We start from the raw sequence: 144,179 nt of genomic DNA on the forward strand, positions 1-144,179 counted from the left end.
TTTCGTGATGTTGGATATCTTGAGTAAGCAAAAGGTGTTTACGGGCACAAAGATTAGTCCAATTAAGAAGCTTGGATCCAGATGGTGCCTCAGGGTCACCTACTTTAGTAATGTGTTGTGGCCAGAAACTTATTTGATATCCATTGTCCATGTCATATTGCATAGAATATTTGAATTTGGGAATAACACTAGGGATGACACTTAGACTAGCGGGAGTAGAAACAACTTGCTCTTCTTTAGGATGGAGTGCAAGTTTAGCAAAGGATGCTGACATAGAAGATAGCATATGAACATTACCAAGTTGATTGAAAAGGTATGAACATTTTTTGCACTGCATTGTTCCTAGACCGTCAACCTCCTTAAACTCAATATGTGTACAATTTGGACTGTCTACATGAGGAGTTTGAATGATAACAACATGTTTTGGGGCAAGAGCGGACACATATCTATTGTAGATTGAGCATTTATGTGTACCTGTGATATCTAAACATAATTTATATGATTGCAAGAAGATTCACCTATCTCTTGGATGGTAATCTTGGGTGATGAGTAAGATGATTTTCTAGAGGATTGTGTCCTAGAGAGAGAGTCTTTCTAAAAACTTGGACGTGGTTTCTCAAACTTTATGATGACTTTATCAGCAAGTTTGAATATACTGATAGCTGGTAGCTGTGGACACTTTTGGATATAATCTTCATCATATAATTCAAGAGCCCATTGTTTGAGAATTTGGATATCCTTCCATTTGAGAACCTTGGGTGCCCTAAGCTCAGAAGTTCCACTTGTAGAAGTCTATACTAAACTGAACTTATCATGTTGGGGTACATTCTGAGGATCATTCATAAGAGGCATTGTGGTATTGAAAAGTCTAAATTGAACAACAAAATGTAAAGTATGATCAATTGAGCCTTCTTTCATTTCTAGTTTTAAACTAATAGGTCAAAACTTCATTTAGATTATCATCTTGTAATGAAACTAAGAAATTTGGGACAAAATTAAAGATGATAGGTTTGTTACTCATTGTATAGCAGACAACTCCTAAAAAATTATTAGAGGTTTTAATATGGCGACCATCTTCAAGGGTCATCAAGATGATGATGGGTAAACCTCTTTTGTAATGACCTTCAACTCCTATCTGGACGTAAGATAAATGAATATACTGGTAGGCTTGTGGACTACTATGAGCCATCTGTCTATATTTCCGAATTTCAGAGTCAAAGAACAATTGAAGATTCCCTTCACAACCATTTCAAACTTTATGTTGGATTTCACATGCTTTACACCATTTCTTAGATTGATAATGAACTAAACCTTTGACACCACAAACATCATGATATATTTTTGATGTAGACTTAATAGGAACTTTAAAATGACCAAAAGGAAGATTACTTTGTTCTACACGCTCATGAGCTTCATTAGTTGCTTTTTTAGAAACTATATCCTCTAGCCACAAATACCACTTTTTCTCTGTATTCCTCTTGCCCATGTATGTTTATTTTTCTTTTTATTGGGTTCCTTCAAAGGCCTCCTACTATAAGTTGAAAAAATTGCTTAGAAATTTTATTTGGTCTAGTTTTGAATAAGATAGAGGTTTCTAGTTGGGAATTTTGTTACTTTCTTGAGGATTCTAATGGTTTGGGCCTAATTGATGTCTCACATCAAAAAAATTACCTTCTCACCAAGTGGATTATTAGGCTCATTGAAGGGAATGAAGGTTTGGTTATTTTGTCAAATAAAATATTTTTTTAGGCCTCCTATGTGGTCACACAACCTAGAGAATTTGGGGGTTCACCCTTTCTTGATTTCTAGAGTCCAAATCAAAATTGTGGGAACTTTCATTGCTAAAACATATTATAGAATAGTAATGGCTTTCAACATGGGGTCTTTGTGAATCAAAACTCTCTTTAGTATGTGTTTGTAACAATCACCTCTCATTATGTTTCATTGGCTGAGGCTCTTTGAATTCATTCCCTCTAGTTTTCTAGATGTGGCATTTAAACTATTCAAGACCTGTTTTCCAAGCCCACCTCCCCTTGGATTTTTTTTAGCTTAAGGTTAGAGAAAAGTTTCATAAAAAAAAGGAAGGATCCTTTTAGTAAATTTTAGAGGTTGTACCTTCACATAAGTAACACATAATTGCTATTTTGTCTAAGTCAAAATTGGTGGAAGAATTGGAAATGATATGTGGTTATCCACTTTTGCAATCACTAAGTAAATATTGTGAATGAATCTCCCTATTTACATATGATATAGATGTTGAAGAAGAGATGAGCACTTTATTCCTTTTTTTAGACTTGAAGTAGGAGATTTCCAACTATTTGGAATGCCATTTTGCAGTGCAAGCTCACCCACTTTGCTTGATATATTCTGTATCCAGGTTTGGTTAATGGTAAACACGTAGTTCATTTGATGATTTCATACCCTAAGAACCCTTTCTATGGCCAATTTGAGACCATTAAACATTCATTTTAATTCTAAACTAGATCTCAATTTGTTTGGTCATAAATTCATTTGAATTTTTAAAACCTTTTTGACTTGAATCTTTTACTCAACATAATGTGCTTGTGGGAGATGGGCCTCAACTTCCCATAAAATTTACTTAGAATTAATGTACTTTTTTAGGGAAAATACTTATTTCTAAATTTGGAAAGATATAATATTTGCTTTATATATAAATAATTTAGTTAATAAGTGATTTTGTAGCCATATGAGAGCTATGCTTATTTGTAATGTTTTTTTAATAATAATTTCAGTTACATAGGGGAAGAGCATTAGTAGTGGATTGTATTTCAATAGTCGATCACTCTTCGTGGACCCAACCCCCCAATTACTAATTTTAAAGGAGCCAAAAAAATGATAATGAAAAGCTCATTGATAAGTTTCACATGTACCAATAGCCGATCACTTTTTAGCTTTTTTGATCCATAATTGGCCCATTTGTGCACCACTATTGGGACATTTGTGCACAACTACTAGGACACTTGTCCACAAGTATTGGAAATTTTGAGTGGAAGGTTATTGGAACATCTTTAAGTAGGTATCATGCAACACTTTGAAATGTGTATTTTGAGACCCTTGTGCACATAATTGATTCCACAATGTGCATCATCACTACCTAGAAGCTAAAACATTAGCTATGACCAGTTAAGTCGCATACAAAGACAACCAAAATTTTTGGTTGAAATCTGATGTACCGTTTACAATCTGTGGGTGCACAAAGTTAGCTATAACCATTACTGGTATGCTTCCTACCATATCCAAACTCGTTTTGAAAATTGGGGTAAGACATTTTACATAGTTTCATGTTCATCCCGTTTTGGCACCTCATGTTCATTTGTTGTAGGGGCCAAATGTGAGGCCATAACTATAAATCCCATTGGTATTCTCAAAGTTGTGTTATCTAGTCTCCTTCTTTGTAGGTTGGTTCTCATCCCTCTTTTGTGTCTTTTTGGTAATGTAGGTGGGCACCGCCTAGTGGACATGACAAGTATCCTTATTTGACCTTCGCTATTTCACTAGGCTAAGAGAATTGTGATGATCAATAACTTGAGCAAGAGTGGAATGAAGAATACTATGCTACTATTGATTGGTAACCTATTTTAGATGGCTAAGATTTGCCAAATGAGAGCTAAGAATCCAAACTTAACAACTAGGATTCACATCCAAATTTTGATTTTATTACTCTTACTACATAATTTTTGTAACTTAATGCTTTAACAATGTATTTATTTAAATGATTGTTTTTATTTTGATATTGTCTTCTAAATTGATTTTCTTAATAAGCCTAAATTACATGGTGTTGAAGTGTGATCCCATACCATAGATTAAAAAGAAGTCTTTAATAATATTAAAATCATTTCATTAAAAAATATTTGAAAACAACTTTACCTCTCAAGAATAACAGAAAAAATATTTATTTTTTAAAATTATTATTTGATATATTTTTAAAGCTTTGAGTTTTCTTGGAGAATATCGAACTAGAAAAATGGGCTTTCTTCTTAATTAAAATCCACTTCAACAATAAAGACTTAATTAATGGAGTTTATTGCATTTAGGTGTGTTCAATGTTTGTTCAAAATATTGAGTTTCTCGTACGCTCTTCCACTGGAAAATGCCGAGCGAGTGAACTGGCACCATGGAGAAGTTGAAGGCCATGATTCCTGACCACCTTAAACACATTCTTGTTTCCAGCGCTGCGGATGATCTCCCTTTCACTTGCTCTGCACTTTTTGATCATCTTCAGCTCTCCCACCAGTTTCATCAGGTGTATCTTTTTTGAAGGCTTGCAGGTCGGATTTTCAGTTGCATAGTAACAGAAGAATTTAATTTACTTTAAATTAACTTACTTGGGTTGTGCAATGCAGATTGTGAAGCAGTTAAGTGACCCGGATGTCACAACATGTGGAAAAGATCAACTTGCTGCTACCCAGTGGAGAACTAACGGCAATGCTGCATTTGCTCAAGGAGATTACCAACAAGCTTTAAATTGTTACACACAGGTTTTTTTCAGGATTTCTGTTGTTATGGTTTTTGCTGGTAAATCTTGAGTAAGGTTATGCTTTGCCTTTGAATTTGGCGCGGACAAAAGATTTGACATAATCCCAGGACTTTAAACGTAGATCAGAATTCATAATCAAAAGTCACGGATAAAAAATTTGACATAATCCTAGGACTTTAAACATAGATCAGAATTCATAATCATTACATTACAACCTCGCACATGTCCATTTAGATTTCATTCACAAGATTTGTAAGCATAAAACATGTTTGAATGTACCTGAATATTTACAACATGTCAAGGTATGTGTAGTCCATATAAAAAATAAATCTTAACCTCACCACACTGTGGTTATGGGTCGCCTTAATACTTTGAAAGTATTTGAAATGGGGTTGCACTCTTGCAATTGTCTCCTATAACTACAGCACCGCTATCCCTTGGACGAGGTTTCTTTTGTTTAAGCTAGAATAATGAGGGTTTTATTGGTACCATTGCCAAATCAAAACTTTCATATGGGCCTGTGGGCTTGGACATGTAGTTTAGTTGCTACACAGATTATTTAACAGTTAAATATCAAGATGGAGAGGAGCGGAGCGGAGAGGGGAGGGGGAATGGTCGGGCCCAAAATTCAATTTTTTTGGGCGGGAGAGCTGGTTCAGCAGCAGGACAGCATGTAGCAGGCGATTCAGGGAGCCCTTTGGAGGGGGAGAGTTCAGATGGTAAGGAACCCTATGCCCATTTGGATTCGGGGGACCCAGGTGGGGGTCCCAGATCACGCGTGGAGCAGATTGTAGCAGACAAGGTGAATGGATAGGTTCAAAATTCAAACTTGGTGGGCGGCAAACCTGAAGCAGTATCAGGACAGCAGGCGGCAAGCGGTTCAGGGGGCCCTGTGGAGGGAATATAATCTAATGGGAAGGATCTCGAGACCCCTTTGAATTCGGGGGACCTAGATGGGGGCCCCAGATCGAATGGACCCATTGGTAAATGGTCCTCTTTGTTTGGTATCAAACCCAAAGGTAAGTCGTCCTTGCCTCCGGTTAAAAATACATCGAATGTTTCTCAAAGAAAGTTCGCCATTTCCATTCCGGATCAAATTATAGATCAAAATATTGCTCGGATGGAAACTACCCCGATAGGCAAATTCTTTGGGGCTAGACCTAACATTGAGGTTGTTCGTGGATTTGTCAAGAGAAAATGGAATTTAAAAGGACAGGTTGATGTGGTCGCTATGAATAAAGGATGTCTTTCCTTTTCTTTTTCATGTGAGGAGGACCACAGACAAATCCTTTGCAATGGTACCTGGTCGATAGGTAAATATTTAATGTATATCCAAAAATGGTACCCTAATGCGGGCATGGATGATAAGTTTGTGGTCCAAGTTCCGGTCTGGATAAAGCTACTTGGGCTTCCTATGGAATATTGGGAGGAAGATGTGTTTGCTGGGATAGCCAATGCTTTTGGGGAGCTTCTCGCCATTGACTCGGTCATGGCATCCAGAAGAAGACTTATTTATGCTAGAATTTGTGTAGGGGTTGGGCTTGAGACGGATATGCCAGAGGAAATAGAGATAGAATCAAAACTAGGCAAATGGATGCAGAATGTTGTTTATGAATCAATCCCTTTTGCTTGTTTTCACTGTAAGAGAGTAGGGCACTGGGCTTAAAAATGCCCAAGCAATGTGGCCAAAACTCAAACCCAAACTAAAGTTTGGAAAAAGGTGGATAATTCTTTGAAAGTCTCTCCTTCTGATGGTTCAGATCAGGAGAAACAGTCCCAGGTAGGAAGGACCGAGGAGGTATTAGTTAGGCAATCGGGAAATGAAACGAAGAAAGGAGAGCAAGATAAGATCTCCCAGCAGGAAAAGGAGCAGGAGATCAGTGGAAAGGATTCTAACGATGGAGAAAGAAAGTCACAAGTCAGCAGTCAAAACAATCAAAAGGATATGACAGAACAAAATTTAGCTCAGAGTGAGAAATGGGATAGTAGTCAGATGGATAAGGGACATAGTCAATCCAAAGATAATAAGGAAGAGGGAGACAATTTTAACTCAGTAGGAAAATTTTCTGAGTCGGATGGAGCAAGCTAGATCCAAGATGCTCAACCTAACAATATCTTTGAGCAAGGGCTCTCGAAGATATCATTAGCCTTCCTGGCCCAGGTCAAATTGACTTGCTCGGAGGAAAATGAACCAAGATGGGGAGATGAAGAAGATATAAAAAAGGCTCTGGGAAAGAATGGGACAAAGCAGGAGGAAGAAGAAGTAATGGAGGATAAAAGAAAGAACAAGAACAAAAAAAATAAATAATAGCAATAACAATAATACAACCACTAGAAATACCAGAAGCAGACTAGGGGATGTGGGAGCTCAACATACATCACCTAGAAGATATTCAAATGCAAAGAAGAGGAGCATGGAAACAAGCAAGAATCTAGCAGACGGGACTCAAAGAACCATCTTTGAGGCAGGTATTTCTAAAAAGTCATGAAGATTATCTCCTGGAACATTCGAGGATTGAATAATCCTCACAAACATGATTTAATAAAAAGTATGATTAGAGACAAAAACCTGGATTTTTTTTTGATTCAGGAAACCAAAAATGCCTAAGGATAAGGTTGAATGTTTGAAAATGTTTAGTAATGGAGGAGTTAGTGGTGGTAGTTCAGAAGGGGCATCAAGAGGTATTGCTACTTTCTAGAATACAAATAATGTAAAAGGAGAAGTGTTGATTCAAGACAACAATTTGGCCTGTATTAGATTTAAGCATTTGAAAGAGGGTACTTCATGGGTCTTGACTAATGTGTATGCCCCAAACACCAAGACTGGTAGAAGTGATTTCTAGAAAAGCTTATCCTTGTTTAGAAGTAAGTTTGCTGAAGATAGCTGGATTATTATGGGGGATTTCAATGGACAGGGGTTGAGGAAAAGAAGAGAATGAATCTGATTGCGTGGGATAAGGTTTGTAAACCTATAAGAAAGGGAGGTCTCAGCCTTAGAAGAATCAGAGACATGAATGAGTTTCTCATGGCTAAGTAGATGTGGAGAGGTTATAACACTCAGGGAGAATGGAAATTGATATGGGCCAATAAGTATAAAAGACAATTACCTACCCTTCAAAGTTTCCATAATGCTGAAGATATCCCGATTGGCTCTAACATCTGGAAAAATGCTACAAGAACTAGAGATCTAATTGCTAAAGGTGTGAAATGGAAGGTGGGGAAAGGTAATTCCATTAAATTCTGGGAAGACTCTTGGTTGCTTGACTCCTTGTTGAGTGATAGCTCTGATTGGGGCAAATTTCAGGATCAGTGTAAGGAAAAATATGGCACTATGGTGGGTGACTACTGGAATGATGGACAGTGAAAGGAATTATCCTCAGTTGATCCCTCCCTTGGTAATCTGAACAAAATAATGAATTCCATGGTGGTGGTGGATGATGATGACCAGCTAATCTGGAAACTTACCGCAAATGGTAAATTTTCTGTTGCCTCTCTCTATAATCAGCAGTTTTCTAATTTGGAGAGTCCTTGCTGGGCTAAGGCTTGGGTGAAAGGCCTAATTCCCAAAATTAATTTTTCTGGGCTGTCCTTCAAAATAAAATTTTGACTATTGATAACCTCAAAATTAGAGGATTCTGTATGACTAGTGTTTGTCTTCTTTGTATGCAGAATGAGGAAACCATTAACCACTTGTTCTTCCACTGTCCCTTCTCTGCTGACATCTGGGCTAGATGTCTGGATTACTTCAATATCAGTTGGGTCTTTCCGGAATCTATCCAAGAGGTTTTTAATTCATGGCTTCACCCCTCAAGGAATAAGTCTATAATTCTGTTATGGAGATTGGCTTTACCTCATATTTGCTGGGGAATCTGGAAAGAGAGAAATGAAATGTGTTAAGAGATAAGGCATCTAAGGCTCAAATAATTTTTGAGAAAATCAAATGAAATATAGTGGAGAATATCAACATCATGGGTGGAATAGCCAACCCCAAAGATCAGGATGATCATATTATTTTCAAGAATTGGAGATTAAAGGGAAGTGACATCTTTCAGGCTAATCCTAGAGAAGGTGTGAAATGGGAAAGCCTTCCTCATGGCTGGATGAAAATCAACTTCGATGGCGCTTCAAAGGGTAACCCTGGCAATGCGGGGTGTGGTGTGGTTTTAAGGGATAAATGGGGAAAATGCAAAACCATTAAATGTATCCCTATTGGCAGTCAAACTAATCTTGTTGCTGAGGCCATGGCTGCTTATCATGGGATGGTTCTAGCAAAGGAAGCCAATTGTACCAGAGTATGGTGTGAAGGTGACTCTTTGAATATTATAAACTGTTTGAATAAGGTGTTCCCGCCCTCTTGGTCTATAAATAATGCTATTAAAGCTGCGAAGGAAATAAGTGAAACCTTCGATATGTGTGTTTTCACACATGTTTACAGGGAAGCTAACTCTTGTGCTGACTGGGCAGCCAACTTGGCCTGCCGATCTGAGAAAATCATTACCATTAATGGTGAGAGTAAACTTGCGTGTGAGGCGAAATACTTGTTCGAACTGGATTGTATCCAGATGAGGCAACGTGGCATCATTAATCATAATTCCTAATGCTTTTCCCCCTTTTTTCGATGCAGGTTTACAACGGCGGTGATGAGTATTTATTTAATAGTCTTATCATATTAATAGGGCATAGATTCTGGGTTGTTTTTCAGAGCAATAATAGAAACCAGAGAGGAAATATCAGAGCCGAGATTAGGAATTCCAGTGAATTTGAAGGATTAATGGGAGGGAATAAAAAGAGGTTTGAACCTACTTCATGTTCGGATTGGAAGAAGAACAAAGAGGTTTGGGAGATTCTACAAGAGGGGGGCTTAAGTGTTTTCATGGAGAGGCTCTGTGGTAAAGACCCAACAGTTACCAAGCATTTCATAAAGAATTGGAAGAATGACAAAGTTCTGGTGGGCACCCAGATGATGATGGTGGATGAAGATATCATTGCAGAAGCTACGTGGATGGTGAAAGATGGTATTAAGTTCTATAAAGATCGAAGTGTTTTTGATAAGGCAGCGGATAGATTTCCTATCACGGATGGCGAAAAGAAGAAAATGGTGAAGGTGGATAACTCCTACCACTCCCCCAAGCGTATCTGTAGGCCATGGAGGTTCGTGTTGTTTGCTACCATAACCTACATTACTCTAGATGGAAGATTCACGAGGGCTTACGAGCACCATTTCCTGCTGCTCAACCACTTCTGCCATGGTGAAAAGGTAAGCCTGCCCTATTATTTAGCTTGTTCCATGGATCACACCATTAAAGAAATGCAGAAAGACCCTCAGGGGGACCATGCTCTTCATTAGGGTCTTGTGGTTTTAGTTTACAAATTGTTGAAAGGGAAATCCATAGAGAAACCAATTAGAGGTAAAAATACCAGGGATGATGACACGAAAAGTGAGTATAGTGGTTTCAACTTTGACTTTGAAATTGAAGGTGAGTCGGAGGATCTCAGCAAAAAGGGGAGGAATAAGGGGAAAAGAAAGAGGATTGTTGTTGATTATGATCTCTCGGACTCCGAGGACGAGTCCTTTGAGGAGAAATTCATCAAAAGCATGAAAGGAAAGGGAATGGGAAAACAAGCCCAGAGGAACAAGAACACCACTAGGGGAGCTAACAAGGTAAAAAAACAGATTTTGATAGCCTTTGATGAGGATGCAGAGGAGGAAAAAAATGACAATATGAAGGGTAAGGAGGAGGATGAGATTCCGGATGTGGGTTGTGGTGAGGACATGAGTACTCAAAGATTGCAGAATGAGGGCCAAGAGAATAAAAGGGAAATCCTAGTGACTATCATGGGGATAATGATAGTATTAAGGTATTTTGTGATACTATCAGCAAAATTGTGAAAGATATCAGCAACCTGAAGAATGATATTAATGTTATAAAAAATGCTACGATAGGCGAGAAGCCTCTTTCTGAAAATGTTAAAGAATTAGTGGTTGCTATCAACAATGCTGAAGCTATTGAGGCCATGGTTTGTAAAATTCTTAAAACATTAAAGAAGGTTAAGGAAATGGAAGGGAATAGAGAGGAGAACGGGCTGGAAACTACCATGAACAACTTGGTCAATAGAGTCGACAAGATGGAATTAACTGTGAAGAGGATTGTTGAACAAAATTTCCAGATTCTTAAGGCCTCTGTGGATAATATGAATATTTTGATTAACAGATTTGATAACATTAAAAACAAGGAGGGTGACAAGGACCAGATGGAGAAAAAAGGTCATGAGAAGAGAACTAGGGCCAACACCAGGAATCAGGGTGATATCAAGGGACGAGAGCTGGATAAATTGAAGAACTCTGCGGACAACATGAAGCAGATGGCGGTTAATGCAGAAGATATTATGAAAAATATTTAGCTGTCTCGGTCTCTGTATTTGTCTTTGTGCTGTCCTTTTGCTATCCTTTTGCTGTCTTTGAGCGGCTCTATGTGTTTTGAGTTCCCTTTTTATTTTGGATGGGAACTGTTTTTTGTTTGGGTGATCAGGAACGGTTTTTTTCTGCTTTAATGCTTTTTCTATTTCCTGATATGTAAAAAGGTTCGGGTTCCTTTCAAAAACCTCTTTTTACTTAATCAAAATAGTTAAATATCAATCACAAATTTACTTTCAACTTTATCAATGCTGGCATCTGTTACAAAGAAAAAACTGTTCAAACTAACAAAAAGGATTGAAAATATACATCAATTATGCCTGAATACAAACTGTCGACTGTTTATATTCTACATAACTGTTATCACAAAAGCTTGCACCCTTCATTGAGCTATTAACTCAGCAACCTTGTGACACAAACACTCCTGGGCCTGTGGGTTGCCTGAAGGTCAGAGTGAATCTGTAGAGAAGGTTGGTTCCTTTGGGATTCACCCAATCTATTGCTTGCTGGGAAAAGGGAAAGAAGATTGCTTTGAAAATGACCTATAACTACTAAGGTGATGCACCAGACTGATTTTGAAACCTATACTGCTGTTTTGAAACACACAACTAACCTATGATAACGTTTTCCTATGCATAACTCAAAAATTTCATATGCTCATGCATTAGTACTTCATAGGAAGGTCATGATACTCACTATCTTAGAAGGAAAATAAACATTTCTTCAAAATAATGACGGTTCATATCATCCACACAAGCTATAACTTGCACAAAACACATATTTTCTTCGTAAAGGTGTTAATGATGAGATAATTTCAAGGATCTCCATACAAATCACAAGAAGAAACATCAATCATACAATGAAACACAATGAAATAGCTTCTTTGAAGGCAAAATAACATATTTTTTATTGATAAAGGAGGTGTTTACAAAGCTTGTACAAGTCTGAAAATAACTTTTGAGTTGCAATGCCATAACAAGGCTAGAAAGAATTGGCATTTGGATTACAATGCAAGCCTAAAAATAACAAGAACTAACTTAGAAAAGAGTCTAAGCAGTCAAAAGAATATTGAATATTTAGAGGGCACTTTGGACTTTGGTTTGTAACTTTGTGGTATTCGAGAGGTGAAGATTTCACTCTTGTAGCATATACAGATTCATATTGGGGAGGTAGTGTTGATGATAGGAAGAGTACCAATGGGGGAGCATTCTTTCTTGGCAATAGTCTAGTGTCTTGGTTAAGCAAGAAATAGCCTTCTATTTCTTTATCCACAAAAAAAATAGAATACATAGTAGCAGTTTCATGTTGCACACACGTTTTTTGGATGAAGTAGACATTGAAAGACATTAGGGTAGGATATGATCATCCAATTTCAATACTTTGTGATAACACTAGTGCAATAATTATTTCAAAGAATCTTGTTATGCACTCTAGAACGAAGCATATTTCCATCAGGTATCATTTCTTAAGAGAACAGGTAGAAAAACATTTCAATTTGAAGTACGTTGCCACAAAAGAACAAATAGCAAATATTTTCACGGAGCCCCTTCTAAAAGAGACTTTTGAGTGTCTCAGGCAGAAATTGGGAGTGATATCTTTCTCATCTAGTCACTAAATTCTTGAGGAGAAACATGAATTCAGGGGGAGCTAATCATTACATTATCTTTCAGACCCGTGAATTCTTTGCCATTGATATCAAAGGGGGAGATTTGCAGAAAGAGGGAGCATTATGTTTTTGTTGTATTCATAGATTATCTCTTTGCAAAGTTGCCATCAAGAAAAGGGGGAGATTGTTATAAATATTGTCATTGATGTCAAAGGAGAACTAACGTCACAATATTTTTTTTAAGTTGAAAGAGAGTCAAATGGTTGGCCAACCCATGAAATAATATTTTGATTTAATATAATTATTATTATTTAATTTATGTTGGCTGACCCATGTGTTTGGTGCCCATGTCTTGGGACAAGTTGTCCCGTTTAAGTATTTATTGGGATCTTTTAAATGAGGCCGACTCTGCTTGAAAAGTTGCCTTTCTTGGATAGATCGCCCCTCTTCATGAAGAGGCATGATGTGGTATAAAAATAAGATGAGATGGGGGTAAAGAATGTAAATAATAAAATGTGATATCATTCTAATACACGCAGATTTTTAAAGAAGTGTATGTTTGAAAAACGTTGCATCATTTATAAGTAGATTTCATTAAGGAGTTCCAAAAGATGATCAGCCATTGAAGAAGCAATATTCAAGAAAGTGATAAACTTGTTTGTTTGGAGGTTGATGCCTCCCAATAGAAGAGGTTGGTATCTCTTGCTAAGTTGGCAAAATAGTAATGTTTATGGCATAACAAGGGAGTTTGCATGCAACTTGATAAAATTCATCCCACCACTAGTCAACACCATTGATAAAATTTTCAAATATTGAATGGACAATTAATAATTATTAAACAGTTCTCAAGTTCTCAAACCATTGATCTAAACCTAAGTTATTGGTTTTGGTATGGATCTTGGTTCAGGTTCATGGATTTGGCAAACTATTTTCTAGGTTTGGGTTCATTCGTACAAAAATTATGTATAATTCATAAAGCTTAAAAGCATGAATTTAGATTAGAATATCACATATCATCATATAAAAAACAAAACCACCATAAATTTGAATGTCATTTAAAACATAAATGATAAATACTATAAAATATTCATCATTCAAACTTCAAGTTCAATATTAAAATAATAATATCAAGTTCAAGAATTAGCTAACTTTTAATCATCAAATGGATTTTCTAAATCATCAAAATCATCATCATCATTGACACTATATGATCTAGGAACATCAGATGAACCACAAGTAGTGCTAGTGCTATTGCCACTTGCACTAAATGTGTGCTAGCTTTTAGATTCCTCAAGTGCAATATGCTAGGGAAGTGGAAGCATCCAAGTTAGTATGCTTTGGTTCTATATCCCACAACTTTGTGTCCCCTTCCTTGTAATTATGTTGTTTGTGCAAAAGGAAATGAAAATTGGAATGCACATATATTAAGTTCTCTGATTTTTTTGAGTGCAATCTATTTTGTTTTATTGAGTGGATGAAAAAATATGTGCTCTGGTTCCTCTCAAATGAAGATGAACCAGCAACCTATGAAGACAAAGTAAAGAGTTAAAGTTATACATTGTAAAAATAAAAAAGTTTAAAAACTATAAATGAAAGTTGAAAGTTGAAACTTTAAAGACTTAAAATAAAAATTTACTAAATGTGATAAAATTTTGATTGCGAGGGGTTGTAGGTATTGGAATTGTTGGCCATGTAAGTACCACTAACTATGAGCATCATTCTCAAACTTATCACGAAGAGTCTCAATACTTCGACCATTTGAGTGCACAAAATCAATGAATTCACTCTTGACTATATGTTGCAATTTAGTCTCAGGGAAGTGTCTACAAAATGCTGCATTGTACCCTTTAGCAACTTCAAAGCTGTTGGTTGAAAATTTTGTACACTTGGGGGAAATATTCAAAATTGTGGTTTCAACCACAGCACACGAGTAAAAACTCTCCTAATTAAGGGAAGGCTCCCCCTATCTAACTAAAACTGAAATAAAAACAGGATGGGACAGCAGTCTTCCTTCTTTCTTCAAGAAAGACAATATCCTTTTCTCTTCACAGAAAAGGATAGCGATTGAATATGAACAGCAGTAACTACTTTCAAGTGAAATGAGAGAAAGAAAATGGAGTTTCCTGAAAGCGCAAAGACTTCCGTCACTTCCTTCGGGACGAGACAGCAATATCAAGCTCAAAGACTTGACTATTGGAAGTCCTATCTACCCTTTGCTATACTAAATTTTACAACGAATAAAAGACAACAGCTCAAAGACTGGAATAATTTATTCTTTTAACACAAAGACCAGAACTAATGCAAGCTCAAAGACTTGCTGCTATTTCTTATCAAACAGTAATTTTTCCTCAAGAATAGACGCAAGCTCAAAGACTTGCTGCTCCTTCTAGAGATTTTCCTATTTTAATTAATCTTCTCTACTTGCAGCTCAAAGACTTCAAATCAGATTGGACTAAGCTCCGTTAGAAACACTTTGCATGGAAGAAATAAAAAGATTCAAACTCAAACATGTAGCTCAAAGACTCAAAACTTGAGTAATCCTTCTTTATTATTCTTCAAAACCTTCAATTCACATACATAAGCTCAAAGACTTCTTGCTGTAAATTTGGCAGAGTTTTTGCTTGCTTTCCCAAAAGATAAATATTACAATAGACCCCTCAAGTATTTATAGAGGAGAAGCTTTGAGAAAAAGGTGGGAGGATTCTAACTAACTTGAGAGATTCTCTCAACCACCAAGACTCATTCAATAACTAACTGAGACTTCATTAACTAACTAAGAGTTACTCCAACTAACTAAGACTTATTCCAACTACAGTCATAATCGGACACAACTTGTAGTTGACTTACATGTAATTACAAAAGTGCAAGTAATGTGTAACTTGCATTTTACAAAAAAATACTTTTACATGTAACTTGTCAAAACTAAATTACAACTAAAGATTACAAAAAAGGAATATTTAACTAAGTGTTGAAAAACACTTAAGTTGCATTTTGTGAAGACACAAATCCTTGAAATTTCCGGATGCTCGCTTGTAGTTCCTCGAGATTCAGTTCATGGGTGTTCTTGGCAACAACCATAGTCTTCACAATGGTGTCGTGACAGCGGAGGAGCGCAAAATTGTTTTTATCCATGATAGACTGGATTTCATGCAGAAAGACTTGGTGTTTCATCAATGCTTGAATCGAAGCTGCCGAGAATTGTTCGCTCCTCCATTCATTATGAATCTTCATCTGTAAATCAGCAAGAACTTCTTCTTCTGGAATCGGCTCTCCATCCTGACTTACTATGTTGCAAGAGGCCCTTTCACAATGTGATACAATATCTCGGTAAACTTCACCCCGGAATCTCCTTGCATCACCGATCTCCTCAATGAGGGATTTAAGAACAAGGGTCTTGTTTTCCAGGAGTTCTTCAAATTCCAAGTACATGACCCTGGAAGAGATGATGGCATGCTCCTGCAAAATACTTAAATGTTGTTGGGGCTTGGTACGCCAGATTGTCAAACTTTCTTCAACACTTTCCAAGTTCTTTTTGAAAGTATTAGAAGTCTGATCCAGTTTCTCCTCAATAGTCTCCAACTTAGACATTATCTAAAAAATGTCTTTCATTACTTGTACACATTGATCATGAAGTTGATCAACCTAGGAATCCAGTGCTTGTACTTTCTGAGCAGCCCTTTCCACTCCACGAATCGATTCTTGGGAACCAGAAGAACCTATGGAGTTATTCCCTTCAGCAGCAGGTTTTGTGATTTTATGAATGGCTGCCATAAGCTGTCAGTTTTCCTCTTCTAGCTTGTCTTTCTTCGCAAGAAGATCATCACACCTTTGCACCAATGAAGCAGCAGAAAACTGAGCATTATGTTTAATGGCCTCATGCGTTTGCTTGCCCAACTCTATCCTCATAACCTTATAATCAGCAGCTGACATTTCATCAAGTAGCTTATCTGCAATAGGTTCCACAATTTCAGCTACTTTCATCTTGTTACTGTCAACCGTTACTTTGGAGATAATCTTGGCCTTCTTAGCAACTTTAGATCTGGACTGTTTCAGTTGCTGATAGTCAAAGGCATCAGGTGAGATCTCTTGCTTCTTCCTTTTCGGGGTGAAAGAACTAAGCCATGGAGGCAAAGTCATCAACTTTCTTTCAGTAGCAGCCGTAGGCTAAGTAGAAGCAGTTTCTGTTTGAGTTACCGTGGTCATCCTAGGAGGAATATCTGTTTGGACAACGACCACGGTTTGCTTAGTTACCAATGGGCATGAGGATTGCCTCATGAATTCTTCAAAACCAGAAGTGGAAGTATCAATTTCTGATAACTGAATGCAAGTAGGAATATCTTCAGGAACTTTCAACACACTTTCTTGTTGATGATCAGGAGATGGCTCGTATGCTGAAATGGGAATTGCATTATGAGGAGACTCATCCACAAGCAAATCAGGAGGAGAAAGAGGCATCTCAATGGAAACTGGAGGAATGACCTCATGAGGCGAGTCTGAAATTGGAGACTTAGGAGCATCATCAGATTGCTACCCTTCTTCTGGATTATCCAGATCGATCACCTGAACATGGAATCGTGATTTTTCCTTCCCACGAATAGTCGTCTCCTCAGGAGGAAGCACTACTGCATGACTGACTCGTAACTTGATCCTTGTGGCCGAAGATGAAGCACCCTCCTTGTTGTCAATCTGAATCTTAGATTTCCGTCCAAGAGGCCCCGTAGAATCATCTTCTTTACCAACCTTGATTTTGATAAGTCTAACAACATTACTTTTCAGCCATGCGTTAGTGTTGGCCAAGATAGGCTGAAATCTGTCAAGGATGGAGATGCACTCTTTGTGCGACCATTGGATCAAAGGAAGTGGAGCTTCCTCAACCCTCCGTGAAGTGTATTCAGGATCAAGTATATGCCTGTCATCAATCATCCCTTGTGGGATATCCGCCAAGTTCAAGTCAACAATTTGCTCAACAGTGAGCCTGCAGTAATCCATCTTGAGGACTTCGGCTTCTGTGCGGAGATCTACCCAGATGTCTTCAATGCGATGAACATGCACAAAGGATTTCTTGATCTTCTCCTTCATACCTCTATAATCAAAATCAGCTCTAGGTTTAAACCTTTTGAGCTTGATTTTCTGCATTTCAGCCTCCATGGCCTTAGCCTTCACAGGTGTGACAAGGAAGTATCGGCCAATTTTCAATGGGTTTGTGGTAGAGATCCCCATTCCAACCTTGTGCTTAGCAGACTGAAAAGTGTGAACAGCCATAATCTGTCTTCCCAACTCCATAAGAATTATCTTATCGGTTGGGTATCTCGGAAGCATGTATGGTTGACCATCATAGCATCCTATCCTCATATAGGTGAAGGTGGGAAAATGTAGAAACAAACACCCATACTCAGACACCTTGACCCATGCCTCATCTGATACTCTTTTGTTCCTGAGATTTCTGTCAAACTGACACATGAAATATCCGAAGAATGCATCTTGGATCCTTCTGAAATGCAGTCTGTTGGGTCTCAACGGCAACTGGTCATAATATTCCCAAACTGGTATAAGCGAGCGATCACCCTTGGTAGAAAGACCTGGAAAATGTTTAAGTGATGCTGCTAAATATACCAAATAAGAATTCATGAAGAAGGTCATGGTGGTAGGAACTGCTGCAAGTTGTTCGCACAAGGCATCGCTGATGACTTCCCCCCATGAAATGTGATGTGACTGCCGTATGAACATAATGAACTGATACATCCATGGCTCAAAGGCATTGGAATGCTCAAGGCCCATCATCCTGCTGAGAAGAGTGATGGTCTCCTATCTCCCATTTGAAATCACACTTTGCCCACCTTGAGAAGGAAGGACGTGGCTCTTGGATCCACCTATTGATGTGCCACTTGCAATCTTTTTCCCTCTTCACGTAATATTTTGCTGCACTTTCTTTGGTGATTTCCATATAAACAGGTGCAGGAGGTATTCTGAAGACCTTCTCGATTGTATCCGCATCGAGACGAATTATAGCTTCACCATCATCATTTTTGATGACTCTTGATTCCTTGTCAAAATGATGGGCGCATGCAAGAACGAACTCAGGTTCTAGGGCAGCCACCAAGAAGGAAGATGCATGGTGAATATGGCTGTCCAGCAACCGCTGCAAGTTATTATCCTGCGGATCTTCTACCCTGTATTCTGATATTTGTCATATTTATATTTCATCTTCTTTGTAATTGGAGATGCCGGCAAATCTGACATTGATTGTGAAACTGGAATGCTGTGATGAAGACTTAAGAGAGTTAAGGCAACATCATAGTCAGCTGCAAATATCATTCTTCCTTCTCCAAATGGGTAAAACTTTGATTCTTGAATTTCACGATTTTGTGAGAGGAAGTGGGGAAATATATAGAAATGGGAAAATCTTGACTTTGACCAATTTCGGATCTTGGGAGAATTTTCGCAAGTATACAAGTTGGAAAGGACATTCATGCAATCGGGGTTTTAAAACCCGAATACAAGTACACTTGTAAATTCGAAAATGGAGAAATGGACGAAAAATGAGATTTTGACTTGCGCAAAATGACGGAAATGGAAAGTACGGATATGGGGAACATGAATGGATAGAAATGGGAAAATCTGGGAAAGTCATTTTCATGAAAATGGGAAGAACTCTTCAACATGTAATCCAGTTTTTAAAACCTGAATTTGCAAGGGAGGTGGTGTTTCACACTTTTCAACTTGGAATTTTAACAAAAAATGGTTAAATTCCTTAACCGTAGGCGAAGAATGAGAATTTCCAGCGAACTTTGTAATTGGGATTAAAAATCCCGAATACAAGTAAAGAGGAAAATTTTGGGAAGAACAATGCAATTCAAAAATTGCATACCAAGGGAAGAATCCTCTCACAAAAGCCAATTTTTGGGGGAAGAACAACACATGCCAAAAAAAAATGCAACTAAGAACGAAAATTAAGAAAACAAGAAAATAATAAAATGAAGGAAAGAAAGGAAAGAGAACATACCTTTCTTGAAAATGCAAATGCTTCTCCAAAAATGCAACCAATTTTTGGAAAAAAGAAGGAAGACCAAAAATAGAAGCAATCCGCAATGCCAAAAACCCTTAACACGTTTTTGCAAAAAATCCCCAAACTGATAAATGTAGCAGCAATCCCAAATTTGGAAGATCAAAGTGCCAATGAGAGAGCACACCCAAGAGGATTAGAGCAAAACGCCTAAGGAGGAAGTAGAAGAAATGATGATAAGTGTTTGCAAAGCGTAGCCAAAGGAGTCACGTGGAAAAAACGTGGCCATCATTTGCACACCAAATGGCATCATTTAATAGCTCAACAATCCTCCTAAACTCCACGCCTAGATGAGAAAGGGCAAAACGATTTAGGAGAGTGGAGTTTGTTGAAGATTTAATCCCTCAAAAAGTGGCATTTATGAAAAACGTGGTTGCTGATTTAGGGCGAAAAACCAGTCAATGCAACCTCCATTTGGCGTGAAAGATGTCCATGAATGCATGAAAATAGGATAGAAGCAAAAACGCCTTTCCTCCCTAGAAAATCTCCACAAAAAATTGCTTTGAATTCTTCAAAAACCATTTTTTTTGCATTTTGGGTTTCTTGGAATGAAAGACAAGTTCGATTTTGCATAAGGGAATGCAAATCGGGTTTTTGGGAGAGAATGACAAGTTTTATTTTTCACTTTTTCACTTTTTCACTTACTAGCCAAAATCGGGTTTTTTGGAGCAAATTGCAAGTTTTATTTTACACTTTTTCACTTTCTAGCCAAAATCGGGTTTTTTGGAGCAAATGACAAGTCAAAAATTACCAAAAAAGCACTTGCAAGGCAAAATCGGGTTTTTTTGGAGAGGAATACAAGTTTTAATTACTTGTATAAGGGAAATAAAATCCCTACAACAAGTTAGAAATACTTGCACATATGTAATGGGGATTTAAAATCCCTATTACATGCAAAAACCATTAAAGTAGGGGTTTTTTGACCAAACTGCAAGTTTACTTGTAATTGGGCGAAAAAATCCCTATTTTAACTAGACAAGACCAAAAAACAATAAAAAAGACAAAAACAAGAAAGGGAAATTTAAAACAAATTGCAAGTAACATCTTTTAATAAAGATGCACATGTAATAAGCTAAAAATTCCCCTACAACAACCAAAACAATGAATATCATTAAAACTTGTAGTTTGAAGAAAATTTTCCACCTGCAGTCAGGGTTTTAAAACCCGAAATTAAAGGAAAGACATAGCAAACGAACCCAGAATTTGACGAAATTCGAAACGTAGTTCGAGGATAGACCAAGGATTAAGCCAGTCCAAGGATCCGTCAAAATCTTGCCTCGGGAAGCGTGCCATAGAGTAATTTTTTTCATTTTTTCACAAAAATTTCATGTAGTGGTCCTTCATTTTTGGAAACAAAAATGAGGACAACAAAAGTCTTTATAAAGGGGAACTCGTGTTGGCACATAAAGAATTTCAACACTATAATATTTTGTACTCAATGCAAAGGCAAGAAGATTTAATGAAGTGGTCATTTTATTCCATCTTTCTTCAACAATTATTTGCACTTGTTTGAAGAAAGTTTCTTCAAGGTCTTACTCTTTTGCATTTATTTTTCTCTTCGTTTTCCCAATCATTGAGCCAATGCCATTATATATCTTTCTTAATCAAGGTTGTCCATGTCAGTATAGTTAATCATGCTCAAAATTGGCTTGGTGAAACTAAGGAGAAACCCCACATGATCCCACCAAGAGTCATCCAAGATCATCAACTTAATATTATTGCCCCATTAGAGTTTCTTTGCCTTGAGATAGACCAATTTTGGAGAATCACCATGCTAGAAAGTGCCTCTCTAACTTTCACAAGTCATCTCAAGACGATTCTGTTAGAGGTGAAATGGGTTTTAGTAACCTATTCAAAAATAAAATATAAAATAATTAAAAATTAAAAAACAAACTTTAAAGAAGAATTAGAATACACAATCAAATTATGAAATGTAAAATTTTATAGTATTTCACGTGCTTTCAATAGCTCGAATTTTGAAAATGATCTAATAATGCCTCGTGACATATGGTGGTTGGTGATGAACATTTGGATGTCCAAAGTCATACAACTCTTTGATCCTATCAATTTTATTCCTATTGTTTTGTACCATAAGACTGAGAGAGTGGATTGCACAACGTGTTCAAATGATATGTGAATAGTGTTCTACGACCTGTTGGTGTCTGTTTTATCATCTACCAAACATTAGGATAGGATACCCGAAGGCATTCTATCCTCTCCTTAAAAATCACTACTGATTCCAAGGTCTATATGTGTGAACAAGCGACTTTAGTGAAATAGCTTCTTGGGTAGTGTATGCTGAAAATCTCAAGGGGGACTTACGTTTAACAATTGTTTTGAACTGCTGGATTTAGATGGATTTAGCAATTTTAGGCTCTCTTTTTTTTAGATTTTCTGGGATTTGGACTTTCAAAAGAAAGGAGAAAAGAGATAGGGTTCAAGAAGGCTAATCTAATCCTACGAACTCCAGAGACGGTATCAATTGGGTGCTCTCGAGAAACCAAACCTTTCTTCGCAACACTAAGGACAACTACACAAAGCCGGTGCAATCTTCAATGGATTGTGCTTATGATTAAGATGTTGGGATGCACAGAGGATGAGCTCAGGCTAACTTTGCACGGTGAAATGGAAATCATCCATTCACCAAAAGTATGAGCGGAGATGCACCATTGATTGACACTTATCAAATCCTTCGTTCAAATTAACAACAATGAAAGCAAATCTAGATTAATTTTAACTAGGTGTTGAGGAAATTGAAACCATGCAAATCATTCAAACAACAGGGATTACAAAGCAAGCGCACATGCAATATATTATTTGGAAATGACCTTATGCAACAATACATCAAAAACCTCACACTCTCCAAATGAGAGGAGGTAGCCTTATATAGTTTCTCAAAAATAAATAAACGACCGAGATCAAACAGTGATCAAGGGCCAAGATTGAAAGCTATAAACCCTAATTAGGGTTTCCCAAAACACTATCAACTCAAATGAATAAGAAAGTGACATGTGGCACAACTGCTAATCTCACTGGGGTGAGCGCCTACTTTCCTCTTTCGCAGATTCAATGTACCTGGACACAATAAACCTGACCTCCTCCATAGTGACACTTGTCAAACTGCTAATTTGGAAGTCGATGATGTCCACATCATCGGTACATGTGGCGAGGATACCTTCCCACTCAACCGCCTAGGCAAGAAAGTTTTCATCGATGAAGAGAAAGTTTGCAATCTTTGAAAGATTGCCCTTGTCAATCATCCCTGAATCCTTGAAGAAGCTTGACCGAATCTTGGCTCTTAGGTTCTCTGCCTGCAAGTGCTTCTCCCTTATACTCTCTTTCTTCTAGATCTCAGATGCTACATGAAACACCTTGCTCAAAATCTCCCTGACACTCTCCTCGGTCTCAAAGCACTTGGTCTCGGATTTCTTCAAAACTTCAATCCGGATAACCAAGGCATAATACCAGGTGTTGAAGTCATACCTATCTCCAGCCTGTATGAAACCTGCATCTACTAGACTTCTCTTCGACAACCCTCAGATAGCCTTCAGATGATGAAGCATTTCATCTTGAAGTTCCTCCACGTCCTCCCAATTGGTAGCTAGATCCTAGATACGGCTGACCAGTGAAGAGGTTGACTCATGTGCTGACACTAAATTTTCTACCAGTATATCTGCACGTGCTGAAGCATCTGAAATCCACTCCTTGGCCTGTGTGAATGTACCCTTCATATCTTCATAATCCTTCATCGATTCCTGCTGAAGAGGCTGTGGAGGGGTAACCAGGATCTTATGGTTAAGTGGCTTGGTAAGATGGAGAACATACTTTCTCCATTGCTGGTTTTCTTCTTCAACCTTCTTTCTCTTCTCTTTCTCCTGAGCTAAACTTGCCTTTGGAGCTTTACAAGAGTCATCGAAATACTGGACCTCTTGGTCTTGGGTGGGCTTGCCCAACTCTATGGTGGTGATCTTGTAGTCATCTGTAGCGACGTTGTCCCTAGTTTTTCCTTCTTTTGGCATTGCTATCTGGACTGTCTTGTATTCTGCATTGTCTCTCTGGATTAAAGAAAACTTTCTGGCGGGCTTAGGTGGTTTAGCTATAACTGGCTCATTTACCTTCTCCAGAAATGTTGCTATGATTTCTTCATAACAGGTCTCCTTGGGGAGCTTGGCCTTAATTCTTTCCCTTAGCCAATACGGGATAGTTGATTTCTCTACGGTGTTCTGGTCAAATTCATCATCTGTCCCTCCCGGGTTTGTAGCTATGCCATCTAGGAAGACTGTAGGCACTTCAGTTTGCTCTTTGTCCGGACTTTGGACAACTTCCTTCATTACTTCCTCAATCGAGGGAGAAGGCACTCTCACTTCATCATTAATCATGCATATGTTCATCTCCTGCTCCCCAACTGCGTTCTGATCAAGTACGATAGAAGCGACACTTAGGATGGACCGACCTTCGCTGGACTCCCTTCTTTCTCCTACAATCTTCTTTCCTGTGACCTTTACGGAGCTTCCAACTAACTCCTTCCTCTTCTGAGACCCAACACTTTCTGGATTCCGTGCATTACCTGTAGAGGTACAAGGGTTGGAGAACAAAGAGTCATCCACTCCCATCAATTCATAGGTCAAGGCCACACCTTTGGCTTTTAATTGCCTTGTCCTTTCAGACGTCCACCACCTAGAATACTCAACCACCGTCCTCATGAGGTCCGCTAAGTCTGATTTCTCTCCTTCTGCCCAATCTATCAAAACTAGTGGTTCATTCTTCATCTTTTCAAAACTCGGCTGCTGAAGCTCAAGGCTATCCTCTACTTGGTCAGCAACTCTGAATACCTCTGTTGCTCTTACCATGTTCAAATGAATTCTCGACCAAAACCTCTTCCTGATCTCGAAACTATTGGTTGCGTTAGCCCAATAATCTTCTAGATCGGCCCTGTGTTCAAATGTCATTCCTTCGACTTTATTTATTCTGTGGGATGGATCGAAATTCCTTCTTGCCTTGTACTGATAAAAGGGATACCAGGCTAGCTACTTCTCAGCAGTTGTAGCAGCTTGTGACGATGGACATGTTTCCATCCCATTACCAATTGTAAGAGAGGAAGTTCCTACCTTCTTCTGTTTATCCCTTTGAATTGCCATATACCCTTCCAATTGCCTCACAACCTTGAGCAACACAACTCGGTTAGTAGGGTAAGCTGGAAGTTTGTAGGGAGACCCAGAGAATCCCTGAATTCGGAGGTAAGTGAACTTTGGATATTGGATATACCAATACCCGAATCGACTGATGAAGTCCATAGACTCTTGAGAGAGTCTCTGGTGCAGTCCACCTTGCAATGTCCGTGTGATGTGCATGAGGAAGGTATCATTCACTCTTTTAAAATGGAACTTTTCTTCCATATGGAGCTGGGGATAGCAATCATAGACTGGAAACTGGTTCTCTTTGTTCCCTACTTGTCCTCTGCAAGTGAGGCCTCTGTATCTGTAGGTTTTGGCCAAGGAATAAAACAGGTACGAACTCATGAAGAAAGTCCTATTTGCCTCTAGGTTCCTCAGCTGGCTGTTGAGGTTGTCGCTAATCATCCTGGCCCAGTCTATCATTTTTACTTCGTTCATTATTTCATTAATGAAATAATACATCCAGGGCTCGAATGGGGCTCCTTGAGGATTTCCCATTATTTTGTTGAGCAGAACGATCATGTCTCCAATGTCTTCCTTGAAGTATGCTCTCACCAGGCTCTTCCTTTGAAGTTTGGAGGTGCCCTTCCTTGGCTTGTCCAGCCAAGAATGGTTGACTATGGCATCATATTCCTCCAAGTGGTCTTGATACATGCTGTCATCTTCGTCCTTTGTTACATACACCGTGTTGTGGTACTCTGGGATCTTGAAGGCCTCTCTAATGGCCTCATCACTGATGTTCGCCAGCACTCTTCCATCAGGTGCAACAATGTCCTTACTGGTGGGGTTGTAATGTTTAGCACATTCAACTACTAATTCAGTGCATTGCATGGTGGGGAGAAAACCAACAGCATGCACAATGCCACTCCTCATCATCTTTCATGCGGTTGTGGTAGGCACAAGGTTGTCCAGACCAAACATCCACTTCTTAAATTCCCTCAGATTGATGTGTCCGAGGTTGGTGTCGCCAACATTTTTCCATTTCGAAGTCATCCTTGACTCCGGAGGAGCATCTTTATACACTTGAAATTTCATATTGCCTAGGATTTGCAAACAGACAATGAAATTTTAAGTTAGGAATTAATTCGTAATTTGAAGAAAATAACGGGGCTGCGAAATGGCTAAGTGTTTGAAAATTTCATCTTATTCTCATACTTAGCCATAAAAACTGAAATTTCATTTGAAAACCCTTCAATCTCAAGGATGGTTGTGATCGTAAATCAACACCAAGTGTTATAACTTCGAAAACTTTCTTATACTTATCCAAAAAAAGATTTTCCTCCACTAGAAATTCGAATAAATTCACTAAAAATCATTTCTCAAACTCTGAAAAATACTCAGAAAATACATAAATCTGCATCATGAATTCAATTTCACCTTTGAATGGATGGAAGTAAGGCTGGAAATTTCTCAAGAATACTTAAAAAATTCAATAATTCTTCCTTATACCAGCTGGCTTCACTAAAAAAATCTGTGAATCCTTCGTCACGAAGTTTGTCCAACTACCAGCAATATCAAAACTTTCTCCAGATGAACTTCAAACTGAAAATACATTACTATGCTCTCCTTAGTAACTTCGAACTTCTTGGTGTGTAAAACTGAAGTTACAACAAAGTATTTGTAAACAAAGTTGAATCTTCAATTATAAATACTTAAAATCGTCCAACTCTTGTTTCCAATTTTAACTTCACTCTTTAGGAAAGTGTTGTCATCTTTCCAAGTTCGAAGAAAATATCTTCCAAAAGTTTCCAATTTGGCTACAAGTTCGAAATCTTTGGCAATCTTCCAATATTCCCTTTCAAAAAACTTTCTATCTTGGTTTTTAAGTTCGAAATCTTTATCAATCTTCCAATATTCCCTTCCAAAAAAAAACTTTCTATCTTGGTTTTTAAGTTCGAAATCTTTATCAATCTTCCAATATTCCCTTCCAAAGAAAAACTTTCTATTTTGTTTTTTTAAGTTTGAAATCTTTATGGATTTTGATGACATCACTCAAACTTGTTGACTTTGTTTGAGCCTCATGTTTGGGCGGACTTTTGAAGACTTCCCAAGGCATGGTGGAGTTTGAAGGACATCAAGGGCGGACTTTTTGAACATCTCTCTTACAACCTTTTTAAGGCCTAGGGCGGAGTATAGAGGGTCTTCAACATCATGGCGGATTTTTTTTTGGAGGCTTCCTTAAGCATGGTGGAGTTTTGAGGTCACCCTCAAAGCATAGGGCGGACTTTGATGGTACCTCCATCTTCTCACTTTGGCTAGGCGGAATTGGATGCCTCTCCTAGGTATGGCGGAGTTTGATGGTATCTCTACCATCTTCTTTACCAATTTGGGCGGACTTCTATGGCCTCTCTTCATGGCCTCTCCAACATGCATGGCAGACTTTTTATGATTCTCTTTATGGGCGACCTTTCTACGAAGGCATAGGGCGGACTTTCTTGACCTCTCTATGGCGGACTTTCAAGCTATCATGGAGGGCGGAGTTTGAAGGCACCTACTTCAACATGGAGGGCGAACTTTTGATGTGACCCCAAGTCATGGCGGAGTTTAGAGGGTCTTCAACATGGGCGGACTTTTGGCTTAACCTTTTGCATGGTGGACTTTTAAGTCTCCAACTTCAAGGCGGACCTTTGAAGACTCTCCCTTGGGTGGACTTTGGTGATGACTCAACCAAGGCGGAGTTTTGAACACATCCCCAAGGGCGGGGTTTGATGACTTCTCAACTTCACATGCCATCCTTCTAAGGCGAACTTTAGATGGATCACCATGCATGGCGGACTTTTGCTTTCCTTTCATCATGGCGGACCTTTGCTTGGGCGAACTTTTTGCACACATGTCATGACACTCAACCTTACCCATTAGCCATACTTAGACAAAAGTTTGGAAAATTTCAAAATTTCACATTTTAACCAAAATTAACCAGATTAACTTGAGATTTGAAATCCATATTTAGGCAAACCATCTGAAGCAATAGGACCCCTAAAATGTAGGGAATTGGCTTTTTAGGTCAAAACTTGGAAATTTTGGGTCCCGATCGAAGCAGGTCAGTGGTGTTAGTGCAAACCCTAGATTCCCATCCCGAAAAAGCAAAAAGCAGGTATCCCTAAAAAAAAGGAAAAACTTTCTAAAAATAGCCATATCGGGGATCGGGCTAAAAACGCCAAAAAAAAACTTCCTAAAAAATAGGAAAAAGCAAAAAAGCAAACTTTCTAGAAATAGAAAGTTGTCCAAATTCGTCCAAATCAATTGTGATCTTTGTCCTCTGGCCTTTCTAAGCACTTTGGTGGTGTTCGTATTCGGGAATCACATGGTTTGCAAAAACTGACTTTCAATCCTTAGGACTTGAACTGTTCAAAACTGGGCAAGGCTTGGTAAAACTGAAGCGGAAGGCCATAGGACACTAACAAAAACCCTAGAAAGAAGGAAAAGAGAGGGTCCCCATTTGCAATGGGGCGATGTGTGAAAAAGGTCACAACATCTTAAAATGGCGCTAGAAGGAGGGCATTCCTCGAAGCAATCATTTTGAATTTTGGCAGCACTTCGTTGTAAATCATCATGGATCCCCAAAACAAGAGCCCGACACTCTTATTTATAACTTTTTGAAGCTCCAAATTCAAATTCAACTCCCTCCAAATTGTCATGAAATGAAATGTAATCCCTTGCCATCTTGGATGCCCAAGCGAAAATAATATTTGACTCTAACTAAAGTCATGTCATTTCTTCAAAGGGGACGCTCACTTAAGTAAAAAATAATACTTAATTCATCAAATCAACCCCCCTCAAGGTAGCAAATATACTTTATGAAATATTCATAAAGTGAGCTATGGCGTCCAAGGAAATAAAGTGAATTATTTCATAAAATTAACATATTTCTTTCTAAGGCGTCCATCATGCCTTATAAAAAATTTACTTGTAAAATATTTTTCCTCAACCATAAATCGCCCGAAATAAGCTCAGACTTGCCAAAATAGCTCCAAAAAATGTTGGAATACAAATTGCTCAATACTAACCTATCAGAAATAGCCATTTGAATTGACCTGTTGAACCCCTGCTAAAATTAGTACTGCTAAAATAACACTTTGCTAAAAATAGTAAGTGTTTCCAAAGTAATTTTAACCACATTTTGAGCAGTCCTCGCAACTTACTAAAAATAGTAAGTCCGGAAAAGTCTTCAGATTCATTTGCATGCTACACCATCGCGAAGCTCTCTAAAACCCCCCAAAACCCAAAGAAATAAGTTGTCCTCGCGCCACTTACTAAAAATAGTAAGTTTGCCAAATTCCACTGCTTGCTATGCATGTACTATCATTGCGAAGCTTTCTAAAAACCCAGAATGAATCCATAACCAAAATTGACAAACTCCAACATGCAAGCCACCAAAAACATCAAAACATCCCCCTAGAGGTAGGAAACCCTAATTTCTGCTCCCGACTAGCCTACGGGTCTCCGGGATAGGCTTACAACCAATTGAACTGGTTACTGTTGAGAAGGGGACATTACAGTGAAAGTGAATTTCCCAAAGAAATTAGGCTAGATCCTTAGGGAGGGGAGTTGCAAGGTAGGTCACAAGACAATTCACATGCAGATCCGACCCGAGACTTGCATTTCCAGACCTGAAATTTTATTTTCTAAGTGGAAAAGGTCATTTCCAGACCTGGAGTGAAAGTGTTTGAGGGTGATTTTCAAGGTTTTCCAAGTCATTTCCAGATTTTCCAATTTGAAGAGGCCATTTCTAGACTGTGGAGGGGTTTATGAAACAATTTTTATGAATTGTCAATGATGCTGATGATGTTGTTTCATAGTTTTCTATTGAAGATCAGTTGCTAATGAATTTTCTTTTAACTTCTTCAATATGAATTACAAATGTAAGAACCTTGAGCTTTCAGTTTTAGCATAATAATCTTGCATTTCACTAACTTAGGGTCTCATTTAAAATTACAATCTAAGGTATTTTATCTTCTTTTGTCAATAATGTTTGATGCAAGGAATGAGGTGCATGGAATATGAACAAAGGACTCCCCAACATGAGAAGTTTTAAGTCATACAAGGAAACAAATCAGGGTTGAAAGGACTCACCAATGCAAGACAAAAAATTTACATTTGAAGAAGTCATAAAAGAAGGATTCCACATTGACCTTGGATTTCCAAGATCAAGATGATGGACAACAATGTGGAGAGGTCAAAGTCCAGGCAAGTGGATTACTCTTCATGGAAGATTTGATTGTAACGTGAAGGGTTTAGCTACACCAAGGAAATCAAGGTCAAGAAAGTTCAAGAAGGAAGAATTTCATGATTCCAAGGATGAGAATGGAAAGGCAAAGTAGGGACATCACAAGGTGGATTCCCGAACATGAAGATGTGAAAGTGAAATGTGATCAAGGAAAGTGGATAGTTTTAGACTTGTTAATCAAAGTTAGAAACTTGATCAAGATGATGCAATTTGGGAATATGAACCATCACAATTAGTCAAAGGCTAGAAATGTTGAGTATCAAGAGATATCTATGCTGAGGTGATGTTTATTCACCTCAACCAATTAGGTTATGCCACGCCGACATGTCCAAGTTCAATGAACTTGACTCATCAACAAGTGGACATCTAGAAGGCACTAAATTAAATGATACAACTCAATCTTCTCATTGGTCCTTTTCCTCAAAAGGATGTGTATTCAAAGTTTTTAATTTTCTCATTGGTCGACTTAAATGTAAGGTGGTGGTTGTTGTAACTACCCCAATTAGGGTTTGTTTTGAATTATCTTGGCCGTTGATTTCAAATCAATCCTAGCCTTTCATTTGTAATTGATAGCTCTATATAAGGCTTGCTCTTCTCATATGTAAAGGTTAATAGTAATAGTTGAATAGACTAGGAGCCAACAATAGTAGTAGTAGTATGAGGAAGAGACTAGAGATTGTTGCCAAGAATATGTTGAAATAAATACTTGATTTCATTGAAGATAGGGTGGATCTTTGTATGGCTTTCAGCATGTTGCATGATTTCTACTTCTCAAGTTTTAGTTTTGTTTACATGGAGTTGATTAGTTGAATGGAAAATCCTATTGTTAATTAATGGTGAAGCCTATATGTTTATACCATTTAGAATTTGTTGATTGCAAATTGCAGTGCATGGTTAGTCCGAACTCATATTGAAAGTTTAACTTCAATTGCTTTATGCTCATTGTTCATGGTGTTGATGTGCATAATTGATTTGAAAATCATTTGCATACCCTTAGGAGATTGCACCATCTTTGTGTAGTTGTTTCCTCGTGGCAAAGCAAAGCTTGGTTTGGTTTCACTAAGTCAGCAATCATTTCTTGCACTGTTAGGTTTTAGATTAGATTCTCTAAACCCTAGTCACTTTTGTCTTTTATTTTCCAAGTTAGTTAAGTATTGCAAGTTCCAGCAAAGCGTAAGTCCCTTTGTCTTATCAACAAATCACATTATTTCATTTAGTCTATCCATTATAAAGTCACACAGTTGTAAACCTTGGGTTTGCCTTCTTTGATCACATTGTTTAGCATATATGAGGTTTCCTTGTTCAAGAGAGGATAGAATACTTGGTATTTTATTCTGTGTTGGCGAGTGTCACAAAACACGCATCAACAATACCTAACCTAGTAAATTTGGAGTTGAGATTACTTCTAACATACACATATTAGTCCTAAGATACTATTTTGTATGCTATTCACATGATAGGCACCTTTCCAGGAACTTGATTAAGCTTTAGGAGTCTAAAACTAACTATTAATATCACTGCCCCCCTACATTTTGATTCTTACTATGTTTTAATCAATGTGGTTCCCATAACACTTTCAAGAGTAGGGTCTTGCAACATTACTAATTCATTCTATTAAATCATAAGACGTTATTCACACAATTATTAATGGTTGCTTGAGTTGATAATTGATTTATTAATGTGCATTTTCTTTTTAATTTTTTAGGATCATATTTCTTTTCTTTCATGTTGTCACCTATCCATTTGAGCACCATATTTGTCAACTTCATCCTAACCTAATATTCATTACAAGTATTTGGGATTGAAGGTTCCCTTGATGAGAGATGAGTTGGTATTGTTGACAATCATATCTTGTGCCAAAACAGTGTTTCTTAAAATCTCATATAGAATGAAGTTACTACCATTTGAAATTTAATAATATTTATGTATGGGTTTTTCTTATAAGAATAAATACAGATTTATGAACTCGTTTATCTTCAATCTGATGCAGGCTTTGCGATGTACACCTTTAAGCATGGACAAGATTGACAAGAGCATCGTTGCAACATTGCATTTCAATAGAGCTTTTGCCTTGCGTGTGAGTTTAGTAACCAATTTAATTTGCAACTAAGGATCCGTTCAGGATCTTTTTCTTCTTGTTTTCTATTTGCATTCATTTTGGCATTAGTTTGAAATATCTATTTTTTTATTCTACATACTCTAGTAGAAATTCTTGCACTAAATGTATCCAATATTTATGAAGGTAACTGAAATTTGAAAACAAAATAATTTGGTTTTGATAAATATGATATAAACAATATCTTATTAGCTTTAGGGGAGAGGATCCTGTAAATATCTAAATCCTTTTGATTCTGATTTTCTGCAATTGTCTAAATAGGTGTCCTCTTTGGAATCAATGATATCGTTTAATTGTTGTTCGAAACAAGATTCTTTGAAATCATATCTAGATTTTATGGTAGGTTTTTGTGCTGAGTAATGTTGTCAATACAAACTAGCACCAAAAAGGTAGCAAATTTGTTATATGCATCATTCTCTTAGCTTAAACAATTTGGACAGACAATGAAAGTGCATCCTAGGAGAGCCTTAGTGATAAAAGAATATAAGTTAAAAGATTTCATCATCATTTAGTGGCAATGGTATGACATAGATCAAGTAGAGCCCTAACATTTTCCTTGAATTGACATTATTTGAACTAGTTTAATGCTCGACTTGGCCTCATCAACTCCTTTGTTAGGTTTGGTAGTGTCATCAATAGCCTTTCTAGAGCTAATGTTGAATATTGGTTTGATTAGTGCCATATCATTTGTATTTGAAATTGTTACAGATCAAGAACCTTATATAATATTGTTGTACCCATAGGAAATTTTCATATTGTGTCAAATTTGAAGTTAATGTCTACATATTCCATATGCAAGGCATGATTAGGTCTTGTCTAGTTTTTTGTCTTGTCGTCTTTGGGGCTTTTTTCTGAATGTTCATAGGATCACAGAAAACACATGAATTATGAAATATATTTTCAATTCTAATTAACTTATTTTCAGTATCAAGTATCAAATTATATGTTTTAAATTATGTTATTTTTCTATACATATAGACATTTGTATTGGTACTCAAGACTGTTTTTTGCCATACTGGGGTACCTAAATCTCAAACCTAAGCCTATTCTTGTACCTATATCAGCAACTTAGTTCTATTTGTACTGCTTTGTCTTTGGTTTAGTTGAATAGTATAATTGTGTAGTCGTAGAATTTATTTTATAAACATAAACATCTTTTGCCATGCATTGAAGTGCGTGTCAACTATTTGATGTGTGTGAACCATTCTCGATAAACACTATAAAGATTGTAAATAGCAAGTGCAAATTGTTCATATTAGATTAGTTTTTGTTTTACAAGGAGATTCTCCTAATTTGAAGAGCAGTTGTATTGCAATTTTTTTTCCCAAATTGATGGTCGTTTGTCCTAGTATGACGATTTTTTGTACACATGATGATTGTACTTCACTGCTTGGATGGTCATTTTAATCCATTATCATCATTATGGTCAAGCTCCTTAGAGTTTTTCTTATTCTAAGATTTCTCTTTCCCATATGTAATATCCCCACAATTTTTTTTTTGAAATTTTGCAGTTTACAACACAACAAAGACCCGTTAGGCTAAGCAATGAAAATATAATAATTTTGAAACTGCAACCCTTCCACTTTCTGATCACCAAGCGCCCAATCTGGGAAGGTGAGAGCATACAGTGTTGAGGAGATCGTTAGTTGCAAAATACTGAAAAGTATTACAATGCTTGGGCGGCTAGCCAACCTCTTCCACTTATACAACGGGATACTGAAAACACTGAAAATCACTTGGCTGTAAACCAGCCAAGGACAAGCCAAGAAACGGAAAATAGCAATCACTCAACCGCTTATCCAACGAGAGGAGAGGAATGAAATTAACAATCACTCTACCGTTTGTGCATCGGGAGGAGAGGAATGAAATTAACAATCACTCTACCACTTGTGCAACGGGAAGACAGTATCACAAAATCCAAATGTAGGCGGCAAGTCAGCCTCTTCCACTTTTCAGCGGGATTTGCTTTACAATCCAGAAATGGTTGATAGTACGACTATCCAGCCTTACAATGATGAGATATGAATCTTAGAATAGAGAGATGTTACTATCCACTACATATGAATAGTTCCAAGCTTAAGACACTTAACAAACTCAATTATACCCATAGGAAAATACCACACCACTGACTCCTATTCTGAAAAAGTAATTTCCATTACGCATAACACGCAGAAAACAGCCAACACATAAATAACTGAAATGCTCATAACTCGCCCAAAAAACCACCGAATGACACAAGAACAGAAGCAAATGAAAGATATGACAGAGGTGACAAGACTAGAAGCTCAAACCTGCAACATAGACACCAAAAACTTTCAGCACGCATCTCGAGGCAACCATGAAATGGTACGACCTAGAAAGAAAGTTCGATTTGCATTATTAAATTCAAGGGAGCACATTAAGATCTGCAAATTTGTAGACTCCATCGCCTAGGGGGTAGAAATAATTAGAGCCAATACCCAGAATGATTTGGCGAACACACTGAGACCCACGAACAGATTTCTACTTTAGCACAGACACAAACCAACGACATGAACACTCAGAAAACACTCATGACATCTGAAATTGATACATAAATCTGCAACATTTTTCTTCAATCCACTGCTTTGAATGAAGAGAGGTCACAAGCTCGACTAGTTGCTGTATTGTAAGCAAGAAATCAAGTGGTAGCTAGGAGGTATGCATTCCTTGAAAGGCCAGTCGGAGTGATAGTACCAGTTGGAGTGATAGTGGCGGTGGCAGAAAGGCTAGTCGTAGCAGTGGTGCTAGTTTCCATTCCTTTTGGAGCAACTGTGGCAAGGTCAAGCTCGCCAACACGAGTGTCCACATCATTAGCAATGGCAGGGTCCAGTGTGCCAACACCATCATCTACATCATTGGTAGTGGTGGTAGAAGTGTCAGGATTGCCAACACCAGTGTCGTACAAGCAGTGGTAGTACCATCCTTGGTTTCGCCATTACTTGTAACTTTCGTGCTAGGGGAAGGCACTGGCTAGTTTGAGGTAGGGATCAATTCGTGTTTGCACCTGTTAGGGATTTTACTGGAGGTTCCGCTTGTGGGGTTAGTCTCGCAGACTGTTCAAGGAGCAAAGACAACTGTAGTAGGTGGTGGCAGTGCTGGTGGTGAGAGTGTGGTGAGCTAGCCACTAGTTCTAGTGGTGCCTACCCATCTAGAACAAGTCACAACTTCAGCTGTTCCAACAAGGGCTTAGGGGTCATCATCTGGTGAAGGGGAAGGGATTGTGTTGTGGTTGAGTCAACCAAATCCCCAGGATCTAGTGGGCATAGTTCAACATTGCTTTTGCCATTTGGAATGTGTGGCCACTTTTCTTGGCCAAGTGGGAGAGATTGCAAGGGACTTGGATATTGGCCATGACCCTTTGGTGGCACAGGCGGCCGAGCACCTCCTGGCTTTTATGTAGGGTGAGTGTGAGGAGGAGTTTTTTAGATGCTTCACTGCTAGAGGATGGTCGAAAATGGAAACACAGATTATGAGAGATTCCTGGATCTCCCAACGACCCACTATTGAAGGCCGCCATGGTCGGGTACTTTCGAGCGCTCAATGGAATAGAACTTGCCTTCAGGGAGTTGTTCCTCAAACATCGTTAGTTGAGAACCACACACTCTTAGGTTGTTGCACGACAAGCGTAGGCCCTCCACTAGGGGGAACATGCACGACAAGCTCTCATTGAACAGGGGTACAAAGCTTGAGACCAGTTGGCCCAGCAACACTCTTAGGTTACTTTTCTGGAGAAGACAGTGGATGAGCATGAGTAGTAGTTGCTTGAGAGAGATCGACAAATGGAAGAATTGAACACATGGTGGGAAGGGATGAGCAGATCACTTAGCTGAACACACAGTTGGGAGAGAAGGGTAGCGAGCTCGAGATGATGCATAAGAAACTGATGGAAGGAACATACACGGTCAAGGCATCTCACAAGAGGGAGTTGATGGCGACTCAGCACCTCCAACTTTTGCAGTAGATGTTTTCGCAGCCATCTAGCCCCATTTTGTTTCTGTCGTCTAGAAGACTTATTTTTTTGGGGGCTGATGTAGTTGGCAAAACTGCCGCAAATAATAAATAATATTTGGTTAGTATTATAATTGGCAGTGTAATTTCTTTTGTTCTCGAGAGGTTGCTGGTAGTTGCCAACGATTGGCAGTCTTAACCAATTGCCAGGCACTATATATACTTTGATTGTTGTATTGAGAAACATTCATGATTGTATACACATTACATTTTGGTAATAAAAGAACATATCTTTTTGCCATGTTCTAGTGTTGATTACTTTTCTCTAGTATTATTGTGTGATATGTTTCTGTATCTTGTTTACTCTGCGTAATCAAGTAAGTTGGAGTAAATAGTTGAGTCCATTGAAGGATAAGGGAGAAGTAGGAAGCAGTCCAAAGGTATGTTTAGTTTTTGGAAAATAGTTTAAAGGAAATGAAGAAAGAGAAGGCTTGTTATGCTTTCATTCTTAAGCCTATGGAGGTTAGGATAGTGGATAAAATAGAAGTTCCATAAGACGTCGAGCTATTGGAGGAGAATTTTGAATTTCTTTTAGAAGGAATTGTTGGATGGGTTGCCACTAGGAGCATCAACCATCATATAGATTTAATTCTTGGAGAAAGTTTATTGAATAAGGCAACATATAGAATGATGCATACAGAGAGTGAGGAAGTGAAGAGACAAGTTCAAGAGTGTCTAACATGGGTTTGATAAGGGAGAGTTTGAGCCCATGTGTTGTACCACTTATATTAGCAACCAAGGAGGGAGAATGGCATATGTGCATGGATTAATGAGCCATTAAGAAGATAATAATAAAGTATATATTTTCATTACCTTGAACGTATGATTTAATGGATTGCCTAAGTGGGGCCAAATGCTTCACAATGGCTGATATGAAGAGTGGATATTACCAAATTTGGATTAGAGAAGGGGGCTAGTGGAAAACGGCATTCAAAACAAAGGATAAGTTGTAGGAATGGTTTATTATGTCATTTGTATTGATCAATGCACCAAGCACATTCATGAGACTGATGAACAAATTTTTCAAGACATTTCTTAGTATGTTTGTAATTGTTTATTTGGATGAAATTTTTCTTTTTAGTAGAACAAAGGAAGTACATTTGATGTGTTTAAGGTTAATTTTACAAAGATTGAATGAAGAGAAATTTCTAGTTAACTTGAAAAAGTGTAGTTTTATGAAGAGGAAGTTAGTGTATTTGGGCTTTCTAATTTTCTAAGAAGGTTTGTAGATGGATCTTGAAAAGGTAAGAGCTATTGTGGAGTGGCCATCACCAAGGAGCACATATGAAATTTTTACCATGGATTTGTAAATTTGTATAGAAATTTTATTAAAATTTTTAGTGGTGTTTGTGCACCTATCACAGAAACAATGAAGGGTGGTTGGAATGAGTTTCTTTAGATAGTTGTAGTAGATAAATGTTTTCATATTTTGAAGGGGAACATGATGGAACAACTAGTTCTAGTATTGCTAGATTTCAACAAAGTGTTTCAAGTGGATATTAATGCAAGTGGAACAACAATAGGAGTTATGATCCAAGAAGCTAAGCAATTGCATATTTCAGTGAGAAGCTAAATGAAGCCAAGAGGGAGTATTTGGCCTATGAAAAAGAGATTTATGCAATTATTTAAGTACTTAAGAGGTGGAGACATTATTTGCTACCCGAATAATTTATTCTATTCACATATAATTAGGCATTGTAGTTTAGGAACAAATAAGAGAAGTTGAACCAAAAACAATGAATTGGGTTAAATTTCTTTATTTGTTGTAAATTATAAGAGGGGTAGATCAAATAGCGTAGTTGATGCATTGAGTAGAAGGTGCCTTTGTTGAATGAGATGAGAATAGGAATTCCTAGATTTAACTCCATGAGAGAGTTATATGAAGATGATTTAGATTTTAGAAAAGCACAAATAAGGTGCAAGAGCTCAACTAGTAGGACAAATTGGCTTGATTATTTTATTCAACAAGGTGAGAATTACTTCTAACCAAGCTCCAAATCGTTCAAAAATTGCATTTTTATGGTTAGTTAAATTTTGATTATTTCTTTTGTCTATTTTAAATGCACTTTTAAATTTGCAATATTATGGGTTCATCTAGGGTGTGGCTGTTTGGCCTAGGCACATGTAAGATGTACAAGGTGTAATGGCTAGGCAAGGATAACCTAATATGAACCTAGATTGGGACTAGAACCTAGCTCAGGCCAGTTTGGATTCATCCATGTTTCCTCACAAACTCAGTAACAAAGTGAGCCCAATCCACATATTGGTCAATGTGTCCATATCCAAATGAATCTCATTGATAGGAAATGAGAGGCGTCTATAAAGAAATTGGCCTTATGCAAAAAGGGAATGAGTTATGAAGGGAAAGTAGTTACAATTAGTGCCTTAGACCTTAGAAGTGTCTTTATATTTTTTGGATGGATGTAATGTGCATGTCTACAATTACTGTAGTTTGAGCCAAGGACCACATCTATATCATGCTGGATATTTGAGCCTAAGGTGGTGTTCATAACTTGGGACATTTATTTCCTTTTCTTTTGAACATTCATTTATGACCAATGTTAGAGTTTCTTCACTTTCTACTTTTAAAGCCAAAAGTTTAATAGTTTTTAGTAATATCAGATATAGGGATAATTTTAAGAAACACTCCCTCAAAAAATGATATGAATCTTTCATTTTTTAAAAAAATATATTCATTTCTATTGGCAAATCTTTGCATTTTTTTGAATTTTTTTTTGTTTTATCAGCAATTTTTTTTAAATCATAATTTTTTTGTAGAAAATCTTGGCAAATCTTGGACAATAATAGGAAAATTCATTAATTACCATGGTGAATCCTTCCATTTAAAAATATAGAATTCTTATAGAAAAGTAGAGGCTTGAAGGTGGAAATCGTTGATGGTTTTAAGGGGTAGACTATAATATTTTTTTGCTACCATGAATTTAAAATATAATATTACAACCCGTTGATGCTGTTTTTATGCACTATGCAACATAGAATAAAATACTAAGTATTCTATCCTCTTTGGAACAAAGACTTCCCAAGTGCTAAGTTGCGCAATCAAATGGGATGACTCCAAGGTTCCGAATGTCAGGTCTCAACGTGCTCTTCAATAGACTCAGTTGTATATGATGTGATATTGCTGGAATCACAAGGTGGACTTACATTGAATCTTGAATGCTTGAATAGTCCTGGAATGTGGGATTTCACTTAACTTAAAATTTAAAAAAGGAAAAAAGGATGAGGATTGAGAAAGCTAATTTGACTCTAGGAATGTAAGAGCAATGCACCATCTTTGATGAAATTCAACTAAACTTTGCTTTGCATGGCAAAGCAACAACTCCACAAGGCTAGTGCGATCTTCTAGGGATAGCTAATGATTTTCAAATCACCAGTACAAACATAGATACCCTCTAGGTGAAGTATATCAATGAAGGAATGATAATTGAAGTTAAGCTTGGCTAAAATGGATCCAGTTGACTACACAAGGCACTTTACAATCAACAAAGTGTTAGTAGTATAGCTATATGAATTTCACCATTCATCATGCACAAAGTTCTTCCATTCATCTAAACAACATGAAAATTAAACAAGAAGTAGACCATGCAAATTGTTGAATCAACACGTAGAGTTCACCATATCTTCAATGAAGTTTACATGCTTCTTACAACAAAGTCTTTGCAACAATCTTTGCCTTCTCTTCCTACTCTACTCTTACTGCTATTGAACTCTTAACTCTTAACTATGAAAACTATTAACCCTTTCAAATGAAAGAATGGAGCCTAATATAGTGCTCTCATTACAATTGAGTGGCTTAGATTGATTCACAATCAATGGCCAAGATTGAAAGATAGAAAGCCTAATTAGGGTTTGTTACACCCATTACAAAGCATTTAATTCTTGACCAATGATAAAATTACATTTTATGGGACAATTGTCTTTCCTTGAATAATTGACCAATAGATGGTGAGGGTAGGTACATCGAACTTTGTGCCCATGTGGTAGTTATTCTCTTTGATAGATGAGTTAGGTAAATTGAATTTGGACGCCTTAGCTTGGAATAATATGATTGGATAAGTGATGAATGGATGCCACCTTAGCTTGCTTGATCTTTGTAACTCATCACAAAGATAGGTGAATGAGGCATATCTCTTGATACTCAACATTTCTAGGTGCTTGAGGTGAAGAATGGGGTGATGGTGGGAGATACTCCCAAATTGCATCATCTTCTTGACTTGATCACCCTCGCCCTAGAGCTTCCATCTTTGATTACTGGCAGTGATTCTTGGATTTCTGGAGGAAATTCAAGATTGTGAAAAATTCATTCCTTGTGTGCTTGATCTTCATTGTATAATATTATCCTCTTCATGGGGTGAAATCCTTTATTCCAAGCTTCGAGTTTTCTTGTGCTCTCCTTGATCTCTTCTCTTGCCTTGTATTGCTTCGTGCTTGATGATCCTATGCTTCTGTTGCCTTTGCTACTTGCTCATCCTCAATGCGTTGACTCGCCCTCTTGCATGTGGGTGTGATGTTCCTTCCATGCCTTGAAGTCTTGACTTTCTTCTCATTCCTTTGCATGCTCATCTTCCTTGCATCAAACCTGGAAACAAATATAATTTGAATCAAAACATTGTAAAAAGTACTTAATCAAGCTTCCCACTATCCTTCCTAAATCTGGAAATGAATTTTCTGATCATGGAAACATCTGATTTTAAGTCTGACTTCCCTCCTTTTGACTTGATTCTCATCAATTTGAGTCTGATTTTGTGCGCTGATCGCTGTTCTTGATGTTGCAAGGTTGCTGATGCTAATTTGAACTCATTAATCCTCAAGCTTTGATTGCCAATGCTGATTGTAGATGGAGTTTCCTGAGGTTTGAATGTCAATTACCAAGCAAATCGTTAGGTGCTAAGCCTGATCAAAGTCGCTGCCAATGGAGAATGAATTCGCTGTCCTAGCAATGACGATTTTGGCAATATTTGCTTGGAATGGAATTGCTGCTTTGTTGATCAAAGTTGCTGCCTGATTGAGATCATTCACAATATCGATTCTATGTTGATCAAATGCAATGATTAACATAGCTTTGTAGTCACTCAAGGGGGAATTATAACTCATCACAAGGCAAACTTGGATCTCATTTAATGATTTGCAAATTAAAAGCTCAAGGCTGACTTGATTCTTCCAATTCAAATTTAAATAAAAACGTTCTTCCTCTATCATCGTGGGGTCCATTCATGGTGGCGCACATATCAAATGTTTCCCTTTACAAAATCATATTTCCTTAAGTCGCTCTTTTAGGTCATCAAAGGAAGTAAAAATCCTTAAGTTGCACATTTGGGGTGTCAAAGGAAATAACCCAATCCTTAAGTCGCACTTTTTGGGTGTCAAAGGAAGTGAGATCCAAAATGCTTAATTCGTACATTGGGAGCTTCATTGAAAGTGGAACATCTTAGTTCGCTGAGCTAGACCTTCAAAGGAAATGAAATACCTTAGGTCGCTCTTTGGAGGGGTCAAAGGAGATGATCCCAAATGCCTTAAGTTGCTGATTTGGGCAATCAAAGGAAATCGCCATTTCTTAATTCGTGGATTTGACCTTCCATTGGGAGTGATTGATATCCTTCCACACTTGCTATTGATTGAACTTTTTAGCAATGCACTTGGCAAAATCATGATCTCATTCAAAATAATGCAATCCAAAACCTTAGTTCGCTGATATAAGGGGTCAAGGGAAGTGGAAAATCTTGGGTCTCTGATTTGGGAGGGCAAAGGGAGTCTTAGTTCGCTCTTTTGGGGTGTCAAAGGAAGTCTTCCAAAATGGCAACTTTTGCTGTCTTGATCCATTTGCTGCAGGCTTCTCATGATAATTTCAACTCCGGCCCCCTTTTTCCTTAGAATGTTGACCTCTAAAATCAACTTGCCTTAGCCAAATTTGCATTTCATTTTTGATTTTGGAAGCAAAAGATGATCAAATGTAATGATCATCATGAATTGTTCACTTTGTAAGCCTTGAGAACTAACTGATCTCACTTCATCCCAAATAGAGAGACATGACTAGATTACTTCTTGGCCACCTAAAATACTACACCTCTTCCAAGTGAAAGGCTAATAGCTAAAGACTCTACAACTATCCTAGAAATTAGAAAAAAGTGGGGGTCCCCATTTGCAATGGGGCAATGTGTGGAAACGTCAAAACACAACCCTCATTGTATTTTATGAGATAAAAATGTACCTACATTTTGTAATTCTCATGGGGCCCAAAATTTATTTTAGATTGTTGCTTTATATTGCGATCAACAATACAAATGAAATTTCAGCTCCCATTAGCATTACAAGTTGTAGGTACATTTTAGCTCATGGAATGCAATCGGGACCGTTGGATTATATTTTAAATTAATGGTGGCAACCAAAGCTTATTAATATGACCCTTAAGTAATTAATAATTATGATATATTATTGCCGAATTAATTTAGATTTCTACAATAACTTATAAAATTTTCACAAATCTAATCTAATCATGTTTCAAATATTGTGGCAAAGTTTTGAGTTAAATTTTTTAATAAAATAAATTCTCTAGCGATTTAAATATAGACTTGTTGTCCTCATTTTTGTTTTCAAAAATGAAGGACCATTACATGAAATTTTTGTGAAAAAATGAAAATTATATTCTATAGCACACTTCCTGAGGCATAATTTCGACTAATCCTTGGACTGGCTTGATCCATAGTCCATCCTCGAACCACGTTTCGAATTTTGTCTAATTCTAGATTCGTTTGCTATGTCTTTCCTTCAATTTCGGGTTTTTTCTCTCTGACTGCAGGTGGAAAATTTCTCTTGAATTGCAAGTTTTAATGATTTCCATTGTTTTGGTCTTTTTAGGGAAATTTTTGGCTAATTACAAGTGCACTTTATTGAAAAATAAGAACTTGTAATTTTCTTTTTATTTCCCCCTTGATGCTTTTTGGCTTTTTAAGTTAAAGTAGGGATTTTTTGGATAAGTTACAATTAAACTTGTAATTCTTTTCTAAAACCCCTACTTTAATGTCTTTTGCTTGTAATAGGGATTTTAAACCTTTATTACATATGTGCAAGTTATTAAAACTTGTTGTAGGGATTTTATTTTCCCTTTACAAGTAATTTGTAACTTGCACATCTCTCTCCAAAACCCGATTTTGCCTAGAATTGAAATAAAGTGACATTTTAAACTTGCTATTTTGCCCAAAAAACCCGATTTTCTCCATAAAGTGCAAATTGGGGAATTTTAAACTTGTAATTGCATTTTTAAAACCCGATTTTGCCTTGTTGATGGAAAAAGTGAAATTTTAAACTTGTAGTTGCATTTTTAAATCCCAATTTTGCCTTGTTGAGAGAAAAGTAACATTTTAAACTTGTTGTTTGCTCTCAAAAACCTGATTTTCCTTATTGCATGCAATTTTAAACTACTTGTTCTTTTCTAAAACCCGACCAGCAATATTGGAGGATTTTGTTGAAGATTTCCAACGATTTTTGTGGAGAAATTCAAGGAGGAGGAAGGCGTTTTGGATTCCTTGCTATTTTCATGCATTTTCCAACTCTCTTCATGCCATTTGGAAGACATTATTGCTGGTTTTATGGGGTTTTAACAGCAAAAACATTTTTTGCCAAAACCACGATTTTCTTTCCCAAGTTTCCACGTTTTCATCTCTCCTTTAGGCGTTTTTGCTTATTATGCTAAGGCGTTGGAGTTTGATGGAGGATTGATCACTTCTCGTGCCATTAAGTTTGCATTTGGTGCCACGTTTTGCTGCCCAATGCGTTCTGGTAAAACGTGGCTAGGGTTTTGGAATGCGGGTAATTTCTTTTTAAGAGTTCTCCTTCCTTCTTTCAAAGATTGATCATCTTTTTGAAGAGGTATTTTTAGTTTGAAGCAAGGTTTGATTTCTTTTCTTTCTTTGTTTCATTTTCTTCTTTTCTTGTCTTCTTGTTTTTCCTTTTTGGTTGTAAATTTGTATATGATTATTTTGCCCCAAAAATCGGTTTTGTGAGAGAGATTTTCCCCTTGCAAGGCAATTTGTGAATTGCATTGTTCTTCCCCATTTTCTCTCTTTACTTGTATTTGGGATTTTAAATCCCGATTACAAGTAGGATGAAAATAATTGATCTTCCCCTTTGGTTGGAATATTTTAATCATCTTTTGGTGAAACTCCAAGTTTCTAAATTGGAAAATATTCATTCTTTCAAAACCGGGTTTTTAAAACTTGGTTACAAGTAAAAGTTCTTCCCATTTTTCATGTGATCAACATGGAAAAGTTCTTCAAAAATCCATTAATAACCATCCACACTTGTTGTTTTTGGTCATAAGCTTCATTTCTCTCATATCAAGATCCCTATTCCCACCATTTCATCCACTTATTTCACACCTTCATTCATTTTTCCCATTTAAAGTCTACCTGCAGTCAGTCATCCAAAACCCGAAATTGGTCCAAAGTGCACTCAAAAAACACTTGAAATTGAGTTTTAAAGGTCCAATTACAAGTGCAAACTTGTAGTTACCCATTACGTATATGAAGTTGCATGTTTGCTCCCCACAATTGCAAGTTTATGCTCTTGTTTTTCCCACACATGTGCAGCTTCCAAAACCCGAAATTCACTTGTGAGCCCATTTTTGCATCAATTTATCTCTTCTCTTGTCAGTCCGGTTTGCACACACGATCTACCAAATCAATGGATTAAGGCATGGGCCTTATTTTGCAAGAAGATTTCAAGAATGAAGGATGATACAAAGAAGAGATACAACAACAATTCATGGTTGAGAGCATAGAATGCTTTCAAGACAAAGATGGTCATGACATGAAAAGAGGAAGGCAACCCTTTCCCTCCTGAAAAGATAGTACTACCCCAAGCAAGAAGACAAGGATGCAAGTTCCCGTTCCGGTTCAAGATGTCTTTACCAATTCAGAATACTTCAAGTTCTAGCATCCTGAAGCGACATGAAGATCATCACAGTCAAAGGAGTTGTGTTCAATTAGGACAGTAGTTGGAATAAGTCATAGTTAGTTATTGAATAAGTCTCGGTGGTTGAGAGAATTTCTCAAGTTAGTTGGGGTCCTCCCACCTTTTTCTCATGACTCCTCTCCCATAAATACTTGAGGGGTCTATTGTAATTTTCAATTTTTGGAAAGCAAGCAAAAACTCTGCCAAATTTACAGCAAAGAAGTCTTTGAGCTTTCATGTATAAATTCAAGAATTGAAAGGAATAGAAGGAAATTGCTCAAGCTTTGAGTCTTTGTGCTACATACTTGAGTTTGTGTTCTATATTATCTTTCTTGCAAGTGTTTCTTAAAGAGCTTAATCACATTTGATTTGCAGTCTTTGTGTTGCAAGTATTTGTGGTTAATATAGATTAAAATAAATATTCTGTTGAGAGAAGTTGTAAGTCTTTGTGCTTTCACTTGTTCTTAAGAGAATTTAGGAGCAGATTTTGTGAGAAATAGCTGTGAGTCTTTGAGCTTATACTACTTCCCATTGTTTTAAGTAGAAAAGAATAAGATATTCCAGTCTTTGAGCTATTATAATTTGTTCTTGATAGAATTAGTATAGAAAAGGGTAGATAGGACTTCATATAATCAAGTCTTTGAGCTTGATATTGTTGTCCTGTCTCGAAGGAAGTGACGGAAGTCTTTGAGTTTTCAGGAAACTTCATTTCCTTTCTCTCATTTCATTTCGAAAGTTGTTACTGCTGTTTTATATCAAATCGCTATCACTTTTCTGTGAAGAGAAAATGATAGTCTTTCTTGAAAGAAGAAGAAAGATTGCTGTCCCATCCTATTTTATTTTCAAAGTTGTAGTTAGATAGAGGGAGCCTTCCCTTAATTAGGAGAGTTTTACTCACACGCTGTGGTTGAAACCACAATTTTGTATATTTCCCCGAGTGTACAAAATTTTCAACCAACAAGACTAAAACAAAATTTTGTAAAAAATGTGACAATTTAGGTTGCCTTAAATCTTGTACTGTCAGCCAAGTTTTGATTCCCAAATTTCAACTATTAGCCACTAAAAAATCTATATGAAATATATGTTGGCATATATAATAGATTTTAGATTTCAAACATTACATTCGTTTCACTATTTCACAATTATATGGCATTTCAGTTTTAAATATTTGAAGTTGTTTTACATTTTTATCTAGATTGAGATTTCCACAAAATTTTTAGATTTCAGTTGCAACATTTGCCTAACTTTAAGCACTTCAAGAATATATGGGATTTTCTTTGGTCTACTTTGTGTTGATAGTCATAATCATAGTTAGCAGACTCAGTGAGTAATTGGCAAGTCACTAAGTTCTATGGTGAATGTTTGATGATTTTTGGGGAGTACTCATTGGGGGCTTGGTGATTCTGAGCCCTTGACTCGTGTGGTGCATAAAAACATAGATTAAAGATTCCAAAAATGCTTTTTTTGGCTATATAAGCACTGTTATTTGCCTTTAAAAGAATTAAAAATTATGAAAATGGTGTGCACCATGAAGGTATCTGTGGTTTTGAAAGTCTTCATTTGTGTATGTACTAGGGACACTGCTAAACCCACCAAATTCATTTGATTCATTTTGTAGCTGTATTCTGCATAATGTTATGTTTTTCTTTCTTTCTTTCTTTCTTTTTTCCCTCTTTTTTTTTTTATAAATTTAACTATTTTTTAAGTTGTTGGGTTTACGCTAAGTCAATTTTTTGTGGTTTGTTGAGTCTGAGTTTGCGAACATGGTCATAATAATTCTCTTCATCCATTCATTCTTGTTTTTCCTATCCAATTCAATTTTTTTTAAGCAAACTGAAACAAATTAACTAACCCCAATTTATATCATGGAATTGTTATCAGTAAAGCTTGTAACCTAGTTGAGCTCTTAACTCAGCAACCCAGTTAAACATTAGATCACTTTCAGGTTCTATAATGAAAGTGAACCTTTAGAGAAGGCTAGTTCCTATGTTTGCTTCCTAAATTCTATTCTAAACTGATATTTCTCGAGGAAAAAGTGAGGAATGCTTTAAAAAAAGAACCTACAGCTATGATGGTGATGTACCAAATTGATATTTTGGCCCGCAATACTGCTTTCTATACACACAATTGCCCATTAACCAACACTAATTGTGGAACTCAATGTTTTGCATAATTGTTTCACAAAAAGGTTTAGTTTGGGGTGGTTTTTAGAAGGCAAACGTTGTATTTTTCACATCTAAAATCTGTTTGAATATAAACACCATCAATGACCTCCACTTTGTAAGTGTTTTCTGCCTAAAGATGTTTGACCATTAGACATATAATGGAGGCTTTACAAGCAAAACTCAGTAAAATACATACAATAGGCAATACCCTTCATCTCTACACTCCATGTAATGTCCCCTACCTGATTACATAGATAATCTATTTCAATATACTAAAATTGATTGAGAGACTAAACATGAAGCCAGTCATTTATATTCTTCAATTTATTAGTTATTAACGAGTACTTATGTATTTTCCTCATTAGACGATTAATTTCGTTATTCCTCTTATTGACTATTTCCTAAGAGTTCTTTCTGATTTTTTATCTAATATTATTATTAATTTTTTTATCAAGATATATATATATATATATAACCAATTACTAATGTATTTGCTAATTATCTTTTTATATAAATCATTAATACTACCACTGTTAAAAACCATTAGTTATAAATATATTTAGTGGTTGGAATAGACAGACAGATCTGACATATGTCAGATCTGGTCTGCCACTGTTATGAAATTATCTATTACTATCATACATAATGCAGTCTATGTTAATATTATTGTTATTAAATTGCATTATCAGGCTTCCATATATTAAGCATGCATATTTAGCACATCACCGTGCATACCACCAAGAACAAAGATGTTACTGCCTGTAAATTAATAACTGTTATGTTCTAATCTGATCAAATGGTCCCTTCTTAACATAATCGCTGCTCTGATCAAATGGTTCCTTCTTAACATAATCGCTGCTCTGATCAAATGGTTCCTTCTTAACATAATCGCTGCTCTATCAATATGGTCCTCCCTTTTAAACAAAAGTGACTGATATCCTTAAGTAACTGCTACCTCTCACATATTAAATATTGCATATTATAATTGTTGGTCTCCATCATACTAATTGTGACTCTTCATAATATGCTAATGGCATTTCTTCATGATTAAGAAGTCTTACTAATGGTTGTCTTTAATAACCCACTACATTTGTTATCTCCACCTTAGCCGATTTCCTTGATGGATATTTATTTAGTCTATTCAATTAGTCTTCCTCATTGATTAGGAAATTGGTAATATGCCTTTACTTGATCGATTCCAATATGCTTTGTTGACTTCTTGATATATCGATTAACTATTAATTCCTTATGATTGCCAGATATGTTGTTGATCGAGCCAATCAATTAACCTTCCTCCCAGCAGCTATAATGATAATTTGCATTGACTATTGTGATTGCTCTTAATAAATCGTTGCCTAACAATTCTTAAATAATCTTTATATTTATCCTTATTTATGTTAATTTTATTATTATTCTTATTATTAAATATATAAGTTATATATTTATTTAATATGTATATTTATTATTTTAAATATATAAATTTTGTTTATGTAAACTATGTTTATAATCTAATATATAATTTATTTTTATGATATAATATTAATTTTATTTTTATTTGAATATTTCAATATTAGTAATAAATATTAATTAAATAATAATATTTAATAAATAAATTTCAAATAGTCATTCGATTGTAATTACTATATTAATTAATATTAATAATTACTTTGTTTAGGATATATATATATATATAATGATCAAGGAGGGGACATGACAGTCCGCCCTTTCCGAAATTGCTTGTCCTCAAGCAATTGACAACTTCCTTACACTGAGTCATCTCCCAATAAACACAAGGTATACATATTTATATAGACACAAAGCATACATGAAGTATACACACAATACATGTAAAAGATAATGAGGCATGAAGCTTGAATACATTTAGTACACATGAAGCATGATGCATTAAGAGTATGTAAGACATGGATGGCATGAAGTAATACACACAAAGTCATTTAAACACATGCAGGGCTTGAAGTATACATGGAAATATTGAAGCTTACATGTCACATGGATGTGCAAAGCATGTATATGAAACACACACGGAGTAAACACTCTATGTACAGCCCAATGCATCAAGCATACACATGAATACATAAGTCATGAGTCATACATATGAATACACATAAGGTGTAAATCCAAGCATATAAGACAAGAAGCATCTACATAAAACATGGGGGATACACATGAATATACACAAGACGTGAAGCTTATGTGTAATATAAGTAAACACAATCAAGGCTTGCAATCTACATGTGAAATTCATGTAGTACATAAAGTATGGAGTATACACTTGAATTTGCTTAAGTAGCATGTTCACATAGGAAGTCGCTTAAGTCAGGAAGTATATATGTGAATGCATATAAATTCACTTAAGCTATAGGGCATACAAAGCATGAAATATATACATAAACACACGTATGGATCATATATGGAAAATATATGCGAATCATCCACAAGAATACATTCAAGGCATGAATAAAACATGTAGACATATAAATGCATGTAAGGCATGAAGTATATGTGTTAGGCATGATACACGACAGACACGTAAGCATGAAGCAATGCACTTAAATACACATGAGAGGTGCAAAAAGCATGATGTATGAAGTAATATACGTTAGGCATGGAGCATAGATGTAAGGCATGGAGTATTCATGTAAGCACAGAGTAGTATGCAAATACATTGAGGCACGAAGTATAAGACATGTAAGGATTGAAGCAATACACATAAGGTACAAAGCATGTATAAGAAAGGCACTCATGGAGTGGATACACTAAAGACACATCAGTCATAAGGCACAGATAAAGACACAAGGCATACATGCTGAATCATATCAGACATGAAGCAAACATATGAATACACGTAGTATTGAAGCATACATGCTGAAAACATGACAACATTGGGCATTCTCATAATCATCCATACAAAACACCCATAATGAAATGTTAAAATATTATCAAATATGGTGAATAGTTGTTAATCTGTTGTATGCTTAGCTCTCATAGATTGCATGAGTCTCCTCTTCCTCATTCTCCTCTACCTTACAAGATGGTAGATTTATTGTGCCAAGGGCGCATGACATAGTCTACATGCGGCTCCCGCAAGGTTTTCTACCCCTCTGGAACATTATCGTCATGTGATCGGTTTACTCTGCCTCTCCCCTCCACACACTCCCTATCTCTGTAAGTATTAGAGAAAGAAGAAGAATTGAATCCCTACAATCTATGGAATAATGATTAATAATATAGAAAACACATAATTATCTGCAAATATACATGAAACATATATCTAAGAGAAACATATATATAATGTACGTGAATGCACTTAAAGCAATAAGTACACACAAAAAACATGAAGTATACACATAGGGCATAGAGAATACGCATGAATATACTTAAGGCAAGTGGCATTCACATGAAAACACATGAAGTATAAATTATACATGTATGACACATAGATATGAGCAAGACATTAGGCATATACATTGCAAGGCATGAATATACACATGGAAACACTTGCATTATAATCATACATATGAATACACATAAGGTATGAAACACTCATATGAATACACATAAATCATATAGGACATGAAGCATACATACAAATATATGAGCATTCATGAAACAAACGCTGACTGAATAGTTGCAAGTCATGAATCATGAATGCACGTAAGGCATGAAGTACATATGTCAGGCATAAGGCAATGAATACATTAAGCACGTAGAGCATGAAACATTACACTCTAATACACGCTAGTAGGCATTAAGCATACATGAGAAATGTCCTTATGGAGTAAATGAGTGTAAGGCAAACACAAGTACACATATGAAGAGTACACTTAGAGTAAGTATGCAGTTTAAAACACATTGGATTGATCCACGCTTGCCAATCAATTCATATCTTTGGGACTATTCTAGATCAACCAAAAGTAGAACCACAATGAATAAATTGTTAATTTGTTGTATGATTTACTTCCCATAGGTACATGAGACTCCTCTTCCCTATTCTGCTAAACGTTACAAGATGGAAGATTTACTGGGCCAATGGCGCATGACACAGTCTACATGCGGCTCCCTCAAGGTTTTCTACCCGTCTTGGGACATTTCCGCCATGTGACCGATTTACTCTGCCTTTCCCCCACACACTCCCTGCCTTTGCAAGTATTAGAGGAAGGCGAAGAATCAGATCACTGCAATCTATAAGTTAAGAATTCAATTTAATATGGCATTATTTGAATTACAATGTCAATTATTTACTTAGGGAAAGAAGCATTCAAATGAATACACATTTGGTATGAAGTATACTTGTAAGCACATAAATACAAGCAAGGCATTAAGCACATACATAAGCATTCACATAAATAAACTTTAAAGCAGGGAGCATATAAATACACATAGAACATGAAGCATATACATGGCAAGGTATGAAACCTATATGAATATATGTATGGCATGAGCCATGTGCCTGTGAAAACCTGCTAGGTAAAGAACATACATGACGATTGAGTCTAGTAATCACAAATATTCACAAGGTAGGAAGACACTTGTAAGGAATGAAATATTCATTTGAATAGTGCACACATATTAAAGAGCAATGTTGTAGTTTTGTCCCACAGGATGGCAGGATTATGCTTTGATACCACTTGTAATGTCCCCTACCTGATTACATAGATAATCTATTTCAATATACTAAAATTGATTGAGAGACTAAACATGAAGCCAGTCATTTATATTCTTCAATTTATCAGTTATTAACGAGTACTTGTGTATTTTCCTCATTAGACGATTAATTTTGTTATTCCTCTTATTGACTATTTCCTAAGAGTTCTTTCTCATTTTTATCTAATATTATTATTATTTTTTTTATCTACACACACACAGACACACACACACACATATATATTATTTTTTTTTTTATCAAGACACACACACACAGATATATATATATAACCAATTACTAACGTATTTGCTAATTATCTTTTTGTATAAATCATTAATACTACCACTGTTAAAAAACATTAGTTATTAATATATTTAGTGGCTGGATGGACAGACAGATCTGACATCTCGTCTGCCACTGTTATGAAGTTATCTATTACTATCATACATAATGCAGTCTATGTTAATATTATTGTTATTAAATTGCATTATCAGGCTTCCATATATTAAGCATGCATATTTAGCACATCACCGTGCATACCACCAAGAACAAAGATGTTACTGCCTGTAAATTAATAACTGTTCTGTTCTAATCTGATCAAATGGTCCCTTCTTAACATAATCGCTGCTCTATCAATACGGTCCTCCCTTTTAAACAAAAATGACTGATATTCTTAAGTAATCGCTACCTCTCACATATTAAATATTGCATATTATAATCGTTGGTCTCCATCATACTAATCGTGACTCTTCATAATATGCTAATGGCGTTTCTTCATGATTAAGAAGTCTTACTAATAGTTGTCTTTAATAACCCACTACATTTGTTATCTCCACCTTAGCCGATTTCCTTGATGGATATTTATTTAGTCTATTCAATTAGTTTTCCTCATTGATTAGGAAATCGGTAATATGCCTTTACTTGATCGATTCCAATATGCTTTGTTGACATCTTGATATATCGATTAACTATTAATTCCTTATGATTGCAAGATATGTTGTTGATCAAGCCAATTAATTAACCTTCCTCCCAGCAGCTATAATGATAATTTGCATTGACTATTGTGATTGCTCTTAATAAATCGTTGCCTAACAATTCTTAAATAATCTTTATATTTATCCTTTTTTATGTTAATTTTATTATTATTCTTATTATTAAATATATAAATTATATATTTATTTAATATGTATATTTATTATTTTAAATATATAAATTTTGTTTATGTAAACTATGTTTATAATCTAATATATAATTTATTTTTATGATATAATATTAATTTTATTTTTATTTGAATATTTCAAGATTAGTAATAAATATTAATTAAATAATAATATTTAATAAATAATTTTTAAATAATCATTCGGTGGTAATAACTATATTAATTAATATTAATAATTACTTCGTTTAGGATATGTAATGATCAAGGAGGGGACATGACACTCCATGCCCTCCTTACTCCTTTTAAGAGGACTGTCCATTCCATTCATGAACTGTTATGTGACTTGTTTGGTGTGTCACTGTGTTTAAACCCTTGCACATATTTGTCTTGCTTAGCATTATGACACATTCTTCCTGAAGCTTTCCTCTATTTCTTTGTATGGAACTGTGTCACTTTTTGCTTAATGACCTTGGTCTCTTCCTTTCTTCACACTCTTTTAATCTTGATGAATGCATTTCCCTTGCAAGGACAGTGTCTTCTCCAGTTAGCATGAAGGTGTTTGACCCTTTCAAGAAGTTGTGAATGGTTTTTGCTCCTTTGGTGTTTTTTTTTTCCGCTCTATCCTTCATGCTCACCTGTGGTTCTTAATACTCAGTGTACCATGCTTTTGGCATGTCATTGTCATTAGAAGTTGTTGGATCTTCAGACCACTGCTCTCTGAGCCTGTTTAGGAGTGTCTTCTTGCCCATCATTTCTCATGCCTAAACTTTGACTGTCCTTTGTCACTGTCTATGAAATTACCTGCCATGACTGCCCTTTTGCTTAGAGACCTAATGTCACTATATAGGTGTTGTCACCAGCTTGACCATCTCACTGTTTTCTTAACTATCACTGTAACTTGCTCATTGCAGTGTCATAAATGATTGCCATAGACAACTGAAGGTACTACTGTACTTCCCTCTTCTCTGTTCTGACAGGTCTGTCATGTCTTTAGGCTCTGTGGACTGTGTTTTGTGGTTACTTGATGAAATTCTGTCCACTGTGCTTTGTGTGAAGACTGTTGCTTTTAATGTTAAAAATTTGTCTGTCACACTTTGAAGCTATAATATGAGCGAAAAAATATTTCTCCAAAATAAGATCTTGCCACAATTGGCATTGGAGACAACTTCTCAAGTGCCATTGCCATCATATCAAAAATTGGTCTAAGATCTTGAACCTGTTTTATGTGTTCCATGCGACTCTTCAATGACATCCTTAATAGAAACATTCCAATTAACCTTCAGTAGGCCTTTTGCCTCAATTGTGACTTGAATACTTTTATGTAGGTGCCCCATGGATCGCTGATTTCACCAGATCCAGCAACTGTTGGTTTTGATCTAGCTTGTCTACCCAACATAGTAGCAGTCTCAATTATGTCAGTTCTTATCTGAGGTCAGTGCACTACACTCTTGTTGCCCAGGTGTCTCAAAAGCAAGCGATCATTTTATGTACTGTCCATCAAGTATGACATACCATGAAGAGTTAGCAATAACCAACCCATGCCGAATGCTTTCCCATATCAAAATATTTAAATATGTGTTCTAGGACATAGCGTACTGTAGTTATTTCCTTTGGCAGTCTAACCATATTTTGAATACAAATTTGAGACCAACCCTTAGGTGTTTCCATCTACTCTCATGGAAATTCATTTCCAAATCTCCTGTTCTCCACATCTGCTCCATACAACATCTCTATTTGCTTCCATTCCATTGGCATGGCCAGTGGGAGATGCATTTATATTCACCACTAAAATATGCAAGAAAAATCTTTTGCATCGTGAAAAAATCTTCTAAGCTCACAATATTATTCCATCTGATACATGCATTAAAAATCCCAACCTTTAAAGCAAGCTGTGATAAAGCAATATGAAGCATACCTGGCCAAAGATGAGGAGAAAACTCTCAGATCAGGCGATGTGGGGAAAGCTTGAATGAGTCTTTGCAATGTGCCCTGACATCATGCCATGCCATTCTCCCTTTGTCCGCAACGTGGGCGAACCCCTCATTTCATCCCTCAACATGGAGCCTCTGTCTCCTTTTGCAATGTGCTCTTACGTGCCAATTCTTCCTCAGAAAATCCGCAATAAGGTAAATAACTGGGGTGTGTTGTTGCTGTTCTTGCGCCAGATATGAAGGCTTCTTCATGTACTGAAAACCCTACCTTGTGCTATGTGGATGAAAAAACCTTAAAGTCCCAAAACGATCAAACTTTGACCTCTCAACTTTTTTCAAGGAAAAATTACCCCCCCTTAAAAGTGGGCTTGGAAAGACACCGAGGGATCTTAATGGTTGCTAGCATGTAAATAACCAACGGATAAAGCAACATACCAAACTTTGTAAATGACTTTATAACACTATTTTAGTTCTTAAACTAAAATAAGTTAACAGGAAAAATGTATGTAGATTTTGTAGGTGACCATTGAAACATTGAACCATGGAAGCAATGCTAAGCATAGAATTATCAATTATGTGTTCTTTTGTCTATAATCTACTACAAGGCTAAACTGCATGGACAAAGCCTAAAGCATTAAACTTTAAAAAGAAGGCATATGCAATGAAATTGCATTGCTATCAAAACATTCAACATTCAAAAGAAGGCACATACAATGAAATGCATTGATACATCCATCTCACCTCAAAAGCACATGCAAATATATTAATCAAGTTCAATCTCGTAAGCAAATGTTTATTCAAAATATTGTTATGAATTTTATGCTGTGCTGATGCATATGATATGATACTATCTCTGTCATGGTTGGAATGACAGTACTAACTGTAATTAGTTACAGTCATAACAATAAGCTACATTAACATTAGTGTGATGGTACTGGTTATATGATCACATATATCATTATATATAATACAAATGACTTCAAGCACAAATTATATTGCTTATCCTTTATTTTTTCGTCATACTGTTTGCTTGTTATTGTACGTTTAAATTTAATACTGTCATTCAACTCTACAGAAAATGGGCATGTTGAAGGAATCTATCAGAGACTGCAGCCGTGCTATTAAGTTCCATCCATCTCACTCAAAGGTAATGCTATTTTTTGATATAGCTCGTCTATGAAAAATCATATTAGCCATATTTGGAACGTGAACTGATTGAGTGCTGGACACATTTTATAGGTAAATTTAGGCAGCTAACATCTATAACAAAATGGATATGTATGCTAATCATTTATATGTGTGTATATGTATATGTATATGCTTATGTATAGATGTAGATGCAGATGTATATGTACATCTATATTTATATAGTGTATGTATATATATAGATGTAAATGTAGATGTACATCTAAATTTATATATATGTATATGTTTATATATAGATGTATACATATGTATATGTATGTACATATTCATGTGTGTATACATATATGTATGTATGCATGCATGCATGTAGTTGTGTTGAAATATTTGTCATTGATGTCGAGGAATAAGTTGCAGATCATTGGGGAAGATTATCCACGTTGAAGAAGTCCTCATCCACATTGAACAAGTTGCAGATCTGATCCATATTGGAGAAGCCCTCATCCACGCTGAAGATCATTGTTGCCATGGACCAATATGATTAAAGATGTTACAGACCCGATACAACATATATAGTTATTCATGACATCGAGTAACATATATAGAAGACAAGTTAACGATAATATGTTAGTATTATTTAAGCATTGAAAATGCTTATGATTAACGTCAATTTGTTAGCATTATCTAACAAGCATTGAAGACTCTTGTGAATAACATATTGAAGACTAATAATGGACCGGTCTAAATAAATCGGTAATAAAGTTTTAATTAATAAGCAGCGATAACACTATTAAGTGTTCATTAACTATCTTGGAGACCGATGTAATTATGTAGCATAATCAATTCTTATTACTGATTGGTGGTTGGGTATGAATCGATTTATCCAAACAATGTGGCTTTTATGTTTAATTGGGGTATGTCTCTTCGTGAAGAGACAAGTAAATAGATATATATACATATTTGAAATCAGCTTCATTGTGTGTGTGGAGTGTGAAATAATAGGAGGAGGCTGGCGCATACCATACTTCTACATATACGCCAGATTTTGAAGGATAATTGAAGAAAGGTATTGCAGATTTATGAGCAAGAGCAGAAATCTGAGGACAAGTTTTGCCACTGTTATTTAATGAATTATGAAGTCAATTATTTAAAGTGCATTTAAGTTATATTGGGGGCCCACTTTAAGAGATGATATATTAAATGTTTTTAAAGTATATTTTATTATAAGTGATAAAGTGTTATTTAAAGAGAGATAGAAGTGTTTAATAACGTATACTTTATATTGTGTACCAAATGGAGGGAAAAGTAAATGAAATTAAAGTGAAATTAAATGAGATGAAGCCAAATGCAAATTAAATATTATATGAAGGCTTTTGAAAAGGGATTTCATTCATTCTTTTGTGCATCTATTTCATGGGTTTTCTATGCAAGAAGGAGCCGAGGGTTTCTGTCTTCAGCCAACCATTGGAGATCGATAATTCTTCAGTGTTGCAACCATTTGAGGTGGTGAAATATCCATTGAATTTGGCTTATAGAAGAGCTTCATTCAAAGGCTCTATTTGTGCTAAATTTGTAAGAACTCGTTTAAGTCTCAGGCAGAATTGGAGGACATACTGATTTATTTGACTTTTCCAGCTAGGGTGTTTTGGTACCAGTTGGGCAAGGCGTGAGCATATGGTCAGAGGGTCTTAAAGCATTCTGAAAGTAACTCTAACCAAGAATGTGCCCAAGATGGACTAACATATGGTCAGAGGATCTTGGTGCATGCTGAAAGCAACTCTAACCAAGAATGTGCCCAAGATGGACTAACATATGGTCAGAGGATCTTTACAATTACAACTGCTGAAAGGAAAACTCGACACCAAGCATGTGCTTTCAAACCCAGGGTGGGAATGGAGCTACCATATGGCGGAGATGGTAAGAACTTAGAAATGGAATTAAATGTAAATAACAAGCGTGAAATGAAAATGAGCAGAAATGCTGCCAGTACTATTGTTCAGCTTACAATATGATAGTAAATGCTTGCCAAGATCATAGGATTAAGACTATACAATGCTGTAACAATATAGAAGGCTCTTTCGGGCTTAACAAAAATGATAAGTCCAAGAAATTCTACTCAAGGATCAATCTTAATATTCTGATTTATGACAGACCTGCACGTGAAATGCTTAATCAGCAACACATGGAATCACTAAAATGCTCATTACTCTCTCAATACTAGTCCGAATGACCCAAAACCAAAAGCAACATGCCAATTGATTTTTGGCATAATCAGTGAGCAACATGTCCTTCCAATCAGCAGTGAGCTCACACAATGAACTCAGATGAGGTCTCCTAGATAGAGCATTAGCCACAATATTGTTTTTCCCTTTGACATACTCAATGTCAAAATCGTAAGCTTGAAGCTTACTCACCCACTTTTGTTGTCTCTCGTTCAAATCCTTCTGATGCATGAAGTGCTTGAGACTATTGTGATCAGTCTTGACCACAAATTTGCTCCCCACCAAATACTGTCTGAACTTAGCTAATGCATGCATGATTGCAAGCATTTCCTTGTCATAGATGGAGTAGTTCCTTTCAACACCTCTTAATTTTCTGCTCTCAAACACAATGGGATGCTTGTCTTGCATCAAAACAGCCTCAACACCTTCTCCAGATGCATCACACTGTAGCTCGAAGGGCTTGGAGAAATCTGAAATTGCCAAAACCGGAGAAGAGCTCATGATCTTCTTAAACTTATCAAAAGTAGTTTGAGCCTTTTCTGTCCAACAAAAAGCTCCCTTTTTCGTGAGGTCAGTAAGAGGAGCAGCGTTCTGTGAATAGCCCTTCACAAATCTTCTGTAAAAACCACAAAGACCCAAGAACCCTTTCAAATGAGTCAAGTTCTCTGGGGGTGGCCAATCAACTATTGCCTTGATCTTTTCGGGATCAAGCTTCACTCCATCAACACTGATTATGTGACCAAGGTAAAGTAGCTCCTTCATTCCAAATTCACATTTGGATTTTTGGCAAACAGACTTTCTGATTCAAGGATGCTAAGCACTTCCTCTACGTGCTTGAGGTGTTCTTCCCATGTCCTGTTGTAGATTAGAATGTCATCAAAAAAGATTAACACGAAGTTCCTCAACTGCTTCTGAGAGACTTTGTTCATACAAGACTGGAAGGTAGCAGGAGCATTAGTCAACCCAAATGGCATGACTAAAAACTCGAAGTGACCATAGTGACATCTAAATGCTGTCTTCTCAACATCAGACCCTCTCATCCGAATTTGGTAGTAGCCCGACCTCAGATCAATCTTTGAGAAGAACTTGGCTCCATGTAGCACATCTATGAGCTCATCTATCCTTGGAATGGGGTATCAATTTTTGATGGTGCTTTGATTCAAAGCACGATAATCCACACACATGCGAATGGTACCATCCTTCTTCTTCACAAGAACAATTGCTGAAGCGAAAGGACTCTTACTTGGACGAATGAAGCCCATCTCCAAGAGTTCCTTAATGTTTTTCTCAATCTCATCCTTTTGCTTCTTAGGGTACCGATATGGAGTTGTGATAACTGGTTTAGCCCCTTCCTTGAGCTCTATGACATGCTCTGAGCCTCGTTCGGGAGGTGGCCCAGGAGGTAAATCAGCAAACACTTTACTCTTCCTAGTGAGTAAGGACTCGATATCAGGAGGGTAGTCCCTCTTTGTTTCAACCGGACTAGCTGGGAGAATCATACATTCCGCAGCCCACTCAACTTGATCATGTCGAATCAACTTTGCCATTCGCTTGAATGACACGATCCGAGGTCCACCGTTAGACATTCCTCTTAACACCACCTTCTTCCCATCAGATTGAAACTTGAGCTCCATGGTTTGCAGATTTAGGGAGATCTCTCCAAGTGAACGTAGCCATTGAATGCCTAGGACGGCATCCGTATCTCCAATGTTGACTACATAGAAGTCATCCTTGACTTCGTAGTTGCCCAATTGCATAGACATATTTGGGATCTTCTTGGTGCAAGAAATGTGAAACCCATCAGCAACCATAACCTTGAAGCCTTCAAAATCTTTTGTTTGCAGCCCTTTCTTTGCCACCACCAGTTCATCAATGAAGTTATGCGTTGCTCCAGTATCAATCAAAGCAACTATTCGCTGCCCCTTAATCATCCCTCGAACCTTGAAGGATTCATTTTTTTGAAAGCTCGAAAGTTGAGCCAAGGTACCCCCACTTCCTTTTTCACCTTCAAATTCTTCAGGAACCCTTTCCACTTCGCTGTCATCACAATCTGATTGCTGGTCTGAAGAATCAGAATTGCTTTCTCTAGCTGAATAGTATTCAATTTGATGAATTTTGACTCCCTTTGGGCAAATATGATCTTGGGACCATTTTTCTCTACACCGGAAACATAACCCCTTTCTTCGGAGTTCGTTAAGTGTCTCTAGATCCAGCCTTGTGACATGAGTGTTATTATGTTTGAACTCCTTATGGTGAGGTCCCTTTCCTTTATCCTTTTTGTGAAATAATGGCTTGGATTGAATTTTTTCCTTAGGAGCAGCCCACTCCATATTTCTTGCTTTTTTCATTGCCTCTTGTAAGGAGGGTGGATCGAAAGCTTTAATCCAACCCTTGAGTGGTTCCATAAGCCCTTCACCGAATAGGATCACCAACCGCCTCTCGGTGATTCCCGTGACCATTATTGAAAGCCTTTGAAATTCAGCTATGTAAGCATCGACTGTGCCATGTTGTCTAAGTTGTGCCAATTCTCTAAAATGCACTTTTGGATCCTTTTTCTCGAATCTCTCTATGAGCCTATTGGTGAACTCATCATAGGTAGTGATCGACCAATGCCCCAAGGTGACTAGATCATGGTACCACCATTCGTGTGCTACCCCATCTAAATGAAGTGTAGCAAACTTGATTGCCTCCTCTTCTGTCATGGGTCTAAGAGCTAGATAGTTGTCTAACTTCTGTATCCAAGCTTTAGCTGAACTACTATCACTCCCGTCAAAATGTGGAAGCATAACCTTGTTGATTGCTTGATGCAAATCCCTCTGTACTGTTGCTTCCCTATGTTCACGATGTCTCCCATGTCCTTTATTCTTCCTTTTATGGTCCACGAAATCATTGTAAGACATGTCTAACTTGATTTCATCAGGAAGAGACTCATACTCAGCATGATCAAGTCTCAACTGTTCCACAATTGATGCATTCTCTCCCGGATCGGGTTGAGGGTTTATTGGTGCCAAGAAGGTGGGTTTAAAAGGCCTAGAAGAAATGTTTGTTCTATTTGAGGTATGCGGAGCAACATGTTCACTATGCTGGTTGGAGGCACTGTGTTCTCCGGTGTGCCCTTAATTGTTCTGTGAATTAGAACTCTGACCCATTTTCCCCATCATGAGAGATACCATATCCAATAAGGCATCCATCTTCCTCTCGAACCTCCTTCTCGGACCTGGTGTTCTTTCCCTTCCTTTTCCACTTTCATCCCGACTTCTTGCAAACCTCTCAGTACCACCCACTGGCCTTTCACTGTCCCCCATTTCTGTTTCCGGAGAAGACTCCCAATGAGCCCTCAAAACCTCTGATGCTGTCTGACCTTTAGGAACCTGATACCACTGAAACTGAAATTGATTTGCAGCCTTCTTATCTTCCCTTGCTAAGTATCTTCTTTCTCTGTCACTCATAGAAGGTTTGTTTCACAGGATATCAGGATGTGAGGCTCTGATACCACTGAAATATCCCAGACCAATTTTTTTCAATTTTTCAATTACAAAGAGTAATGCAACACACATCCGTTAGGGTTAGCACTTAAACCAAAACAATGCGGAAAACAACTCTAACCAAGAATGTACACCAGGATCTCGGATTGGGCAAGGCGTGAGCATATGGTCAGAGGGTCTTAAAGCATTCTGAAAGTAACTCTAACCAAGAATGTGCCCAAGATGGACTAACATATGGTCAGAGGATCTTGGTGCATGCTGAAAGCAACTCTAACCAAGAATGTGCCCAAGATGGACTAACATATGGTCAGAGGATCTTTACAATTACAACTGCTGAAACGAAAACTCGACACCAAGCATGTGCTTTCAAACCCAGGGTGGGAATGGAGCTACCATATGGCGGAGATGGTAAGAACTTAGAAATGGAATTAAATGTAAATAACAAGCGTGAAATGAAAATGAGAAGAAATGCTGCCAGTACTACTGTTCAGCTTACAATATGATAGTAAATGCTTGCCAAGATCATAGGATTAAGACTATACAATGCTGTAACAATATAGAAGGCTCTTTCGGGCTTAACAAAAATGATAAGTCCAAGAAATTCTACTCAAGGATCAATCTTAATATTGTGATTTATGACAGACCTGCACGTGAAATGCTTAATCAGCAACACATGGAATCACTAAAATGCTCATTACTCTCTCAATACTAGTCCGAATGACCCAAAACCAAAAGCAATGGCTCCCTATGAAGGAGGCGACCCAACCAATACCAAGAAATCAGACATTAACCCAACATATTATTTATCACGAACCCCAAGGCAATTCCCAGCAGTGACGCCAGGCAAGAATGGCGATTCTTCTCTATAAAATAAAACACTTCATAATTGAATCTGCAAATTTGCACAAAGGAGCGCCCAGCCAAAACAAGAGGAAATATGCAATACCCAGAATGAATATGTTTTTATTTTGAAATATATGAGTGAAACTACAAATCTGCCCTGCTAACTGCGACTCCCGAGAATGAAATGAAATGCAAATAACTGAACTTCAAGCACAACTCAAGCTACAATGCAATCCCCACTACAAACTCTCACAACTACACTAAATCACAACTAGTTGCTATCTTTCAAGCAAGAAGCAATGCCAAGGCTAGGAGGCATTCATTCCTCGAAGCAACCCCAATACCATTCGGGCAGAGTAACATTACAATAGACATAAGATGCCAAATGAAGGGAAGAGGCCTCCATTTATAAGCTTAACAAGGGATCTCTAGAGGCTTCTAGAAAGTGTGCCCTAATTTCACATTTGAATATTCTTCCAAGAGATGGCGCCACTTTTAAAAGCTTAATTAACCTTTATTCTAATTCACTTCCCTTCATAAAGTTGGCACCCCTTTTCATAAGCAAGATTTTAGACCTTAGGAAATATTAAATCCCTTCCATGATGCGTACACCCTTGAAGACCACCTTTTAAAACAACTTGAAGTGATGAAGCTAGGCCAAGGGGTCAACTTTAAAATATAACATTAAAACATAACATTATTTAAATGAAATGAACTTATCTATCCAAAAACATCCCAAGGCCAAAAGTGACGAAGCCAACTGAACCAACTGAAGAAGAGAACCAATTGTGTCGAAATAATCAGGATCACTCCCAGAAATAGAATTTACTAAAAATAGTAAATACCAAAAAGTGCTCAAAACGCAAAGCCGGACATACCACTGCGAAGCTCTTTGAAAACCCAGAAAGAATCCGTGATCCAAACTCTAATTCACGAGCAACAACAAACTCCAAAATTGGAAACCCTAATTTCACCCATTGAGTAGCCTACGGGTCTCCGAAATAGGCCATCGGTCAATTGAAACATTACGCCTGAGAAGGGGACATTACAACATTACAGATTGACATCACATTTTGGAATGCTTGCAATATGGTATTTGAGGCGATCGATGCCTCCATTAAGCATCTTTGTGTACAATAGACAAATCACATTCCTTGATATTATTCTCATTATGGCATATATCCAAAAGGGTCCATGACTTCGAATGGGTTTGCTTCAAATGGAACATTTCCCACTTGTTTGTTTTGAATCTAATGTGAAATTGGATGCCATTGTATGCTACTTGTAGTATTTTTACAGGCGATAACATAGCATTTAAATATTACAACAATTTGAACACGAAAAAGGTTAAAAAATATCATAAAATGTAAACTCTATGTTGAAGAAGAGAAATAAAAATGATGTCATTCACAAAAGCTTGTGTAAATTAGCAATAAAAATTTCATCGGTCAAACTCATTGCATTTAAAATGTAAAATTTATATTTTATAAATATTTTAACACGTTATAAAGATTTTACATGTTTAGAAGAAAAGAAAAAATATTATAAAAAATAACTACTTCAGAAACTCAAAATTCTTCAAATTCGCTCTGGGAAGCAGCTATAAACTCACTCCAATTTTCTTAAAATGCTCAAATGTTTGTGTGATCTTTCCCCATGGATGTGAAGAGTTTACTAAGGTAAAGACTTTATTTTCAATGTCTAAAACATGTTTTCTCCGTACCTAGGTTTCCACTTTAGCGTAGTGCAAGTTTTGCACTTAGGCTCATCTAGTACTTGCAAGTACTTGTGAGATTTGCCCTTGGGATTGCTCAGTATTTGCACAAGTCAAAGGATAAGACTCGCCAAAAACTCATCAAGTAAACATTGGAAAAACTTTGTGCTCAAGAAAATTTGCAATTACTCACTCAGTACTCAGCCAGTAGTTAAACTATAATTCTAATAACTGAAAATACTAAAAAATGTTTCAGTTCATTTCAAGCGAGTTTTAACTTTATGAGATCTAGAATATTATTCAAACTTATCCCAATCTTGAAAAGTTATTTTATTGATGATTAGAATCATATTGTGGTTTAACTTCAATTTTTTGACCATGACAGGCATGGTATTGTAAAGGGCAGGCAAATGTTGGTTTACAGAACTTTGAAGATGCCATCAATGATATGCATACAGCTCTTGCATTTGAGGAATCTTCTCTAGGAAAGAAACAAGTCAGATGTGAACTTGAACGTGTAGTGGAACAGTCCAAAAGAGCCAAGGAAGTACCAGAATGTTGGAGGGTAATTGATCAAGATGATATTCACATTGGAGGTAAATTTAGTTTAAGTACATAGGCATTTCCATATTTTTTTTCCCATTGGAATTAAATAGCAATTTCAAAGAAAGCTTATAGTCTACTACCAGCATATATTGAGAGGCTTTATGTATATTAGTTTTTAATGATTCTTGAAGGATGGATTATAAGAAATTTAAATGGCTAGTATTGGTATCTACTACTGTTTAATGTTGCATGGAAAGACAATGCTGAGCAGAAAAGTTTCCAAAATAAATATGAATCTTGATGAAGTATGGATAGGTTGGATATATTCTATTTGACATCTTCATATCATTGATTGCATATCTTTGGATCATATTCTAGATGAAACAAGAAAGAATTTTGAGCCTAAGAAACAGTCTTTGTGGGTTATTTTGAGAAATCCAAGGCTCTTAGATTAGGGGATCTTAAAAAATCGAAGATTGTCATTCAATGGAGTGCATCCTTTAGTGAAAAAGCCAACATTAGTGAATCCAAAGTATTGATTTTGTTTCCTTTGAAGACTCAATTTCAGCACATGAGGAAGAAGGAATCTTAAAGGTTGATCATCTAGGCAATTCTTATTGGGAGCACTGTTGATGATGTAGTGTCAGAAGTAATCCTTCAGGGCCGATTAGTAGATATCCTATCGGCTTTACATATCTAGTAAACCAATATACTTATGCATTAAATATCAAATATATTGCATTATCGGGTTTTGATGATTAATCATTAAAGTTGTTTATCGGGTTTGTTAACATTGGACAATCAAACTACATAACCGATTGTGTTATTAATGAAACGGTTTGTGTATAGTCAATAATGTTTTATTGAAAGACAATTTAGAGTGTTATGAAGAGACACGTCTTCTATTGGAAAGACATTGGAGTTAATATATATAGTTAATGCATCTCCCCTCTTGGTGCGTCGTGATAGATATATGAGATATACTCAGATTGGAAATACACAACGAGTTAAGACTTTATCATACCTTAGAGGCAGATTGAAGACATATATAGTCAGTAAGCATATTGCATATTCTCTGGCAGATCACGTTATCTTCTATAGCAGTCCGATCTTCTATAGCAGTCCGACCTTCTACAGCAGTCCGATTTATTTTACACTACATTATCTTGTGTGGTATATTGCTGTGTGCATAAAGCTTCAAGCAGTGAAGCCATTCTTTGTAAATCATATTCAAACCTGATTATATATAACTGAGAATTTTGTGGCTGGGTTATTCACCTTCATAAGGAAGGTTTTCCCAGGGTAACTTAGTGTTCATACTGTTAATTTGTGGAGAATTTTGTTCCTGTTTCAATCTGATCATAAATTTAACATGATATCAGAGCCACGGTGAAAGAAGATCGCGATCAGATTCTCTACAACTTCTAAGCATTCTCTTCTCTCTCTCCGTCGAGTAGTACCTCTAAGCCTCGAAAATGGTGAACGGTCTTAAAGTCGAAGATAGGCTTGAAGGCGCATCTAACTTCACCTCATGGAAGTTTAGAGTGCTTGTTGCACTTGAAGAAAATGATCTTCTTCAATTCATAGAGGAGAAGGATTTTTCCGAACCTGAAGATCATGAGGAGAAACTGCAATTCAAGAAGAATGCAATCAAGGCGAAGAAGATATTAATCGACTCCGTGAGGGATCACTTGGTGCCTCTCATCTCCAAGATGACAACTGCAAGAGATATGTTCAAGACCCTGGAGGGTTTATATGAGATTAACAACGTAGTAGGGCTCTTGCCTTGAGACAACAACTCCACCAAGTGAAGATGGCAAAAGGAGATTCAGTCATCACCTACTTCATGAAAATTCAGAATTGAGAGATCAGCTATGCGCAATTAGGGATCAAGTGATAGATAAAGACCTTGTTACGCTAGCCTTGAATGGTCCGCCTCATTCATGGGAGCCATTTATTCAAAGCATAAGTGGAAGGTCAAAATTACCTAAGTTTGACTGACTCCGTGCAGATTGTATTCAAGAAGAATGAAGATTGATTGCTAGAGGAATCGTCAAGAGTTCTCAAAATGAAGATACACATGTTCTTGCCACACAATCTACCAAGAAACGAAAATATTGGAAGAAGGGCAACTTCAAAAAGAATAGAGATTTTAAATCAGATTCTGCACTTGATTCTAGGAAGAGGAAGAAAGATCTCTCTCGCATCCAGTGTTTTAGGTGTGACAAGTTTGGTCACTTTGCAAAGTATTGTTTGACAAGACCTAATCATCAAGGAGCAAACATCAATGAAGTCTCATCTCAGAAGGAGAATGAAGATAATTCCAATGGTTTTCTTTTCATATCAGCATTATCAAGCAATGTTCCTACAAATAGTGCTACATGGTTAATTGATAGTGGAGCTTCTCGACATATCACTAGTCATCGGGAGCACCTTTTTGATTTAGTGGAGAAAGAGTCACATCTTCAAGTCATTATTGGGGATGATGCTCGCTATGATGTAAGAGGAGTTGGTGCTACATCTCTAAAACTTGAATCTGGAGTTTCTCTACACCTAAGTGATGCATTGTTCGTACCAGGGATCAAGAGGAACCTAGTGTCTATTTCAGCCTTGGAGGATAAGGGATATCAAATTGCATTTTCTGAAGGAAGAGTTCTTGCTTGGCCTAAGAACTCCAACATCAAGACTGTTTGTGTGATCGGAAATTGACATGAGAGTTTATACAAATTCTCCACTCTCTCAGTTCAAGCTCTTATTCATGATTCTTCCAGTTCCAGCGAACTTTGGCACAAAAGACTTGGACATCTTCACTTCAAGGCTCTTCCATCTTTGGAGAAGATGGTAAAAGGTATTCCTAAACTTATTCATGTAAATGATGGTACTTGTAAAGGCTATGCTATGGGTAAAAATATTACAAGTCCTTTTCATAGTAGTGAAAGTAGGTCTAAAGAAATACTCGATCTTGTACATTCAAATTTATGTGGTCCAATGTCAATTCCATCCCTAAGTGGATGTTTGTATTATGTAACTTTTATAGATGACTACTCTATTAAGACTTGGATTTATTTCTTAAGGTCTAAAGAGTCTGATGAAGTCCTAGGTAGGTTTAAAGAGTTTAAAGCTCTTGTAGAAAATCTATTTGGAAAGAAAATTAAAACTTTAAGGTTTGATAATGGATGTGAATACACCTCGGGTAGCTTTCGTGATTTCTGTATTGAGGCAGGAATTGGGAGGGAGTTCTGTGTTCCTTACAACCCTCAACAAAATGAGGTTGTGGAAAGGAAGAACAAATCTATAGTTGAAGCTGCAAAAGCTATGATTCATGATCAAGACCTTCAGATTTTTCTATGGATAGAAGCCTCTAGAACAACAGTGTACGTTCAGAATAGATGTCCTCATCGGATATTACAAAATATGACTATTGAAGAAGCCTTCTCAGGTATCAAGCCTGATATCAGCCACCTCAGAATATTTGGTTGTCTTGTGTATGTTCATATTCCCAAGGACAAGAGAACCAAGTTGGAGCTTTTTGGCAAGAGAGGAATATTTGTAGGGTATAGTGAAACCTCCAAAGCCTATCGTATTTACATTCTTGGATAGAAGCAAATAGAGGTTAGCAGGGATGTCACATTTGAGGAAGATGTTGCCTTCAGGAAATAAAAGGGCTCATGCATGGAGATAGATGATGAGACTCCTCAAGACATGGATGTTGATCATGCTCCTGAGATTCAGAGGGAGACTATAGAACCTGATATGAGTAATGATCCAATTGAACCCTTGGATCCCACTGATGGGCCCAAAGATATTGTCGTGTCTTGAAAGAGACCTCTTTGGGCGCAAAACACTATGCAGGAAGCAGAACAGTTTGCCGCTCCTAGAGGAACATTCAGAGAAAGCAAAAGACCACAAAGATTTTTTGGTTATGTTGCATTAATTTGTAATCTTATTGAGTCTGAACCTTCTAGTGTAGAGGAAGCCGCAAAACAACAAGTTTGAAAAGATGCAATGGATGAGGAGTATCAATCCATTCTCAAGAACAATGTGTGGGATATTGTGCCTAGACCAAAAGGGAAGTCCATTGTATCTTCCAAGTGGTTGTACAAGATAAAACATGCAGCTGATGGCAACATTGAAAAGTACAAGGCTAGATTTGTGGCTCGTGGCTTCTCACAACAAGAGGGAATAGACTACGAAGAAACATTTGCCCCTGTTGCTCGCTTTACTTCTTTTAGAACCATCATTGGTATTGCAGCAGCTAAGGGATGGAAGTTGCATCAGATGGATGTGAAGACTGCTTTTCTCAATGGCGTGATTGAAGAAGAAGTCTACATCGAGCAACCTGAGGGGTTTGTGATTCATGGGAAAGAGTCTCATGTGTGTAAATTGAAAAAAGCCCTATATGGTCTTAAACAGTCTCCTCGGGCTTGGTATGAAAGAATTGACAGATACTTAGTGGGTTTGGGTTTCTGCAAGAATGATGCTGATCCAAACCTTTACTTCAAGGTATTCAATGGTGATATGTTGATCTTGGTACTTTATGTTGATGACCTATTTGTTACTGGAGAAGATCATCTCATTGATAGATGTAAGGAGTTGACTTCCGAATTTGAGATGAAAGACTTAGGACTTATGCACTTCTTTCTACGGTTGGAGGTGTGGCAGAGGCCCAATGGGATTATCCTAAGCCAAGGAAAATACACCATCGATATCTTGAAGAGATTTGGAATGACAGATTGTAAATCTATGTCCACACCCATGGAAACTAACTTAAAGAAATTAAGGGAAGCTGCAGCTAGCTCAGATCTTGTGGACCCTACTATGTACAGGCAATTGATTGGGTCCCTGATGTATCTAGTTAACGCTAGACCAGATATTTGTTATGCAGTGAGTGCACTTAGTTAGTTCATGAGTGAGAACCTAGACAGATACTTCTAGTTGCAGCCAAGCATATCTTGAGATACTTGCATGGCACAGTTGTATATGGTTTGAAATACTCTTCCAGTGTGGACCTGATTCTTGAAGGATATTCTGATTTTGATTGGGCAGGGAGTGTTACTGATCAGAAGAGCACTTTTGGTTGTTGTTTTAGCTTAGGATCTGCTATGATTTCCTGGTGTAGTAGGAAGCAGTCTTCAGTAGCTCTGAGCGAGGCAGAATACATTGCAGCATGTGTGGCAACTCGAGAAGCAGTGTGACTTCGTAAGCTCCTTGCAGTATTGTTTGGACAATCATTGGAGCCTACTACCATTCATTGTGATAACCAAAGCTGTGTGAAGCTTTCAGTCAATCCAGTTTTCCATGACAAAACAAAGCATGTTGAGATTCAGTACCACTATATCAGAGATATGGTACATAGGAATGCTGTTCAGTTGAGATACATTTGTACTGAGGAACAGACGACTGACATTTTCACCAAGCCTCTTGTGAAAGTGAAATTTGTGCATTTTCAAGACAAGCTTGGAATTGTGGAGAATGAAGTCCTTGCTGAGAGGGAGTCTCAGCATTAGTGATTACCTGATATGTATTGTTATGCATTCTTCTCTGTGAGAGAAGTTTGAGGTATCAACCCTTGTTATGCATTCTTCTCTGTGAGAGAAGTTTGAGGTATTGTTGACGTGTATTTTGTACACGATCATACACAGAATAAAATACCATTAGGCATCTTATCCTCTCTTGAGAAAATAGTCTCTAACTGCTGAAGATCTGCAAAAAGGATCAGTTAGGTGGACTCCAAGGTTCTTTTAGTGGGGTCTCCACGTGTGGACAAGCTTTTTTAGTGGTATGATGTGATTTGCTGTTTCCTTCAAGGCGTCTTACGGATTCAATAGCTCGAAGATTTCACTAATCTAAAAAGAACTTTCAAAAAAAATGGAAAAGATAGGGCTTAAGAGGTCTAATCTAGCCTAACCCTATGAACGACTTAGCATGAATGAGATTTGGCAAGACTCAACCAATTTCAATTTTGCCATGAGACAACAACTCAACTGAAATTAGTGCGATCTTCTAAGGTAATAATGATGTTCAATGCATCAAAGATCAAGGACACTACTACGAAGGTACATATCCTAGATACGAAAATGCTTGAAGGTTAAGGACTCAAGGTGTTTTCCAGTCGACCACGCAAGGCGTTCTTACAATCAGCAAGAAGCTAGTGGTTTGGATTGCGAATCCTACCAAATATCAAATCTCACACTTAGTCTTTCTAATTAACAAACTACTTTGATTGAGCGTGATTCAAGTACATCCAACAACCATGAAGATAACTCAAGGAACTTGCAACAAAACACCATAACTTCAATATTTTATTGATTTCCAAGTCATCATATACAACAATTGCTTGAACTTCTCTCTTCAAGACTCAATCTTGCTACAAAATAAAAATTGCTTACAATTCTAATCTCTCTATTTTGCTCTTAACTCTATTCTCTATTAACTGACTATTACAAATGAAATGAAAATGGGGGTATAAATAGCATCCCCAATTACAATGAAAGGTCCAGATCGAAAGCAAATCAACGGACAAGATCATGACACCTAAACCCTAATTAGGGTTTATTACAAATGACCTCCTTTTTACTGAACAATATTAAATACATAGCCAAATATTAAATTTGGCACGAAAATCTAGGAGGTATCAACCAATGAGAAATAAGATGTCATGTCATCTGTAACAACCTTTCATCTAGAATCTTATTCCCTTTCCAATTTTCCTTCTTAGCATATGCAATGAATTTTGTCACAATTCCTTCGATTTCTGTGATTGGAATCTCGGGAAGATTCTTGATACTCTCTTCTAAGTGGATAACTTGATCAAATGCATCTAGAAGAGCCGTGTCCCAAGTAGGTTCAAGTTCCTTTGTTCTATCAATCAGGAGCATGGTGGCATACATCTGATCATACTGCTCATCTGTAACATCTGCGTCCTTGCGAAAGATGATAGTGATTCTATCCTCAAACTCTTGTAAATCCACATCTGTCTCGACCTCGATCCTCCTGCCAAGAATGGTACGAAGTACCTCAAATACTCTGTCCTGGATCGGATTGATCACCTCCTCAACTTGACCACATCTAACGCTGATGTCCTCAAAGAGAACACTCTTTATATGGAGTAAGGTTGACCACTGAAACAAACTGTGAGAATCACCTTCTAAGATCCTCTCTTGTGCTAAAATTTTTCTAGATGTATGTCTTATAACTCTCAAGACAGGGATGACAACGTCCTTGGTATGGGCAAATGCAGCTACTGTTGCCATCAATCTGTGGATTATCTCAAGAACTTGGATAGCCTGATGGGTGATCTTCGACATCCTTGTAATAAACTCAATGGCCACCGTGTGAGATCTATCCATCCAATTACATGTACGCTGAACCATATTCCTGAATCTTTCTGCTTCGTTGATTGATTGAAGGGGCAATGCCTGCAATGGTGATCTTACTGGATCCTGACGTCCCAAAGGTTCATTGATGTGACTGAAATATGTTCTCCATGCACCGACCTCTCTCTCAAGCTTTCTATTCTTTTCTACTTCTTCCCTAAACTTATCCTTCAATGCCTCAAATGTGTCGGTGGCATCATCTAAAGTCTGCTCTGCTGTGGATGGTCCTAACTCAATAGTCTGTATATGATAGTCCTCTGCTAGGATCTCACCCTCATATTTGTCTGCTGCCGGTGTAGCTATCTGCAGTTTTCTAGATCCAGTCTCATCTCGAATCATCTTGGACATCTTTGTAGCCTTCTTCTTCTCCGTTGTCATATGTGAGCGTCCAACAAGGCTCTCTAGATCGATTGCACTGTCCTCGTCCTCAATTACGATCACCTTAGTCAATCTCTCCTTCAACCAGTCTGGGATATTTGATCTTGTCTCTTGAACTTGAATTTCTTTGTGTACTACTTCTTCTTGTTTGGGAGGAGATGTTACTTCATTATCATTATCTAAATCATAGTCTTGGAGAGATCCATCGGATGAAACATGCTGTGCCTGTTCTTCCTCCTGTCTATCATTCTGTACCATCGATTCCATGGATTCTTCCACTCGAACTGTTCTATCTTCTGGCCTGGAAGAAGTACCTGGTGTTTGATCTTTGTTAGCACCTTGCTTTTTCTTGGAAGGCTCTTTCTTTTCTGATCTTTCCTTTCTCTTTGAACCTCTCGGATGGAGATTGCCCTCACTGGCACATCGAAGGTTACCTTCACCTGAATTCCTAGGATTAGGATTGCCTTCACTAACACTGGCTCCACCTTCGGCTGGCTTTTCTTCCAAAGTAAAAGACATGGCTATGCCTTGTTCTCTCAACTTCTGATGTTGAATGTCTACCCATCTGCGAGTACAAGACAAGACTGGTGCCATCAAATCATCTAAATCCACGGCCTCGGGCTCATTCCAATTCAAACTAATTGTTTTACTTTCTCTATCATATGAAGATTGGATGTGCCTGCCGTTGTCCTGAGCTTGGTCGGCTACTCTGTAAATCTTACATTTCCTGATGAAATCCAAAGGCAATCTAGAATGTATTTTGCGTTTCACTTCAAGATCATCTAGGAGATTCATCATAAAATCTTCAATTTGGTATTCATGTCTAAATCTTCTACCGACTGTCTCTTCTAAATGTCCATGAGGATCAAAACTATTCCTCCAAGCAAAAGATGAAAAAGGATACAAGGCTAACTCCTTCTCTGCGTCATCCATGGCTGAGACATTGGGACATACCTCAACTGAGTTACCCAAAATAATAGGTACCTGAACTCCATTCTGATGTCTGTGTCTGAATGCCTTCACATATGCTGCCAACTGCCTTGTTACTTCAAGTAACACAATTCTATCTGTCGGGTACCTCGGCAGCATATATGGAGGTAAAGGACATCCATACACTCTAATGTAAGTGAACTTGGGAAACTGAATGAACCAAGCACCGTACCTCTTGATTAACTCCTGGGCATCCTGAGATAATCTGTTGTGAATCCCTCCTTGCAACGTCCTGGTGATGTTCATCGTGAAAGTATCATTGATTAACTTGTAGTTCTTCCCTGGTGGATGATGCAAGTAGGTATAGGATTCACAAACTCTGACCTCGCCGGGTCCTCTTCCAATCACTCCTCTGTGAGGTAGTCCTGCGTACTCAACGCTCCTGATTAAGGCATAAATGACGTATGAACTCATGTGGAAGGACTTAGTAGCCCTGAGTCTTCTCAACTGTACGTCTAAGCAATGGCTAATTATCCTAGCCCAATGTATTGTACCCTTCCCTTGAACAATCACCTGGATGAAATAAAACATCCATTTCTCAAAATAGAAGGCATGAGGTGCTCCTGTAACTCTGTTGAGCATGGTGATCAAATCTCTGTACTCCTCTTGGAAATCGATCCGGTGTGGTGTGTTCGGTACTTTGCTCAGACGGGGACGACTCTTGAGTAGCCAGTTCTTGTTGATTATGCTTAGACAAGCATCTGGATCATCATCGTACACTGATCTGGCTCCTTCAATGCTCTTGTATATCATGTCCCTGTGCTCTGGAAGATGAAAGGCTTCACTTATGGCCTCCTCTGAAAGGTACGCCAAAATGTTTCCCTCATTGGACACAATTGTCCTGGACTGTGGATTGTAATGACGGGCACACTCGATCATCAACTCGTGGCACTGAATAGCTGGAGGAAAACCGGCCGCCTTGATAATGCCACTCTCTATTATTCTCCGGGCGACAGGTGATGGCTTGCCGATGTAAGGGACCTCTCGGAACTTCTTCGTGCTAAAGTTCCCCAAGTTTGTATCTCCAATGTTGCTCCACTTGGACACGATCTTGGTCTCCACCTCTTCAGTCTTCTGATCTTCTTTCATGAGAGCCGAGCGACTGGTGGATGCTCCCGCCTTTGGGGTCGCCATACCTACACAACATTTCATTATAAGAAATAGATTTTGCAATAAATAACGTAGATAAGAGAGATAGATTTTAGGAAACCTCATGATAAGTCCCTAGAGTTATCATTTCCTAAAATACAACGATTGAGCTAAGAGATTTTCAAGGATCAAAATTTGAAATATGACGATGAATGAATAAAACAATAACAATAAAATCGCCATACCTCGATAGAGAGAGCTAACTCTAGAATGCAAAAACAAAATTTGCCTAGGCAAAATTGAGGTATAAATAATCTTCAATATGATCCCCTCAAGATTGACTTCGCCACCTCTGGATAGAATGTGATCTTCACTTATCGCCTTGGACGTGGTCTCAAATGGATCTTCAAATTCGCACAAATAAATCTCCAAGTCTTTAACAAATTCGCCTTAGGCGTGATCTTCAAATTCGCACCACCTTTGGTTTGGAATCGCACCACCTTTGATAGCTAAGCGCGCCACCCTTGGATGAATGAAACTCGCACCACCTTCGCACTATCCTTAAACACACTTAACACTTTCCTTTGTCTTCCTTGATTCGCATGTAGAGAGGTAAAAATGATTATGTGAAAACGAACATTTCACTCCCCTTATAAATAGCGCTCATACCCTTTCACCCCTTAGGCCGACTTGACAAATAAAACCATTTTTTAAATGATTTGCAATAAAATAACAAGGCCGACTTGCCTAATTGGGCGCTTCAAATCGATTTTTATATTAATTAAATAATTAATTATTAATGCCTTGCGCTTTTTTAAATGAGAATTTCGATTTTTAATAAAGGCAAAAAATAATTAATAAAAGATAACGCCATATTAAATGCTAAATAAAAATGGATTTTCAATTTTTTAATCGATTTAGCATTTAAGGAAATTTAAATTTGTTTGTTTGGCGCCAAAATTGGAAAACAAAGGGACGTACCTCATCGCTCTGGTCCCTTGGAGGGGGACAGGAGCGATTCACCATTTTGTCTTGACTTTTGCATTTCTTACGTCCAACTCCTTCATCTCCACGTTAAAAATCGATCACCTTGATGGTCCTTCGAATTTGATCGCCTTGTGTGCGCATATGGGTGTCTTTTAAGTGCACATCGCCCTGGTCCTTGTCCAAAGGACAGGAGCGATCCTCTTGTTTTCATGTCTATCTTGCATCTTTTAACTTCGATTTTTTATTGTGGGCGAATAGCATCCTTTGTTCGTGTCTTTTGCGCTTATTCCATTTGCTCGCATGAAGTTTTGAGTGTATTAAAGGGATCATCGCCCTTGTCCCTTGGAGAGGGACAGGAGCGATCCATGTCCTTTCCTTGACCTTGTCAACTTTGCACTTCGATCTTCATTGTAATGCCCTTCAAACGTCGTCCTTCACCTTACCTAACCTTGCTTCGCTTTGATCTTTGAAGGAACGTGCGTGCTTTTGATGATATCGCCCTGGTCCTTGTCCAAAGGACAGGAGCGATGTGAGGCTTTTACATTATTTGGCAATGTTTGGACGTTCAACACTTTTGCAAATTATCTTCAAACGATGCCTTGGACCATATGCTATCTTAAGACGTCTTGACTTAGCTTGATCTTGAAGCAAAACAAGGAATCCAAAGCAAATCGCCCTGGTCCCTTGGAGAGGGACAGGAGCGATATAGTCTCCATGCTCAAAATAATGATCATTTCACGTTCAAAACTCTCGTTTATCATCCTTTTACCATACCATGGACCCTCTAAAACATTGCAATGTCTTGTCCTTACGTAAATTTTGCATGAAATGGCCAATGCATCTAACATCGCCTTGGTCCCTTCCTAAGGGACAGGAGCGATCTATGTTATAGGGTGTCAATTTCTTCATTTTAACGTCCTTTGAGTGTTTGCGCATGATGAAGACGCCTTGAAATGTCCCTCGCCACCTTGTCTTGACTTGTGTCGACCTTGAACTTCGGAGGAACGACCTTGAACTTGAGAGGGACGTATCTTCACCATTGTATCGCCCTGGTCCCTTGGAGAGGGACAGGAGCGATCCTTCCTTTGTGGCCTTCATCTTACTTTGCCAGGTTCCAAGTTTATATTCAACGGATTCGTCCCTCTTCACCCCATTCGTCCATGCCTTGACATTGTTTGGAATTTTGCAAAAAGAGGTAATTATATCAAAAATCGCTCTGGTCCCTTCCTGAGGGACAGGAGCGAACTAGGCATTTAGCACTGTTATGGGCGTCCCAAAAATCTTCAATTTATATTCAATGCGTTCATCTCATGTTCTCCTTCGTTTTTGAACGTAAACTTGCCTTGACCCTTGTCTGGATTTTGCAAAATGGAGGAAATCGCTCTGGTCCCTGGGAGAGGGACGAGAGCTACAAGGTACCTCGCCCTGGTCCCTTGGAGAGGGACAGGAGCGATTTAGTCAATATAGGTCATTTTCCTTCATTTTTTGCATCTCAAATTATATTCATTTGGCAAAGTATCTTCCTTCGGACGTCCTCCAATTGCTGAGTCATCAAAATCTTGCATGGACATGGCGAAATTTGAATTGTAGCTCCGGTCCTTCACTGAGGGACAGGAGCGATTTTCTTCCTGGAGGCCTTTCTGTGCTCATGAAAATCTTCAATTTATATTCAATGGAAAGACCTTGTCGTTCTCCATCACTTCAAACGTAAACTTCGTCTGGACTCTGCAAGGACAATGAGATATTTGAAATTGAGCTCCCGTCCTTCACTGAGGGACAGGAGCGATTTTGCTCCTACAGGCCAAAATAACAAGATTTTTCACATTTTAACACTTCACGAGGCGAAAACAAATCAATTCCAATGCCCAGGATCAAACTTCAAAAAAGTCAAAATTTGGTCAAAATATTCAATCAGACAAAAATTCACATTGACGGTCATCATTTAAACAAGTTTAAGTTCTGCATGAACATTCCAATTGAAAATTAGACCATTTTGGCGAAATCATTGCATTCAAAATTTGCATTCTAGAAAAGAAAGCTCAAAAGCTCTCAAAAATGACTGGATTTTGGCTTGAAAAGGCAAGATTTAAAACCCTAAGGCTTAGCCCTAAATCCAGACAACTAACGGACTAACAAAACCCTAAAAACGAAAGCGAACACGAACAAAAAACAAGCAAAAAGAGGGGGTCCCCATTTGCGATGGGGCGATGTGTGAAATGGTCACAACATCTGGCGACACCACTGAGAAATGTTGCAAAACATTTGGGAATCAATCTTTCTAAAGGAAAACTCAGAAAACCTCCCTCAACAAATCCAGGAGTTAAGAAACACTTACAAGAAGAGACCATCATATTGAGACAAAGTATTAAGTCCACAGTTACCCATGTGTGTGCAAATGCGTTAATTCCCCTCAACAAGACAATCATGATCTCCAAGTTCCCCTGTGATAAGCTACATAGTTCGTCTAAACTCCAAAAGCATCCTGGATAGAGCCTCGCTGCCAGTCAGACGTCCATAGTCCCGACGAGGTTATCGCCGCAAGCTCACGAACATTGCTCCATTGCCAGTCAGGCGTCTATAGCCCCGATGGAGTTACTCGCATATTCCCTTTAGCCAATTTGATATTTCCTTTTAGCTCATTTCTTTTCTTTTGATTTTTCTCATTTTTTCAACTTTTCTTTTGATATTGCTTTTCAGTTCTGTCAATTCTTTGGCTTGTGAGTAACGAAACTCACTAGGGTTGGAGGATTGCGGTGGCGCTGAAGCTAGACTTTAGATTTTTCACTGATCACAGCTTCGCCTGTAAACCATAATGACTCGGAGATTATAAGTGTGTGAAATATAATAACTGGAGGACAAAAATACGTGAGTTCAATAAGCTAATCTACTTCAATGCAAATATGTCCTGACTCAAAGCTTCATTAAAAGAAACTCCCTCAGTAATTCCAAAAGACCTCATGATTTCCCAAATGCATCCAACAATCCAGCAGGAAGTCAGAGCGTTATATAACAAAATCACCCAATGTCAAATGTATACCCCTCAGGACAAAAACAACTAACCTAAAAAAAACAAAAGCACCTAAACTAAGAAAAACAAAAGGCAAACCAACGCGAGAAAAACAAACAAACGGAAAACGACGAAAGCAAACTAAACTAGCTATGTACAAGGGAAGGCCTTGGCATTTTAGGATTGGAAATAGTGTTTGAGATATCTCCCATTGACAGGCAACGGAATGTCCTCTCCAGTTAAAGTCTGCAACCTAAATGCATTTTCTCCCAATATCTCTGAAATTTGATAAGGACCTTTCCAAAGCTTATCAAACTTATCATGTTCTCCTCTTTTCTCATGCGCTTTGTCCCAATACAGGACGAGATCCGAAATTCGGAACGCCTTGACTCTTGCTTGTCGATCAAACCATCTCTTCACCACTCCTTGATGTTTAGCGAAGTTATCTAGTGCTTGATCTCTTTTCTCTTCTAGGTTCATCAATTGTGTCAACCTGGCTTGTACCGCATCAGTGTCTTCCATGTACTCCTGAATAAATCTCAAGGTTGGAATCCTGAGTTGCATAGGGAAGACTGGGTCTTGGCCATAGACTAGGAAATAAGGCGAAATGCCTAATGCGTTCTTTGTTCTGATTCTGTCTGCCCATAAAGCAAATCTCAGCTGGGTGTGCCATTCTCTGGGGCTTCTCTCTAATAATTTCTTGATAACACTGAGCAAATTTTTGTTTGTGGATTCTGCTAATCCATTACCCTGAGGATAATAATTTGATGAAAACTTGAGGGTTATCCCGTACTCAAAAGCCCAATTTGAGAATCTCAATGATGTGAATGCCGATCCATTGTCGCAAACCAACGCATAGGGACATCCAAACCTCGTGATTATGTTCTCCTCTAGAAACTTGATTACAACTTCAGTAGAACAAACCTTAAGTGCCTGTGCCTCTGACCATCTGGTACAATAATCTGTAGCTGTAATGATGTACTTGTGTTGTGCTGAGGATGCGGGGTTGATAACACCAATAAAGTCCATTCCCCATTTCGCAAATGGTCTGGCTTCAATCACGGGATTCAGTGGCATGGCAGGATTTCTCTCTCTTATAGCTGCGACTTGACATGTGTGGCAAGTCTTAATGTGATTGAATGTATCTTTAAAAAGCGTAGGCCAGTAATATCCTGCTCTTAGGATCTGGTGAGCTGTGGCGAGGTTGGCTCCATGTCCGGTTCCAAACTTAGAATGGAAATGTTCAATTATCTGCTTTGCTTCGTCTTTGCCAACACACCTCAGGTATACTCCTTCATAATTTTTCCGGTATAGAACAGATCCTTGAAGCACGTAATGTTGACACTTTAACCTTAATGCTCTCTTTTGTGTAGGTGTCATCTGAGCAGGACATCTGTGATTAAGCAAATATGTCACAATGTCTTTATACCATTCATCAGGTGTGACATCTTCTAATTCATAAATTTGTTGGACTAATCCTGGCCCATCTATCGCTAATGTCTGTGCCAAAGCTTGTCCTCGGACAAGTTTCATGGGTTGTATCTCAATATCAAATTCTTGGATGATGGCGACCCACTTTCCTCTTCTCTCTCCTAATTCATTTTGCATGAGAAGAGTCTTGACTGCCGCATCAGGTACTATTGCATAAATCTTGGCTCTCAGGAGGTAATGTCTGAATTTTTTAACTGCCTTTACTAATGCGTATGCTTGCTTTTCAACATTTGGATACCTCAATTCTGCATCTTTCAGCGGGGTGCTCATGAAAGCAATGGGATTTTCATCCCTCTCTTCACTTCTTTGGGTGAGAATGGCGGCACAAGTGTATTCGGAAGCGAAGGAATATAAATAAAATGGTTTGAGATAATCAGGACTAATCAAGACTGGCGCCTCCATGATGGCGGTCTTTATTTCTTCAAATGCCCTTCTGGCTTGTGGAGTCCACTCAACCTTTGCATCTTTCTTTAACATTTCATTCAATGGTCTGACAATCTCGGCAAATCCGGTAATGAATTTTCGGACGAAGTTGATTTTGCCGAAAAATGATTTGAGCTCTTTCTTGCTTGCTGGCAAATTGATAGTAGATATGGCCCTCACCCTTTCAGGATCAATAGATATTCCTTTCTCTGAGATGACATGTCCTAAAAGCTTTCCTTCTGTGACTCCAAATATGCATTTCTTCGGATTAAGGGAGACACCGTATCTTCTACATCTTTGGAAGACTCTTCTCAAATCGTCCACATGATCTTCTCTCTGCCTAGAGAAAACTGTGATATCATCCATATATATAATAATGCTTTTACCAATTAAATCTCTGAAAGCGATATCCATAGCTCTCTGGAATGTGGCCCCGGCGTTTATGAGTCCAAAAGGCATTCTCTTATAGGCAAATGTTCCCCATTTGGTGGTGAAAGCAGTCTTTATTCGATCTTCAGGTTCGACTAGGACTTGATTGTATCCTGAATATCCGTCTAGGAAGGACATCATCTGCGATCCATTGACGATCTGCAGTACTTCATCTAATGATGGGAGCGGATAGTTATCTTTCTCTGACGCTCTATTAAGATTTCTGAAATCCACACACAATCTGATCTCTCCATTTTTCTTTCTAACAGGTACCAGGTTGGCGACCCACGTCGAGTGTCTTACTGGGAAGATGATTTTAGCTGTGAGTAACTTCTTCACTTCTTGGTATATCAGCGGTTCTAACAAAGGATTGACGGGTCTTTGTCTTTGCCTGAATGGCTTGCTTCCTGGCTTCAACGGGATTGTGTGAGTGATAATCGCAGTGTCGTAGGTCTTGAGATCTTCATAGCTCCATGCAATGACATCTGGGAAGTCCCTCATGTTTTTTAGGATTCCATCTTTTTCAGTCGCTGTGCAGGACTTTCCAATGAAAACATTCTTAACTTGTGTCTCGTCACCTAGATTGATCGCGTCGCACATATTGCCTTCTATACTGTGATTCTTCTTTTCTTTCAACTTGTCAGGATCGAAAATCCTTTCTAATTCAACCATTCCTTTCGGAATAGTGTTTGTCTTTAAGTTCAGGACTCCTTCGGCATCGAACTCAGCTTCACCCACTTCATCTTCATCTATGATCTGTGTTAAGAAAACGTCTGTGCTGGTTAGGAAGTCTAGAATGTGCTTGTCGTCTTCGAAAACTTGGAAATTGGTAATGTTATCTGGGACTGAAGGGACTGATATTAACTCGATGGTAAACTTCTTTAACCCTTCCATCGCTAATGGAATCAATGAGCTCGCAGCCTGTGCAAGTGAATTGGCCACTTGATTTTGATGTCTATAAATTGAATTGATATTGAAAGCTTCAAAACTTTCAATCAGATCCCAGACTCGATTTCTATACTTAGTTAGCCTTTTGTCATGGCAGACATATTGCTTCCTGATTTGTCTTATTGCGATTTCTGAGTCTCCGTATACTTGCAGTATCTTTGCCCCCTTTTGGATGGCTAAAAGTAATCCATGAACCAAAGATTCATACTCTGCTACGTTGTTGGTGCAAGGGAACTGCAATCTGTGAGCGGCAAGGTATGTTTCTCCTTTAGGACTAATTAATTCATATCCGGCTCCGGATCCTTGTTTGGACTTAGATCCGTCGAACCTTAGTGTCCATATCTGATTTTCTTGATTGTCTGTTTCTGGACTTTCATGACTTTCATCTGTTGCATCGGACGAAACTTCATCTTCTACAGAACTTTCGGTGTCTGTAGAGCTTTCATTCTCTGAGTCTTGAGCTTCCTCTACAATTAGTGTCTGCGGGATTCTTTTGTTTACTTGCTCCAATGCGGTCTGGCATAAAGCACAAGATAATTCCGAGTGGACGGCATTGTGAATTCTACACCAATTCGGAAGGAGCAACTCTCGAACAGATGCTCTATTGCCAAGTTGTACACTTTGCTGGATGTTTCTTTGTACAAACCTTCTGAAGTTTTCAAACATCCCTTCGTCCTCTTGGTCGGATCCTTGATCGCTTTCAATGACGATCTCAGTTGACTCCATGACCTCTTGTTGGGTATCTTCATCTTGTATGTCTTGTATCATTAAGATCTCTTCTACTTTTGGTTTATATGTTCCTAGGTCGGATTCTAAAAATAGAACTTCGTTGTCTTCTCCATATTCAGTTATCATCAATCTCAACCTTGGGGTGCTATCAATCTTAATCTGGTTCGGGACTCCTCTCCATGGTAGCCACATGTGTGCGAAATCGGTCGATACATATCCATTCAACTTTCGGGACCAATCTCGACTCAGGAGCATTCCATATGAATCTGGAATATCCACTACTGATATATCTATAAAATTCTGGATCCTTGGATCTGCGGCCAATTGCATGTGAATGTTGTTCAATTCTCCCATGACTGGAACTTCTGTCTTGTCAAGCTGAGTGACTTTTCTCTTGGTAGGTGCGGGAGTTATTCCCAGTCTTTGACAAACGGCTAAAGGCATGACATTGCTTGAGGCTCCGGAATCATAAAGGCAATTGTGTAATAGCTTTCCAAATATTCTGACTGATAACAGGAACGGGGCTGGTTCGTCCTTTCCTTGAGAAGGCACTGAATTTCCTTCACTTGATTCTTGATGTTTAACTTGATTAATCTTCGAGTAATCTTCCTTCGCTAGGCTCTCCTCTTTCGAGTGACTGGCTTGGTTTGCAGATTTTCCTTTTTTAACCACATCTTTCTTGATTGCAACCTCCTTTTCGGGAAGAACCAAGTTAGTAGTGAGGTTCTCTTTGACTGTAGGCTGAGCTTTCTTTGCTTCGCCTCTTTTGAGTAATACTTTTCCTTCCAACATATCTTCCTTTTTAGCTGGGAAGGTTATAGTTTGAACCATGCATTCGTTTTGCTCGGGTTGTTCTTGAGAATCGGCTTCCTCTTGAGTCACATTGATAGTGGCTTGAACATTTGACCTTGTTGCACTAGGTTCACTCAAACTATTGATCACTGCCTCTTTAATTTCAGACACTTTGAGCAACTCGTAGAGTGGTAAACTTACTTTGACTTTCTTGAGTTCATCTAACACCAAGGCGGCCAATCTTTTCATTTCATTTCCCGCAGGAGGTGAAATATTTCTTCTTTGTCTGTATTCTTGAGTGTTTTGTGGATATTCAGGGACGTTGCTAGCTTGGGGATCCGGTGGAGTTGAAAAATTGTTTGGAGGAATCGATGTTGTCAATGGTTCGGGATTTCTCTGATTCCTGTGATAAACTCTTTGGTTTGCACCTCCTGACGATTGGTGGAATACTTCCTTGATTCCTTCTACTAAAACACTGTCGTTCAATGGTGGGAAATAGTATTCTGAATCCTCTACAGGTCCATTTGCAGATGCTGGCGGAAACTGAGATCCTGGTGGTAACATCGGTCCATTGGCCGATTCTGGAGGAAATCTCCCATTTTGTTCTTGACTAATTTCTTCTTGTGAATATCTGCAGGTTTCAACGATCATGGCTTGACCATACTGCGTGGTTGGAACAATTTCATACCCTGTGGTGGGAGGATTTTCAGGTGGATTGGTGGTACGCATCTCTTGTTGGAAAATATCGGCCGCAATTTTAAACTCAGGACATTGCAACTCGGAATGTTGGTTCGTGTTGTGGAGTCTACACCAACTAGACAAGGCTGCTTCGGCTAAAAACACTTTGCCCGAAGAGGGGTTCTCTTGACTTTGCGCATTTGGTGGATTGTCCAAGGGCGTCACCACATTTCCATTGTTGGGAGCTGTATTCCATGGTCTTCTTTGGAAACCTTGATTGTTATTTCCTTGATAATTGTTTCTGAATCCTGGATTATTATTCCCTTGGAAATTCTGATTGTTCGCGTGTTGGCCATGGTTGGCCCTCTGCATGCTCTGGAGTTGATTATTCTGGTTCCTCAAATGGGTGACCTCAGTTGATAACTTCTTGACTTGCTCAATCAGCTCTTTCATTTCATCTTTCTCTTCTTGTGTCCTTGACGAATTTGTAGCATTTTGCAGGTACACAGGTTGAGCGGGTGGGGCTTGAGAAATTGGAGCTCCTGGGTGAAGGACCAACTGATTCGCTGGCTGTACGTTGGGATATGTCGCTTGCGGAATTGGATTCATGACTGGAGTTTGGTTGGCCAAAGCCGTGCCAACTGCTTGCATCTGGTTAGGTGCTGCGACGGACCCCATGTGTAGTAGTGGTCCAGTGATGTTTTGTCCCATGTGCTTACTCACTTCAATGGCTCTTGTGTATGCCGCATTTAGATCATTCGGAGCTGGATGTGTCCTTACGAACATAGCTGTGAGATGATCTAAGGCTCCATAGTAAATTTCCCTTGGATCTGCAATAAGATAAGGAGGACGTAGCATTGTGTAGGCTCGGTGAAATCTGTCGTTGAAGGAAGTAATAGGTTCATGCTCTCTCCTTCGAACCTCAACAAACTGTCTATATAACTCCGCTGGTGTAGTTGGGATGCCAAATTTAGCAATGAATGCATCTTTCATCGCGTCCCAAGTCCTGATGGACCCTATAGGCAAATGAATAAACCAAAAGTATGCCTCTTCTCCCAATGAGTAGGGAAAAAGCCTACATGCCACATCTCCATATTCAATTTGTCTGTTTCGAAGAAGGTCCTCGAACATCTTGATGTGATCTTCTGCCGTGCGATGGAAATCACTAACATTAAACTTGGAACAAAAGTGTTCTGGATTCTTCGGCATATCATGATAAACTGCAAATTCCAACGGTGATGGATTGTTGACTAGCCACGTCGCACCATTGAGTACATGAGGAGGAGGAGGTGGTGGTGGAGCACGATGAGCCATTGTATTCCTTGAACTTGAACTTGATGAACTAGCTTGGCTCTTTGTTTGTGAAATTGCTTGGATACTAGATTGGATCGCCGCTTGGACTTGTTCTTGGAGAACTTGTGATGACTCAGGAGATCCTTCCAATCTTAGTTCGAACTCTTTGGGAGTGTCCTCTCTTTTAACTCGCTTTGCTTTGGAAGTAAACTGAAGTTCACTTAGATCCTTGATGCCTGGTGTGGACCTGAACAATCTTTGATGTTTCTCGGGCGAGAAAGAACCAATGCGATCCAGCGTGAAGTCTTGCAAGGATTATTGTGGATTCCTCTGATTGCGAAGATTCCTAGCTATGACCCTTTGATGTTCTTCGGCTATATTTTCCTCTTGCTCTAAGATGATTCTAACTCTGTTATATTCGACTTGGCTTCTCCTTGCGTTCCAAGCTACTTGATTCAATTGGGAAATGATGTCTTCCTGGGTATTGCCTATTTGCAAATTGGGTTGCACCACCTGATTCAGTCCTTCATCTGGCAACACCATCGTACTTCATGATCATGTTCGCAATGTTTTTCTCTTTTCAAAATCTTCGGACTTCGAACTTTGAAACTAAAGAAGCCCTCCTTCTAGCGCCAATTCTGTTGACGTGTATTTTGTACACGATCATACACAGAATAAAATACCATTAGGCATCTTATCCTCTCTTGAGAAAATAGTCTCTAACTGCTGAAGATCTGCAAAAAGGATCAGTTAGGTGGACTCCAAGGTTCTTTTAGTGGGGTCTCCACGTGTGGACAAGCTTTTTTAGTGGTATGATGTGATTTGCTGTTTCCTTCAAGGCGTCTTACGGATTCAATAGCTCGAAGATTTCACTAATCTAAAAAGAACTTTCAAAAAAAATGGAAAAGATAGGGCTTAAGAGGTCTAATCTAGCCTAACCCTATGAACGACTTAGCATGAATGAGATTTGGCAAGACTCAACCAATTTCAATTTTGCCATGAGACAACAACTCAACTGAAATTAGTGCGATCTTCTAAGGTAATAATGATGTTCAATGCATCAAAGATCAAGGACACTACTACGAAGGTACATATCCTAGATACGAAAATGCTTGAAGGTTAAGGACTCAAGGTGTTTTCCAGTCGACCACGCAAGGCGTTCTTACAATCAGCAAGAAGCTAGTGGTTTGGATTGCGAATCCTACCAAATATCAAATCTCACACTTAGTCTTTCTAATTAACAAACTACTTTGATTGAGCGTGATTCAAGTACATCCAACAACCATGAAGATAACTCAAGGAACTTGCAACAAAACACCATAACTTCAATATTTTATTGATTTCCAAGTCATCATATACAACAATTGCTTGAACTTCTCTCTTCAAGACTCAATCTTGCTACAAAATAAAAATTGCTTACAATTCTAATCTCTCTATTTTGCTCTTAACTCTATTCTCTATTAACTGACTATTACAAATGAAATGAAAATGGGGGTATAAATAGCATCCCCAATTACAATGAAAGGTCCAGATCGAAAGCAAATCAACGGACAAGATCATGACACCTAAACCCTAATTAGGGTTTATTACAAATGACCTCCTTTTTACTGAACAATATTAAATACATAGCCAAATATTAAATTTGGCACGAAAATCTAGGAGGTATCAACCAATGAGAAATAAGATGTCATGTCATCTGTAACAACCTTTCATCTAGAATCTTATTCCCTTTCCAATTTTCCTTCTTAGCATATGCAATGAATTTTGTCACAATTCCTTCGATTTCTGTGATTGGAATCTCGGGAAGATTCTTGATACTCTCTTCTAAGTGGATAACTTGATCAAATGCATCTAGAAGAGCCGTGTCCCAAGTAGGTTCAAGTTCCTTTGTTCTATCAATCAGGAGCATGGTGGCATACATCTGATCATACTGCTCATCTGTAACATCTGCGTCCTTGCGAAAGATGATAGTGATTCTATCCTCAAACTCTTGTAAATCCACATCTGTCTCGACCTCGATCCTCCTGCCAAGAATGGTACGAAGTACCTCAAATACTCTGTCCTGGATCGGATTGATCACCTCCTCAACTTGACCACATCTAACGCTGATGTCCTCAAAGAGAACACTCTTTATATGGAGTAAGGTTGACCACTGAAACAAACTGTGAGAATCACCTTCTAAGATCCTCTCTTGTGCTAAAATTTTTCTAGATGTATGTCTTATAACTCTCAAGACAGGGATGACAACGTCCTTGGTATGGGCAAATGCAGCTACTGTTGCCATCAATCTGTGGATTATCTCAAGAACTTGGATAGCCTGATGGGTGATCTTCGACATCCTTGTAATAAACTCAATGGCCACCGTGTGAGATCTATCCATCCAATTACATGTACGCTGAACCATATTCCTGAATCTTTCTGCTTCGTTGATTGATTGAAGGGGCAATGCCTGCAATGGTGATCTAACTGGATCCTGACGTCCCAAAGGTTCATTGATGTGACTGAAATATGTTCTCCATGCACCGACCTCTCTCTCAAGCTTTCTATTCTTTTCTACTTCTTCCCTAAACTTATCCTTCAATGCCTCAAATGTGTCGGTGGCATCATCTAAAGTCTGCTCTGCTGTGGATGGTCCTAACTCAATAGTCTGTATATGATAGTCCTCTGCTAGGATCTCACCCTCATATTTGTCTGCTGCCGGTGTAGCTATCTGCAGTTTTCTAGATCCAGTCTCATCTCGAATCATCTTGGACATCTTTGTAGCCTTCTTCTTCTCCGTTGTCATATGTGAGCGTCCAACAAGGCTCTCTAGATCGATTGCACTGTCCTCGTCCTCAATTACGATCACCTTAGTCAATCTCTCCTTCAACCAGTCTGGGATATTTGATCTTGTCTCTTGAACTTGAATTTCTTTGTGTACTACTTCTTCTTGTTTGGGAGGAGATGTTACTTCATTATCATTATCTAAATCATAGTCTTGGAGAGATCCATCGGATGAAACATGCTGTGCCTGTTCTTCCTCCTGTCTATCATTCTGTACCATCGATTCCATGGATTCTTCCACTCGAACTGTTCTATCTTCTGGCCTGGAAGAAGTACCTGGTGTTTGATCTTTGTTAGCACCTTGCTTTTTCTTGGAAGGCTCTTTCTTTTCTGATCTTTCCTTTCTCTTTGAACCTCTCGGATGGAGATTGCCCTCACTGGCACATCGAAGGTTACCTTCACCTGAATTCCTAGGATTAGGATTGCCTTCACTAACACTGGCTCCACCTTCGGCTGGCTTTTCTTCCAAAGTAAAAGACATGGCTATGCCTTGTTCTCTCAACTTCTGATGTTGAATGTCTACCCATCTGCGAGTACAAGACAAGACTGGTGCCATCAAATCATCTAAATCCACGGCCTCGGGCTCATTCCAATTCAAACTAATTGTTTTACTTTCTCTATCATATGAAGATTGGATGTGCCTGCCGTTGTCCTGAGCTTGGTCGGCTACTCTGTAAATCTTACATTTCCTGATGAAATCCAAAGGCAATCTAGAATGTATTTTGCGTTTCACTTCAAGATCATCTAGGAGATTCATCATAAAATCTTCAATTTGGTATTCATGTCTAAATCTTCTACCGACTGTCTCTTCTAAATGTCCATGAGGATCAAAACTATTCCTCCAAGCAAAAGATGAAAAAGGATACAAGGCTAACTCCTTCTCTGCGTCATCCATGGCTGAGACATTGGGACATACCTCAACTGAGTTACCCAAAATAATAGGTACCTGAACTCCATTCTGATGTCTGTGTCTGAATGCCTTCACATATGCTGCCAACTGCCTTGTTACTTCAAGTAACACAATTCTATCTGTCGGGTACCTCGGCAGCATATATGGAGGTAAAGGACATCCATACACTCTAATGTAAGTGAACTTGGGAAACTGAATGAACCAAGCACCGTACCTCTTGATTAACTCCTGGGCATCCTGAGATAATCTGTTGTGAATCCCTCCTTGCAACGTCCTGGTGATGTTCATCGTGAAAGTATCATTGATTAACTTGTAGTTCTTCCCTGGTGGATGATGCAAGTAGGTATAGGATTCACAAACTCTGACCTCGCCGGGTCCTCTTCCAATCACTCCTCTGTGAGGTAGTCCTGCGTACTCAACGCTCCTGATTAAGGCATAAATGACGTATGAACTCATGTGGAAGGACTTAGTAGCCCTGAGTCTTCTCAACTGTACGTCTAAGCAATGGCTAATTATCCTAGCCCAATGTATTGTACCCTTCCCTTGAACAATCACCTGGATGAAATAAAACATCCATTTCTCAAAATAGAAGGCATGAGGTGCTCCTGTAACTCTGTTGAGCATGGTGATCAAATCTCTGTACTCCTCTTGGAAATCGATCCGGTGTGGTGTGTTCGGTACTTTGCTCAGACGGGGACGACTCTTGAGTAGCCAGTTCTTGTTGATTATGCTTAGACAAGCATCTGGATCATCATCGTACACTGATCTGGCTCCTTCAATGCTCTTGTATATCATGTCCCTGTGCTCTGGAAGATGAAAGGCTTCACTTATGGCCTCCTCTGAAAGGTACGCCAAAATGTTTCCCTCATTGGACACAATTGTCCTGGACTGTGGATTGTAATGACGGGCACACTCGATCATCAACTCGTGGCACTGAATAGCTGGAGGAAAACCGGCCGCCTTGATAATGCCACTCTCTATTATTCTCCGGGCGACAGGTGATGGCTTGCCGATGTAAGGGACCTCTCGGAACTTCTTCGTGCTAAAGTTCCCCAAGTTTGTATCTCCAATGTTGCTCCACTTGGACACGATCTTGGTCTCCACCTCTTCAGTCTTCTGATCTTCTTTCATGAGAGCCGAGCGACTGGTGGATGCTCCCGCCTTTGGGGTCGCCATACCTACACAACATTTCATTATAAGAAATAGATTTTGCAATAAATAACGTAGATAAGAGAGATAGATTTTAGGAAACCTCATGATAAGTCCCTAGAGTTATCATTTCCTAAAATACAACGATTGAGCTAAGAGATTTTCAAGGATCAAAATTTGAAATATGACGATGAATGAATAAAACAATAACAATAAAATCGCCATACCTCGATAGAGAGAGCTAACTCTAGAATGCAAAAACAAAATTTGCCTAGGCGAAATTGAGGTATAAATAATCTTCAATATGATCCCCTCAAGATTGACTTCGCCACCTCTGGATAGAATGTGATCTTCACTTATCGCCTTGGACGTGGTCTCAAATGGATCTTCAAATTCGCACAAATAAATCTCCAAGTCTTTAACAAATTCGCCTTAGGCGTGATCTTCAAATTCGCACCACCTTTGGTTTGGAATCGCACCACCTTTGATAGCTAAGCGCGCCACCCTTGGATGAATGAAACTCGCACCACCTTCGCACTATCCTTAAACACACTTAACACTTTCCTTTGTCTTCCTTGATTCGCATGTAGAGAGGTAAAAATGATTATGTGAAAACGAACATTTCACTCCCCTTATAAATAGCGCTCATACCCTTTCACCCCTTAGGCCGACTTGACAAATAAAACCATTTTTTAAATGATTTGCAATAAAATAACAAGGCCGACTTGCCTAATTGGGCGCTTCAAATCGATTTTTATATTAATTAAATAATTAATTATTAATGCCTTGCGCTTTTTTAAATGAGAATTTCGATTTTTAATAAAGGCAAAAAATAATTAATAAAAGATAACGCCATATTAAATGCTAAATAAAAATGGATTTTCAATTTTTTAATCGATTTAGCATTTAAGGAAATTTAAATTTGTTTGTTTGGCGCCAAAATTGGAAAACAAAGGGACGTACCTCATCGCTCTGGTCCCTTGGAGGGGGACAGGAGCGATTCACCATTTTGTCTTGACTTTTGCATTTCTTACGTCCAACTCCTTCATCTCCACGTTAAAAATCGATCACCTTGATGGTCCTTCGAATTTGATCGCCTTGTGTGCGCATATGGGTGTCTTTTAAGTGCACATCGCCCTGGTCCTTGTCCAAAGGACAGGAGCGATCCTCTTGTTTTCATGTCTATCTTGCATCTTTTAACTTCGATTTTTTATTGTGGGCGAATAGCATCCTTTGTTCGTGTCTTTTGCGCTTATTCCATTTGCTCGCATGAAGTTTTGAGTGTATTAAAGGGATCATCGCCCTTGTCCCTTGGAGAGGGACAGGAGCGATCCATGTCCTTTCCTTGACCTTGTCAACTTTGCACTTCGATCTTCATTGTAATGCCCTTCAAACGTCGTCCTTCACCTTACCTAACCTTGCTTCGCTTTGATCTTTGAAGGAACGTGCGTGCTTTTGATGATATCGCCCTGGTCCTTGTCCAAAGGACAGGAGCGATGTGAGGCTTTTACATTATTTGGCAATGTTTGGACGTTCAACACTTTTGCAAATTATCTTCAAACGATGCCTTGGACCATATGCTATCTTAAGACGTCTTGACTTAGCTTGATCTTGAAGCAAAACAAGGAATCCAAAGCAAATCGCCCTGGTCCCTTGGAGAGGGACAGGAGCGATATAGTCTCCATGCTCAAAATAATGATCATTTCACGTTCAAAACTCTCGTTTATCATCCTTTTACCATACCATGGACCCTCTAAAACATTGCAATGTCTTGTCCTTACGTAAATTTTGCATGAAATGGCCAATGCATCTAACATCGCCTTGGTCCCTTCCTAAGGGACAGGAGCGATCTATGTTATAGGGTGTCAATTTCTTCATTTTAACGTCCTTTGAGTGTTTGCGCATGATGAAGACGCCTTGAAATGTCCCTCGCCACCTTGTCTTGACTTGTGTCGACCTTGAACTTCGGAGGAACGACCTTGAACTTGAGAGGGACGTATCTTCACCATTGTATCGCCCTGGTCCCTTGGAGAGGGACAGGAGCGATCCTTCCTTTGTGGCCTTCATCTTACTTTGCCAGGTTCCAAGTTTATATTCAACGGATTCGTCCCTCTTCACCCCATTCGTCCATGCCTTGACATTGTTTGGAATTTTGCAAAAAGAGGTAATTATATCAAAAATCGCTCTGGTCCCTTCCTGAGGGACAGGAGCGAACTAGGCATTTAGCACTGTTATGGGCGTCCCAAAAATCTTCAATTTATATTCAATGCGTTCATCTCATGTTCTCCTTCGTTTTTGAACGTAAACTTGCCTTGACCCTTGTCTGGATTTTGCAAAATGGAGGAAATCGCTCTGGTCCCTGGGAGAGGGACGAGAGCTACAAGGTACCTCGCCCTGGTCCCTTGGAGAGGGACAGGAGCGATTTAGTCAATATAGGTCATTTTCCTTCATTTTTTGCATCTCAAATTATATTCATTTGGCAAAGTATCTTCCTTCGGACGTCCTCCAATTGCTGAGTCATCAAAATCTTGCATGGACATGGCGAAATTTGAATTGTAGCTCCGGTCCTTCACTGAGGGACAGGAGCGATTTTCTTCCTGGAGGCCTTTCTGTGCTCATGAAAATCTTCAATTTATATTCAATGGAAAGACCTTGTCGTTCTCCATCACTTCAAACGTAAACTTCGTCTGGACTCTGCAAGGACAATGAGATATTTGAAATTGAGCTCCCGTCCTTCACTGAGGGACAGGAGCGATTTTGCTCCTACAGGCCAAAATAACAAGATTTTTCACATTTTAACACTTCACGAGGCGAAAACAAATCAATTCCAATGCCCAGGATCAAACTTCAAAAAAGTCAAAATTTGGTCAAAATATTCAATCAGACAAAAATTCACATTGACGGTCATCATTTAAACAAGTTTAAGTTCTGCATGAACATTCCAATTGAAAATTAGACCATTTTGGCGAAATCATTGCATTCAAAATTTGCATTCTAGAAAAGAAAGCTCAAAAGCTCTCAAAAATGACTGGATTTTGGCTTGAAAAGGCAAGATTTAAAACCCTAAGGCTTAGCCCTAAATCCAGACAACTAACGGACTAACAAAACCCTAAAAACGAAAGCGAACACGAACAAAAAACAAGCAAAAAGAGGGGGTCCCCATTTGCGATGGGGCGATGTGTGAAATGGTCACAACAGGTATCAACCCTTGTTGTGCATTCTTCTCTGTGAGAGAAGTTTGAGGTTCCAGCCCTTGTTCCACCCTCTGCGAGTAGGTATGGTGGGTCCACCCTCTGCGAGTAGGTTTGGTGGATGTCATGTACAGACTCTATGACTTAGAATTTGTGTACTCACCCTCTGGGAGTAGCCATGGTGGTTGTGTTCAGTTGTATTAAGAAGGATTCCTCCCTAGCTAAGAGGGAGTGTTGATGATGTAGTGTCAAAAGTAATCCTTTAGGGCCGATTAGTAGATATCCTATCGGATTTACATATCTAGTAAACCAATTTACTTATGCATTAAATATCGAACATATTGCATCATCGGGTTTTGATGATTAATCATTAAAGTTGTTTATCGGGTTTGTTAACATTGGACAATCAAACTACATAACCGATTGTGTTATTAATGAAATGGTTTGTGTATAGTCAATAATGTTTTATTGAAAGCCAATTTAGAGTGTTATGAAGAGACACGTCTTCTATTGGAAAGACATCGGAGTTAATATATATATAGTTAATGCATCTCCGCTCTTGGTGCATCGTGATAGATATATGAGATATACTCAGATCGGAAATACACAACGAGTTAAGACTTTATCATACCTTAGAGGCAGATTGAAGACATATATAGTCAGTAAGCATATTGCATATTCTCTGGCAGATCATGTTATCTTCTATAGCAGTCCGATCTTCTACAAGAGTTCGATTTATTCTACAGCAGTCCGATTTATTCTACGCTACATTATCTTGTGTGGTATATTGATGTGTGCATAAAGCTTCAAGCAGTGAAGCCATTCTTTGTAAATCATATTCAAACCTGATTAAATATAACTGAGAATTTTGTGGCTGGTTTTTTCACCTTCATAAGGAAGGTTTTCCTAGGGTAACTTAGTGTTCGTACTGTTCATTTGTGGAGAATTTTGTTTCTGTTATAATCTGATCATAAATTTAACAAGCAATAATGTCCCCATTTTTAGGTTCTCTTGCGGTGCTATTGGCATTGATCTTTTGGGTGTGTTTTAGCTTGAGGGTTGTGTGATGTTACAGTTGTGATGTTTTCACACATTGCCCCATTACAAATGGGGATTGTTGTCGGCATAAATTGCCTATTGTTATGTTTGATAATATTTGTTATCTGACAAGGTATTAATTAATTGTATTGAGTGGGTTGTCAGTCTCGGGTGGTTATTTGTTGATTGGTTGATGGTTGTGTACCTCTCGGCAACTGTCGGGTCCTTTAAATATGTTGTGTACTATCAAGGAAGGGGGATGGTATTGTCTGATCTAGTGTAATCCTTGGCTGACCATCTTTGGTCTCTTCTCTGTAATAATTGAATGTGCGAATAAAGATATATTTTCTGCTGTGTCTAGTATGCATTGTCATGTACATTATTATTTCCTGTATTTAATTTACCAGTTGTACAAGCAATCATGGACCTCCACTTTTTGCTTTTTAGGTGTTTGTTTTGTTAGTTTGCCTAGTTTGGCAGTTTTTTTTTAGGGGTTGTTAGCCTTTGTTTATGGGAGGGTAAGTCTTGTCAGGATTGGGTTAAGGAGGTATATGATGTCAATCATATGGATGTTGTCAAGGATGTTGCACAAATTTTTGAAAGTCTGACCTACCTAGAGAGGAATGCATAAACCATTAAAAGTCCAATCATGTCAAAAATGTGAAACTTGTTGCAAGTCCGATCTGATTCTGTCTAGCAATTCAAGGTAGCCGACTTATTGTTGTGGAGCGATTTAATTTTTAAATGAAAAGTTGCAAAGTCGGCTAAAGTGGAGAGATGTGTCTATTAGGCCTAGTGTCTATATAGAGGGATCAAAGGCATTTATTTCAAAGCAATTCAAAACAACAAGTCAGGGCAGAATCAAGAACAAGTGTGAACTTGTACCAGACCAGCCATTATTTAAGGCAAATTTGATCATTGCATGGAGAAAATTTGCAATTAGGATTAATGCGATTTTGTCAGGAGTAGATCTTAGGTGCATAGAATCAGACTTGAAGGTGTGAAATCAGACTTAAATCTTTGTATTTCCACACAGAAAATGCATTTCCAGAGTCTCTTCTTTTGGATTTTTCGGCGTCATTTCCAGATTGGGAGAGGTTTTATGAAGAGTGATTTTCCAAGTGTTAATATTATTCTCATTTATTCCTTAATGTTCTGATGCAAAACCTCTTTGTCCTCCAGGTTTGATGCATTGGGAAGACCTCACATGGATGCACAAGGAGGCAAATCAATGTTATGAAGGATTCAACAAGGTTATTCAAAGATGCAGATGAAAGATTCAACAACAACATGAAGGCTTGACACTGTGAAGGGGTCAAGTTTCAAGTCATGCAAAGAGACAAATGGAGCAAGCAAGTTAGCACCACAAGGAACTTAATAACGACATGGTGTCATTAACAAGGAAAAGGCATCACAATGATGAAGGTGAGTTTGCAAAAATCTGTAATTTCCTCCAAAAATCCAAGAAGGGCTAGTACAAGGAAGATAATCCCAACCGTGCATCAAAAAGATGCCCTTACATCAATGCAAGATTGAGGATCAGGTTACATCATAAGTCAAAATTTTCAAAAATAACATAAACATCATCAAGGTGGAATACACAAGCAAGCATCACACAAGGACTCTATAGTAGGATCAAAGTCAAGGGCAACAACATTTTCCACATCTCAAGAGGATGTCAAGACAAGGAGGCAACCTAAGATGAGAAATTCAGGATGGAGAATAATGCAAGAATAAGTTCAGGACATCACAAAGGCGAAAATTTCGAAACATGAAGTTGAAATGTGGATGTGATTGAAGAAGCAAATAGTTAATCGAAGTTAGAAAAATTGATCACTTAGATGATACAATTTGGGAATATGCCCCATCTTCATCATACTGGGCAAGGATAATGTAGAGTATCAAGAGATATTGCCCTATCACAAACACCTTGTGATAATCTACATGTTATGCACGATGAGTTGGCATCCAGTCATCAACAAGCCAATTAGGTTCTTCCAAGTCAACATGTCCAGATACAATGAACCTGATTCATCCAAAGAGTGGAGGAAGTGACACATGGGGCTTCATCAAATATTATTTTATATACCTAAATCCCAATTCCTATTGGTTAGAATTCAGAGGACATGTGTCCTAAATGTTGTAATGATATCATTGGTCAAGAGGGAGTTTGTTGTAACAAACCCTAATTAGGGTTTCATTGTATAATCTTGGCCATTGATTTGGAAATTACTTTGGGCCATTCATTGTAATTGGTATATCTATAAAAGGCCTAGCCTTATCATTTGTAAGGGTTAATAGACAATAATTAATAGTTGTTAGATAGCAATTAGAGTAAAGTAGGAGGAAAGAAGAAATTGTTGCCAAGACTAGTGGAACTAAATGCTTGATTTCATTGAAGTTATGGTGGATCTTTGTGTTGTGTTTCTACATTTGCATGGTTTCTTGTTACTTCTCAAATTTAATTAGAGTTCATTGATCACGGTGGATGCTTATGAAGATACTGTGATGAATTCCTTGGTTCATACGTTTTACAGTCTGCTGATTGTAAGCTACAATGTAAAGTTAGTCTAAGCCTAATCATTGTGCTAAGTTTGATTGTGGATACTTGTTTAATTTGTGCTAGCATTGGGCGTTTGAGTGATGCATTCTCAATGTGAAAATCTTCCTTTTCCTTAGAAGATTGTATTAGTTTTGTGTAGTTGTTGTCATCATGACGAAGCATCTCTTACAAAATTTCCTAGATGGGCATCAACTGTTCTTGACATGATGAAAGGTCTAGGGGGAAATTAGGAAAACAAGTCTTCAGATATGAAATGCATAAATGACAATAATTGAAGATACGTGTATTTTAACTATGTGCAATGAGGCCAAATTCTATATAGATCGATACCCATTTTTATAGACATGTAGTGGGCAATCTTCTCTATCTTACTTGTAAAGAACTCAATATTTCCTTTGTTGTTAGCTTAGTCTCCTAGTTAATGCAAAAACATACATAGCTAGTTGGATGCACAAAGATTATTCTTTGATATTTTCTAAAGGTTTGGAATATATATACTATATTTTTAGCATTTTAATTTGCACTGTTTGGTGCAACACAAAATGCAACATTGTGTAAGGCATAGTTACAAGATTCGGATTTGGAGTAGACTTGGCAAGCTGATTTTTGACTTGGACTCAGACTCAGCCAAGACTTGGAAATTGATAAAATCATGAAATATAGAGATTTTAAGGGATTAAAAACTTGTATCATGCACCTTTCAATAAATAAATTTTTAGATACATCAAACTAATCAAATAGAAGTTATTTTGATCCCATACACAAGTATACATCAATCACATGAGTACAAAAGTGAAATTTAGTTGAATGAAACAACATTTTTAGATATATATTATAAATTAAAATATCATCAAGTTAATACAAAACTCATATATCATGAAACCCATGGCATCAAAACAAATATCGAAACTAAAAGTATAAGCCTATGGCTCAAAGGGGCTTGCATCACTTGTTCCAACATCCATAGCTATATGACAAGTCCTACGTAGATGATTGAGATATCCTCAATGATGATGGGTTATAATAATTGCATGTGCATCATTGACACCAATATCTAAAGGGTTTTCTTGTGTGCTATCCTCGCCTGCCATGACTAGTACCTTTGCTTTTAGATCTGCCTTGTCAACCAATGCAGTGTCTTTCTCGTTGAAGACATGATCGTCAAGATCACTGATCCAATTTGGTTGTGGATGAACCTCCTATAGAGTGATGGGAGATAAGCTTGTGCCCAAGATTTATTTGGGACGAAGGCAAAGGTTGTAATGAACACAAACAATATAATTCAGTTTTTGCACATACAACTTGTTACACTTCTTAATTGTGTGCTCAAACTATTCTGATTGCACTTGTAGCTTGAAGCATTGCATGGTTGGCTCAAGACATGAATTCCAATCCTTTGAAGATTTGGCACCTTAGCACCAAACCTTTCCCACCATGCATTTGAGATGAGAAAACAAAATCGATCTCATTGCCCAATTTTGAGTTCAAACATTAGCAAGGAAAAAAAAGTAATTTGTAACCTTTATGCCTTAATAGACTTACCTCATTGCAATGCCATTCAAGTTTGTGAAGTCCCCTTCTGCAAGTCTATAGGTCTCAATCTCACAGATTATCATTGCTTGAAGCTAAGGATCAGTTACTATTCAGTCTATAGAGCACATTTAGAACCTCCTCATTCGCCTTGAAATCTACACAAAATTGGAATGCTGGATTTAAGAAATAGGTAGCTACATGTAAGGGCTTGTGAACTTGAAGGTGCCATTGTTGATCACTGATGTTCCATATGGGATTATACTTATCCTGGACCTCAACCATAGCATAAACGGATTTAATGGCCTCTTTAGCCCTATTCATACCCTTATTTATATAATTTGTTGTGGGGTTCTCATCAACAACTCGAAGAACAAGGGATCTGTAAACTTCAATTATTATTAAAGGTTAACATAAATAAGTATGAACAAAAATAAACAAAGAGTGGAAATGTGAACATTTTTTTTTAATAAAAATATGAACTAACCTCTATGATCTCTTTCATCAGAAGTAGGAAGCTATGCTCATCAAAAAACCAATCAATCATGCCAACCCTTGCATTGGTCTTAGCATACGATGATATTTATTATACACTACTCGTTGCTGACAAACATGGCCTTCAAATTAGTCTTTGATTGAAGCAAAGATTACAACATGATAAAGTTTGTTGTAAATTATGTTATTCTAGGACAAGCCAACTCCTTGCTTATATATTTCCTCATTAGATTGAGGACCTAATCATAGTTGTTTATGTATTTGGAAATATTTTTAACATATTGCACATATGCTTTGATCTATGTTATTTTGTCAAGTTCTTATATGAGGTTAAGTCAATGAGCAGCACAAGGATTACAAAATAAGGATGGGTGCCTATCCATAAGAATTTTATTTTTTGCAACATAATTTTCTGCATTATTTGTAAGTATTTACACAATATCTTCCTCATCCACCATGGCCAAGACTCTCTCCAAAACCTCACAAAGGATTTTTTTTTTTTTTTGTGTTCTGTTAAAACATTAATGGATTTTAGGAAAATTGGCCCATCTGAGAAAAAAAATAAATTTAAAATGTGAATGTTAATTAGTAAAGTAGAAATTAAAAAACTTAATTGCGAAATCAATAAGTTTTAGGAAGTACAATCACGTGACAAAGAAACAAGGAAACTTAAACAATGTTCTATTTATCCCAAAGTTGAAATTCTTAGACTTGGCAAAAACTTTGGAAGGCTCGAAAATGCGATTGTTGGCGGTAATATTGTACGGGAATAAACACGGGAATAAACAGTAATTAATTAGGTAGTACTTTACTTTGTTAGTAATGTAACCGAGGGATGGTAGTTACGGGTGCGACGAATGTCCCTCACACCCCCTCGATACCTTTATATACCATGGAAGGTAACTTGTATAAGAACATGATTATGAATGGAAATAGTATTTCTCATATTTGCTTGGTCTTATCATCTGGTATCTATGGCATTATTGTTTCTCGTTAAGCATTCAATTTGTATGTTTTAAACTGTTCACCTAGAGGGTAAACATCTCGCGCCGTTACCAAATTGAACTTGGAATGGTGGAAACCCACTACATGGCACGACGATAATGGGGCAATTAGTGAGTGAGGGAATCAACAACAATCTTGAGGAAGAGCCGACAGAGTTGTTCGAAGGGGAGGGAGCATTAACGAGGGATTTCACCTGCATTCTCCAGGCATCCATCGAAACTTATGTACGGAGGGAGGCCACGACCGAGGACGTCCCTGAGAGCGCAGTGTGGAGTGCCCTTGGCGTAAGTCTCGTCGTCAATCGGTTGATGAACAACTTGCCAAACTTGCTGGCACAAGCGTTCCTTGCTCTCCAAACTAGCCGGAAAGAAACCTACCGCGAGACCCGTTGACAGCAAATTCTGCAGCAATTTGAAGAAAGGAGTCGCCAAGAGGAGGAATGTGACGAAAGCCGTCGACGAAACTTCAACCCCACGGAAAGAAGGAATTGATGCCCGTGATGCTAAATAAGGATAGAAACTGTGTGCCGAGGGAGGAAGAAGACGCGCACGAGGCAACAACAAGGACGCTGAGGTTAGAACAACAAGAAGAACGTCGACGACGATTGAAGAAACTTGCAAAAGAAAGCACAATTGGCAATGATGGCTCGAGTGCTGAGGGCCAAGTTTTCGTACTAATAGAAACCACCAGGAAATGGTTGGGGGACGTTTCCCTGACATTGGAAGAGATTGGTGACGGGAGTACGGTAGAGCCATACATGCCATATAGAGGTGCCGAGACCAGGAGGGAAGAGGAGACAGAGACCGAGAACAGAGAGGCAGAGGATACCGGGGCGACCGAAGGTGTCGGGAGGACACAAGGTCATGGTAGTAGAAGCAATCTGTTTGGTGCAAGCTCATCACACCCTGGTAGTTAGAGCAACTTGGTGGGACCCAACGGACCAAATCTCGGCGGAGTACCTTCGGGAGGACCAGTGTTTGGAGGAGGAGTTACTGGAGGGTCAAGTTCGAGTTCTGGAGGGCAGATCGGGCCGCTGCCAAGGAACGTAATGGCAAATCGGCAAAAATTGCCGAAGTTCACAGGAGATGGGAAAGAAACATTGCCGTAAATGTGAGACAATTTGGTTGGCCAATGGCGTGGCCGATAGGGTGGAATGGGTGGTGCAATTCCCCGCCACCCTACGAGGAGTAGCCATCAATTGGTACTCGGATGCTGATAAAACCAAACTGACAACGTGGGATGAATTGCACAAAGCCTTCGAAACAGAGTTTCGACTCCTCAGAGACGATAATGAAATCGTAACAAAAATCCTGAGCACCAAGCAAGGGAAAAGTGAGACCATCTGAGCATATAGGCGACGGTTGAAGGAATTGCTGGGAAGAATGGATAACCAACCCGACGATGGGTTGACGAAAAGATGGTTTGTGGAGGGTTTAAAATCGTCACTAGGAAAGAAAATGAAAATTGTACCCCCCACATCCTACGAAGATGCCTATAACTGAGCAATGGACCTGGAGAGTGAAGGGAAGTCATCTAGGAAAAAGAAAGACAGATCCTCTGGAGAGGACTCCTCCGACGAAAGTAGCAACGACGAGGGGTCGAGTAAAAAGGTGCAAGCCCTTCAGAAGGATATGCATCGCATGATGAAGGAATTCAAGAGCATGAAGGGAAGCACCAACAAAAATGAGGAAGTATGGTGCACAAAATGTAAAGAGGAAGGTCACACAAAAGGCTCCTGTCCAAAAAAGGCCTTCTGCGATATTTGCCAAGTGTTGGGACACTCCACCAAAGAATGTCCCTACAACATGAAGACATGGGGGAACCAAGTGCTCTTCACCCAAAAGCAGCCGTCAGCGACAACAGGCACATTGTAGCCGCAAGCCAACACCATGGCATCATCTGGGGGTTACAGAGGTAACCGAAGGGGAGGAAGAGGCAACAATAATAATAGCAATAATCGGAGTCGAATGCAGTATGATGCCAAGGGACGATCGATGATTTAGTGTCGGGCATGCAACCGGTGGGGACACTTGTGCAGATGGTGTGGTCCTGGAGACCACGATGAGACAAATTGGCCCAAGCCAGGGGTTAATCTTCTCAATATTGAGAAGACTGGTGATAAAGAAGTACTGGCAATCACCCGCTCCCAGACCAAAAAGGCCACTTATCCCGACCCTCGTACGGAGGAGAGATTACGGGAGGCAAAAGCCAACATTGAGCGTGAGATGACGACAAAACGATGGAACAATGCAGAGGTGGTGAGTACATCATCCCGTACTGAAGCCGAGAATAACATAATTGGGCAAGTCTTGCAGATGGAGGTGCCGATAAGGGTGAAAGACCTTCTAGACACAATGCCACAATTGAGAACTACCATTGTCAGTTCTGTACAAACCACTGCACACGCACCTTCAGGTGTGACATGGGCGGAAGTTCCGGTTAGCCCCTCGGCTGACGTAATGTTGTTGGCCTTAAATAGTGGTCGACATCTTGTGGTAGTGGAAATGGGAATCCTCGGGGCTATCCTCAAGGACACCATCGTTGGACGAAGGTTCTGGGGTGAATGTGCTGCCAGAGGATACATGGAAGAAGTTGGGGAAGCCAACACTATGGCCACCCACATTCAACCTGGTGGGAGCAGATCAACACGACATCAAGCCACTCGGTACCCTGATGGCCCAGCCGGTGACTATTGGCACACAACCCTTCCTGCTGGATTTTGTGGTAATCCCACTTAAGAAGAAGGGGTATGACGCCATTTTAGGTAGAGGGTGGCTGGTTACAGCAAAGGTGAACCACAACTGGAAAAACACCCTTTTTATGGAGAAAGGGGGGCGGAAGTACATCATTGACCTAAGGACCTAGGTTGTCGGCGAGGAGCTTGTATCATTTGACTCGGATTTAGAGGACTCAAACATATGGGAGTGGGATTCCTATGAAGGTAAAGACGAGAGGGAACCAAACGATGAAGGAGTGCTTGCACTTGATGGTTGCTGAGAAGATGACATTTCCTCAATGAATGGACTCTTCCACTGGCAAATGGAAGATTATGAAGTGTTTCACCCTGCTTGTCACATGCTGCAAATTGAGGACGAGCCAGGCGAGAAGGAGTTTCCGCTAGAATACACGGAGTATAAGGAGGGAGACGCCAAAGTAAATGATGTTCCGGTGTATGAATTTTCAAAGGACAGACCAATGCGGTACGAAGATCCCACCGTGAAGGAGACGAACTTAGGAGACACTGCCACCCCTTGAAATATCTGGGTAGGCGACGATTGGAGCCCGGTGCTGAAGGCTGCAACATTCAAAATCTTCATGGAATACAAGGACGTATTTGCTTGGTCCTACAAGGATCTGAAGGGGGTCCCGCCAAAATTGTGCGTCCATCGGATACCATTGGTCCCGAGAGCCCAACCGGTACAGAAGTGGCCGTACCGAATGAATAAGAACTATGCTGCCAAGGTGAACGAAGAGATTGAACGGATTCTGGAGGCCGACATCATATTTCGGGTGGAGACAAGTGAGTGGGTCTCGCCGATTGTGATCTCACTGAAGGAAGCCAACCAAATCCGCACAACCTACAAGATGACCACCGACCAGACTTCATTCCAATTGATGTACAGACAGGAAGCTGTTGTGCCAGCTGAGTTCATGGTGCCAAGCCTTCGCATTGCAATCGAGAACAGATTGGGGGACATGGAGAGCCTGAGGGAGAGGTTGTATGTCTTGAACAAGTTGGATGAGAAAAGAATGATGGCCCAGTGGGCTACGGAGGCAGCCCAACAAAGGAGGAAGTTGTGGCATGACAAGCACTTAAAACGAATGAAGTTTGCTCTAGGACAACTGGTATTGAAATATAATGGGCGTAATGAGATTAAACCAGGCAAATTCAAGGTAAGATAGTTAGGACCATATAAAGTCCACGAGGTGGCTGAGAACGGGGCAGTGAAGTTGTGGACACTGGATGGACGGGAGGTTGTAGGTAGCATCAATGGGTCGAAATTAAAACTATATCATGAGCAGAGGCGACCGACCGACCGACCTCGAATCCTCCCAAAGAAATACTTAGAAAAAAAAAAAACACAAAAAAACCGTACAAGTAACCGTAGGGGAAATTTAAAAAAACAAAACAAAAAAAAAAAGTATGAGAGAAATACTATATGGAAGAAAATTTAAAAAAAGAAAAAGAAAAAAAAAGATAAATAGATGAAATGAAATACCGTATGATATATATTTATTATCGTACGGTGAAAAGTACATGAGAAATCATTGTACGATATAAACTGTACAGCGAAGGAAGGGAAGGGGAACCGTACGACAGAGGAAGGGAAGGACAAGCGTATGACGAAGGAAGGCAAGGCATCGTACGACAATCGAAAGAAAACGCACTGAAGAGCAATTCTGTACAGTTTGTGTACGATCAACACAAGGGGGATTTATTCGCACAACAAAACACTGTACGCTTAGTACAGGTATTGTACGACAAAATTCCGTATGTCCATTGAGGTATTGTATGACAAAATACCGTACGGTCATTGTAGGTACTCTTGAACGGTGGAAAAAGATTGTACAGTTGCGCAGAAGCATTATGGTACGGTATAGGGTCACGGTATGTAATATCCCTTGGCTAATCTGACCCTGTTTTGCTTATATGAACACCAAGGAATATTGTCAAACATTTGGCATACAATGTTTGAAGCCGCTGTAGTGAATTCTTTATTTGTCTTCTTTGGGTTTGTAGGCTGCAAATGAAGTTATGGAAAGCTAAATGGCTGATCAACGTTGAATGTTACCATGAATGTGGAATATGCAAATTATATTTCCATTAAACATATGCAACCTCCAAATATTTCATGATATAATCATAATAGAAAATGATGCAATGAAGTAATGATTTTCTAATACAATGACCATAGATAGAAAACCTGGTATTTCAATGGCTGCCTTGATATATTGGTTTGATTCTCCTCATATGCAAATCCCTTGTCAAATATATATAGCTGTTCAACCTTTCTAAATCCCCTTCTATAGAACTCCAACTACTGTAGCGCACTGTTCACGGCACTGTTCATGTGCACTGTTCACGGCACTGTAGCGTACTATTCACGGCACTGTTCATGCGCACTGTTCACGGCATTGTTCATGCGCACTGTTCACGGGGGTACTGTAGACGCGGGTACTGTAGCAGCTCACAAAATAAATAATGACAATGCATTGGCAATGTTTCCTCCAATATGGTCTTTCAACTTCCAGATGAAATTCATTAACCAGCTCAACATTCCATGGATTCTTCTTCAATTTGTGCATAAATAGTGACCCTGAATGAAGTCACTCCCAATGGCAAATATCAGTGATTATTTCAGCACCTCAGATGCCCTAAACTTCGAAGAATTTACGCTCTCCAAAGTGCAAAGGTTGAAACCTTGGTTTCTTCCTCTCTCAAACTTCTCCCATTTCAAAAATTACAATTCATCAATTGGATGCCGAGAATGAACTCTTGCCTTTCCTTTTATTCTTTCCTTAAGAGAGCTCAAACACCTTCCTGGCCAATGTGGGATAAAAGATTTATTCCCACATTAAATTATTCACTTAACGCACTTTATTATATTAAAGTGACTTTATTATTATAAAGTTACTTTAGAACTTTATAATAATATTAAAATATTAAATAAATCACTTAAGTCACTTAAACTTTAATATCTCTTGATGTACTTGTCTGATTGCTAAGCTGTCTGAGCCAGGAGTCGACTCTCCCTGTTCTCCATGTGATTGGATGCCTGTCTAAAAATAGAAACCCTGAATAGTGACTTACTATAAATAGTAAGTGTGTGGAACTGAGTCTAGAAATAGCTGCAAAGGCCCAATCAAGGTCGACACTGCCAATAAGCTCTTTTCAGGTGTCTTTCTATTAATAGGAACCTTGACTCTCCCAAAATAGTAACTTACTATAAATAGTAAGTGTGTCAATCTGAGTCAAAAAACCTGTGCAAAGGCCAAAACCTGAATCCAGCTGAAGAGTAATGTCTCTAATCACCAAGTAATTGCCACATGAGGCCCTCTATCAATAATTGTTAGCCTACGAGGGTCAAATGATAGGCTAATTCTTACAAACTCTGATGCTCGCAAAATGGGGACATTACACGGTACGACGAAAAAAATAAAATTGGCAAATCGAGGGGTAGCGTCTGGAGGAAGGGTCCCACGTTTGGAGGAGAATAAGCACGTGCAAAATTTTGTTACCCTAACCCTATTTTTTTAATATTAAAGGGGCACAAAAGACAAAAGAAAAATCATTCAATGGACCCCAGCGGTGGGAAGAATTGGCAAAAGCAGTTGCGGTAGTTACCTGCTAGAGTGCCGTCAACCTCTGCGAACAAGCAAGCTGTTCGGATTCTGCCTTTAGGTGTGAAAGTCACGGGCGACATGGCTGATAGCAGCAAAAGAAAAGGTAAAAAGGTGCAACTGATAGTGCAGCAGCAGATGGTACCGAAGAATGATGTGACCATGGACACCATTACCTTTGAGGGTTTGAGTGGAGCAGATTGTAGGATATGGTTGAATGAGACCTCGCATGATGATCCTATGAAGACACAGCTACGACCTCACAAGCCGAACTGGATAGTCTCCAACATGCTAGCAAAGGAAGAGGTTTGAAGAAGTCATTCCTGAGAGAGGGGACATGGTGGTGCCTTCTGGATGTGTTGAAGAGCCGCTTAATGGGAGTGAGTAGGGCTTCAGACATTGCCATGGTGCAGGCGAATGGCATCCGCAATGGCGTACGACTGGGCATCAGTACTGGCATATAGGATGGAGGAATTCATGACCCTCTAGCACAGGACCTTCTACATGCCCTACCATGCGATTGGACTCTTCCTGGATGCGGTATGCCTTCAGGGCTCACCAGACACACAACACTTGGCACCACAAGGCCGTGTACACCCGGGGCAGCCGCCTATATTTTATTGGGTTCACTTGGATATCATGGCACCTAGCAGGGATACACAATCATGCAAGAAACGGAAGCGACGAATGGTGGTGTCTGAGTCGGAGTCCGCGACTAGTGACCCGAGTGAGGAGGCCAGTGCAGAGGAGGACTCCGGTGATACATCACAGGCCACCGAGAGTAGTTTTAGAATGGTGGGTAGAGGCGAACAACAGGTGGAGGAGACGGGGGCAACATCTTCTGCAGTAAAGCAGACAACCACACCTCCAACTCTCGTAGTTGTGCTAGTAGCAGCCACACGACCCTTGGGTGAGTTATCCCAGCAGACGGTCTCAGCAAGTGCCACTCGAACTCTCCCTGGAGCGGCAGTATTGGCAGTGCCGGTTCCTGGTTTTGGGTAGGGTTGGGCACCAGTGATTATGGTTTGCCCACATGCGGCCGCGACATTGGTAGCCTTACCAAAGCCTCACGTGGTCGACGACAGGAGTCCCACGACATCAGTAGAGGCTGGGGGCAATGGCGGGAAGGTTGGTAGGGAGGCTGTACCAACAGAGCATCCTGGAGGGAGTGGTACGCCTTCTTAGACGGATATGAGTGCGTTGCTGAGTCAGTACAAAATGACACCAGTAGCACCAGTTGGAGTAGCGGTCCTCTCCCCACGATGTGAGCCGATCCCTCACGAGATTGTGGACCTGGTCGTTGACAGTTCACCAGAGACTACACGGATTGTACAGAGAGACCACTCACTTATTTGTGAGTTGATGCTGAGTCCTAGGCAGGAGGAGGTGTTGATCTAGAGCCCCCTGCATGACAAGACATTGCAGAGCTCTCACAGGGATGCCCAGGAGCACGATGTCCTAGCATCTCCGAGAGTGGAGGGTAACAAGGAATTGGAGCAGTTTCTTGCGGATATGGCTGTAGGAGCCCGACGGATGGTAGCCTCTTCGAGGTCTCAGGGAGATGCCCGAACGGATGAAGAGTTGGAGCAGCTACTCCGGTTTATGAGGGGCAGATGCACAACACACTTTGCGCAGTGGTTTGAGTCTGGTAGATGGCCTACTACGGAGACCTTATAGATGTTGGAGAATTGGGGCCTCTGCGAGTAGGTTGGTGAGACCAGTAGACAGTCATTGTTGCGGAGGATAGAGCAGGTTTTCCGAGAGACCTACTATGAGTTGCGGAGGACGCAGTATATTGCTGAGAGTATCGGGACCTAGTGCTAGGAGGCTGTGTTGGCAGGGGAAGAGTTGGCTGCTCGACTCCAGCAGATGGAGGAGTTGCACAGAGAGCAATTGACTAGAGAGAAGGCCTCATGGAATGCAAAACGCGCTACCTTGGACACAGTGTTAGCCGAGGAGAGGTCGGCGAAGGGTGCCTTGGAGGCACGGTTGGAGGAAGCTCGCGAGGATAGGGCTATGTTGGAGAGCCGCTTGGGTAGTGCCTTAGAGATGGTGGAGTAGAAAGATAAAGAGGTCTTGGAGGCGGCGATGATGGTGAAAACAATGATGGAGTGCCAGATGGTTGCGGAGCGGGACCTCAAGCTGAGGACGGAGTAGGTCTATGAGTTACGTGCTCGCTTGAAAGCCGCACCTCGTGCATCAGCGCCCTCCTCACCAGGGATTCTTCTTTCACCCCTTTCTCAATCCTGAATTCTATGTTGTTAATCATCCCATTTTGTTTTTTAGTCGTCAGGAGACGACGTTGTTTTTTGGGGGGGATGATGTTGGCAGTAATATTGTATGGGAATAAACACGGGAAAAAACAGTAATTAATTAGGTAGTACTTTACTTTGTTAGTAATGTAACCGAGGGATGGTAGTTACGGGTGCGACGGTTGTCCCTCGCACCCCCTCGGTACCTTTATATACCATGGAAGGTAACTTGTATAAGAACATGATTATGAATGGAAATAGTATCTATCATATTTGCTTGGTCTTATCATTTGGTATCTATGGCATTGTTGTTTCTCGTTAAGCATTCTATTTGTATGTTTTAAACTGTTCACCTAGAGGGTAAACAACGACTTGGCAAAAACTTGACAACTTAAAAAGGTGCTTAAATTTCATTAGAAATGTTATTTTGCAAAATTCTATGAGGAGATGCATCCAATGAGTCAATAAATGAATACATAAAAGAAACAAGCTGAGTCTAGTTATATTTGATTGGACTTCAATGCATATTGGGTACAAAATGACATCCTCATGTGGAACGCTGATGTCTGATACTTTGAAACAAAATGAAAAAAACAAATTGTTTTTGTAAAACTAAAAGTAAATACTACATCAACACAACTATAGTAAACACTAGGGGAGAGATAGAACTAGAGGGTCTTGTCCTAGGAGTCCGCTATGGCTGCGCCACCTCGCTTAGCATGATAGCTTGCGGCCCGACCTCCATTCTGGATGTAGATGTTGCTGTCACTAGCAATGACTCCTCATCCCCCTCAATGTCATCCATTGTGAATCCAAATCCATCCTCGTCCTCCTTTGCTTGCCTCTCCAAATCATATCTCATCGTTAGTAAACAATGGAGGCTGCTCTTGTGCTGTCTAATCATTGTAAGGATCTATATAATCCAAATCCACTGGACCACTTGATATTTCCTCTACCTTCCTTATGCGTAACTAAAGATTATATTGCACAAAGACAAGGTCATTGAGGCATTTTTAAGCTAATTTATTCCTCTTCTTGGTGTGGATGGCCTTGAACAAGCTCCAATTGCGCTCACAGCTGGATGGACTACAAGGTTGGCGTAAGATGCAAAGGGGAAATCTTTGGAGATTTGGGGTACCTCCACCCCAATTTGTCCACGAAGACTACACAAATAAAATATTGAAGATGTAATGTCCCCTACTAAGTTTAGCCCTGATTTAACCATAATTAATCTATTTCCATATTCTTATGACTTAAACTAGATTGATTAGGAAGTAAACCCATCTTAACCATGAACCAAATCAGGGATATTCCATAGTTCAATCGGATTATCAATTATAAAATTGTTCATCCCCTATACTAGGTAATTAATTTTGTCATTCATAATTTTTCTTACTGTTCATTATCTAATTAGCTCTTTCAGTTTTATAATCTATTATTTAATTTTGTGTCTGATTATATGTTTATATATAATCTTTAATCTGATTTTAGCATAAATGAACTATATTATATTATAAATCATTTATATGTCTATTAGTTATCTATTTATCAATTACCCATTCTTATAAAATATTATAATAATTATAATCATTCTATTATTATATTATTATTAAATTCTGTGTAAGAACATTACCGTGCTTCATATATTAAGCATTCATATTAAGCACGCTCCCATGCATAGCACCAAGAACAAGGATGTCACTGCCTGTAATTTAATAACAGTTCTGATCTGATGTGATTGATGGTGCTCATCAGTGATGCAACTTGACTTCCTTTTATAATCACAGACCATATATAATAATTTCTCCCTCTTGAATGAGTGAAGGGGTCCCCTTCTTATATGATGTGTTTGGAATGATGAAACCCTTAGTAAGAGTTGTAAAGCGGAAAAATCGAACCCTAGTTGTTCCTCCCACTCCACTCCAAGGAGAGAGAAAGGAGGGTCACTAGGGTTGACGGTTTTCACTTAGGAGAGACTTTACATTCAAAAGAGGGGTTGAAACCCACAAGATCCAATCCCACGCAATGCAAGACTGGATTTTAAATGAGTTTCAAGGGTTAAGACATCAAGGATACCCTCTTTTGTAAAGAATGTAGATAGGGAGATTGAACTAGGAATGCATGTAAAGTAGGAAAGATTCACTCATAAATAGAGATAGGAACACAGGATGAGGCTACGGACCTGAAATTAGCAGTAAAATGTCGAGACGATGCTGTTCTGCAAATTTGAGCGAAAGTTGACGAGATGATGGCGCCCGGAGTGCACACGGTCCTCCAAAAAATCCGTGAAACGAAGGGGGATCTGTTCGTCTCTGCACAAGGATTCCAGATCTTCAATTACAGCCGTGTACCTGCAACCTACACACAGAAAAGAGAGGACGATTGGGGGGTTAGGGATTAGGGGTTTGCCTTTAGGTCAAACCCCGGTTTTGGAATTAACCAAGAAATGAGAATGCTGTAAATGTAAATGTTTGTAATGTAAACAAGTACTGATACCTTGTTGTAAGAATGTTTGTATTCTTACATGCGAAGGTGTAATGAATGTTGTATTTTGTATGTTGTAAGTGATCTCCTCTTCAATGGTTGAATCCTTGTCTTGAATGCAACACCTAGCCTTGAATGGAGACTTAGAATACTCAATTGCTTGAAGGAATGCTTGAATGCTTGAATGTTTGAATGTTTGAATATCGCTTCCACGTCTTGCTCTTGCTTATTTTCTTCCTCTTTTTCTCCTCCCTTTCTAGGAGAGGAAAAGTAGTTTATATACTTGTCAATTAGGGTTCAGAGACTGATTTTTCCGACCTTAGGCCGACCTAGAAACATTATTTTCCGAATTGCAAACTTAAAGACCCGATGCCCAACAAGAGACCGGGCCCAAAATAGGGCCAGGGACCAGGGCGCTGGGCGCCATGGTCCCACCTTCTGGGACAGCAGGGTGCAAGGAAGGATCAGGCCAAGGTGCAAAAATATGCAGTTTTTGATGTCGCAAGCAGGTTTCGGGGTCTCCATTCAGGTTCAACGTTGCGCCGCCATCGTGAAGACCCAAATGCAGTCGAAATTGCAAGTGTCGCAATTTTAGGACGCTACATTTAGCCCCCACTTTAGCGGGAGTATAAGCGTACGCCCATACATCCGGTAAAGTACAAGGAAACAATGTTGAAAGACTTTCACCACGTCAAGGAGGCAAGATACACCAAGCCCCCAGTGGACTAAGGATCTTACGACTTCGATTGACAAAGTAAAAGGGAAAATCACAAGGGAGAACCATGACTGTCAGTAGTAAGGTTCCCTCACTATGAGTCATGCAAGAAAAATACCAAAAATTTTCAAGGCAAAGCTAAGTTCGCCAAGAAACTTTCAAGTATCTTGAAGAGATATGGACGGGGTGTATGCCCCCCTACGTTAAAGTGATCGCACACGCCTCATCGGGGGTGATTGCTTTAAGGTAGTGATACATATAAGAAATGAGAAGGGAAAGGAGCACGTTATCACAAGGATTTAGCCCCCAAGTGTGAGATAAGCCCAAGGATAATAAACACAACACACAAAGCACAAGATGACTTCGCTGTCCTCGGGGTTAGTATGCTGTATGATAATTCATGTATATCATATGTATGTATGCATAATTGTTCTTCATTCCCCAATCAAGGAAGGTCACCTAGAAGAAGGGAACACATGTGTCTTTTGAGTCAACATGAGAGAGACCAAAAGAGATCTCAATGCTTTTTATCGTCCTCAAGTAGACAACACTAAGGACAACAAATAGAAGAATGAGAATAACACATAGAAGAAGTAACAAAAGAGATCAAGAGAGGAGGAGAGAGTCTGCTATGCTAATGAAACTAGTCTAGCACGTCATCCACCCCCCAATCTTGCTGATCAATATTTCGGGAAGGTAGGAAACACGCTAGAGGAGGAACATCCAACACAGCAGATGGAGCTATCACAAGATCCAAACAAGGGCTATGTTCATGTTCCAAGCCACGTTGTTGTTGTCTAGGAGCTAGGATAAGTGCTTTAGAAAACTCGTTAGATAAATGGTTATCAACATCAACGTATTCATATTCACTATCAGAATGAATAGGAGTAACATTTTCATCATGAATAACATTTTCATCTATATCATCATCAAGATTTATAAAAATAGGATCTTTAACTCGCACAGTATCAAGACCATCATGCATCTTATGTTTAGGAGATTTTGGCTCAATTTTCGGCTGAGGAGAAAATGGAATAATACTAGCTGAAGGTGTTTTTGGGGATTGCAAAGTTTGAGAAGCAGCTGCCTGAGCTCTAAGACGACGCTTTCGTCGGCCTTCACGTGCAGAACGATTTCGTCTAGTCTTAGTAGGAAGTTGAGAAGAGTGAGGAGGAGGAATGTTCTCATCCTTATCACTTGGGTGTTTAGGTTGTGGTCTCTTAGGTTGAACAATAGGAGAAGAGGAAGGTCTCTCCGGAACTCCAGAACCCCGAGGTTCCGAAGTTCCTTACCCCTTTGCCTTCTCTCTCTAGTTCCTCCGGAACTTCGGGACCCCGAGGTTCCGAAGTTCCTTTTCTTCTCTTCCTCTCTCTATTTTGGAACATAAGAACCCCGAGGTTCTGAAGTTCATTCCTTAGCCTTCCGAAGTTCTTCGAAACTCCGGAACCCCGAGGTTCCGAAGTTCATTCCTTAGCCTTCCGAAGTTCTCCAAAACTCCGGAACCCCGAGGTTCCGAAGTTCCTTGCCCCTTCCCTTGTCTTCCTCACTTCGGGAGTTCGAACTTCCGAAGTCTCCGGACTTCTTTCGAGTTGGCAACACTTCCGGATGATGTGATCGACACTCAAGGCTTTAAATGCTCCGACGGTTTTGGTGACTTGTGCACTTTCTTTTGTGGAGCCACAAGGGTGCATTAAATGTTTTGGGCAGGATTTCCATAAAGGGAGGTACTGTGCCATGCTTGGTGACTTATGTCATGTTTGACTTTGGAAGGTCAGTCAATCCACCTTCTCAGGATTGCCCTTTGTGGGTATGGCTAGGTTGCTTGCATGTACAAGTCAAGTGCATGCACTTCCCTGCACTTCTAGACTGACATGCAGGGGTCATGATCACCCTTATAACCATTTTTCCTATATAAAGGCTGTTAAGCCTCATTGTAAAGGGTTCTCTCCCTGCTGCCTTGAGTTTTCCTATGCTCTTTCTCTTCTCTTGAAGACTTGTAATCATTTTTGCATTTTTGCAACTGTAAGTTTGGCCTTTGGCCTTTGAATGAATTGAAATTACATTCTTGGCTTCTTGAACTTATGCATGTTGTGTATGTTTCCTTACTTTCATCATGGGTGTATGTTTTGTGGCTCTTCTCTCCATATATGCCGTGTTAACTTGTTTTTATGAGTGTGACTTGTGGGAATCCTTCTCCCCTCTTGACACTTAGCAAATTCTAACCTCCATACATGGGTTTGGGTCACTCATACAACTGAAGTTTGTGCATCTCTTGGGTATTTCAGTTGATTCTTTGTGCCATTTCGGGTGGGGAGAGGAACAATATCTTATCTTGGTGCATCACCTCCTTTTGTTTTAAGCATTTCTGTATTCTCTTTACCTCTGCAATTTGTTAGGATAGGCCTAGTAGTTAGTGTTGAAGTGTTGAGTTGGTTCAACACCTGCACCTGGATTGAGAAGGAAGCCGGCTTTCTCCGGAGATTCAACCCCCCTTGCGCAAGGTCCCACACTTCGGGGATGTTTCCATGTTTCACAAGGTTGCTGAGTTGATAGCTCAACAAGGGTGCAAGGTTTTATGATAACAGTTTTTGGCACGCCCGGTGGGACATCATTCGAATTACATACTAAGGATTTAGTGCTATTCTTAGTATCTTAGCCTTTAGAGGCAGTCATCTTCAAGCAGTTGGCGACTTTGCTTACTTTTCGGACCCTGGAACTCCGAGCTTTCCGTTACTAGTCGTTGAACTCCGGAACCCTGCACCCCCGAGTTCTTGAGTTTTCTCAACCTTGCAACTTCGGAATACCCAGGTTCCGAACTCCCGAAGTTCCTCACCCCGTAACCTTGAGGTTCCGAGGTGCTGGAGTGGTCATACTCTGCAACTCCGGACCTCCGAACTTCCAGGGGTGGTTGCAGATTTCATGCCCAGAATTCACACAAGGGCATCTTCTAGAGGCAGTTTCCAATTCATAGAGCTTCCATCTGGAGGCTCTAGAAGGCGGAAAGGTAGACCTTCATTCTCACCAGTCAGGGGTATCAAGGTTGTAAACATTGCATCTCCTAGGTCTCGTTCTACTCCTCCATTTACAAGATCATTACTATGAAGGGCTCCGACCACTCATATCAATAGACCATTGTTTCACATTGCAAGAAATCAGGTTTTTGTTACCTTCAATGGGGGGAGTCCCCTTATTTTGACGCAATGGAGTGACATACCAGTGGCTGCGTTGAAGAGTATACCATACTTCACTGGTGAAACAACTACTACCCCCATTGAGCACATTCAAGACATTGCAAACATCTGCTCTGCCCATAATATCACTCAGGATAATGTTGTTGTTAGACTCTTAGACACATCTTTGAAAGGCAAAGCTTTGCAGTGGTATAGAGGGTTGCTGTCTAGCTCCATTCACAATTGGGGTGAATTGGGGGAGAGGTTGTGCAACCATTTCGAAGACAAAAGTGACCACCTATCACTTGTGGAGCAGTTGACTAGGATCAAGAGGGCACCCGACGAGTTCATCAGAGATTTCAATTTCAGATTCCATAAGACATGGAATAGAATTCTTGCTCTAGTGAAGCCATCTCCAAATCATGCCTTCTTGTATTATCTTAGAGCTCTCAACAACGATATAGCTATCATGGTACTATCGATGGGTGGAGCCTCTCTACCGGGTGCATAGGACATAGCCATAAGAGCAAAAAATTGTTTGATTCAGGCTGGGAAGATAGCTCCAAGGCCTCCAATGCCTCTCTTCCCAGAAGCTCCTACTCAACAACCCACCTTGGCTCCTATCCCCATTGCTCCCACAGGACAATCATCCACACCCTCTACATCCTCCAATGAGCTCCATGAGGTCAAGGCTCTACTGCAAACCTTTGGCAATGAATTGGTGACACTAAAAAGACAACAAACTCAGTATAGCAGACCTTACCAAGCACAAGGTCAGAATTATCAGCAAAGTAGGCCATCCTTTCAAGGGCAAAACCAATGGAGCAACGTTAGGCCATTGAATAGTGTGAACCACACAACCGCAAGGAACTCAAAGGCGATAGTTCCAATGCAAAATAACCTCATCCAAGAGCAAGATTGGTGTCAACCATGCAATCAACCACACAACAAAAGTGCATGCCAAAATGGAGGGTTTGTCCAAACTTTAGTAGTGCAAGATGAGCCGGCCACTTGTGGCCAGCAATATGACCCAAATCAGCCTAGTATGGGTACTCAGGCTCACTTACACTTACAAGGGGATTCTACCTTTGTCAATTGGCAGGAGGCAGAATTCTGTGGTTTGAACCAAACAAATGGTGAGTCCATGCCGTAGTATGCAAGGTCAAAGAAGAGAGCCATGGAGGCTGCCTCACCTTCAACATCAGCCCAAGCTCCAACACCCAATGTAGCTGTCCATGATACAAGCCAAAGTACCATGCAAGGGAACAAGAGGTAGGAGAAGACCCAAGTCGTCCAAAGAGCAAAGGGGTTTCCAAAGTCAGTTGGTGTTCCTTTCAACATAGTTGATCAGATGAAAGCCAATCTTAACGTCACTATGTGGGAGGCCTTTTCAATCCCATCTCAAAGGGATTTGCTTAAGGAGGCACTAAAGGATGTCAATCAGTTAGGTGATGAGGCAACAGTCAGAGAAAAGGCAGTCTTCACCTGTTTCGTGCAACCCAAGGAGGAGGAATATTCGAGCAAGATCAGCAAGCCTCCCCCTTTCTATCTCTCCTTAATCATAGGAGACAATTTGGTTCACAACTGTATGATAGACTCAGGAGCTAGTAGCTCAGTCATGCCTAAGAAGGTAGCTGATCTTCTTGGCATAGAATACGAATCTGTGACCAAAGGGGTGGTCCAGTTAGATGGCACTTCTATTAAGATAGTAGAGGTGGTGAAAAATTTGAAGTTAACCTTGCATGCATGCCCTGGTTGCACTGTCTTGCAAGATGTATCAACTATCGACCTCCTTGCCTTCTTTGCCATCTGCCTGTCTAGAGACTTCACCGCCAAGATAGGTGGGTACCTGTTTTCTGATTGGTCCCACATGCTATTTCAAACAAGGTATGGTACCAAGGTCACCATAAGGGCAGAGCCCATTGCCCAAAATCACATTGAGCGCTACACCACCCAGCCCTATAAACATGAATTGCACTTTGCATGAAGAAGGGGAGGAGTGTATTGTCCATGAGCCTGCCACTCTCTTGCAAGAGGTTCCTGATTGCTTGTTGGACGAATGGGTCAATGCTTTTCAGTTTGATCCATTAGCTGAGACTAAAGAGACTGGGCTTGGCACCTATATTATCCATGAAGAGGATATTCCTATCCCTAACCTCATCAAGACACAAGGAGATTCAAAGGGGTTATGGAACATGTTTTTTGATGGTTCAAGAAACAAGAATGGTGTAGGTGCCGGGGTGATGTTTGTTTCTCCTGAGCAGGAGAAATACTTCTTCTCTTTTAGGCTTCAATTTGGTTGCACCAACAATCTCGTTGAGTATGAAGCCTTGATCCAAGGTCTCCAACTTGCACAAAGCAGAAAGATCAGATATTTGCAAGTTTTTGGAGATAGTGAGTTGGTTGTTAACCACATCCAAGCCCAAAGTGTAGCAAAGAACAACCTACTCAAATCATACAAACACAGGGTTTGGGATTTGATTGAAGGATTGGAGGCCTTCAATATCGAGAGCATTCCTAGGGGTCAGAACAAGCATGCTGATAGGCTTGCAGTGGCTGGTGCTCAGTTCGACATACCAGCGCATGTTGCAAGAGAGTAGGAGCAACACATCAGACTTGTTGTGAGGCCTGCTGTCCCGGACAATCAGGTGAATTGGCAAGTGTTTGAAAATGATTAGCAGATCGTCAACTTCTTGCAAAATGAAGCAGAATTTTCTGCTAAAAATCAATCTAAGCTGCAAGACCACTACGGAGAACAAATCATGTAGCTCAACTCCAACAAGTTGCCTAAAGGTCTAGTTACCTTGGAGGGCATTTTCAACTCAGATGATCAGTTGAAGAAGAAAATGAACTTGGTTGCAAGGAGGGGTGATTACAAGCCAGCTGTTGTTGCTGAGGGTAGGTCCTTGAACTTGGGCAAGGTGTGTTCCTCAACCGAGCAAGAGGCCTTTGTTGAGCTTTATCAAAAGTATGATGACATAGATGCATGGACCTATGAAGACTTGAAGGGTTTTGACCCTAGCTTAGCCCAACATACTATAGAGCTAGACCCGGATGCAAAGCAAGTTAGACAAAAACAAAGGCCAATAAACCCCAAGATTGAGCCACTAATGAGGAAGGAGTTGACCAAGCTGATGGAAGCCAATACCATCTTCCCTATCAAGCACTCCTCCTGGGTGGCCAATCTTGTCCCTGTAAGAATGAAGAATGGGGAAATCAGACTACGTGTAGACTTTAGGGATCTCAATAGAGCCTCCCTCAAGGATCATTATCCCCTCCCCTTTATGGAGTAGATTCTCCAAAAGGGCAATGGCTCATAAAGATTTTCATTCTTGGATTGGTATTCAAGCTATAATCAGACCAATACAAGACTGTATTTACTACTAAGTGGGGTACCTATGCTTATTGTAAAATGCCCTTTGGGCTAACTAATGCAGGTGCCACATTCCAAAGAGCAATGGACATGGCTTTCAAGGGTGTATTAGCAAAGTTTGTGCTTGTATACCTTGATGACATAACTCTTTATTTGAAGCATGCAGCTGACCATCTTGGTCACCGTGAGCAGGTATTCATGAAATGCAGAGAGTATGGCGTGTCCTTGAATCGTAGCAAGTGTGTATTTGCTACTGATGTAGGAAGATTGCTAGGACACATCGTATCCAAGGAGGGTTTGACCATTGATCCAGAGCGAGTGGAAGCTATTCTTTCTCTTCCACTCCCCAGTCACAAGAAAGGATTGCAAAGTTTCCTTGGTAGGATCAACTTTGTGAGGAGGTTCATTCCCAACCTTGCCACTATGGTAAAACCCCTCACTTCCATGTTGAAGAAAAACTAGGCTTTCAGTTGGACCAAGGAGGGAAGGGCCGGTTTCGAAGAGATCAAACAAGCAATTGCTTAGGCCCCTACCCTTGTCAATCCTAATTATGAAAGCGATTTTTTCCTCTATACCTTCGGAGGAGAATCCAGTATCTCAACTGTCCTAACACAGCTGAACGATGACAATTTGGAGCAACCTATTGCTTTCTTTAGTGAAGGGCTAAAGGACTATGAGCTTAAGTATAGGTATGTAGAGAAGCAAGTCCTCACTGTTGTAAGGGCATTAAAAAAGTTCAGGCACATGCTGTCCAACAACAGGATCCAGCTCTTAGTTCCGCATGCAAGTGTCAAGGATTTCCTTCTAAACAAGGATATCAGTGAGAAGAGGGCTGGGTGGATAACCAAGGTCATGGAATATGGCATCAACATCAAGATCACCAAGCTTGTAAGAGGCAAGGGCCTATGTGAACAGCTTGTCTCATCTTTTGAGGCTACTTCAGAGGTCGCCCTTGTGTTACAAGAGGATCAACCAACTTGCAACAACACTCAATTCAGTTGGGTAGGTGACATGACCACCTTCTTAATGGAAGGTAGATACCCCCAAGGTCTGGACAGGACCAAAAGAAGGCATTTCAGGTTGCAGTCCATTCCCTATGTCTTAGTGAATGACACTCTTTTCCGAAAGGACTCCAATGGAGTTCTACTAAGATGTATCGAGCAAAACAAAGTCAACAGATTGTTAGAGGAATTTCATGATGGCTCTTCAGGGGGCGACTTCTCTGCAAGGACTACGGCTATCAAAATATTGAGGTCTGGTTATTACTGGCGATCCTTATTCAACGACTCACATAGATGGGTGAAGAATTGCAAGAAATGTGCTCTGTTGTCTGTGAAGCAAAGACTGGCTGCCCTACCTCTTCATCCCATCCAAGCAGATCAACCGTTCGCCCAATGGGGTTTAGACTTCATTGGCATGATAAACCCACCTTCTAGTGCTGGCCATAAGTGGATCTTGGCCGCAACAACTTACTTCACTAGGTGGACAGAGGCAGTTGCATTGAGGGATGCCATTGAGGCCTCAGTGTTGGAATTCCTTGAGGGAATTATGACAAGATTCGGTGTCCCCTCCACCATCATATCAGACAATGCCAGGGCATTTGTTGGAACCCAAATCAGTTCTTGGGCAGTTAAGCATGGTGTATACTTGAAGACATCATCCAACTATTACCCTCAGGGTAACGGCTTAGCTGAATCTTCTAACAAGGACCTCATTAGGATAGTTAAAAGGACAATTGAAAACAATTAGAGGGCATGGCATATTAAGTTGAAGACAGGGTTATGGGCTGACAGGATAACACCTAAGAGGGCAATTGGTAACTCCCCTTTCATGCTAGTATACAGGAAGGAAGCAAGACTCCCAACTTCCCAAGAGTTACTTTCTCTTGAACTAGCACATCAACTGGAATTAACAACGAATGATGCCATGACAATAAGGCTAGCTAAGTTGATGGAGCTGGAGGAGGTTAGAAGTAAGGCTATGCATACACTTGAGAGTCATCAAGAGTAGGTCAAGAAGGTGTTTGACAAAAAGACGACTAATAGGGTCTTCAGAGAAGGAGATCTAGTTCTCAAGTGGGATGCAGACAGAGCCAAAGCTGGGCGACACTCCAAGTTTGATGCTATTTGGAGTGGCCCATATGTCATCAATAGTTGCAAGGAGGCCAATGCATTTCATCTCTCCAGGGTTGATGGCGAAGTTCTTTCAATCCCTGTGAATGGGATTCATCTCAAGCCCTGCTTTTGAAGAGGGTGTTGATGACTATGTAAATATTAGACTAGAAGTTGTTTTGCCTTCATAAGTGCTTGTGCACATGCCACGTTCTCCTTAAGAGGGTGTGCGCTTTAGTTTCTAGTTTTCCTCCAAGTGATGGCACACACATGTTTTGGGTCTTTTCAATGACTCAGTTCCCAATGAATGCTTAAGGCTTCTGGACTTCAGGCTTAGCAGGCAAGCATCCCACAGAAATGGCCAAAAATGTTATTTTATGACACCCTTGGTCCATTAGTAAGAACCGATCAGAGATATGTTTCATGGACCAGCGCTGCCCCAGTTGATCAAGGATAAAAGCAGTGGAATCATGGTTTGAAGTGTTGCCTTGTTGGAAGTTCCTAGGCGCTCTTTTTCTCTTTTCCCAGAACTCGGGAACCCGAAGGTTCTGAAGTTCTTTGCCTTAGCCGCTTTCTTTCCTACTTCGGAACTCTGGAACCCCGAGGTTCCGAAGTTCCCTTCTTTCTCTTAGCTTTTCTCTAGTTTCTTCGGAACTCCGGAACCTCGAGGTTCCAAAGTTCTTCTCCCTTCCCCTTCCCTTCTCCGGAACTCTGGACCCCGAGGTTCCGAAGTTCCTTCCCTGGCTTAGCCCCACCTCTCCTTAGTCTTTCTCCCTCCTCCTACGGAGCTTCGGAACCCCGAGGTTCCGAAGTTCCTTTTATTCTTCTCCCCTTTCCCAGAGCTCTGGAACCTCGAGGTTCCGAAGTTCCTTTGAGCAATTCTCCGAAACCCTGAGGTTCCAAGGTTCGCTTCCCTTGCCTTCCCCGGAACTCCAGAACCCCGAGGTTTCGAAGTTTCCTCCTAGACCTCCTTCCTTCTTTTCTTCGGAACTCCGGAACCTCGAGTTTCCGTGGTTATCTTCTTCGCTTCCGCTTCTTCTCTACGGAACTCCGGAACCCCGAGGTTCCGAAGTTCCTTACCCCTTTGCCTTCTCTCTCTAGTTCCTCTAGAACTCTGCAACCCTGAGGTTCCGATTTCTTTCCTTAGCCTTTTGAAGTTCTTTGAAACTCCGGAACCCCGAGGTTCCGAAGTTCCTTGCTCCGTCCCTTGTCTTCCTCACTTCGGGAGTCCGAGCTTCCAAAGTCTCCAGACTTCTTTCCAGCTGGCAACATTTCCGGAAGGCGTGATCGACACTCAAGGCTTTAAATGCTTCGACAGTTTGGTGACTTGTGCACTTTCTTTTGTGGAGCCACAAGGGTGCATTAAATGTTTTGGGCATGATTTCCATCAAGGGAGGTGGACTTCCGAAGTCTCCAGACTTCTTTTCGGTTGCCAACACTTCCGGATGGCGTGATCGACACTCAAGGCTTTATATGCTCCGACAGTTTTGGTGACTTGTGCACTTTCTTTTGTGGAGCCACAAGGGTGCATTAAATGTTTTGGGCATGATTTCCATCAAGGGAGGTACGGGGCCATGCTTGGTGACTTATGTCATGTTTGACTTTGGAAGGTTAGTCAATCCACCTTCTCAGGATTGCCCTTTGTGGGTATGGCTAGGTTGCTTGCATGTACAATTCAAGTGCATGCATTTCCCTGCACGTCCAGATTGACATGCAGGGGTCATGTTCACCCTTGTAACCATTTTTCCTATATAAAGGTTGTCAAGCCTCATTGTAAAGGGTTCTCTCCTTGCTGCCTTGAGCTTTCCTATGCTCTTTCTCTTCTCTTGAAGACTTCTAATCATTTTTGCATTTCTGCAACTATAAGTTTGGCCTTTGGCCTTTGAATGAATTGAAATTAGATTCTTGCCTTCCTTCAACTTATGCATGTTTTGTATGTTTCCTTACCTTCATCATGGGTGTATGTTTTGTGACTCTTCTCTCCATATATGCCGTGTTAACTTGTTTTTATGAGTGTGACTTGTGGGAATCCTTCTCCTTTCTTGACACTTAGCAAATTTTAACCTCCATACATGCGTTTGGGTCACTCATACAACTGAAGTTTGTGTATCTCTTGGGTATTTTAGTTGATTCCTTGTGCCATTTCGAGCGGGGAGAGGAACAATCTCTTATCTTGGTGCATCACCTCCTTTTGTTTTAAGCATTTCTCTCTTCCCTTTACCTCTGCAATTTGTTAGGATAGGCCTAGGAGTTAGTTTTGAAGTGTTGAGTTGGTTCAACACCTGCACTTGGATTGAGAAGAAAGCCGACCTTCTCCGGAGATTCAACTCCCCTTGCGCAACGTCCCACACTTCGGCGTTGTTTCCATGTTTGACAAGGTTGCTGAGTTGATAGCTCAACAAGGGTGCAAGCTTTTGTGATAACAGTAACCAAATTATGCCAATAAGGATTATCTGTCACATTGAAAGGGATCTTATCAAAGTACCAAAAGTCAGCACATGCGATGTCTGCATGCTCATGCGCCTCCTTGTTCCACACAATTGCCTCCAATGATGGTTGTGCTTCAGGTTTGTTTTTGGGCTCAAAGTAATTATGTATAGGCAGCGACACTAATGTTGGTGCTCTACTAGAAGTAGATGAAATGCTGGTTGAGGTGGTGGTGGATTTGCAGATACATAGGCCACGAAGAGAGCCCTCAACCCACTATGGTCTGAAATGCTTCTTCATCTGTATCAAGGTTGATTAGAGCACCTTGAGAAGCAGCTATGGATGCTTCCATTGCTAGCCTTGCCCTCTCTCTTTGCAATTTTTTCTCATTGACAGCTGCAAGCATGGCATTCATTTGTCTTTTTATGTCCTAGGACAACCCTTGGCATCATGCTTAGTGATGCTCGCAAGGTGGTATTTGAGGCAGCTTTTATGTCCATGAAATACTTTTTCACTTTTAATGTGAAAAATTGACTCAGGTTCTGGTTCTTGATAGGCATACTTCTATGCAGGGTCTCTAGCTCCTTTAGGACAAGTGCCTACAAATGATGATGGAGGCATTGACACTAATGGGGCAGACCATGAAGCTGAACAAGATATAGAACCTTCTCCATTGGCGATATTAAATTAACCTACACATACAAAGTGAAAGCACAAGTTGTTTATATTTTAATAAAAAAAATTAACAAACAAACTAAATTAGTTTAAATAATTATAGATTAGTTGAAATCAGTGAAAATGTAATCTAAGATTCTAAACAGTTTCTTCCAAAAGAAAAGGATTCAAATTAGAAAAAATTGGTATGGTTTGAAAAAATTGTGAAAACAATGAAAAATCAGAAAAAAATCTATGTTACCCCGAGTTTCTAGGACGGGGGGATGGGGAAATGGGTTTCCAGGACGCTTTTTTTTTCTAGAACAGGGGATGACAGGGGATGGCTATATATATATATACATATAGGGAAATCTGAAATTTAGATAACATTGTAACACAATAAACATTAATCATAGCAACATAATAACAATTATAAATTAGAATCTAGATTTTAATTCTAAAATCATTGAATCAGACACTTCATAGTCTTCTTTTTCCTTCATTTTCCTTGCTCAGAGAAAAATCAAAATGAAAATTAAAAAACCCTTTCACCTTTCACCTTTCAAACTTCATGTCTTCACCAGTTCTATATTTCTTCCCTTGTCGAGAGCTGCCGTGAAAGCTTCGCCAATGTGTTTTTTATTATCTTTAAAATTGAGTATGATTTTTATCGATACCATCTTTGATATCGATAAAAAATAATATTGATATCAATAATATGGTATCAATAGCTAAGTAAAAATTAAAAAAACTAATCGCTCAGTTTCTTTCGATATTAATAATTATAAAAAATAAATTTTTTTTGATCACTTTCTATCAGCGATTTTAATTAAAAAAAATTAATTGCTTTTGTTAATAATTTTATAAAAAAATAATGAAAAATAATTTTTATAAAAAAATTGTTTTTTAATTGTGCCTACTGCTGGAAACGGCCATTGGTCCCCAGGACAGTTAGGGGACGGCTTGGGCGTCCCCTACCTTCCTAGGGATGGTCAATAGTCCCCGAAAAAAAAGTTTGACCGTTTCCGAGTTTTTAGGACGGTTTTTGAAAATTTTCGAGGATCGGGGATGGCTTGGAAACGTTTCCGGCCATCCCAAGGCCCCAAAACGGTTTTTTGTTTTCGGAATGTGTGCCTTTAGGGCAAAAACGTGTTTCCTGGTAACACTGGAAAAAATTGTCAAACAATGGTAGAAAATCTTGTTCTTCGCAATCTAAATCTGATTTAGAGTACTTAGCTAATGGCATTGATGCTTTTTCTTAAACCTAGAAGGAAAAAAAAAAGAAAAATGTTTAAAAGAGAAAAGAAAAAGAAATAGAAAAACCTACTCATAAATCCAATTTGTTGTTGAAATTCACCCAAAAACTTCTTCAAATCTTCACTCTTTGGTATAAAATAGTTCGAAGTAGGCTGCTAGAAGGTTCAAAGGGTTTTTCTTGGCTGGAGGAGTAAACTCAAAGCAAAAAAGTAAAATGAAAAATGACTTTTTCGGGCCGCAGGCCTTGTATTTTTTCACAGCAGATTTTTTTCTCATGGACTTGCTGAGTTGACTTGGCATTTTTTTCCCAAAAACTATTGGTCATGATGATGCAACCTTTTCTTTTTCATATCTCATTCTTTTCATTAATTGTTGCATTTATATCAACCACTTTTTAGTCGCAATGGATCCCTTTATCTTCTCACCATTAGGGGCTTTGAAGCCCATCCCACATATATTAATGGCATCTACCATATTTTGTCAATAAGCAGACTTTAATTTCTTTTTTTAATAAAATTTAGAGTTTAAATTTTGCAAACCTCTAAATTCAAAAATTCAAGAGAAAGAGATTAAACAATATACTTTGAAACAAAAACAATACAATAAAACTAAGTCTTTGACACATCATATGTGTCCTTATTCCAACCCATGTTCTTAAGTGATAGTTGGCCATTTGGAGTAGTGTGTGGTATAATAGCTGAATCTATTTTAGATCCACAAATTCCAGGCTCAACATTAACATTACCACTACCATTGCTACTACTCAAAGATCTAAGAAATCAAGGAATTGTAGAAGTGTCTTTGTGAGTGGCTACCATCTCTTTTGTTTGCCATCTTTTTAGTTCTTTTTGGTTGTTCAAAGGTCTCTAATTGCCTTTGTATCTCAAGTACAACTTGAAGCAGTTTGGACACACTTTAGCATCTAGGCATGGTATTTGTAACTTGGAGTCAAATCTCCCCCACCCTGAGACATGTCTTCTCGTCTCTTCATTTTTTGGTTGAAGACTTCACTTCAACGTCTCGCGCTATCTCCCTGTCTCTTGGTAGGTTTTTGGATGTCTCCCATGCATCTCCTCTCACCAAAGGCACGTGAAAAGGTCAAAAACAAAAAAAAAACGTTGTTTTCCATCATTCAACACTCATGGTGGATGAAGCGGTTGAACCAGATGGCCTTAGTGAATTACTCCCAATTCTACTACCATTAGAGGAACTTGAGTTTGAGAGATGATTATTTCGAGCAAAGTTTGAAAACTTGGACTTGGTGTGGATGTTGAACACACCACCGGATTGAGAGGGGAGGGGGGTGAATTAGTCCAGACCTTAAAACACGTTATTTTCGATCAATTAAACTTCAAACCGTACTTAATTTATTGTTGTAATTATGAAACATGAAAGCACAAAGCACAAAACACACATGAACACCAGATTTACGTGGAAAACCTTAAATAGGGAAAAACCATGGTGAGAATCACACTCACAATATGAATAACTGATTCCAGTTTTTAGGCTCAAGGCCAAGGAGCTCACTGGCCTTGAAAAGAATTGCAATACTAAGGCGCACAACCTTAGGGCAAGAAACAATGGCACACAAACTGCCAAAAGGAACACACCTTTTGGTAGGTGCAAAGGATCAAATGAACTGAAATGAAGAAGATCTCTTGATCATGAAATTGTCCTTGAATCACTATGTCAAGCGACCAATGTCATGGCAAACATACCTAACCACAAACACTATCTCAGCTGTCTTTCACATTTCTGCAATATCAAATGTGCTTGCACATCAGTCACATTTACTTCACATCAATTCACATCCATCCCATGCTCAACTCATACATCCGCACTCCTATATATACAAGGTAATTCACTGAAACCCTAAACTAGGTCAGCCACAGACAAAATATACAAAATTACATAAATTCGACCACTTGGACCTATAACATCCATTTTGGTCCACTCCTGGAGATAGAGAGGACCCAAACACATCACAACACATCCTTGCCAAAGAATTCCGATGAATTGCACATGCTTAAACATCCTCCAAGGTCGGTACCAAATGAAACGTTTGGATAAACAATATAGCGAGTCAACTAGTTGGCCCAAAGCCATCCAATGCACAAAACATAATGCGGATCTACACACACCATGGTGAGACCCATATCACTATCAGTATTCAACCTCCAAAGTATACATAGACCAAAAAGACATGATCTAGATAGGATACATTACCACAATCAACTGAAAACAAAGCCAATTGACAACACAAAATTCAAAACACCATAACTTCACTTGTTGGTTAAACCATTACCATAAATCTGGACTGGAACACTGCACAAACCAAATAAACATGTCCTCATAGCCGTAATTCTTGAATCCACAAATTAGAGAACCGCTAAGCATTCCCTGGACTAATTCTGATAGATTACCACTGTTAGAAACAACAACTAACACCACCATCTGAGCAACAAAGGACCCGTAAATTTGATAGTATAATATACACATATCATAAACATTATATCCAAAACCGCACTCCATAATCTTCACGTACTAGAGGAATGCAAAGCTTTCTTCCACTGAGACATTAAAAACCCTTTCTTGCATAAATACTCTTTCTTGCACTATACCAATCTTGCAGGAACACCTCAATATCAGTACCAAATCACATAACAACATCATAGCATACATTTTGGGACCATTTGCAACACATAGTGACATCAATGACAACACAAGACAAGTTGACATCAATGACAACACAACACAACAACTCAGGTTTCCAACATTCTCACCCTTTATCATTGATGGAAATGCTTGTGTACCACCACGAACAAAGCAAACTAAACTCACAACTGATCTATCTTCCATTTTGTATATATCTCCCTCTTTGACATCAAGATAAAGGGCACTATATTAAACTCTCTCTCCCCCTTATTGATAAGACACTAATAATTGCGCCACTCACTACTCCCCTTGAGAGGAGCCTGTTGTGACCATTTCACACATTGCCCCATCAAGATGGGGACCCCCCTTTTTTTAAGTCCTAGCCTCTTAGTCTAATTTCTCTCCTTCTCGCAGGTGAAATGAGTAAGTTCATAGAGTCTAGATGATTCAGGCATAAGCTCAACCAAAGTTCTTTCAAGGAACGTTATCTTGTAAGTTTAAAAATGAAACAAGGTGATGAACGAATATGCAATGTTCAATTTCAATTCACCTCATTCTCCAAGCCTCCCGAAACCTTAACATCATGTTAAAGCCTTAAGAAAGTGCACTTCAGGTTTGGCTATAGGAGAGTGAACTTCATGACTTGAGATATATGAGCGAACTTTAGGTTTGGCTATGGGAGAGCGAATTTCCTATGGGTGCCTTGTTTGAGTATATGTGTGAATATGTTTGAGCGTTTGAATGAGATAGTCCAAGGATTGAATTCATATGCAACGAAATGATTCAAGACAAGCTCATTTGAAATCTACTTCATCTCCAAGTCTTCAATAGGTTTTGCTTCATGAACTAAGATACATGAACGAACTTCATGTTTCAACCTACATGAGCGAACTTCATGTTTGGGGGTACATGAGCGAACTTCATGTTCTCAAGAGGATGAGCGAACTTCATGAGTTGAAGGATAAGAGCGAATTTGTTTCATTTACCTACAACAAGAAAGATCATTTCCTTGAAGTTGATTTGATGCCTCAACATGTTTAGAAGAGAATGATTTTGAATTTAGAAAGACAAGCGAACTTCATGTTTGAAGGTATATGAGCGAACTTCAAGATTTGAAGTAGATGAGCGAAATTGGAAGTAGAGGAGCGAAAGAGACGTGATAGCATTTTCCTTGAGCGAATTTCATAAAATCTACAAGATCAGCGAACTTCAAGAATGAAGCCACATGAGCGAACTTCATGAACTCCGCCACATGAGCGAACTTCAAGGATGAAGGCACATGAGCGAACTTCAGGGATCAGCCTACATGAGTGAATTTACCCAAGACAAGATACAAGGCAGCTAAATAGATGCATTTTCCTTGAAACTAATTTGATACTTTAACATGCCTAAGAGAGAATGATTTTGAATGATGCAAGGTGAGTAAGAAGTTAACTTCAAGAATCAAGGGGGATGAGCAAATTTCGAGGATTGAACCACATCAATGAACTTCAAGAATTGGAGTATATGAGTGAATTCAAGCACCTAAGAGTGAATGTCATGAAGAAACTTCACAAATTAGCGTAGATGAGCAAACTTCATGCTTGAGGGTACATGAGCGAATGTCATGAATGAACTTTACAACTTGACCTACAAGAGTGAACTTCAAGGATTGATATAGATCAGCGAACTTCACATTTTGAGGTGGATGAGCGACTTCAAGAATCAAGGTGGATGAGCGACTTCAAGAATCAAGGTATATGAGCGACTTCAAGAATTAAGGTATATGAGCGACTTCAATAATCAAGGTGGATGAGCGACTTCAAGAATCAATGTATATGAGCGAACTTGATGAATTGAGGGAGATGAGCAAGCTTCATGACTTGAGGGAGATGAGCGAACTTCATGCTTGAGGTTACATGAGAGAACTTCATGATTTGATCTATATGAGCGAACTTCAAAAGTTGATGTACATGAGCGAATTTCACATCTTAAGGATGAATGAACTTCAAAATTTTCTATGGATGAGCGAACTTCAAGAAATGGGATAGATTAGCGAATTTTCTTAATACACATCAAACATTAACAAGATTCAAAATTTAAATAAAAGAGGGGTAAGTCGGCCAGCCTGAAGGGACTTATTGGTTGAATTTTATTACATTAGGTCGGCCTATAATGGGAAAAGACACAAGCCTTCCCCAATCGCCTGTAAGAGAGAGCAAACATCCATTTCAAACATCAATCAAAGCAAATTCATCTCTCTAATTAGCCAACTTTAAGAGCAGATCAGTAAATTTTATCAGCAAGAAGGCGAATTCATCATCTTCTACAGCGAATTCATGCCAAGAGAGCAGCGACTTCATGATTACAAGGGCGAATTTGAGCAGATTGAAGGACGAATTTCATCCTTCAATAGCAAGAAATTAAGGTGAATTCAAGGAGATAGCGAACCATTAGACATCAGCAGTCATATCAGTGGTCATATTTTGAGTTTAAATCTGAAGTAAACGCATCATTTAGACTGATATAAAATCAGATACAGGTCTGATTAAGGTCAGAAATTGATTTTGTTTTGGCAAATTAGACCTCCCTAATCCATCTAGAAGAGTAAATCAGTCTTATTTAGCAATTGATTTCATATTTATTAAGATGCAAGATTCATTTCATAGCTGAGTAAATAGGCTTCGTTACATCAATATTTCACCACTACTCTAACTTATATATCTCTCATTGGTGAAAGATGGTGGCTCCTAAACCAAACAAAACTATTTCCTGTCATGCACTCATCAAGGAAGACTTGAAGAGTGGTGCATTCGAAAGCAGGATCACTTCGCATTGGAGAAAAATAGGAGACACTAATCTTGGGAAGTTCGTCACCAAGAAGTTCCGACACCCATCATACACAAGTGAACCTACTGCTACAATCAAGAAGATGATTGAAAGTGGGATCATAAATGCAGTTGGCTTTCCTCCCGCGGTGCAATGCTACAAGCTGATTGTGGGATGTACTCAACATTATGACTCTACCTCAAGAAGAATTATGGCGAAGGATAGAATAGTGCTTGGATATCTCTCGAAGCCATCAATCAGTGAAACATTTCATCTACCTGAGCCTAAGGACATGGTCTACATATGCATGGAAGGAGCTAAGTCTGCCTATGATGATGATCCAGATGCTTGTGCAAAAATCATTGACAAGTTTTGATTGAAGAAGAGTAGAGGTGGAAGAAGTAGATGACCCAACAAACTACATACGGTGGATTTCCATGACGAATTCAGAGACTTCATCAGCCTACTCCATCGATTGGTTGGTGCAACTGAGGCTTCATATTTCGAGGACTGGATGTTCTACTTTATTGAGACTGTCACTCATGGCAAGAATACAATCAATTGGGCGAGGCTCATCAGCAACAACATTGATCTACAGTTAAGGAGGCTGATGCGCACCAGAACATTCTCTATGAGCTCGTACGTCATATACTCCTTGCAAGAAATTATGAGTATCCAGGACTTATGTACACGGGCATAGTTGGAAGGAGAACTGGACAGATAAAGGTGCATCAGTGTTATCCGCAGCTATATCATCCACCAAAACAATACTATAGGAGAGTAAATGATGCATTCACTATGCATATCACGAGAACGCTTCGAGGTGGATTGCAGCAAAGACTCTCTCCAGAGGCACAAGCATTGGTAGAAAAACATGGTGCATGGTTCATCCAGTTCCCGAAATTCACTTATATCAGAGTTCAAGGATACCCTTCTCCTCCCTACATGTTTCCGTGCTACCCAACAAATAGAGTGCTGTTACTCGAGGTGGTGAGACAATTGGTGGCATATGTCAAGGCATATAGGCATAAGCATGGAACCAGTGTTTCTTTTCCTATCACACTTGGAGACTCTATTGAAGTATGCCCTTCTATTCATGTAGCTGAGGATGCCGAGAGAGAATTGGCACTCCATTCACTCAAACCATTCACGCTTAGAGATTGCTTCGATCCATAAGATAATGTAAACGAAGTTTTGGGAAAGAAATATGGACACCAGTGCCAGCTAGAGGACTATTGGGGGAACGTTCAAGATGATGTAGAAGTGAAGAAGAAGATGTATTTCAGACTATCTCTCGATTTTATCAGGAAATGCAAGTTGTTTCATGTTGTCGATCAAGTTCAAGACAATGGCAAATATCTCCACTCAACCTACACCAAAGAAGACAAAGAGATCAAATTCAAATGGGTTGATATCGAGGTTGTTGATTTGAAGGAGTTGATGAAACCAATTTTGGAATACACCCACATATGGATAGACATACAACACTAGAAGTTGAAAGAGTAGAATATAGCATTGATATTCCACTCAGAAGAAAGAGCAGATGATGAAGATGAAGCAAGTGCAAGTGGAAGTGCACCTCAACCATCTCACTTAAGGGGTTCGAAGAGAAAGGAAAATCGTGGAGAAAAAGAGCCCTCAAGGAAGAAACATAAACCAAAGTCAAGTCATCCTTCCTCTAGACATAAAGAAAAATCGAATCAGGGAGAAAGACACAAAGAGCAAAGGATAGAAAAAGAGTTAAGTCAAGGAGCTAATGAATCAACAGAATCCATAGTTCACAACGATAAAGGCAAAGAGAAGTCATCATAGGAGTAGGAAGATCTCACTCATCACACCCAAGAGATCGAAAGAAATGAAGAAGTGGACAATGATGAGACTACCTCACCACCTAGAGATGAGAAAATGCATGAAGAAACACAAATTGAAGAAGGAAGATCCTCTATCCCGAAATGGCTAAAAGAAAGACTAGCCCAAGAGGTGATAGTAGTTGATGAAGAACCAACGTACGACATAGCAAGCCTTCTACGCTACGCTCGAGAGGCCACCGGAAAGAGGAAAGATACAAAGATGTCCAAGGTGATTAGAGATGATTTGGGATCAAGGAAGTTGCAAATAGCTAGTCCAAAGGTTGATAAGTGTGAAGGTGAAATCAGGGCAGATGAATATGATATGGAGACTATTGATTTGGGTCCACTCACCTCCGAGCAAGCCATAGGTGATGCTACTGATTCGTTGAAGGTAGTTAATGATATGTTGAGAGCTGAAATAGAAAAGAATAGAAGATTAGAAAAGGAGATAAGTGTGTGGAGGAATTATGTTCAACAATTTCAAGAACCATTGAGACATCAGAGTCCAGCAGCTACACCACCACATGTACTTCGTCTAGAATCAGTTGATCATATGGAGAAAATGAGGAACTCCGCACAGTTGATGGATGCCTGGATAGAAGATTCATATATTAGAGTTAGCAAGTTCATGAAGGGCATAATGAAGACACTCGATATATTTATAAAAGTTCTTGGGAGAACTCATGTCGTGATAGAGGCCTTTGAAGCATTTGCTCATGCTAGAGATATCATCATTCCCATACTACAAGTAATAAGGAAAACACCTAGGGAAGTTTTGTCAAGAGAGAAGATAAGAAGGGAAGGATCTACCTCCAGTTTTCTACAATGAAGCAGTCTACTTCGCACAAAGAAGATAATTTTTGAGGAGATTGGAAACGGATGCAGTCAAGTTCAGGATGATATGCACCGAACTCATGATAAGATGGTGGAAGTAGCACAAATTGTTTTGGAAAGAAAGATTGATCCTGGGACTATTATAGAAGCTATTGAGTTGGAGGAAAGAATAAAAGTTATCTTCCATGGGACTGATGGAACGATAACCAAAGGACAATTGGATGATATGCTTGAGTTTGTAGTATTAGCCAGCAAGACTCAAGAACTCGAACCTAAATGGGAGAATGCCATCGTCAAAGCTTTCGATGAGGTCATGCACATGGAAGAATAGTTGAAGTCTCTACTTGAGATCCCGATGACAAAGATAGATGGCATAGTGACCAGATTCATTGAATATGCCAGAAAGGAACGTGAAAAAGGAAACAAGATTCTAGAAGACAATTTGTTATGATCCTACTTGGCAGTTCATTTTCTCATTGGAGGATGCTTCCTCAATTTTTGTGCCAACACATGCTATTTTCTCATTGTTTGTTTCCATGCTGATGTCTATCTAGAAAGGGTTTCATTTATATCAAACCCTAATTAGGGTTTAGGTGGCAAAATCTTGGCCTTTGATCCCCATTCGATCTTGGTCCTTCATTGTATTTGGGAGTATTATATAAACTCCACTCATATCATTTGAAAAATTTAATAGAGAAATAGGGATTTGGATTAGAAAATTAGTAAGAGAGATATTAGATATTAGAGATAGAATTCAAGAGTGATAAGAGGACTTGAAGAATTGTTGTTGTTTGGCTTTTGGATTAATAAAACATTGAAGTTATGGTGTTTCTATTCAATCTTTGAAGCTTCTTGCATGGTTCTTTATCCTCTCAAGTCAATCTTTGATATTAGTTTAAGTGTTTAGATTGAGTGATGAAATATTGTACTTGATGTATTGTGAAACTTGTAATCCATACCACTAGCCTCTTGCTGATTGTAAGTGCACCTTGTGTGGTCCACTGGAATCATTAAAAGTGCTTGAGCTCAATTGTTACTTAATCAAGAGTATGCATTCAAGTGATGTTGTCTAATGTTTAGTAACATTCTAAAAAATCTTTAAGTATCCTTAGAAGATTGCACTAGCTTTGGTGGAGTTGTTCTTCTATAGTGAAGCTAAGACTAGTAGAGTTTCACTAATGTCGTCCTCATCCATTCATTTCTAGGATAGCTTAGAACCTCTCCAAACCCTCATCTTTTGCCATTTTTTTTTAACAGAAACATTCAGTAGTATTAGGAAATAACTTCATAGCATATCATCTCCAAAGTACTTCATGAAATCTTTTCTTATGTAAAAGACCCCTTGATGAAATAGTATTCACATCAACCAACTGTGCTTATCCACACGTCGTGACCTGACATACAAGAACCTTGGAGTTGTCTCAAGTGATCCTTAAGCTAATCTTCAGCATTTGAGAAACTTTGTTCAAGAGAGGATAAGATACTTTTGGGTATTTTATTCTGTGTTCGCATGTGTGTTAAAAACACATCAACACAACCACTAGATTAATCCTGGACCAAAAGATGAACTTTAGAACTCCCCATGGATAGATGCATCAATTGAATGTATCTAGTTTAAAGGAGGGGCAGTAACCCCCAATTTCTGTTGGAGATACTCAAAGGTATCTTTTGCCAAAGCCTTAGTAAAAATATCTGCAATCTGTTCTTTATTAGGAACATACTCCAATTTGACTTCCTTCTTTGTAACTTTCTCTCATAAGAAATGATACCAGATTGCAATGTGTTTAGTCCTTGAATGCATTACCGGATTCTTTGAAATGTAAATGGCACCTGTGTTATCGCACATAATAGGAATTGCTTCATTATACTTCACCTTAATATCACTAAGAGTTTGCTTCATCCTCTTAACCTGAGTACAACAAGATGCTGCTGCAATGTATTTTGCTTCTGCATTAGATAATGACAACGAATCATATTTCTTACTCAACCAAGACACTAATTTGTCTCCCATGAAAAATACACCAGCACTTGTACTTCTCCTGTCATCAGCATATCTAGCCCAATCAACATCTATATATGCTTTCAGAGTGAAATCATCATCCTTCTTATTCCATAATCCATAATTTGGAGTCCCTTTCAAATATTTGAATATCCTCTTTACTACGTGATCATGTGATTGCTTAGGATTAGCTTTATATCTAGCAACCAAATAGACAACCTGCATAATGTTCGGTTTTGAAGCAGTCAAATACAACAATCCTCTAATCATAGACCTATACTTTTTCTGATCAATATCCAGAGATCCATAATCCTTACCGGTAGCCATAGGGGTTGCAACCAGTTTAGAATTTTCCATCTCAAACTTTTTCAAAATCTCCTTGATATGCTTGGTCTAAGAAATAAAAATGCCTTTCTCTAATTGGGTAACTTGAAGACCAAGAAAAAATGACCGCTCACCTATCATAAACATCTCAAATTCCTCGTGCATCTCTTTTGCAAACTTCCTACATACACCATCATCTCCTCCAAATATGATATGATCAACATACACAACAACAATCAACAATTTATCACCTTCAATTTTGAAATAAAGGTTACTATCTGTAATACCTTTCCAAAAGTTATACAACAAATTCCTATCCAACCTTGCATACCAAGCTCTAGGAGCTTGCTTGAGTCCATAAAGCACCTTCTTTGGTCTACAAACCATATCCAAATCTTTTGACAATTTGAATCCTACTTCTTCCTCAAGTTCTCCATTCAAAAATGTTGACTTGACATCCATGTGATATACTTTATAAAGTTCTTGTAAGTAGCAAATGCAAGGAACATCCTTATAGCTTCCATTCTTGCAACCGAAGAAAAAGTCTTTTCAAAGTCTATACCTTCAACTTGTGAGTAATCCTTACACACCAATCTTGCCTTGTTCTTTGTAACTTTTCCATCTTCATTCAGCTTGTTCCGAAACACGCACTTGGTTCCTATCACATTCTTATCCATTGGTCTACGTAGTAGTTCCCATGTTTGATTCTTCTCGGATCCAGCTCCTCTTCCATTGCCTTAATCCAACTTTTATCCTTGCTAGATTCCACATAGGTCTTTGCTTCTACCTAAGATAAGAAACAATAGTTTGCTTGTTCATTGGTTTCTACAGGTCTTCTTCTTATTTGAACACCTTTATTCTTGTCTACAATAATCTATTCCTTTGAATGATTCTTCCTCACAAACTTTGCTGGTGCCTTAGGAGTTTGTTCAGGTTTCTTTTCTTCTGCACATGTCTGTTCTTTCTCTTCCATAGTAGCCTTTCTCTTCTGCAGCAACCGGAACAACTTCTATCTCAGTCTCAAATTCAAATATGAAAAACCTGGAGAAGCATGGGATAAGCTCGGACAAAAAGAGGGAGGATGAAAACAAAGAGCATGCTAACTGGAAGCAAGAAATGGAGAACAAGGTAAAATCGCTGGAAGAGGGAAAAGAAGCGATGAAAAATTCAAGCATCCTCTCCGCTGTCACCAAAAACTTGGAAGACATTGCTAAGGTCTTTGACCATTCTCCTAAACTGGTTGTAGACCTTGACCTGGAGGAGGAGACCAACCAGATTGGAAGTGCTGGTGATGCTGCCTCGGCGGGCGGAACAGCTAAGAGAACCAGGGCCAGTATCAATAAAGCTGTGGCTGCTGTGACCAAGGACCCTCCCAACCTCAAAGACAACATCAAAGAGTTGCAAGAAATAAGTAGCACCCTGGCTAAAGCCGTGGATAAAATCTGATTCCTGGACAGCCTGCTGGCTTTCAGGGGCTTTTGTTGGCTTTTCTCGGTTTTCTGCTAGTTTTTTTCCTTTCGTCCTGTTTCTCTCTGTTTCTCGTAGCTTTGCTGTTTTAAGCTTGTAAAGGGTTTCGGGGTCCCTTCAAAACCTGCTTTTTCATTAATCAAAAACACCGGTAAGCCTTAGTCCTTGTATAATATCCCAAGAATATGCCTTCATTTGATCTTACGTCAAACTTTTTTAGATCATCTTCATCTCTCCTTATGCAGCACTTGCTTCCAAAGATTCTTAAATACTTGACTCTAGGAGACCTTCCATTTCATAGTTCATAAGGTATCTTTCTGTGATTCACTCTTATCTAAACCTTGTTAAGAATATAAACAGCAATATGCACAACCTGTTTTCGAATACACATTATATAGGTTAGCATCCTTAGCCATTACAACAATTGTTCTATTCTTTCTTTCTACTACTCTATTCTGTTGAGGGGTCTTTGGAGCAGAAAAATGTCTTCTAATACCACGTTCTTCACAGAATTTATCAAATTCATTTGAAGTAAACTTTCCTCCTCTATTAGATCTTAAACATTTGATTCTAGCATCAACTTGATTCTCAGCTATAGACTTGAATATTTTAAACCTTTTTAATGCTCCATATTTTTCTCTCAAGAAAGTCACCCATGTAATTCTAGAATAATCATCAATAAGCAACTTAAAATACCTTCCACCATTCAATCTTCTTGTCCTTGTAGGCCCACATAGGTCTATATTAACCAACTCCGAAGGTCTTGAAGTTAAATATTCCTTCCTCTTGAATCTCCTCTTTGTTTGCTTTCGTAGCTAACATTCCTCACACATAGTATCAACAATTTTGATAATCTCTGGTAAATTTCTTACATGAGTAGAATTGATCTTCACCATATTGTCAAAATTTATATATCCCATCCTTTTGTGCCACAGGTGACAACCAACATTCATTGCTCTGTGCCAACATACAATTGCTACCATTGTTATCCTTCACATAGTAAAGGTTGCCATTATTTGTTGTGCCTTCTGCAACTATATTTTCAGAACTACCTTCTTTGATTTCACATTTGGACCTATGAAATATGACCTTATAACCTTTTCTGCACATATGACTCACACTTAGGAGATTATGTTTCAAGCCCTTAACATAATAAACATCATCAGTTTTATGCTTACCATCAATTCAAATAGTTTTACCACAAACAGGTGCAACTTTCTCTCCTACAAATTTTATGGATCCACCATTATAATTCCCAGGATCAATGAACTTTCCTTTATCGCTTATCATATGATTTGAACATCCAGAATAAATTATCCATGCCTTAGGCTCAACTTTCGCATGTAGTACAATCTTCACATTCGTTGTTTAAATGCCTAATGGTTGTAGGTGTACTTTGGGATGCATGACAAGTGTTTGTCTTAATGTCAACTAGCTGTACTAGTTAATTTCAGTCATTACATATGTGTGGAAAGGTCTAAAACAGCTAGTATATCATTTCTATAACAACTTTGCATTGTTAGAAGCTTTCCATAACTTCATTTGCAGCCTACAAACCCAAAGAAGACAAAGAAAGAATTCACTACAGCGGCTTCAAACATTGTATGCCAAGTGTTTGACAATATTCCTTGGGGTTCAAATAAGCGAAACATGGTCAGATTAGCCAAGGGATATTACAGTGGTATCAGAGCGGTTTCCTGCCAACCTGTTGGGTGATGGTTGCATTCAATTGGTGGGAAAATCATCCGTGTACAAATCAGTTTTGATTTGGTTTTCAGTTGGGTAGTGAAAATGGGCTACATGACAACATTGTTCAGCGATAAACAAGCACTGAAAGAACTTGAACAATCACAATACAAGCTCAGCCGAGAGTTGTTGCGTTTAGAGCAAACGCTTTCAAAGTTTGGGTTGCCTAAAAGATTCAATTCACTTCCTACCAGCAAAGGTCGAACACCACAAAACAAAGAAGAAGAAGTGATTAGCATGTTTAAGGAGTATAGCACTCTTCCTCAAAAAATTAAGAAGGAACTTCCTTTCATGAGTTACATGGATTTGCACCTGAGTCCTTGCCATAAGACAGAGTTTGCAAGGAAGAAATATCACACTATAGCTCATGAATTGTTTACACATGAAATGGATAGAGAATCTACACATAAGGATGATACAACTCTTCATCAAAATGATTTGGTATCTTCAAATTCGTATGAAGTATGCAGAAATTTATATGATGAATTTGATAGACATGCTGATTTGATTCAAAATGACACTAGCACAACTTTGGGTAATGATTTATCTACATCATCCTTGCAAGAGGTGACTCAAGAAGTTTCTAATATAGAGGCTACTTCTGATTTTCATGACAGCGATGATGAAACTTTGCATGAGCATGAGACAACAGTGTTTTCACATGTGCAAAATGATCGTATTGAATTGTCACATGAAAGTACTCAGAAATTGGGTACTAATGATGCATTGTATGTGGAGGATTCATGTCATGGTGAGTCTGATTTTCCAGATCAGACCTTTGAAAACAAGCTAGAAGATTCATATGTTGATACGGAATCCCAAGATCGTGCTTTGGATGGGCATGCAGTTACTTTGAGAGTGGAGGTGTGTGAAGATACTGTCATGCCAGCAACTTCTACCTTATCAGTTGAGCCATCCTTTGAGGTACAAAGCAGCAGTACCTTAGATGTTGAGGTGTGCATGGATGAAAGCACACATGGTGCTGCTTATCATGTAGTGAGTGATGACGAATCAGCCTCATATCATAGTGCATATTGTGAACCGGAAAACTTGTATGGGGTTCATAAGCTACAGAATCCTCATCATTTGGTTGGGCAACTAAAAGTGAATGACAATATGATTGCCACAACCATTGAGCATTTTGATGTTGCTCGTCAGATGTTGGCTACCTATGGTTGGAGTACTCCTTTGACAGATGAGCATGGTGATAGTGGTTTTTCCCTTGCAGAGATACATGCACTTCGAGAAGCAATTGGAATGATGAAACAAAATTACCTAAAATTACTTGCGGATAGGGATTTTCTTCTCGAGTGGGATTGCATTTGTTATGATGCATTGAAGGGAAAGGAGGAGCAGGTTGATGAGCTCACTCATGAGCTTGAGGTGACTATGGACTCATGGCAGAGTGCCGAGTTGGCTCTTCAAGAGTCACAGTTACAGATTGAGAAGCTTACCGAGGAGTTGAGTTTGGCACAGTTTCCACCAACTGCAGATATAGTACAGTTATATACAGAGGCAGTTGATGAGGATTTTATATCCACTGGTTGTAGTGAAGATGTGGTTACATCTATCACAGATATAGGTACGAAAGTTTCAGCTGGGATGAGTACCTTGGTTGAGAGCAGTAGAGAACCACTAGTTGCATCAAGTTCTCCTGAGGTCAGTACAGTGACAATTGATGCAGGACAGTTTACTGGTAGCTCTTGTGTCACAATGGTGGATTCTCTTGAGAGTTGTGTGGTAGTACACAACGCTACTCCGTCCTCACAGGGCATTTGCAGAGTGTCATCTAGTTGGGAGTATGGCTCCCATGTTGATTTGTTCCCATCTCCTGGAAGCAAATCTGTCACTTCATCCCATGCAGCTGATTTTGGATGGCAGCTTGTTGTTTTTCAGAATCAAAGGGATCAACTGCTCAATTCAAGTGTTGTTAGTGATGAGCCATTGACAGAGGTTGGAGCATTTTACCACGACTACACAGTGAGGAGTGCTCATCATTTTTCTTTTGATCCACACACAGAGGACTTGATGATGCATCCGTGTGGATTGGCTCCGAGATGCCATCCTTTGTGGGATGGGTATTCATCATCTTCAGAAGGTGGGATTAGCAGTTGCGAGCGCCCGACTCAGCAGTTTATGGGGGATTACTTGCAGGGACAGCTGTCAGTTATATATCATGCTGATATGTATCCAACAGGGTTTGCTACTTCTATGTCACAAAGTTTTCTTATGGGTACATGGTTACAGGATGACTATGGTGTCAGTGGGCATGATGGTTTGGTTAGTTATCACATCCATGGGTGTTTACCGAGAGCTGTAGAGAGATATTGTGTTATAGACGCTTCCAGATATTTTTATCTCTATATGGCGAATGGATGTGGGGTTCAGTTGTTTTGGGATCCAGGAGGCGACAGGTTTGGCACAGTGTATTGGATGGGTCCCATTGGTTTGCTTCACCACTTCTAGCATGGTGAAGTTGAGATCAGAGTAGCGCAGAGGAAGTCAGAGGGTATTAGGCTTGGCAGACTTCCATCCCGGGTTTGGGATCCAAGGATATTGTGCGCAACTATGTTTATGTTGGTGCTACAGGAGTCGGTTAAGGATGTGTGGGACATTTCACAATTCTCCTTTTAGGCCTCCCGAGGATTGGAGTTTCTTTGCAGTGGGGATTGCTTGGGGACAAGCAATTTCAGGGAGGGCGGACTGTAATGTCCCCATTTTGCGAGCATCAGAGTTTGTAAGAATTAGCATATCATTTGACCCTCGTAGGCTAACAATTATTGATAGAGGGCCTCGTGTGGCAGTTACTTGGTGATTAGAGACATTACTCTTCAGCTGGATTCAGGTTTTGGCCTTTGCACAGGTTTTTTGACTCAGATTGGAACACTTACTATTTATAGTAAGTTACTATTTTGAGAGAGTTAGGGTTCCTATTAATAGAAAGACACCTGAGCAGAGCTTATTGGCAGTGTCAACCTTGATTGGGCCTTTGCAGCTATTTCTAGACTCAGTTCCACATACTTACTATTTATAGTAAGTCACTATTCAGGGTTTCTATTTTTAGACAGGCATCCAATCACATGGAGAATAGGGAGAGTCGACTCCTGGCTCAGACGGTTTAGCAATCAGACAAGTACATCAAGAGATATTAAAGTTGAAGTGACTTAAGTGATTTATTTAATATTTTAATATTATTATAAAGTTCTAAAGTAACTTTATAATAATAAAGTCACTTTAATATAATAAAGTGCGTTAAGTGAATAATTTAATGTGGGAATAAATCTTTTATCCCACATTGGCCAGGAAGGTGTTTGAGCTCTCTTAAGGAAAGAATAAAAGGAAAGGCAAGAGTTCATTCTCGGCATCCAGTTGATGAATAGTATTTTGATTGATTTTTATTGTGGAGCCTAGGGCTTTCGCAATTTTCTTCTTTGATCATAGGAAACGAAAACTTCCTATTGATAGCAATTTTGAAGGTGTGAAATAACACCTGAATTATTGCAGTTGTGGGAAAGAATACTTCAGTTCTTTCATTTGTGCAAATTGATGAAGTTTTTCTACAAGGGTTTGAAGTTTATTGTTGGAGAACATTTATAATTGGTTGTGAATCATCCTTCTTTGGCACATGGAGTTATATCATTCTTGTTGGGAGAGATTATCAACAAATTATTTAAGGTTTTAAGAGCAGATTGCAAGTTTGTTCTTGCTGCTATAGTGCCATGAATAGTGCGCTACAGTGCCGTGAACAGTGCGCATGAACAGTGCCGTGAATAGTGCGCTACAGTGCCGTGAACAGTGCCGTGAACAGTGCGCTACAGTGCCGTGAATAGTGCGCTACAGTAGTTTGAGTTCTATAGAAGGGGATTTAGAAAGGTTGAACAGCTATATATATTTGACAAGGGATTTGCATATGAGGAGAATCAAACCAATATATCAAGGCAGCCATTGAAATACCAGGTTTTCTATCTATGGTCATTGTATTAGAAAATCATTACTTCATTGCATCATTTTCTATTATGATTATATCATGAAATACTTGGAGGTTGCATATGTTTAATGGAAATATAATTTGCATATTCCACATTCATGGTAACATTCAACATTGATCAACCACTTAGCTTTCATGCCAATTGTTTGCTTAAATGCCTAATGGTTGTAGGTGTACTTTGGGATGCATGACAAGTGTTTGTCTTAATGTCAACTAGCTGTACTAGTTAATTTCAGTCATTACATATGTGTGGAAAGGTCTAAAACAGCTAGTATATCATTTCTATAACAACTTTGCATTGTTAGAAGCTTTCCATAACTTCATTTGCAGCCTACAAACCCAAAGAAGACAAAGAAAGAATTCACTACAGCGGCTTCAAACATTGTATGCCAAGTGTTTGACAATATTCCTTGGGGTTCAAATAAGCGAAACAGGGTCAGATTAGCCAAGGGATATTACACAACAATTAACATTAAATTCGAGGTTTAGGTGCATAAATGTGAAACGATTGAAATCAAAATGTCATACAATCATTGTAATATTTATCAGAAATTTCTGATAAATTGAAAGACAAAAATATTATAATTATAAAATATAATATTATCAAATTATAAATATTAAAAATAAATATTATAATTATAAAATATAGTATTATCAAATTATAAATATTAAAAATAAAAAATTTAAAACTAAAAATTAATTAATTTGTAATAACTAATATTAAATGGACTAATAATTTATATCAGTAAAAATATAAAATATTAATATATTTAATACTAGTTATTACTAATTATTGAATTAATAAATTATCAAATTAAAAAATAAAATATTTAAAACAAATTTAAAAGTTAAAAGTAAACTTGTGCTTTCTAATATTTTTTATACATTCACAGTTTATATACTGTGAACGAATCGTAGAAATTTTTTTGCGGTCCATTGATAGTATATATATTATAAACTATGAATGATCGAATCATTCAGAGAATATAAACTGGGAATATCATGAATAATGATTCCGGATTCGCAGAGATGGAAATCGGGAGGAAATTGCAAAACGTAAAACGCCCAAAATTATTAAATAATATATACCTAATCGCATAGCCTGCTATGTGCTCGAAAATATTTATCAGACCCTTTTCACGTTCGGTTGCAAAACCTCTTCGCGCGACATAGAAATGGCTACCGATGTGTTTTTTTGCCCACGACAGAGTTTTGAGGTGTGAAAAAAATTGCGATTTGGGTGGTTGATTTTTTTTCGGCCAAGATTCGTGGGGAACTTACACACGCGTCCTGCCCATGTCTCCCTAAAGTACCAGCGAACCCTATGACGCCTCCGGTACTAGATACGCGAACCCGTACTAGGTATGCGTACCAGGTGGTCAGGGAGACGTTTCCTTGCAACCTAGGTTTTTCACTATTCTCCACTCCTTCTGGATT

At 38.9% G+C, this 144,179-nt stretch overlaps 2 protein-coding genes across 2 annotated transcripts; both read left to right on the plus strand.

The window, feature by feature from the left end:
* The first annotated feature begins 4,029 nt into the window (after nucleotides 1-4,029).
* Nucleotides 4,030-65,045, plus strand: LOC131857684 (uncharacterized). Its single transcript, XM_059210386.1, has 5 exons — nucleotides 4,030-4,264; nucleotides 4,365-4,499; nucleotides 31,974-32,060; nucleotides 56,095-56,166; nucleotides 64,812-65,045. The coding sequence occupies exons 1-5, from the start codon at nucleotides 4,136-4,138 to the stop codon at nucleotides 65,043-65,045; spliced, it is 657 nt and encodes a 218-aa protein (XP_059066369.1). The 5' UTR covers nucleotides 4,030-4,135.
* A 38,679-nt stretch (nucleotides 65,046-103,724) lies between these two features.
* LOC131857685 (uncharacterized) lies at nucleotides 103,725-104,189 on the plus strand. The gene has a single exon (XM_059210387.1). The coding sequence runs from the start codon at nucleotides 103,725-103,727 to the stop codon at nucleotides 104,187-104,189; it is 465 nt and encodes a 154-aa protein (XP_059066370.1).
* Nucleotides 104,190-144,179: the final 39,990 nt, after the last annotated feature.

The sequence above is a fragment of the Cryptomeria japonica genome, chromosome 8, assembly GCF_030272615.1.
Source record: "Cryptomeria japonica chromosome 8, Sugi_1.0, whole genome shotgun sequence".
Taxonomy (NCBI): Eukaryota; Viridiplantae; Streptophyta; class Pinopsida; order Cupressales; family Cupressaceae; genus Cryptomeria; species Cryptomeria japonica.

What these genes read in the sequence shown, in the direction of transcription:
- LOC131857685 (XM_059210387.1), top strand. Translation starts at nt 103,725, where the DNA reads ATGAATAAGAACTATGCTGCCAAGGTGAACGAAGAGATTGAACGGATT.
- LOC131857684 (XM_059210386.1), top strand. Translation starts at nt 4,136, where the DNA reads ATGGAGAAGTTGAAGGCCATGATTCCTGACCACCTTAAACACATTCTT. An exon ending in TCTCCCACCAGTTTCATCAG is followed by an intron (nt 4,265 to 4,364) that starts GTGTATCTTTTT and finishes TGTGCAATGCAG; the next exon opens with ATTGTGAAGCAGTTAAGTGA. An exon ending in ATAGAGCTTTTGCCTTGCGT is followed by an intron (nt 32,061 to 56,094) that starts GTGAGTTTAGTA and finishes TCAACTCTACAG; the next exon opens with AAAATGGGCATGTTGAAGGA.